Below are 144,179 nucleotides of genomic sequence, written 5' to 3' on the forward strand. Positions count from 1 at the left end.
CAACATTTTCTAACACCTCGTCCAATGCTGCTTCCTTCTGACATTTCATTTCCAATCCTTATCCTTACTTTCTGGTGCAAATATAGATTCTGTATCAGTCGTCTCTCTTTCCAGTCTACTCCTTTCCTCTTCAAAATATCCATCAGCTTGTTCCACTGAACTCTGTCAACAGCCTTTTCTAAATCTATAAAAGCAGCAAAGCTTTCTCTTCCCTATTCCACATATCTTTCCCCTATAGTTCTTAACAGGCCAATAGCATTTCTTGTTCCCTTTCCTCTTCTAAATCCGAACTGCTCCTCTGCAATCCCTCTATCCAGCTTGCCATATAACCTTCTATTCAACACTTTCAGCATGACTTTAGCTGCATGAGAAATTAGACTGATGGTCCAGTGCTTTTCAAATTTTTTAGTGTTTCTATTTTTCTCTATTGGTATCATAATTGTTGCAACGAAGTCGTCAGGCCATTCCTCTTTGTCATATATCTCGTTACAGAGGTAGGCTATTTCTTTTCTTGCCTTGTTTCCCAGACTCTACAACATTTCTGCTGGCAAAACATCAATTCCACATGCTTGCCTAATCTTCATCTCCTTCAGCGCCTTTTCTGCGTCTACTTCCAAGATGGTAAATCCCTTTCCATCTTCCGGTACATATTGCTCCTCTTCAACCTTAATATCGCTTTGCATTTCATCCTCCTTATACACACATTCAATATATTCTTGCCATCTGTTCAAAACCTAATGTGGTTCTTCTGCTAGAGTACCATCCGCTTTTTCTATTTCCATATTCTTCTTCTTTCTTTGACGTTCAAAAACTATCTCACTAGCCAGTCTATACATCATTTCATACTTTCCCCCTCGCTCCATTTTCTCTATTTCGTCGAATTTATATTTCATTCACTTTTTTCTTGCTTCTTCAGTTTCTCTTCTTAATTCATTATTCAGTTTCCTGTACCTCTTTTTGCCTTCTTCAGTTTCTACACTTTTCCACGTTCTCCGCTCTTCCATCTTTTCTTTTTTTCATATAATTACATGAATTGATATTCACCTGTTTTCCGGAAAAATAAATTGTAAATTATTATATTGAATCACAAACTTGCGAAAAGTGTCATACATAGAGCTCAGAAACATTTTTACTTTCGTCTTACAACTGTCCTGGACAGGCGACCCTGATTAAAAAATAAAAATGTGACTCGCTACTTTTGTATAGATAAACTTTGCTTTCATTGTACCGGTGTTCCATTGTAAAATAGGTGTCCGTACTACTTGGAAATTTTAATGTGAGCATTAGGAAATTTTCTTCATTTACCTAACCAATGATTAATGAGAATTGCTCTCATTTGTATGTACCATATTGTTAAGATTATAGAGTGTCTTAATTCCTGTTGGAACCTAAATCTGTTCGTTTAATGTTGTACAAAGTGTACGCTAGCTTGTATAACGTTTCTGTGTTGAATACATAAGTGTGGTAAGGAGTTTGCACATTCCACTGCCGAGTCCCAGACGAAGTACACGCGAACAACAAGCGACAATATTTGACACTCACCAATTGTTTCAAACTGATAGTCATAATGCCACATTCTTCACATGCAGAATGGTCGTTATTCAACTTGTAGAAAAGAAACTGTCGAGACTGCGAAATGATATCCCTTTGCGTCGTGTTTATTACTGGCTTCCAGATTTCCAGTGGCTGAACCATGTCACCACTACTTAGTATTTAACATTCAGCTACACCACTGATACCCTTACTATCGCTAGCATGACCACTAGCTGTTACGTCTTCTAATTGACAGCTAGTTCCACTAATTGAATCAACTGAAAAAGCCTCTGAATCAGAGTAATCTGTCACACTCGATCTATTACTTCCCCTACACTTTTCAAAATAGGTGCCTGTTGTGTCACATTGGTCAATTACAGATTTTTTTCACCTTAAACTGATCAAAAATGAAACCAAAAAAGCAGACAATCGCGCGAAACTATGAGGAAAACAATAACACTTTAATTAGTATCGCAGAGCAGAACAGAAAAATAGGAAAGACGTGTTTCTGTTGTAATCTGTTCAAACGATAAAGCTCACTAACTGTGTAGCCGCTTCCAATAACAACTAAAATATTATTCACTCCTCCTCTTCAACTGAGGGAGAGCAGAATTATCAGATGACAGCTTGTCTGATACAAACAACTTTCAAATGGCATCTTCCGACTCACTGCTGTGTGCCCGCACACATTCAAAGTAACATGCAATACATACCCAGAACTGTTCAGCGCCAACTAACTCACGACAGCACACATTGCAGTATACGACGAGTTTACTCGGGACTGTCTGCAACACACTGACTGGCTCCACACCACTGTCCCTGCTTGCTTTGTGAACGGACATTCGTTGGTCATTATCGTTTCGACAATTCTATTATTTCTATCTGAGAGTGCGGATGATCTCAGTAGTAGCAGTAGCTGGTCGTAAAGGGAAGAGGTGATGTCTTGAATGCAAAGAAAAAAAGTATTTAACACTGTGAATATTAAAAGTGAAATTAATGTTGATAGTAACATGTAGAAATGCGATTAAAAATAATCATATAAATTAAGTACTTAAGGGAGATTTAATGTAATAAATATTCTATGAAGGACGTCGGATTCCATTGGTTCCCGGCCATCCTGATTTAGGTTTTCCGTGGTTTCCCTAAATAGCTCCAGGCAAATGCCGGGATGGTTCCTTTTAAAGGGCACGGCCGACTTCCTTACCCATCCTTCCCTAATCCGATGAGACCAATAACCTCGTTGGTTGGTCTCTTCCTCCAAACAATCCTATCCAATCCATTGGTTCAAGTGCCTAATATTAAAATCGTGCACACATGATGAGAAATACTAATGCACCGCAACTATATTTAATTTAAACTTCCCTAATTTTTCTGGGGATTGCTCCAGAGTGACACTAAGCGCCAGCCTCCACTATCACGCCCAGAATATGGCGCAAAGCTGAGCAGCCGCCGTGTCGTCCTCTGCCACACGGCATCACTTGTGTACTGCGTGGATCAGTGGCGAAGTGTTAGCGTGTGTTACTAGGTTGTAGTTTCGAGCCCAGACACTGCTTGAGCTGTGAATACAAATCATCAGGAATGGCAGCCGAAAACTACCGGTACAAGGAGAAACCCACGTTCTGCCAATGGTTATGTTAAAGATAACAGAAGAACGAACAGAGTTTCGGGGCTACCTCTTGCCCATGGGGTGGGAGACAGCCCATAAAAGACGGGAGAATCTGCAATGATCGGTTGTATGAGGGTGCAAAACACAAAATGCAACTGCTTTAAAGACACACAATACGTTTCCACAGGACGTGTGGTCTGTGACTGAGAATGCACCATGATGATTTCTCAACAGCCAAAATATTCCGGATTAGTACTTCATTGGAAATTCGAGAAGGCGAGTGACTCGGGTGAGGTAACCATGCGAAAAAAATGGAATATCCAACAAAAGGATAGCATTCTACTAGGCGGAGCATGAAATATCAGAAGTTTGAAAGTACTTGGAAATACATAAAACCTGAAAGGGAAATGTAAAGGCTCAATATACATCTATTGGGGGTCAGTGAACTGAAAGGGAAAGAAGATATGGAATTCTGGAAAGATGAATGTAGGATAATATCACAAGCAGCAGAAAATAGTATAACGAGAGTAGAATTCGTTATGAATAGGAAAGTACGGCAGAGACGAGTCTTCGTGAACAAATCAGCGATACTGTTGGTTTCATTTAAATCTGCACCAAACCAACACTAACAACAATAGTTCAGATAAATGTCGAAGTCATAAGCAGAAGATGAAGAGGCAAAGAAAGCATCAGAAGAAAATAAACGTCTAATTCAATGTGTAAAGGGAGATGGTAATTAAAAAATCATGTGCGAATGGAACGAGGTAGTGGGAGAACGAATAGCAAGTAGAGTTACGGGAAAATGAGCGCTTGGTAGTGCGAATCAGAGAGGAAAAAGAGTCAGTGAGTTCTACAATAAATATCAGCTAATAGTGCCAAATACTCAACTCAAAACTCACAAGAGGAAAGGGATACCTGGTAAAAACCTGGAGCAACAGTAAGGATCCAGCTGGATAGTATCACTTTCAGAGATCCCGTATACATGTCCTGGAAAGTAGGGCGTACCCAGGCGCACATATGAATTCAGATCACAATATAGTATTGGTGAAGAGTAGACTAAAGTTCAAAAGACGTATCCGAAAGCATCAACGTGCAAAGAAAGGGGATATCGAAGAACCGGGGAATGACGACATGAGTTTGAGACTATGGTTACTGCGATAAGGAATACCAATGTAGTCAGTCCAGTTGAAGACGAATGAATACATCTAAAAAGTGTTATCGCAGATATTAGACTTACATACATACATAATTAGACGGAAGGTAACTGCTAAGAAACATTGTATAGCAGAAGATAAAGACATACTTTAGTTGATCAACGAAAGAACGAAGTTCAAAACTGTTCCGGTGATTCAGGAATCCAGGGTATAAGTAATTTAGGAATGAAATAAATAGACACTGCAGAGAAGCTATGGCGAAATGGCTGCAGAATAAATATGAAGAATTTGAAAGCTTATGGGCATCGAAAGGACCAATTCGGCATATATAAAAGTCAAAATAGGCTTAAGTAAAATCACAAGCAAGGATGCCAACATTAAGAGTGCAGGAGTAATTACGCTGGTAAACTCAGAGGAGACACCATATAGGTGGGAAGCATACGCTTACATTGGAGGCCTCTGCGAGGGTGAGGATCTATCTGCTGACGTGGTAGAAGAAGGCAGGAAGTCGGTATGGAAGGCAGAAGGAATTAAGTATAACAGTCAGAGTATGACAGAGAATTTGAAGACTTGGCGATCAGTTAAGACTGAGCGTACAGTTAACACGACTTCGGAATTTGTGATATAATGGAAAGTGCCAACACAGCAATTATTCAAGCTGGTGTACCGAATGCAATGGTGTAGAGACATGCAGACAGCCTTTAGAAAAAATATCATTCTCCGAATCTCGAAAATAGCAAAGGCTGATATGAGTGACAACTATTACACGGTCATCTTAACGAATCATTTATCCAATATATACAGAAGAATATACAGAAGAATGGTTAAGGAAACTGCGAATCGATTAGGCAGAGAGGAAGTTGTGACGGAGGGACTTAACTAAAATGAATAAACGTGCATAGTATTTGTCTACCTGGATAAAGCGTTTGACCATGTACAATGGTGTAAAATGCTGTAAATTCGCAGTAAAGTTGGTGTAAGCTGTAGAGAAAGACAATTACAATACGATACGTGTAGAAACTAAGATCGAACAGTGAGAATGGAGGACCAAGAACAAAGTGCTCGGATTAAAAAAGTGTTAGACAGGCACGTGCGTTTTCGCCACTTCTGTTCACTGTGTACACAGAGGAAATAATGATGGAAATAAAAGAAAGTGAGATTAAAATTCAGAATGAAAGGCTATCAATCGTAAGATTCATTGTCGGCTTTGCTGATATTCTGAGTAAGAGTGAAGAGTAATTACTGGAAGTGTTGAATGGAATGAATAGTCGACTGATAACAGAATAGGGGTTGACTGTAAACCGACGAAAGACGAAAATAATTAGATTAATGAGAAACTAGTCGTCCAAATCGGGGACAACGAAGTATTCAAAGTTATGGAAAGCTACTATCTTGAAAGCAAAATAACAGACGAGGATGTAAAAGGCAGAGAAACGCAGGAAACGAGGGACTCTTGTCAGAGAGATGTCTGTTACCATCAAACATCGATCTTAATATGCGGAAGAAATATAGATTAGCATTTGGAGCACCGCCTTTTATGGTAGTGAATCATAGACTGTGGTAAAGCCGGAAGCGAAGAGAATCGAAGACTTTGCTGTATAGTGCTACATAGCGGCGTTGAAAATTACATAAAAACAGACCGGATGATAGTACATGTGTTAAGATATAAGGAAGTAAGTTCCGGGATGCTAAAGAGAACTGAATGTGGTGAAAACGGTAGTGAAAGACAGTATTTGATTATATCCAGCAGGTAATTGAGTACGTAGGATGCAAGTGCTACTTTAAGATGTTGGCAGAAGAGAGAAATTTCTAGCAGGGAAGAGGTCAGAAGACGGCTCTCCCCTTCCTCCCCCCTCCCCCTCAAAAAAAAAAAAAAATGTTGGTGGGTGTGGAGGTAGCACCTCGTTCTCCTGGCCATTGTCGAATTTTGAGAGATTGGAATCGCTGTTTCTAGCATCACAAGGAACAGTGCAACCTATCGCAGTCTTCTTAGCAAATTAAAATCTTGTCAGTGCTAGAAACTGAATCTGCAGAATACTCACACACCCTGACCTCTCAGCTACAGAGCGACAGTAACGACAGCAAAATAGTTTCGTAACGACGACGACGAGTGTGACTGCGGACTGAAATATTGTTAACTCATAGTTGTTGTCTAATGAATAGTGACTTTAACTGCAAGTGCTTTAGGTTATTTACTAAATGTAACCCAGAACATTTTATTACTGATTAAATTGGAATGAAGCGTTAGTAAAAGATAGAAACGGTGGCATACATTGGTAACAGGCACACAGTCATGGCCCTCAACCTTAACTTGTCCTCCTACACTTATTTTCTTCATACTCAACTGAATAATTTACGATCGCCTTTAACTAAATTTGCAACGTGTGAATAAACATTCTAAACATAGTGTACAATACCAAATCTCAGTGCAACTTGTCATTTTTCATATAAACACATCACTGACAGAGGCTAAATAAGCGATCCTAGGATCAACTGAGGACTGAACCCTCAGTCTTGTGATGTTAACCCGTCACATAGCCACTTAGTCGGCCAGTCACACTCAACCTAAATGCTATTACATTTCTTTTCTCAAATACAACACACTCGAAGGCTTTGGAATTTGCACGCTGGGTGTTTGGTTTGCATGTTGCCCAGCTCTGGATGGGATTACGTCAACTGTCCGTCTAGTCAACTTCGTCAGGCACACGGCAGGCTGTTACGAGTCACAGTCCATATATTACTTAGCGGTGCTTGCTGTTTCTGTTTCTGTCCTAAGTTTCTCCTAGTAAACAAATACCGTATAAACAGTTAGAGAGCTGGCTCTGATTTGAAAGACTGTGGCTAAAAGTGTGCATGTACTGCGACCGATTGAATATGAAGAAGATTTATTATATGTAAATGACAGTGGAGATCAAGTCAAGTAGGGCTAAGAGGATTGCAGCTGAAGCCTCATCCATATTTAAAAAAGATGAATTCAGCATTAATATATATAAAAGAAACCTTATTTCACGTTGGATGTGTGCACTATTCCTTTTCAGCGTGGTTAGTAAGATACCGTTTGATGATACTATACAGCAAATTTCAGAAGAAAGAAAGGAAGTAACACAAGCATTAAGACTGCCACCACTCTACGGAAGATAGAGGAAAAGGCCAGTTAAAAATTTTAAGGAGAGAATTTGTTATGCTAGGTGAAGGTTAGATGCCACTTCCGAAGAACTGTTCCACCTATGTCTCATCGTTGTAGCACTTCTCTCTCCTGCATCATGGGACTGGCTTGATGGAATAACTTCAGCCAAGTTTGATTGGATACATAAGAATGCAAGTTATCGGCAGCTGTCAAAATTTGATTGTCTGGTGCCACAACAGCCGTTGCGACAGGGAATAATTGCCCGACGCACTGTTGTCAACTTCACGGAGAAGAATTTGGAAGATGTGGCACTGTCTGTATTGGGTAAAGGACTCGGTTTTGCACATACACCTAGTGCACTACTCCTGATAAATTTTGTGAGTAATGCTGAAAATCCACACGACGCCGTTCTGTGGATGCTGTGAAAGAAACCCTTTGAAATCTCCTCTTCAAAGCAGTAATATAACCTCTGAAGAAAGGGCTGCACTACGAAATTCCCGAAAGGATCTGGAAGTAGTGGTGCTGACGGCTGATAAAAGTAACTCATCTGTTTTGCTATCTCGTAGTTTGTATTTGGAGATGTATGGCCAACTTAGTGACACTGTGTACAGGAAGATTGATCACTACCCTACAGCACGTGTGCAAGGGAGACGTGTACAGTCCTGAATTCTACCTCGTTACCTCCAGAGACCATCAAGTGGTGAAGACCACATGGCAGCATACGACAAAAACTCTATGTTCTTCCTAAGGTGCTCAAAGATGGTCTTTCTTTATGGCCTATAGCGAGTACCACTGACGCCCCCACATATGATTTGGCCAAACATTTTGCTTTCTTGCTTCTTGTTGGCAAATGTCCACATCGCATACGAAAGTCACACGATTTTATTAAGAGACTGCGGGCTCTCCACCTAAGTAGTTCGGCTCTTTTACTGAGTTTTGATGTGGTATCTCTTTTTACAAAAGTAGCTCTTGTTGATTCCTTGGCACTAACTGGTAAATAGTTTCAGGCAGGCATCACTGCTTTGTTTCGAGAGTCTCTTTCCTCAATCTATTTCATGTTCAACCAAGAATATTTTGAACAGAGTGAAGGCGTCGTCATGGGCAGACCCTTGTCTCCCCTAGTGGCTAACTTCTTTATGGAGTATTTTTTGGAAGGAGCACTTGCATCAGCAGTTCTTAAATCAACTGCGTTTTGGTGGTACATGGACGATATTTCAAGATAAGTTAATGCAATCTTTCCATCATCTCAGCTCCATTCATGAGAACATGAGCTTTACTATGAATTAGGAACAGATGGTTGTCTGTCATTCCTGGATGTTACGATTAGGTGGAAGAGTGACGGCTCTCTAGGACATTCTGTTTACCTTGAGCCCACTCGCACTGATTTGTACTTCCACTCCCAAGATGCCATCACCCAACCCAAAAATCCTTGTACTTAGAGCCCATACAATCTCGGATGCAGATAGTATGACCAAAGAGCTTGCACATTTATAGACAGTCCTTAGAAACCATGTTCGCAGTTCGTGGTCTCGTGGTTTTAGCGTTGCTTGCCCTGGTTCACGGGGTTCCCGGTTCGATTCCCGGCAGAGTTGGGAAGTTTTGCTGCCCTGGACTGGGTGTTCGTGCTGTCCTTATAATTTCATCATCATCCATGAATGTGGGGAGATTGGACAGACTAAATATTAGGATTTTGTACGGTCGTTGATAACCGCGCTGTTGAGCGCTCCACAGACCAAACATCATCATTATCGTCATCATCAGAAACCATGGATACTCTACTAGGCAAGTCAACAGGGTGTTCTTAGCTAAAATGGATAAAGAAGAGAATGCTCCAACAAAGTCCCTAGCTTTTCTCCCTTCGTTGGAAATACTTCCTTCAAAGTAGCCAGAATCCTTAGTAACTATCAGATGAAAGTAATTTCCGCCCACTACTTAAGATCTCGAGCCTGCTGGGATCAGTGAAGGATAAATTGTTTTGCGGAATGCTGGACTTTACAAAACACGTTGCCAGTCTGGTATGGCCTCTATAGGAAGAATAAGACGTGCAGTCGAAGAACGCTGCGCTCACCTTTTGCAACCCTGCAAGTCTGCAACTGCGAAACATTGTATCTCCAACGGACTTTAAATGGAGTATGACAAAACATTAATTGTGGTCACAGCAACATCTTTTTAGGCGTCCATTATAAAAGAATCCACTGAAATACGCATCGTGGAAAACATAATGAACCTTCACAGCGGCTACCTGCTGGATAATGCGTTGAATCCCGTCATCGCCGAGATTTACTCCAGACGAAGACGTCACAATACACTCATGACTGCGGTGAGCGGCAACGCTGAAGATAGTTGAACTTCACAGTTCCACCAACGAGGGCGCTGCCACCGGGCGGTGTGGTCCCCATGTGACAGTGACTCTGACGCATGCGTTGCAATACTCTCAGAACGCTATATAGGAGAGAGCGGAGAACAAGTTCATCATCCTCACCTGCCGCATCCACCAACACCTCCACCTGCACCGTCTCCTCCCCCTTACCCAGAGTGGCTTCCGACCCTCCTTCTCTGATGATGACCTTCTCATACATCTCACCCACCTCCTCTCTGACCAACTGAATTCCCGTCGCTCCGCCATCTTCGTCTCCCTCGACCTAGAACGTGCCTACGACCATGTCTGGCATTCCTGTTTCCTATTCAAGTTCCAAACCTTCGCCCTGCCCATTATTTACGTCCGCCTGATCGCCTCCTTGCTCTCTCATCGTCCTTCCTATGTTAACCTCCAAATACAGACTCCTATACCTTCTACCTCTCCGCCAATTTGTCCCAAGGCCCCGTCCTCTCCCCTCTGCTCTACCTCATCTATATGGTAGACATGCTGTCACCCCAACCCCGCATCCACCTCGTCCAATATGCTGATGACACCCTAGCCCCCACCCTCCACCGCTCCCAACGTCTTCACCAATCCCACCTTGACCAGTTCAGCACTAGGTGCAACCAGTGGCTGCTTAAGGTAAATCCTTCCAAAATGCAGGCAATCATCATAGGCAACACCTTCCCTTCCTTCCGTCTCCTGGAATCTTACCTTACCGTATATGGCCACTCCATTGACTTCACCCCCAACCACAAGAACCTTATTGTCACCCTCGACTGTCGCCTTTCCTGGACCCCCCATCTCCTTACAGTCCAAGCCAAGGTAGGTACAAGACTTCACCTCTATAAACTCCTGTCTGGCTGTACAAGAGGTCTGGACACCTCCACCATCGTCCACACTTATAAATCCCTCATCCACCCCATCCTTTCCTATGCCCACTTAACCTGGATTTCTTCCCCTCCCACATGCTACAAGCCCCTGCAAATAGTGGAATGCCATGCACTCTGCCTCACCTATCGCATCTGTCTCCCATCCCTCATGTGGATCCTGTACGACTTGATTCCCTTCCCACTCCTGCTCCTTTTCCTTGAACGGACACAGATCCTTCACACCTCCCACAAACTTGATCCTCCCCACCCACTTGTCTCTCCCATCCTCTCCCACCCCACCCTGCTGCCGCGCCTGTAGCATTGCATCCCACCTGCTCTCCATTTTCACACTCTCCATACTCTTGTCCAAGGTGGCTTCCGCCAACTCCACCTCCCTGCTGATGTCCTAGTTCGTTCCATTTACCCTCCTAGCTGATCTAATCCTCCCCTTCCACGCCCCCTTCTCCCTTTCCTACAGGGCTCCCTCTCTCTCCTTTCTCACCATACTTTCTTCCTCCCCCTCCCTTCTCCCATTTTACCCACTCCTCTTCCCCTTCCCAGGCTACCACACCTAATCCTACACTCTCCCCTCCCCTCTCCCTTCTTTTCTCCCACTGACTTCTTCATCCCCCCCTCCTTCCTCCCCCTGCCTGTACCCTACACCCAGTGACTCGCCATGTGGGTCCAGTGTTTTCTGTGCCAAAGATCGTCACCAGTATTTAGTGCAATGGTGTTTTCTTCGTTTCTGTGCATCAGGGATATCTTTGGTACTCTACTTCGTTCGAGTGTAGAACTGATTACCTTCGTTTGTGTGCACTGAAGCCCTTGTTTATGAACCAAGAGTCTTCCGACGAACGCCTTCATTTTTATTCGTGTGTGTGTCTTCTGTTTTTAACATTCATGTATTTATGTTTCTATGTCTCCGTGTTCGCTATATGTTTCTTCTGTTGGCTGAAGAGTGTCATCTATGCGTCGCTGCCTGCCCACCTTTCTATAAAGGGAAAATACAATAAAGAGAAAAAAAACAAGTTTGTCAGTCTTCCATGGCTCACCTGAAGATGACTTGCAGGTGTCCAGTAGAGACATCGGGGAGTGAAGTTTTCAGCGACTGGTCGCAATCCAGAAATCTCTTCCAAAAACATCAGTACAGGTTCGCATTACGTAGCGAAGAAAGAAATGCGCTTTGAAGAACAGCCGCTCCATACTTCTTATTAATCCTATTGTATACAACGCTCGATAAACAATTATTCCGACGTACTTTTCTTTAATGTTTCGTGGATTGCGGCAGTTAAATGCATCAGTACTAAAATTCTCTTGTATTATACTGCCATACTGTAATATATATTAGCCCCGTTTCGCTTTGTAGTCGCCTCGTCAAGGTTCTGCTCCCTGTGGGGAAGGAGACTTCTTCTCTTATCATGGTAATTGGTGGTTGATGGAGCCGACTATGCTAATCTCAGAGGCAAGTAATTCCCGTGATGATCTATGCTTTCCAAGATTCGTAAGGAAATCTGTAAAAGAGCTCGCAGGAAGCACCGCCCTACAGAAGCTTTACTATCGCAAATAGTGAGAGACCAGTGAAATTGCTTGTATGCGGCAACTGAGTCTGATTGACCGTAAGGCCTGAATGATAAGTAGTTTGTGGTTCAGTTTTGGAGCTCGAGAAATTCAGTAGCTGGTAGTCACCCTTATGAAGTTGACGTGGGAAGTCGTACACCCTCTGGGGCGTAATTTGTTTTTTAACATGGTTATTGAGGAATTGTCAACAGGCGGCAGAAATAATCGTCACAGATTCTTCAAAATATTATTTACAAAAATAAACATCGGTATTGGTCTCCTCTGACGAAAGGTAGTAGAAGATCTACAATTTGAAAGACACTGGCTGTATGCCATAGTTTAGAAAATAAGTTTGTCACATAAATGAAAATATTAAGGCTCGGTCAGACGATCTTCAGCTAAGAGTTTAGGATCTCTCGCCTTCGAGCGGTGTTAAAATCCTACAGACAATTTAAATTCTTCCATCCACGCACGGAGTTGAAGTTCCCTGGAGCAGTTTACAATTAGTGTACTATAAGAATAATAAAGCAAAATTTTAGAAAAGCCACGATCACGAAGACAAGTCAGTCGGCGACGTCGCTGCTGGTCAACAGTGGCGGCGGCGGCTGCGTGGAGTTGGATGTGTGAACTGGAGTCCTGCCGCTGGACGGTCGTGCGCTGGCCTAAATACCGTCACGTGGCATGATTTCTTGAGATTTATAATCTTTCACGTTGATCACGGAAGCAAGTAGGTTCCCACTCCCACGTACTCTGGCAGCGCCGGTAGAGTCACCTACTGGAATATCAGGAAATCTGATTTTTGGCCAGAAGCAGTTGCCTGACATGCGGGAAACTCTCGACGCGGAAGTGCCTGATGTGTTGACGACCATACAGGCTTAATTTCGCGACATGTCACTTACCATTTTGAGTTTCTGGATTCAGTGATCCAGCATAATAAACGAGATTCCGATTCTTGTATCGAAGGGCTACACAGCAATTCTTTCTCCATTGATAGTGGTTTTCGACGTCACAGTGAACTCTCTGACATCAGGAAGTTGGAGTCAGGAAGTGAGCACAACAGGTTGGGGGGTGGGGTGTGTGTGGGAGGTATTGGCCATTTGTAGATGAGTATGAAGCGAAGTTCCATCACCTGGACCTGGGTTGAGGAGATGGCGGTGACTGGAATCATATGGCAGACCGTTAGTATGACATCCCAGAATATAATAATTATTCAAGTGAACACTGACAATGTAGCCAGGGAGCCCCTAGCCCAGACTCGAATATGTGACTCACCAGGAAGGAGGTGGTCAGCAGAAGGAAGTCACCAGCTAGATCACCCCGTGAGCAAAGACGCCAGCTTTTCCGCAAAAGAACTCCAAATTCAGGCGGACACCTTCAGCTACTGGAATCGAAGTTCGCGGAATGTGACTGGCTGCTTCATCTCGTGAGAGATTGGTGTTCGTCTCGAATTCAGCGGCAGATGTAGACAGTTGGATATAGCGTCATGTACACATACGGATAGGATCATGTACAAATAATGTCGGCGAATATCTAGGAACATCTGAGAGGGACAGTCTATTTTAGCGGAATATATATATTTGAGCTGGCTTGTTGGTATGTTTCTGGTGGCAGCACTCCCACCCTGGAACTGATAGTAGGCTGCAGTAGTACCGCACCACTACAGGGTGGCGATGGCGTCAAGTTTCTGCTTTTTTATTAGGTCGGCTCCAGAGCCCTGCAAGAACTGTGAGATTTCTTAACTTTGCCTTTCAGAGGTGCTGTATGGCGTCTACTAGTTGTCAGAGTCCTGAGTGAGTGTTCTTGCACTCTGAATATACTTTCTTGCATAATGGTGTCTGAACTTCTGATTGACCACTGCTTCCTCTTTTGTGTGGCCGTTTTGTTGACGAACGCGCAGGACAATTCATCGCTCCTGCGGAGGCGTGACGCAACAGCAGGTTCCTGTGTACGGGCGTAGAATTCTGCTCGTCTGCTTTCCTACTTTCTTAGTGAGTGATGTGAATTAGTGAGCGGGTAGCCATTATAGCTGTATGTTGTGTTGGATAAAAATGACGTAATTTTCTGGGATAAAGTGGTGTCAATAAACTTGATTTGTTGCCTTGCAGATTTGAAAGTGATGGTTCATCTGCTTTTGCGCATTCCGACTTCGAAGTGGGTCACCGTATTGCTGTTTTGTTGTGTGGAGATCATTGATGGGAGCTGTTAGAAGCCTGTTGAGCTCAGTGTGTGAGGTGTTAGTAGTGAAAACACACGAATTCAGTGGTCGAATCTCGAAATCTTTGTGGAGTAGTTAGACTTCTATAGGGCTTTTAAATATTGACACTGCTGCAGGGTTTTAATTATTGCTGGAGAGGCGTGAGAAATTTAACTCTTTCTCGAGGGCCAAAGAATTGTTTAAAGTGATTTCGTAATGCAGCTGTGCAGACAATTATCTCGATCCTCCAATAAACGTTTCTAATTAAATCCACCTAACAATACGTCATGCAAGTTATTTCGTGCACCGCACATCGCCAATAGTTCATGGATTCAGACCGCGGTCACCAGTGTGACTGTGTGCGACGAGACACGAGCTTCATCTACATGGTTACTGTGCAACTCACACTTAAGTGCCTGGCAGAGGGTCCATCGAAACATTTTCATACTTCTTCTCTACCATTCCACTCTCGAATGGCGCGTGGGAAAAAGGAACACTTAAATCTTTTCGTTGGAGCTCTGATTTCACTTACTTTATTATTATGATCATTTATCCCTACGTAGGTGGGTGTCAATAAAATATTTACGCATTCGGAAGAGAAATTTGGTGATTGAAATTTCGTAAATAGATCTCCCGGCAAAGAAACCCGCCGTTGTATCAGTAATTGCCACCCCAACTCGCGTATCGTATCAGTGACACTCTCACACCCATTGAGCGATGACACTAAACGAGCTATCCTTCTTTGCATTTTTTCGATGTTCTCCGTCAGTCCTACCTGGTAAGGATCCCACACCACAATAGCAATATTACAGCAAAGGACGGACAAGTGTAACGTAGACTGTTTCTTTAGTGGGTTTGTCGCATCTTCTAAGTTTTCTGCCAACAAACCGCAGTCTTTGTTTCGCTTTCCCCACAATATTATCTATGTGGTCTTTCCAATTTAAGTTGCTCGTAATTGTAATTCCCAGGTATCTAGTCGAATTTACAGCCCTTAGATCTTTGCGATTTATCGTATACCCAAAATTTATCGGATGTCTTTTAGTACCCATGTGGATGACCTCGCACTTTTCTTTGTTTACTGCAAAATTCCACTTTTCGCACCACACAGAAATTCTCTCTACATCATTTTGTAATTGGAATTGATGGTCTGATGATTTTACTAGACGGTAAATTACAGCAGCAAACAATCTAAGGGGGTTGCTCAGATTATCACATAGATCATTTATATAAATCAGGAACAGCTGAGGGCCTATGACAGTACCTTGCGGAACGCCAGATATCACTTCTGTTCTACTCGATGATTTACCGTCTATCACTACCAACTGTGACCTTTCTAAGAGGAAAGCCCCGGCCGGAGTGGCCGAGCGGTTCTAGGCGCTCCAGTCTGGAACTGCACGACCGCTACGGTCGCAGGTTCGAATCCTGCCTCGGGCATCGATGTGTGTGATGTTGTTAGGTTATGTTAGGTTTAAGTAGTTCTAAGTTCTTGGCGACTAATGACCTCAGAAGTTAAGTCCTATAGTGCTCAGAGCCATTTTTTTTTCTAGAAATCACGAATTCAGTGACACAATTGAGACCATACTCCATATGCACGCAATTTGATTAAGAGTCGCTTGTGAGGAACGATATCAAAAGCCTTCTGGAAATCTAGGAATATGGAATCAATCTGAGATCCCTTGTCAACAGCATTCATTACTTCACGGGAATAAACAGATAGCTGTGTTGCACAAGAAGAACGATATTTTCTGAATCAGTGTTGGTTATTTTCCTCAAGTACAGTATACGCTCCAAAATCTTACTTCAAGATGAGGTAAGTGATATGGGTCTGTAATTATTTGGGTTACTCCTATTTCCTTTCCTGAATATTGGTGTGACCTGTGCTACTTTCCGGTCTTTAGGAACAGACCTTTCGTCAAGTGAGCGGTTGTATTTGATTGCTAAGAAAGGCGCTATTGCGTTTGCATACTCTGAGAGGAACTTGATTGTTATACCAACTGGACCGGAAGACTTGCCTTTCTTAAGTGATATTTCGCAACACTTAAGATATCTACTTTTATGTAACTCTTGAAAACAGCTGTTCTGGTTTCGAATTCTGGATTATTATCAAGATATTATTCAAGACTTTCCCGTTCGAAAATGTCTGAATGGTACTTCGTGTATGTTCTAGATACCTAGACTCTCGTCATTCTTTGTGCTCTCAGAAGCAAGTGTACGTGTAGATTAAGGACCTAGTGCAGCCACGCCCGTCGTTCTTGGCTGCAGCTGCCGGCAAGTACCGCACAAACGTGACTGTGTGTTATCAGAGCTGTTGCTCTGTAGCGCATGCTACCCGCTACATGCTACCTTGCTGCCAGCCACCGGCCGCTCAATGTCTGCGAGAATCAGCCCGACGTCTGCAATCCGAGTGTTTTACGAAATCAGAGCCCTGCGAGGCGTGCGCCAGAATGCGCCCCACGTCGACGTGCGCGCATCGTCGCTGACTGACGTCTAATTAAGTTTACCGCCGCAGCCGCAAACATTCCCGTCGACTGTGTGCGAGTGTTTGGCAATTCCGCGGTCGTCGCTGAGATTCCAGGCGCAATTCCCACCGCACGGAACGAAGCACAGCCGACTTTCAGCAGTACAAGTGCGACGCTGGAAAGATTCACAATATCAGACAAGGATTAGTTTTAAAATAATGAAATTATTATACTGTTTATCACATTAATTCCATTTAACGTCAGTACATTTTTGCATTCCACGAGATCAGTCTTTAAAATAATGGTGCCCAGACACGCTGCAGAAAACAGATTTTTGTAATGTTCCAGTCCTTCATCTGACGATGAAAAAGTGATTCGACAAGATACTAGGTCAGGGCTGTATGGTGCAGGGTTCATAGCGCTAGTTTTAGCGCTTCTAGATGCTCAGTTATTAGTTTTTCTTTACATGATCATGCAACAAAATGGCTCTGAGCACTATGGGACTTAACACTTGAGGTCATCAGTCGCCTAGAACTTAGAACTAATGAAACCTATCTAACCTAAGGACATCACACACATCCATGCCCGAGGCAGGATTCGAACCTGCGACCGTAGCAGTAGCCCGGTACCAGACTGTAGCGCCTAGAACCGCACGGCCACTCCGGCCGGCAAACATTTTAGTACCAGTCCACAGTAATTGTAAGTCTTTCCTCAAATGCAACAGTAAGAAAATGGTCCATTTAAAAAATATAAAAAACTAGAAACCTTATTCTTATCAGCACTGCAAATTAATAGGATTTTTGTAAGCTTAGGTTCTGTTCGAAAGACCCATTGACCCGACTGCCTTTTCATTTCAGGATAATAACAGTGATTCTAGAATTCATCATCAGTAACGATTTTTTTCCAGAGTTTTTCGCACCAATCAATAGGTAGCGATTTTTGATCGGAAGACAGTTTATGTGGAGTCCTTCGTCAGCAAAGTTTTCTTTCCTCTAGCTATTGGCGTAAAAAGTTTTTGATTCGACTCGTACTATTGCCCAGTGTTGCCAATATATATCCACACGATGTCTGGATCTTCATCGAGCATTAGTCAACAGCAGCTGTATTTTCATCAGTGACAAGAATTCTTGGGCGTCCTTCGCGAAATTCATCAGCAAGAAAAACCACTATCTTTTTGAAGTATCTCTAACAAACAAAAATTGTTACTTTAAGTAGGACGTCTTGGACTAACGTTTTCTAAGCTGGTGTTAATCCTCTTCAGACGTTAGCGACCACTTGAAATCGAAAAAAATCATAGCCCGGAAATGTTATCTAGTCAGATCTTTCTTTCGCTGCACACAAAATCTGCAAACGATGATAACTAACAAATTATCACAGCAAACCGGAAAAACTATACGGTAATCTACTCGGAAAATTCTAGAAAATTGCTTTCAAATATAACGAATTTCGTTTGTTTCTAGAACCATGGCATTCACGAATTTTCAGTTTCTACCTTATACTGAAAACGACGGTGTCGATAAGGACTTGTGTGCTTTGACAATATTCCTTCTTTGAATTTAAAAGTAAAAAGAAAAACTACATTACAGCTGTATGGAAAAAATCATAAGGCCCTCTGTCTTAAAAAGTATCACATTCTTCTTTACATATCTCACATTATTTCGCAGGCAACGTTTTTATAGGATACGCACACGAACAGAAGCATTTCATGACATCTTTATATCAAAATTCTTGACACATAAAAGTACATTTGTCTCTGCGGCAAGCTTATATATTCATTTGCAACGTGTCCATATTGCTCGGATGTAAGCTTGAATCCGTTGTGGCATACGATCGATGAGATCAAGCTAGCCATGGTACATATTCACGCACTCTTCAGCGGCGATCGTGCGTAAGCCATATAGAGTACTTGGTCTTTATCGTTGTCCAAAAACAGCTCGTCTGAATCGATACCACACGGGTTCGATTTGTTTCATGTCTCCGGAACAGACAGACCACTCGATTCTGGTGTAACGCGTTGAGCACTCGAGTTGTCATTCATCAAGATGAAATTATCAACAAAACGTAGACAGCGCAGTCCCATTACTGACTTCAGAATTTTGTTCGTGTAAAGTAGAGCACAGAGACTGGCCTAAACACCCAGGGAGATTTACGTTGATCTCATGTATTGCCATGCCAGACCATCATTCCACCACCACGTTGTTGCACACGTGGGACACACTGCTGGGGGCATTTGATATCCCGGGGTTGTCTCCAAACATGTTGTCTGCCGAGTATTGGGATGCAAACAATTCCGAGTTTCGTCGGTAAACAAAATCAGAGTCCAATCCTGAGGTGTCCATTCTCCATTATTTCGTGCCTATCTGGAACGGAGTCCGTGGCGTTTTGTACGACATGGTGCTCGCTTGGGTCGTCAGGACAGGGGATTCTAAGAAGAATTGCTATTTTTATGTTTTTACACAGATGTATTGTACTTATTATTTACCAATTGGTTCTGGAATTTGTGAAACTGAACGCTCTTCTTCTATGGGGAGAGGCATTTTCTTCATATTTCTATTGTCAACAATACTCGTGCGCTACTAATCACGCGTCGAGTTAATGTGTAGAGGGTCGTTGTTTGGGTTAAGTACGGGGCGGTCTCGCAGAGTCGCATCACGCAGAAATGGTGTAAAAATATGGTGAAGAGAATAATTAATTGTTGAAGGAGCTACGCCGGTTCATAGGGTAAAAGTATGTTTGAGTAATTCGGTTTGTTCCGGGGAAAGGCTGGCGGAAATATTAATCTAAGTTGTGGATAAAACATTCTTGTTAGTAAATTCGTTATCGAAATGTAATGCATTTGAAAAACATACGTAAACACTTCCGTGAGCAGTGATTAATTGTTTAATTAATGTGGAAATGCAATGTGGCAACGATTGCTTCAGCATGAATCTAAAACGAGCTGAGCTGTGAGAAAACAGTGGACAAGTTCAGGCGCTTGGAGGGAGTGTATTACACGCCAAAGGGATAATAAAGAAATGTAATTTAGGCTTGCAGTGTTATTATTTCAAAATGACATTTTTAATTTCATAGTACAGAATCTAACATTTCCAAAGCATAAGAGACACACGTTCGTATTGGGCACATGATCAGGATTATATACTAGCGAAAAGTGTTCTCTACGTGAGATGCCTTGCTCGACCTAGAAAGCCGAAAAAGAAATAAAATAGCAAAAAAGTGCTTCACAAGATGTACATCATGAAATGGTGTAACAGTTTGATGCGATACATGACTTTCTGTAGCCTCTTGGAACACCAAATTCACTTCTGAAGCATTCAGTCCACGTTTCCTTTAACTCATTACTCTTAGATATCGATCGTCCTCTGCACCTGTCGAACGTGAACGATTTGTGCAATGTTAAGTACTCACCATTACTTTTCAATTGGCACCCAATCCATTTCGACGCCACGGCAGTTTGACACCGGCGTGTAGGTCCACCTGTTTCTCCTGTTGAGAAGATTTATGCGTGTATTGTGACGATGCGGAGGCAATCATTGGTCGCGATTGTCCCTCATGGCGTGATGGATGTTCACTCTTCTGTACCAGTATTACAGTACCGGTTACTACTAAATTAGTAGTATTCTGGTTACCTTACTTGGTGTCGGACTGTTTTCAGACTCTGGGAAGATTGCTATTGACAGGAAACAATAGCAGAACAAACACAAACTGAACCAAGCTTCTCGTAGCAATCAAGTGAACTGTGATTACGTAAAAGGAAACGGTTGCCAGCCTAAACAGATAAAGTTACATCCAGTACTAGCACGACTCAGAAAGTCCGACCATGGTAGCTGAGTGGTCAGCGCCACGGAATGTCATATCTAACGTCCCGGGTTCGATTCCCAACTGGATCGGAGATTTTCTCCTCTCAGGGACTGGGTGTTGTGTTGTCATCATCATTTCATCCCCATCGACACGCAAGTCGCCGAAGTGGTGTCAACTCGAAAGACTTGCACCGAGCGAACGGTCTACCCGACGGGATGCCCTACCCACACGGCAATTTCATTTCCATGGCTCAGAAAGGAAGTTATCTATTGGGATTGACTTTACTTGATACTGAACTACCGTTTTGTTGATAAGGTACAAGACAGTAGCACAATTTAGCAAGTAACGTAAAAGTGATTTAAATTGAATTGCACACGAGGAGTGTTAATGCGTTTGGGTAACAGCAGGCTCAGAATATAGCTTACCGTCTGTACATTACAACAGGAAGACAAAGATTATTATAGGTAAATTATTAGGTAATTGTGTAGCCTTCTGACTTGGACAAGAGGTTCTTTTGGCAGTTTAATTATAGCACATTACTACTACCGATATACACTCCTGGAAATTGAAATAAGAACACCGTGAATTCATTGTCCCAGGAAGGGGAAACTTTATTGACACATTCCTGGGGTCAGATACATCACATGATCACACTGACAGAACCACAGGCACATAGACACAGGCAACAGAGCATGCACAATGTCGGCACTAGTACAGTGTATATCCACCTTTCGCAGCAATGTAGGCTGCTATTCTCCCATGGAGACGATCGTAGAGATGCTGGATGTAGTCCTGTGGAACGGCTTGCCATGCCATTTCCACCTGGCGCCTCAGTTGGACCAGCGTTCGTGCTGGACGTGCAGACCGCGTGAGACGACGCTTCATCCAGTCCCAAACATGCTCAGTGGGGGACAGATCCGGAGACCTTGCTGGCCAGGGTAGTTGACTTACACCTTCTAGAGCACGTTGGGTGGCACGGGATACATGCGGACGTGCATTGTCCTGTTGGAAGAGCAAGTTCCCTTGCCGGTCTAGGAATGGTAGAACGATGGGTTCGATGACGGTTTGGATGTACCGTGCACTATTCAGTGTCCCCTCGACGATCACCAGTGGTGTACGGCCAGTGTAGGAGATCGCTCCCCACACCATGATGCCGGGTGTTGGCCCTGTGTGCCTCGGTCGTATGCAGTCCCGATTGTGGCGCACACCTGCACGGCGCGAAACACGCATACGACCATCATTGGCACCAAGGCAGAAGCGACTCTCATCGCTGAAGACGACACGTCTCCATTCGGCCCTCCATTCACGCCTGTCGCGACACCACTGGAGGCGGGCTGCACGATGTTGGGGCGTGAGCGGAAGACGGCCTAACGGTGTGCGGGACCGTAGCCCAGCTTCATGGAGACGGTTGCGAATGGTCCTCGCCGATACCCCAGGAGCAACAGTGTCCCTAATTTGCTGGGAAGTGGCGGTGCGGTCCCCTACGACACTGCGTGGGATCCTACGGTCTTGGCGTGCATCCGTGCATCGCTGCGGTCCGGTCCCAGGTCGACGGGCACGTGCACCTTCCGCCGACCACTGGCGACAACATCGATGTACTGTGGAGACCTCACGCCCCACGTGTTGAGCAATTCGGCGGGACGTCCACCCGGCCTCCCGCATGCCCACTATACGCCCTCGCTCAAAGTCCGTCAACTGCACATACGGTTCACGTCCACGCTGTCGCGGCATGCTACCAGTGTTAAAGACTGCGATGGAGCTCCGTATGCCACGGCAAACTGGCTGACACTGACGGCGGCGGTGCACAAATGCTGCGCAGCTAGCGCCATTCGACGGCCAACATCGCGGTTCCTGGTGTGTCCGCTGTGCCGTGCGTGTGATCATTGCTTGTACAGCCCTCTCGCAGTGTCCGGAGCAAGTATGGTGGGTCTGACACACCGGTGTCAATGTGTTCTTTTTCCATTTCCAGGAGTGTAGATATTAAGTAATACTGTCTTTTGTACTGATTATTATTTGCATCCTTAAGGAACGATTACTACTTTTTATTATTTAGCCCCCCATGTACCATGGACCTTGCCGTTAATGGGGAGACTTGCGTGCCTCAGCGATACAGATAGCCGTACCGTAGGTGCAACCTCAACGGAGGGGTATCTGTTGAGAGGCCAGGCAAACGTGTGGTTCCTGACGAGGTACAGCAGTCTTTTCAGTAGTTATAGGGGGAACAGTCTGGATTATTGACTGACGTGGCCTTGTAACATCAACTAAAACGGCCTTGCTGTGGTGGTACTGTGAACGGTTGAAAGCAAGTGGAAGCTACAGCCGTCATTTTCCCCGAGGAAATGCGGGTCTAATGTATGATTATATGATGATGGCATGCTCTTGGGAAAAATGTTTCGGAGGTAAAATAATCCCCCATTCGGATTTCCGGGCGGGGACTACTGAGGAGGACGTCGTTATCAGGAGAAACGAAACTGGCTTTCTACGGATCGGAGCGTGCAGTGTCAGATCCCTTAATCGGGCAGGTAAGTTAAGAAACTTAAAACAAGAAATGGATAGGTGAAAATTAGATATAGTGGGGTTTAGTGAAAATTCGTGGCAGGAGGAATAAGACATCTGGTCAGGAGAATACAGAGTTATAAATACAGAATCAAATAGGGGTAATCCAGCATTTGGATTAACAATGGGTAAAAAATAGGAAAATGGATAAGCTACTACCAGCAGCATTGTGAACGCATTACTGTAGCCAAGACAGACACACCCACCAGACTAGCACAAATTTATATGTCGACTGGCTCCGCAGATGAGAAGAATATTGAGGAAATCTGTGTTGAGATAAAATAAATTATTCATATAGTTAAGGGAGACAAAAATTTAATGGTCATAGGGGACTGGAATTCGATAGTAGGAAAAGGAAGAGAAGGATTAGTAGTTGGTGAATATGAACTGGGGAAAAAGAATGAAAGAGGAAGCATCCTGGTAGAATTTTCCACAGAGCATAATTTAATTATAGCTAACTTGTGATTTAAGAATGATGAGAGAAGGTCGTATACGTAGAAGAGACGTAGGGACACCGTAAGGTTTCAGATACATTATATAATGGTTAGACACAGATTTAGGAACCAGATTTCACTTTTGTAAGTCATTTTCAGGGGCAGATATGGATTCTGACCATAATTTATTGGTAATGAAATGCAGATTAATATTGAAGAAACTGAAAAAAGGCAGGGATTTAACGAGATGGGACCTGGATAAACTGAAAGAACTAAAGGTTATAGAGGGCTTTACATGGAACATTAGGGAACAGTTGACAAGAACAGTTTAACGGAATACAGCAGAAGAAGAATGGATAGCTTTCAGAGATTGAATTCTGAAGACATCAGAGGATCGAGTTGGTAAAAAGACAAAGGCTAGTAGAAGTTCTTGGATAACACAACTAAACGAAACTAAACTCTTCCCGAACAGGCCATGAAGGCAGGACGGTACCGACCGGCCGCCGTGTCATCCTCATCCCATAGGCGTCAGTGGATGCGGATATGGAATGGCATGTGGACAACACACCGCTCTGTCAGTTTACGAGACCGGTGGCGCTACTTCTCAATCAAGCAGCTCCATAGTTTGCCTCACAAGGGCTGAGTGCACCTCACTTGCCAACAGCGCTCGGCACACCGAATGGTCACCGATCCAAGTGCTAGCCCAGGCCGACAGCGCTTCACTTCGGTGATCTGACGGAAACCGGTGTTATAACTGCGGCAAGGTTGTTGGCTGGGTAACAGAAGATATACTGAATTTCATCGATGAAAGGCAAAAAAAAAAAAAAAAAAAATGCAATAAAAGAAGTGGGAGAAAGGAATACAAATGTCTAAAAACTGGAATTGATGGGAAGTGCACAGTGGCTATGCAGTAATGGCTAGAGGAGAAATGTAAATATGTGGAAGCATATATAACGAGGAGTAAGATAGATACTGCCTACAGGAAAATTAGAGGGACCTTTGGAGAAAAGAGAACCACATGCGCGAATATCAAGAGCTCAGATGGAAAAGCAGTATTAAGCAAAGAAGGGAAAGCAGACAGGAGGAAGGAGCTGGGTTGGGTTGTTTGGGGGAAGAGACCAAACAGCGAGGTCATCGGTCTCATCGGATTAGAGAAGGATGGGGAAGGAAGTCGGCCGTGCCCTTTGAAAGGAACCATCTCGGCATTTGCCTGGAGCGATTTAGGGAAATCACGGAAAACCTAAATCAGGATGGCCGGACACGGGATTGAACCGTCGTCCTCCCGAATGCGAGTCCGGTGGAAGGAGTATATAGAGGGTCTATGCAAGGGAGATGTATTTGAGGCCAATATTATGGAAATGCAGGAGGACGTGGAAGAAGATGAAAAGAGAGATAAGACACTGCGTGAAGAATTTGACAGTGCACTGAAAGACCTAACTCGAAACCAGGCCCCAAGAGTACACAACATTCAAATAGAACTGTTGATAGCCTTGGGAGTGCCAGCCATGAGAGAACTCTTCCATCTGGTGAGCAAGATGGCTCTAAAATGCTGACACGAATCCTTTACAGAAGACTGGAAAAACTGGTAAGCTGACCTCTTGGAAGATCACTTTGGATTCCGTAGAGATGTTGAAAAACGCGAGGCCGTACAGGTGCTACTACTTCTCATACAAGATGTGTTAAGGAAAGGCAAATATACTCTCTTTGATATTCTAAAGGTGTCAGGCGTAAAAGAAAGAGGGAAAGGCTATTTACAATTTGTACAGAAATCAAATGGCAGTTATAAAAGTCGAGGGGCACTAGAGGGAAGCAGTGATTGAGAAGGGAATGAGATGGGGTTATTGAATATCTCCGATGTTATTCAATCTGTATATTGAGCAAGCAGTAAATGAAACAAAAGAAAAATTTGGAGTAGGTAATAACGTCCAGGGAGAATAAATAAAATTTTTGAGGTTTGCCAATGATATTGTAATTCTGTCAGAGACAGCAAAGGATTTGGAAGAGCAGTTGAACGGAATGGACAGTGTCTCGATAGGAGGATATACGATGAGTATCAACAAAAGCAAAACGAAGACAATCGAATGTAGTCGAATTAAATCAGGTGATGCTGAGGGAATTATATTATGAAATGATACACTTAAACTAGTAAATGAGTTTAGCTATTTGGGAAGCAAATTAACGGATGATGGTAGAGGATGTAAAATGTAGACTTTCTATTCCAAGAAAAGCGCTTCTGAAGAAGAGAAATTTGTTAACATCAAGTGTAGATTTAAATGTAACAATGTGCTTCATGAAACAATTTGTGAGGAGTGCAGCCACGTATGGAAGCGAAATATGGACGATAAACGGTTTAGACAAGAAGAGAATAGAAGCTTTAGAAACGTGGTGCTACAGAAGAATGCTGGAGATTAGATGGTCGATCACGCAACTAATGAGGAGGTACTGAACACAACTGGGAAGAAAAGAAATTTGTGGTACAATCTGACTAAAAGAAGGGATCGGTTGGTAGGACACGTTCTGAAGTATCAAGGTATCTAAAAATTAGTACTGGAGGGATGCGTGGGTGGTAGAAATCGTAGAGGGAGACCAAGGGTTGAATACTATAAGCAGATTCAGAGGGATGTAGGTTGCAGTAGGTACTGGGAGATGAAGAATCTTGCACAGGATAGAGTAGCATGGAGGGTTTCAGCAAACCAGTCTTTGGACTGAAAACCACAACAACAGCAATATATTATCTAGCTCAAGTGGAACATGTCGTATCGGGAATAGTCTGAATATTTGTAACCAGTTGCTTATTCTTGTTTGCCGTTATAGTAATATGACATATAAATCTGCCTCAATTAACAGCATGGGAATCCAGAAACTAATGTATCGGTAGACTCAGATCGAAGCTGAATACTTTGGTCGCAACACAATATGTTTGCCGTTATAGTAATATGACATATAAATCTGCCTCAATTAACAGCATGGGAATCCAGAAACTAATGTATCGGTAGACTCAGATCGAAGCTGAATACTTTGGTCGCAACACAATATGGGAGACGGTGTTAGCTACATAGCACATGAAATTGTAATCACTGTTATATCAATAAGAAGGGTCTTTGGACTCAATACTTTAAATCTTCTCTTAGCACTTGTACTTTGACGAAACTTTAACTGTCCATTGATGAAGCCTACGTAGGGTGTTTCAAGACTGATGCCCACTAAATAATTGTGCAACTGCATAAATTTTATTAACTTTTGTTAAGGTAAATGATTGCTTTTCAGTTCAGTAAATTAAGATACTCGGATTCATCCTAGCTCTTGGGATAGAACCCTCTTTAGTCAAATGACTAAGGATAAAATACGGAGGCTCAACACAATGTGTACAGAACACAAACGTATTATTGAATACGAAACCACGTATGTGATCCATGCAGTTATAGAGTACTTATGTGATAATTGCTATGAAGGTAGTGGTAGCGTCGATCTCCTGTGCTACTCAAAAAAGGCGGTAAAAGGATCCCTGGCTCTTCCTGTGTAACAAGCTCTCAACATTCTCTTCTTAGTGTCGGATTTGCATCGTACAGAGATAAACAAAAGATGCGATGAACAAAAAGCCGAATTACTAATCTTGCGTCCGCCCCGGTAGTTGAGTGGTCAGCGCGACAGACTGTCAATCCTCAGGGCCCGGGTTCGATTCCCGGCTGGGTCGGAGATTTTCCCCGCTAAGGGACTAGGTGTTGTCCTAACCACCATCATTTCATCCCCATCGACGCGCAAGTCGCCGAAGTGGCGTCAAATAGAAAGACTTGCACCCGCCGAAAGGTCTACCCGACGGGAGGCCCAACTCACACGAAATTATTGTGCTTATTGCAGTTCCTCTTCCCTCTTTCAATTCACAAGATACCTGATAACCAATGAAAGACTCATGCTACACAGGAGACGTGCATATCTACCTTTCCTATTACCGTCTAGCTAGTTTCGTTGCGACGAACTTCTCTCCCAGTTATTCATGACTACAAACCTACTTTCTCTACGCATAAACCAGCATTACAATTCAAATTTTAACTCTTACATTAATTTACAGCACGTTACTTTTGAAATTACATTCATAGATTAACTAAAATTACACAAATTATCATAAATAACGAATAAAGCACTTACATATATGTTACATCAAAGAGTATGGTTATACAGAATTCACAGTAAGTAACAACAGATAGACAAATTATATAAGGCCATATAGGTAATATCGAGAACAGCGTTACCCCAGATGGCTGTAATGCGTCCCTCCTGGCGCTTTACAACTGAAATACGGTAGTCCATGGGAGTGCGGTGTTCTCTCCATAGGCAGCGCTCATAGGAACTGTGTATGCGTTTACAATCAAAGTCAGGAGTGACCTTTCCATTGGCTCGGGAATAGTCACAGTAGCAACACACCTGCACGTGGTAAAAAAAAAAAAATCAAATTACTCTAAGCACTATTGGACTTCACATCTGAGGTCATCAGTCCCCTAGACTTAGAACTACTTAAACCTAACTAACCTAAAGACATCACACACATTCATGACCGAGGCAGGACTCGAACTTGCGACGGTGGCAGCCGCGTGGTTCCAGACTGAAGCGCCTAGAACCGCTCGGCCACAGCAGCCAGCACACCACGGATCGTGGTGACACAAAATTGTTATTGATGTACGCATTTACTAAGGCGAACGCTGAACATAATTAAAGTTTCGAAAGAGTGCTTAGGGACATGATGGTGGAAACGCCTCATTGCGACACCTCATATACGAGTTACAAGTTTATGCTCCCATCTGAGGGAGAATCATTACAAGCTAAAGAGCTACGGGGGTTGCAAACAGTGCTCAATAATATTACAGAATTTGTGAGACCTAATTTTCTACCGGTGTATAAATGTTTATATAGCTTACAGGAATGCAGACGGTTGACGTCATTGACAACCGCTGACATTTCGACAGAAGTGCACCCCATCATTTTCAAACGTTGTCTTAAAAAGGACAATGAGTTTACCTTTCAGTTATTTGAACATTACAGAACTCGTCTTTTTAAGAGTGACGTTTACATTGTACATCAAAAAGCGAGAGACTCTGATGAATCATGTTTCTGCGGCCTGGTGAATGAAGTTACGAGAGTCTGTGAATTGGCGCGACACACATGGAGCACCACCTGGCTCAGCGCTCATTGTGAGTTATTATTGTGCGACTGTGACTAGACGTGGTGGCTCGCTGTCCCTCGTGGCGCGAGGGCGAGTGACATGGTTGATGGCGATCGATCCGCCCGACACGGGGATTACGCCCCGCGATGCCCTTGGTGCTGTTCAAGAGGAGGAGGTAATGTGAGGGAATCCCTTCTGTCAACAAACACAAACATGAGCCCGTATTATATACGAACACGTCACAGTGACTTATGTTCAGCAGCACACTAGTCTCGTATACAACGTGGAGGTGCCACTGTATACCGAGGATGAAAACCATTTCCGATTAGGTCCGCCACTCAGTAATGCCTTACGACTTTCTTTCAACGATGCTTGACCAATTCCTAACGCCTCCTAGGCAGGCAAACCTTATTTTTATTGCTCGTTCAAAATAATATGTACTACCTTGCAAACACTTGTAAGCAAATACTCGTACTTCGATAAAGTGTCCTCGGAGTCTTCAATCTGAATAAAATGTTCTCGATTTTCAAGCCGCGTCGACTCCAATAAAATTCTCAATTTTTCGATGGGTATGTCCGATGGGTATGTTGCTACTTTGAGCGAAAGGCTGTTTACAATTTGTACAGAAAGCAGATGGCAGTTATAAGAGTCGAGGGACATGAAAGGGAAGCAGTGGTTGGGAAGGGAGTGAGACAGGGTTGTCGCCTATCCCCGATGTTATTCAATCTGTATATTGAGCATGCAATAAAGGAAACAAAAGAAAAGTTCGGAGTAGGTATTAAAATCCATGGAGAAGAAATAAAAACTTTGAGGTTCGCCGATGACATTGTAATTCTGTCAGAGATAGCAAAGGACTTGGAAGAGCAGCTAAATGGAATGGATAGTGTCTTGAAAGGAGGGTATAAGATGAACATCAACAAAAGCAAAACGAGGATAATGGAATGTAGTCGAATTAAGTAGGGTGATGCTGAGGGAATTAGATTTGGAAATGAGACACTTAAAGTAGTAAATGAGTTTTGCTATTTGGGGAGCAAAATAATTAATGATGGCCGAAGTAGAGATGATATAAAATGTAGACAGGCAATGGCAAGGAAGTCGTTTCTAAAGGAAAGAAATTTGTTAACATCGAGTATTGATTTAAGTATGGAAGCGAAACGTGGACGATAAATAGTGTAGACGAGAAGAGAATAGAAGCTTTCGAAATGTGGTGCTGCAGAAGAATGCTGGAGATTAGATGGGTAGATCACATAACTAATGAGGAGGTATTGAATAGAATTGGGAAGAAGAGGAGCTTGTGGCACAACTTGACTAGAAGAAGGGATCGGTTGGTAGGACGTGTTCTGAGGCATGGATAGATCACCAATATAGTACTGGAGGGCAGCGTGGAGGGTAAAAATCGTAGAGGGAGACCAAGAGATGAATACACTAAGCAGATTCAGAAGGATGTAGGCTGCAGTAGATACTGGGAGATGAAGAAGCTTTCACAGGATAGAGTAGTATGGAGAGCTGCATCAAACCAGTCTCAGGACTGAAGACCACAACATGTCCGTCGTCGTTGTCAAGAGAAAAACTACTACGATATATGTTGCGCCCCATAGCTCTTCGTGTGCCCTGTATGTATTGTGTCCCTTGCGAGTGCGGCAACATCTATATAGGTCAGACAATTCGCACAGTTGCAGAGCGTTGTACCGAGCACAAGAGACATATTAAACAAAAGGAGCTTGGTAAGTCGGCCATAGCTGAGCGCTGCCTGGAAAACGGACGCAAAATACAGTTTGAGAACGGGAGGGTCTTGGTTCATGCGTCCACTTACTGGGATTCCGTAATAAAAGAGGTGGCTGATGTTAGAATGAATAGCAACAATTTTAACAGAGACCGGGGCTACACACTGAGTAGGGCTTGGGGGCGAGCTTTGGATGCCGAAAGGAAGCAACGGTGGATGCTTAACGCCTGTGGGGAGGCGGGAGTAGCAGTTTCAATCGTGGCGCCGGCTCCTTACGCCAGCTGACGTCACTCGCTACTTTGAGCTGCACAAGTAACCTTCCACGCACGCGTCATTTCTACCCTCTGCTGCCGGTGACCGTAATCGAGGCTATATCAGAGGAAAACCGTGCCAACTCCGGCAGTCAGTCGTCCTGACGAGATGGCGGAGCCAGCCATCAAAAGCTCGAGAATTTTATTCGAATTGACACGGCTTGAAAACCGAAAAGATTTTATTCTTACTTTGATAATGTCCACCTTCGTATTTTTATTTTCACAGTTACATGATAACTTTTATACTATATTCAATTCTCTTATAGTTTTTAAAGATGATGATGATGGTGTTTTGTTTCGGGGGCGCTCAACTGCACGGAGGCAGTGCCCGTACAAAGTCCCAGTTTTTACACAGTCCAACTTTTGTACACAGTCCAAGGTATCCACAGTCACAAATGATGATGATGATGTAATGATGAAGAAAACACAACCACCCAGTCTCCAGGCGGAGAAAATCCCACAACCGGGCGGGAATCGAACCCAGGACCCCGCGATCCTGAGGTAGCAACGCTACCTAAGAGACCACGAGCTGCAGACAGTTCTTAGAGACATTTCCCCATTGAATAAAACATTACAGCTAGCGGTAATAAAATACTTTTATGACATATACCCGCTACGGTAGCAGTTACGTGGAAACATCTTTGCGATTACTCACAAAAAATGTGTGTGAAATCTTATGGGACAACTGCTAAGGTCATCAGTCCCTAAGCTTACACACTACTTAACCTAAATTACCCTAAGGACAAACACACACACCCATGCCCGAGGGAGGACTCGAATCTCCGCCGGGACCAGCCGAACAGAACACGACTGCAGCGCATAAGACAGCTTGGCTAATCCCGTGGGGCACCATTACTCACTGCAGAACATGGTTGGCGCCAATTATTATCAGTGCTACGTAAGATATTAGTCATAACTTGATTTTACATCCGAATTCCTTGACAGAGTAGTAGTATCAAGTTCTAAGATTTCCTTGAGTGAGGGGTCAACACATTTCCATATTACATAACTCTTTCAGCCAGTAGAAAGCGCTAAGAGAAAAGTATATCTAGAAAAAGATATACAGTGTGAGTCACTAACTATGCCACCAAGAATAACTCCGAAAGTATGATAGGAGCTGAAAAGTTTGTAGGACAAAAGTTGCATGGGACAACCGGGGCCATATTATGACGTTGGTTTTATGATGCTAGGTGGGGTCGCATCAGAGATATGAATGCCAAATTTGTTTTTTTAATTGAGATGCTATAGTTTGGTACTTATTTTCTGATAGCGTCTATCGAGACAAATCCAGTGATGTGTGGCAGTAAGGTCTTTGAAAGTCAACGAAGGTCACAAAGGTGGCATGGACGTCCATTTAAAGAGGTGTTCAGCTGATGGATGTCCATTGGTATCAATGCAGTGCTGCAATCTTCTTATCATAGATCGAGTGGTATTCCTTATCACTTCAGCACTTAAGAAGTACAATCACCTCTCGCACATCTTCAGGTGTAGTTGGAAAATCTTTATAACAATGTGCTTTGTGAATCCCCACAAGAAAAATTCCAGAGGCGTCAAGTCTGGCGAACGACCCGGCCACGAGACATCTCCTCCACCTCCAATCCAAAGATCTGGAAAATGTCTCTGCACCTCATTTCTAGCCATCAGCGAAAAATGTGCCGGACAACCATCTTGTTGATACTACATTCTGTTCATTCTGTTCCTTGTTCCTAAAGGTATTTCTACCAATAAGAGATCTAATGTTTCTTGCAGGAATGTGGTGCACTTCCTATGTACTTCCTATCATTAACATTTCCTTTGATGAAAGTGGAGCCTATAATTCTGTCCTCCAGAATCCCACACCATACATTCACCGACCACGGTTTTTGGTGTTCGACTTGCCGCAGCCAACATGGATTTTCAGTTCCCCGATAATGCATGTTATACAAATTAACATTTCCATAGTTCGTAAATGTAGCCTCGTCAGTAAATAAAATCAAATTAATAAATGAGTCATCCCTCTGAATCTGAAGTTGGGCCCATCGGCAGAATTCAATGCGACGCATACAATACGAACCAGTTACTTCTTGATGGAGACTGATATGGTAAGGATGATATTTATGGCGCTGCAGAACACGAACAACACTACGCCGGCTTATGCCAGACTCCCTTGCGATTTGACGCGAACTAACACAAGGATCTTGAACCACAGTGGCAAGAGCACCTATTTCCGTTTCCTCGTTAGTAACTTTCCGCTGCCGGGTATGTTTCCGATGCGTTAAAGATGCAGCTGTTCTCTATTTATCATATACACATATTTAAATGTACGACGTATAGAATGTGTACGTTGAGGATATCTTTCAGCGTGTAAGTCCTTAGCTCTCACTAAATTTCGGTGGCATTCTTCGTAAATGAGAAGGAATACGTCATTCACATTCACTTGATTTGGCGATACTGGTCTTACCGTTCCAATTAGTGTTGTACTGCGAAACCATCGAATGGCATTTACATGTCAATGGCACGTTAGGTGGATACGCCTTATTCGGCGAATATTTACTATCTGCATAATATACGAAAGAGAATTGTCAGAGCATGTGCTTCAATGAGTGCCGCCGTGATAAACAATACCACTCAATCCATGAAAAGACGATTGCAGCACTGCATTGATACCATTGGTCATCACTTCGAACACCTTCTGTAAATGGACGTTCATGGCATCTTTTTGACCTTCGTTGACCTTCAAAGACCTTACTGTTACAAATCATTGGATTCGTCTCAATGGCCGCTATCAGAAAATAACTACCAAACTATAGCATCTCATTTAAAAAAAATACAAGATTGACCCATATATATCTGAAGCAACCTCACATAGCAACAAAAAACCAACGTCATATTATGTCCCCGTTGTCCCATACAACTTGTGTCCAAGAAACTTTTCAGCTACTATAATACTTTCGGATTTATTCTATGTGGCAATAGTTAGTGACTCATCCTGTATATTGCATCACATATGTGACTAATAGAAATTTTTCTGAGATCCACTGTGTGGTTTTACTACTGACATACACACGGTAGAAACACTAGTACCCTTAAATTTGCAACAAACACAGACTGTATCTCCTTGTTGTTTCGGTGAACCCAAAATTCGTTTAAGGTGGAAATTTTGTACATATTGTTATTATGTTACTGGCTATTATCTGAAATTTTTTCGGTTCCTTTTGTCAAATAATTTGATCACACTACATCACATGAACATTTTCTCGGTGATTACTTCGTTATCACTTTCAAATTGTGGTAATTTATTCTTAGTAATTCGATAAACAAATCTGTGCACTAGTTTCTTGCCGGCCAGTGTGGCAGAGCGGTTCTAGGCGCTTCAGTCTGGAACCGCGCGACCGCTACGGTAGCAGGTTCGAATCCTGCCTCGGGCATGGATGTGTGTGATGTCCTTAGGTTAGTTAGGTTTAAGTAGTTCTAAGTTCTAGGAGACTGATGACCTCAGATGTTAAGTCCCATAGTGCTCAGAGCCATTTGAACCATTTGAACTAGTTTCATATAGCCGGTCTTGGGGCCTCGCGCCTTTTTTTTTTTTTAATTTATGTATATGGTAGCTAGCAGTTTTTATTTCACAAAACTTTCCGAAAAATTTTGTACCATTGGATGTTGTGTTATAGTATGTATAAAGTCTGTAGCAAATTTTACGTTTTAGCTCCAACGCTTTCAGCGGAAAACGTTGCTTATACACTGAAAATGGAAATTGCGGGAATGATTTTATTAGTGTTCATACCAGAAACAATAACTTAATTTTAACCATGACCATAAATTTGTTCGTTTTGGTCTTCATCGGCTCTTTTGTTCTAGCTCAGTCCTTCTGGCATGCCCTTTTCACAATAGCCTTCCCTGACATTTCAGAACAAGCAAAACGCACATCATCAGTCTTCTTCAATACTCGTACGTTTTCAGTGAATCAACTGAATCAAATCCTGTTCTCATAAGAGTCCTGATACTTCCAGTGCTACCATCATTGAACACCAGAAAAGCATCATATCAGAAATTTTTAAAGCAGTAGAGGGGCAAAGTATTGCCTTTGAGCGTCTTTTCTAATTCAGGCTATTGCAGCTTCCGTTCGGGTTTTGTGTTCAACCAAGTGTGAAATCAATTAACAAATCGTAATTAGTCACATCACAAATGGGCTCAGAGCCTATTGTACATTACAAATGTCGTCTCTGAGTCAGGAAATAACAAAATATCGCAAAAAAGGACAGAGTTGTGTAGAAAAGCGGCTGCGGAATTCCATAATCGTTGAAACAAGATGGATTTTACATCATTTGCAAGAAATTTGGGACAATATTTTTAACATGCTACAGAATAATCTGGCAGAAAGAAAAATTGGATCTTCTTTGATCAGTGTTTACATACATACCTCCTGAACGTTTTGCACAAGCTGGATAATACTTATGAGTTCTCAACTATAGGTTCTGAGAAGACACCTAAAATCTTTTGATGATACGCGAAGTATTGTCGACAAATGCAACAAGTTAGAGGTAGCAGAGAGTATTCTATTTTCTTGATGAAATATGTGTGGGAGCCGTGTCTACATTTCGTATGTGATAAAAGTAGCCCGATTTCACAATGTTATAATGCAGAGTCATTTGGCTAGACAGACTACTTCACAAAAAAGGCGAAGCACACAGGAAATATTATCGGATTTCATTGAAATTTCGTACATATACATACAATTATACGTGCATAAAAATTATTTCAGTTCATATTCTCGGTATCTGGTGGAACTCCCACAAGAGTGGGTTAATGTTTTTCGTGTCCTGTGTTGTTCCCAGGGTAGATAGGATATGTATAAGGAGCCTGAACACCGTCGTATGCTCATTGATCCATGTAAAGGACACGCAGATGGCGCGTTTCGTGTTAGACACTGAAATCAACACATGTCAGCGTTTCAAAGACACCACATTTGAGCCGTGTCTACATTTCGTGTCTTGTCGAATCGTGCAATACCCAGATCGGTGGGGCATTCGGATGTTGCTCTCTCAGGATGTTGTACTACATGGGAATGTGAAGACAGGCACACACGTTGTCAAGTTTCTACCATCCCAAGGGAGGGTCACCTTATTGTACACCAAGCACTTCGTACACTTTCGTATGCTTTCCTAGAACAAGTAATGGACTCCCTACAGCATTTTACGTCATCCGGAAACATTGGTCGGAGACTGGCAGTAAGACTAAGAAACTGCCCTGCCATGTGCGCTCTGTCATTAAAACCACAACACACACGGCTGTGTTTGGAATGGTCCCGCGGCCTAGAGGCGTGGACTTCAAGTAACGGCTGGTGGTAATTGAGGGAACCACCGTGATACGTTACATACATCCTCGTCCCCACTTGTTGCCTCTTACTTGACAGTTCCGTGTTTCACTTTCAACAGGACAAAGCTCGTCCACATAAGACACGAGTCTCTATGAACTGTCTGCATCAAGTGATCAACATGATCTCCAGAACTGTTTCCGATAGGAGATCAGCTCGTATGTCAACTCCGCCCTGGTGCCAGTTTCCAGTATATGAAGAACAAGTTACGAAACTTGTGAATCAGCTTCCATCACACGAGATTAGAACGGCTTTTTGATACCCTTCGCCATCAAACCATTGCATACATGCAGGTCAGAGGGGGCCTATGTCGTACCGATAAGTGGGCTCACGCTGCTTTGGCTCGCTTCTGTAATCACTGAAATAACGTCACGTACCTTCTCGACAAGTGAAACTTAATTTCGTTTCCTCATTTACTTATGCGTGCTTTAATTTTTTTTTCTTTTTGTCAGGCACTTTATTTTTGATAAAATCGCGGGACCTAGATGCACCGTGAAGTGTGAATGTGAAAAAATAATGTTTTTACATGAAATGGGTAATGGTTACTGCTCCTCTCACATAGGCAAGTATGTAAATGAAGAAGAAAGGAATATCAAGAGTTAAAAGTCTCGTAGAGGTTGGGGACATTAGTGATTGAGCACGACGTTGATTTCGACAAACTTGTCACGGCTAAACAGGTAATGGCTCTGTATAAGTTTATTAGGCATTTAGTTCACATGGGGCGGTTTAGTGAATGTAAAACTTAAAAGTGAGATTTCAACCTTTTTCCTTCTGAATGCGAGTCACTTCGCTCAGTGATATCTGAAGACTCACACCTGACGCTTCATATGAATTTGACTGCGTCGAAGAAACTGGCATGCTGCATGCTTAAAAAAACCATTTGATAAGGTTAACCCAAATAGCACGGCACTTCCAATCGATTTTTTATCATCTGACCTCGTGTATACAATGAAGAGAACAAAAGATTCGAATATCGAGTATATAAAAGCCAAGCGTTTTCAACAATCACATTTTTATGGCCTCTTTGATTGTGTTTCAGAAAGAGACAATTGAGTTGCTCCCAGTGACACGCACACAGCACGCAACAGAAATTTTGGACAGATTTTTTCGTCATTCCGAGTTTTCTTACTATTAATCGAATCGGGGCAATCTTAGACATTTCGCAACGCTAAGTGAATGCTTTCAAGTTAATGAAAACGATTCCATTCAAAATAGTATAGCTCTGAATGAGACGGAACTTCATCTGTATAAAACAGAGATGTACCAAGAGTCCCATTGGTGGTATGCAAGTGTGAAATCACTGCCAAGAAGGAAAAAATGCCGGCTTTGAGGGCTAGTACTACTATTTTGGCAAGCTTCAAGGCTTTTACCTCTACCAACTAACTGAAAATTGATGGACGTGACATTGGAAAACGTAGTACTGTATTGGTGGAATGACTGGATAGTGAAATTAAGATATGGAAAATATTTAAACGGAAAACGTTCTTTTTTACCGAGAGATTTCATTATACACATGTCAGTTTTGGAGAAGGGGCCGCATGTTTGTCTATTCGCCAAGGAAGACACTGGGTTAAGCTCCAGGCTTCTATTCGTCTCCGTCTAAAGAAAACTAAAGTTATCTGAATTTTCGTCAGAGATATCACGTTTCAGTTACTGAAGTTAATACCACAACCTCAAATAATGTAGTTGGTTAAGAAAGAGTAGAACAGTGATTCGGAAACGACCCTTTTAAGTCTTTTGCCTTCATTAATACAGGTAAAAGATTTCTGTAGTAACAGTAGCGATATCCTTAAGGCCTATGTGGTATATAGCATATCCGTGAAAGCGAAAAGTGCGCTGGAGCTAGACACGACTTGAAATTTTCAGTTCGGAAGCACGCCTCTTTCCTCCTACCAGTGCTTGTAGTTGGCATTTATACATAGCAGGTGTATAAATGTAGTTTTTGTGGATTCACGTCAGCAGAAAGAAAATGATGTGTTGAGATTATTCATTCTTGTGGCCACTACATTCCTGGTTTCCGTAATTCCTTCATTATGAGTGGTTTAGCTACTATTCTTGTGACTACCAACGTTCGCTGATGCAACGACGTAGAAGTTTTCAGTTTGGGCACCCACAGTCAAGTACGAAAAGTAGATTGGTACTGGGGTCAGAAACCACCATCTCCTTCGTCCGTGTGCACAGAAACGAACTCAGTCGTGATGAAAGTAGTCACGTGGTACAGCTGTAAACTAGCTAGGATAAAAGTACGGTCCAGCAGTTCTCCATCTCTTTTCTCGCTGCTAGTTGTTAAAAGCGTTAATGCTACGCTACATGCTACATGAGATAATTTCAGCCACCCCAGCATCTACTAAATTTTTGCGACAAGCTTAATTGTGAACCATCATAACAAAACAGTAATTGCACTGTAATAGTACTAGCTTAGCGCCCGCTCTTTCACACGCCTAGACTGCGTGGCCTGCATACCTTCTTTTTTTCTGTTTCTTCTTTTCTTTAATCGAATTATTCTGTTGTTCATAAATGGCTACACATTCTAAACTTTTCACACTAATTAGCGCCATAGGAGCATGGCCTTCTCCGAATGTACTTCTGTTCAAGAAGTGATTCCTGTATCTAGAGTCCTAGGTTTCTATTAATCATGCCTCTTGCGTTCTTGTGGAGATATTTCCATAGTAACTTTCAACCTATAAGACGCACTTTTTTACGTATGGCAATGAAGTGAAATACCAGTTTTTATAGATGTAGCTTTGAGAATGATTTAGTAGTTATTAGCCGTGCTGCAGCTCGTGTTGGTGCTGTTTGTAGGCTTCCGCCCTCTGTTGCAGGCCAGATGGTATCGTTTGGTTGGCATGGTTGCGGTTGTTTGTCTTCTTCTCACGCTGACTGGCGTCACTCGGTTTCGCAAGCGCTGCCTGTCCGCTAGTGGCAGCAGCGACGGTTATCGATATGAAGTAACTGTTGCCCTATCTTTGGGGCGACGTCGTTGTTTTTCCGGGTCGTGTGCGTGGGCCAGCTCGGTTGCAGACTCAGGAGGAGCCAGGTCCGCGCAGTGCCAGAACAAGCCGGGGCCGCTGGCGGCACGCATGGACTGCCGGATGGAAGGGCTGTGGTCACGAGAGTGCACGACCTCATCGTAAACCACATCCAGCATGCCTTAAGATGAGTGCATATCAATCCAAGTAAAGAAACCTCCGCAGTTTTGCTATCTCGTGTTTCTCCAGTGACTTGGGTTCGTGTGGCTGCTCGTAGTGTCGCCGAGGCGAAGAACAGCGAGTGGAGTGCTTTCTACTCTGGTGGTAGTTGTTCCTTTTTCGTTCTGGGCGCTCTAAACACAGTATTCTGTGTACGTTGTGCAGACCGACGGATCCGCCTTTGGCGTATTGTTGCATCGTTGCATTTGGTTTATCGGATGTCAGGTAGCTTCAGCAAGATTACCATTAGTCATTCGTTAGACAGCCACTAGTCTGAGTTACCATCTTGTGAAGTGAATGCAACTCTTGGCTGCCTATCTCATCGCTCGCGAAAGTGTTTGTTGCCAGACCTTCTCAGAGGTCGAATCCTGGAGCACCGTCTGTGGCCCATTGTGTTACAAAGCTTACCATCATCTTATTTCACTCGTTTGGTGATCAGTTGCTTATTTTTTAATTAATCTTTGCTATTGTATTTGCTGTTTTACAGCAGGTTTCTAATTTTTTTATATTATTGCCGTTCCTGGCGTGTAAGGCCTTCAGGTGTGATTGTGATCATTTGCCTTAAAATTCTAATTTGTTATTTGTATTTTAGCAGTAAGCCTTAAGACCTTATTTACAGCCATTCCTTGCGTCTGATGCTTTCTACTGTGTTTGTGGTGACTTACCTTTAATATTTCAATACCTGTAAGTTGTAAATTGAAACGAGTTCTTAAGAAATTCTTAATTTATTGCCATTCTTGGATTGTACGGCCTTCAGCCGTGATTTTGGTCACTTCCCTTAAAATTCTAATTTGGTATTTTTTATTTAAGCAGTAAGCCTTTAAAATCTTATTTACTGCCCCTTCATCACCCTACCGCGCGGGATTAGCCGTGCAGTCTAGGGCTCTGCAATCCTGGACTGTGCGGCTGGTCCCGGAGGAGGTTCTAGTCCTCCCTCGGGCATAGGTGTGTGTGTTTGTCCTTAGGCTAATTTAGGTTAAGTAGTGTGTAAGCTTAGGGACTGATGACCTTAGCAGTTAAGTCCCATAGGATTTCATACAGATCTGAACATGCATCACCCAGCAACACCATGGAATAAAACAACTGAACCACGTCCTTTGCTAGGGCTTTGATTACCTGTCATCATGTCATGCAATGATGGAAATCCCACCTGAGATACTTCCAACCCCTCCTAAAGTGGTGATCTATCTTCACTCAACCTCCAAAGCATCCTAATCCATACCTATGCCATTCCAAATCTCTTCCCCTTTCCACAAGGATCAGATGCAAAACATAGCCAATCCATCCATCCAGCACTTCCCATTCCAGTCTTGTCACTCGTTTGCCCTACCCCACCTATGAATGCAGCCATGTCATTTACCAGCTCTGCTGCAATCATTGCTTGGGTTTTTACATTGGTGTGATTACCAACCAGGTGTCCACGAGGATGGACAGCCACTGCCAGAATGTAACCAAGACTAAATTAGGTCACCTTGAGGCACAACATGCAGCTGTACATAACACACTTGAGTTCAGTGGTTCTTTCACTACCTGAGCCATTTTGATCCTTTCCTCCACCACCAACTTTTCTGAGCTGCGTAGATGGGAGTTATCCTAACAATACATTCTCAGCTCCCAAAATTATCATGGCAAATTCAACTTAGGTGGTTACATCATTGTTTTTTTATTTGTAACAGGTCTGAATATGGCAATGGCTGAAGCTGTTAATTCTGATTTGTAAAGTATGTGATCCAAATGGTCCTTGAAAAGTAAAGTGAATAATAAATAGTTCTTTATCTGCTTGTGTATTTCTATCAAAGCATACATGATGAACTCAATGTCAAGCAGCCTTTTATCGGTGTGTATACACATACACAAATGCAATTCTTTTGAATAAGCAGTCACTGTTGCGTTGTTCACATGGTGTTTCGAAAGGATGGAGAGAGGAACAGGTAGTGAGGGGATTATGGTTTCCAAGGGACTTTACTCAGTAAATTACTCAAGAGACCTGTTAGTTTCTGGTGCTTTACTATTTATCAAATTTCAGTACCTGTCGGAAAAGTAAGGTAGAAATACTACCTCATGAATTTAAACCTTTCTTAGCTTCTGTTACCAACTTGAAAGCTAATTTCTAGAGTCACTAACCACTTAGGTCCACTATTTGGTTGAGACTATAATGATTTGTTTCATATGGAAAATGATATATGATAACAGTGTTCAGTATTTCAATTTCGTAATTGCGTTCCATTTTATGCAGCTTCTTCATAGTTGAATTGTACAGAATCACAAGCTGCTGAATAGGACAAAGGTTTCACATCTGTATATATATTTTTCATAGCCATACAAGTTTACTCAATTCTTCTTAAGCAATGTTCGTTTGAGATGATTCCAGGTTAACTGCATTGAACCTGCAGTCACCGACATTATGTTCAACCCAGTTTCAATTTACTTGTTTCCTGAGAATTTCAATGAAAACTTTATGTATTATCGATTTATTACAAAAATTCTTAAAGAGCTTTTGCGTAACTTAAAATATGATGTCTCCGATTTTAAAATCTTACCAGCCTTATTATAAGGGTACATAAAAAAAATGAAAGCTGTCAAATTATCTAACCCTAATACTTCCGGCTAGCCCTGAATGGAGATCTATGGAAACTGTTACAGGCAGATTCTTATTAGAACAGGTTATCAAATTACTGTCCAGATGCACATGGGCCCACGAACTGTATCGGTGAACTGCATGTTAGCTCTAATGTTTTGGTTGTCTTTTATAATAAATATTTTACATATAGTTTCTTCTCTCAATTACAACTAGCGCGCGTCGATTGTAACAGACGCTTCTGTAAGCACTGCAGTGCTTAAAGAATGGAACTACTACTCCGTTCTTAGTTATCAATACATGTAGAAGATAATACAAACAAAAGAAGATGAATATCTACACGATATATATCAGTCCACAATTGGCAGATATTTTGATGTCTTCATCTGATTATGATGCATTGCACGAGTCCATGCTACATGACTCATCTCGCACATTACTATTAATATTTCATTAACAGTTCAGCGCTGGACATAAACAGTATGCATATTATAGCGAGCGACTGTTTGAATGTTAACAACGCTGTCTGTACGTAGCAACGGTAAGTGGCACGTATTCAGTAAAACATTATGTCCGGTTTAGTTATTTACGGACACGTATGGCACTGTTGACATACAGTTAGAAAACTTTACTCTGTTCCAATGTGAAATTACACTTTGAAGGGACATTAATTTATGAAGTAATAAATTCTACGTGAATGATGTGTACAAGTGAAGGGCTCTCTTTGCGTGTAGTGACAGGTGACGCATGTTCGTTAAACATTTGCGTCGTTGCATTGTGGCCACATTTGGGTGTTTTGTCGACGAAACATTATTCTTATATGCAGTATGTTTATACACATACAAATATTTATTTAACAGAGCTCACGTTCACTGATGCTGTTTTCTTTCCCTCGTTTATGACAATGTGAGCTACAGTTTTGAATTTTGATTCCGGTAGGCGCAACAGAAAATCCGTTTTGTATTTCTCGCTTCTTTCATAATTCCATTTATAGGTGATTTAAGTTAGCATCGTCATAGAATTGCAGAAGGCAGTAGCTTAAGCCATAACTTTTGTTTGCGTTTTGTGGAGGGAACGGCGATTGATAACTTACTTCGAAGGACACTGCTATATCATTGCCACGCCATGAAAATTAATGTATTAAGATAAGTGAAGAATGGAAGAAGATAGAATAATCTTGATTAGTCAAGATTTATTATTGTTCCTTCGTTCTTCCTAGGTTCTTTTGATACACTTTCTGTGTTCTCTGTTGAGTTCCACTGAGCATTTATTTCCAGTTTCTCGTTTTGTGGAGAAAATGGCGAGTGATAACTTACTTTCAAGGACACTACTATACTATTGTCACGCCGTGACCATTAAGGAATTAAGGTAAGTGAAGAATGGAAGAAGATACAATAATCTTGCGTAGTCAAACAATCTCACTCAGTATAATTTTGTTCTGCCCAGCTGCACGTTGCTGGCTCACGTGTGTGCTCGTCACCACATCGTATGCCAGTCAAGAGAATGTGCGTAAGACATACGGTGACAACATCCCATTCACTAAGATATTTAATTCTGATGAGCAACCAATAACGACTCTAGAAGTCAACTGAATATACTATTGACATACAGGTAACAGGATAAGAGAGCGTTACATGCAGTGCAATCGGCGAGTAGAATTATACGTAGGCTAAGCTTTCTGTAGCAGTCAATATTCTCATAGCTCAAGATCATGTTATGCTTTATACAGCTTAGAGACCACTGCAGCGCCCCGCCGGAGTCAACCACCAACACGTGCAAGGGCACAAAAGTATAAAAATCGTTAAGTGGCAGAAACTTTGCAAAACCGTACGTGAGCAATTTTCTTAGATATTAATAAGCCTGAGGAACTATTTGAACAGCATTTCAACAGCGTTGCGTACTCACTTCACGATACTGGTCAGAAGCCCAACAGAAAAAGTTAGTTTTGGTAAATTACAAGGTTGAGAATTAATGTATGGTCACCCATGCATTGGGGCATTCGTTTAACTCAGAAAAGAGAGCGATCTGTTCATGAAACAGAATCAGGACAGTGTGGTGGTGGAAATATGGTGTAAAGTGCCCTGAAAGTAACTGCCAGTCTATCTCAGTTCGGATGCCTCAAAATAATTCATGAAATACGTGCTTCTTGGTATTCCGCCAATCCAGGGGAAACGATTTGTTCATTAAACATGTCACTGAGGAGGTAACCTTGTAAAAGAGACGCATGCTGGCTTGATGGCGGAGAACATATCACTGTATGAATATCAGCAACAGGGAAACAATTCACAAAAATACGGGCATGCTGGTATTTATTGAGCTCAGAGGAAAGAGATCTATTCATTGAACATGATCGAAAAGAGACAGCTTTGAACTAAGACACACGTGGTGTGGTAGTAGCCGAAAATTACCAGAGGCCGTGTGGTCGATGCTGCAGCAAAGCGACAGAATTGAGAAAAAAGGGTATAAAATAGAGGCTATCATCAAGTTAAGGAAAAAGTTGCGGTCAGCTTTTATGAAAGCGGATTTTTAGGTCACTTTCACAGTAGGCTGTACACTGTTGTTCAGGATAATGAAAGGAGAATACATTAATACATATTTTGACATCTTATCTTCTTTCCTATGTAGTCGTACCATCTCTGTACTTCTTAGATTGAAGCCGATCAACAGAAAGGAAAGTAACATCCAGTGTGCCGCTAGGAAGCGCAATGCGACCTCTAATGCTCTCGTATAGGATAACAACAATACCAGGTGGTTCTCTGACCATGCAGTCGACAACAGAGAAGTATCTTTTTAGGATGATAGTACGAATATGCAGACAGACATCGAAAATACTGCATCTTGCTGTAATTAACAGCAGAAATCACTAAATGACGAAAAGTGCAACACATTCTCTATAAGAAGGAGAAGGAAATCGACAGTCGCCAACTAAGATTAGTAGTGAAATTATTGGGCGAACAATATGAGCATTTATTACTAATAAACGTCATTAACTGGAACAAATAAATTAGTATTGCTGTTGTGGTCATCAGTCAGAAGAATGGTTTGATTCAGCTCTCCATGCCAGTATATCCTGTGCAAGCACCTTCATCATGGCATATCTTATGCAAACTATATGCTTTTGAACATGGTTACTGCATCTAGTCCTGGTCTCGCGCTACTATTTTTACCCCCCCTCCCCGTCCACCACATTCCCTCCAATTATCAAACTGGCCTCAGGATTTGACGTATGAAGGATCAGTTCTTTTAGTCAGGTTGTGCCATAAATTTGAGTTTCTTCGAACTCGATTAAGTATGTCCTCATTTCTTATTCGATCTATCCACATAAACTTCAACATTCATCTATTGCACCACATTCTTCTGTTCACTTCTCGTCTGAACTGCTTATTGTCAACGTTTCACTTCCATATAAGACTGTATACCGTTTGGTTTTATATGTTCACTCATTCCTCTTTTTCAGAAATTATTTTCTTGCTATTGCTACTCTGTACTTTTGTTCCCTCTTTGTACTTCGGCCAACATCACTTATTTTGCTGCAAAAATAGCAAAATTCATCTACTATTTTTCATGTCTCCTTTTCCAATTTAATTCCCTCATCATCACCTGCTTTAATTCGACTACATTCCGTTAACCTTACTTCACTTTTGCTGCTCATCTTACTATCTCTCTGTTCTAGACCCTATCTATTCTTTTCAAGTGCTCGCTCAAATCATTTCCCATCTCTGATAGAATTAAAACGTAATTTCCTCACAGAGCTGCAGAAGAAAATCGCGAAGAGGCAGACAGAAAATAATTTCTGCAGAGCGCTTACTCGCAGAAATTAGAGATCCCGTTCGAGCCTCGGTATGCCACAACAGTTTTAGCAGTCTCTTCACTTATCAAACTGATGAGGCCTTAACGGCTGTCGGAATTGGCGTATCAACGATCAGTTCTTTTAGTCAGGTTGTACCATAAATTTAATTTCCCTGGCTGTGTCTTGTGCGGACGATACACCACCTGTGATATAGGCTACCTTGCACACCAGGCATACTGTGTGGGAACAAAATCAAAATGGTTCAAATGGCTCTGAGCACTATGGGACTTAACTTATGAGGTCATCAGTCCCCTAGAACTTAAAACTACTTATACCTAACTAACCTAAGGGCATCACACACATCCATGCCCGAGGCAGGATTCGAACCTGCGACCGTAGCGGTCGCGCGGTTCCAGACTGTTGCGCGTAGAACCGCTCGGCCACTCTGGCCGGCAACAAAATCAGCATGTTCGATCAGGGGACTGGCCACCCTCTGTGATAAAGCAATATAGTGATGTTTAACAACGACAGAATTTGAAAGGTCTCTGACGAGAAAATCACGAACAAATAGACAGAAAGAGCGAAAGCAAGGAAAAGAGTGCTCAGTGGGGCTGAGTACATTATGGGGGACACTCAATCAATTCTCAGTACTACCGGAGATACTTTTCTTTCTGGGAGGACTGGAATTGTGAGCACTCGGCCTCGCGATGCCAATTGATGAGTTACATTACCAAGCAGCGGCAGCATAAGGTCTTTGTCGGTCCATTATGGCCTGGGGGGGTGGGGGGGGGGACGTCGGCTGGTACGTATTCCTTGATTAAAAAACAGCCGTATGTTTTTGTTTATTTTATTTTATAGCTCAAAAGCTACCAGTTTCGGCAACTTGATATTGCCATCTTCAGGCAGCCTGACAGGCTCACTCAGTGTCACCCGTTCACAGGAATCTGATGCATAACGATCGAATTTACTATTCCAGTTTTATGGCACTATTCGATAAGATTGTTAATACAATAATAGCGTATGGGGCCTGAAGGTGGCAATATCGAGTTGCCGAAACTGGTAGTATTTGAGACATAAAATAATATAAACCAAAACATACGGCTGTTGGTAAGGTTTTTTGAGTAAAAAAATACGGCCGAGAGGGGTGTGCTGTCCCACGCTCCTCGACACCACAGTTCGTTGACGTCATTGGCTGAGGATGGAACGGCGCCTGGTCGGGAGTGATTGGCCGGCGTCTGGGCAGAACGGGGCGCTTTCCTTTCTCTCCTGAACTTCCACTCCATTTCCCAGTTTCTACTTGGTTTCCTTCATAGTATGCTGAATGTGCTGACTGAATAACACTGAGGATAGACTACAAACCCGCTCAACTACGGCTTACCTTTCTTGTCCTTCGACTAATGCAACTGCATTTTGGTTTCAGTGTAAGTTGTTAACCTTTCGCTCAATGTATTTTATCCCTACTACCTTCAATATTTCAAAGAATGACTCCTCTCTACACTATCATAATTTTTCTCAAAATCTACCAGTCTCCTTGCATAAGTCATAGTGTCAGTGTTGCCTCAAGTGCTCTTATGATTTTCCGGAACCTAAACTGATTTTCACCGAGGCCGGCTTCTACCGGCTTTCCATTTGTCTGTAAACACTAGTGTAAATATTTGGCAGACAATACGTATTAAGTCGACCCACCTGGATAGCCGAAAACGGTAGTGGGTTCTTGTGGAACACAGGGAGGTGAGTCACCACCGGAACAAATCCACCTAGCGTCTTAGATGCCTTTCGCGTATACAGAAGACATTGGCAGACTTGAAAGTGAGTCCTGCATTACACGCAAACAGGCGGGGTACAAAGATTCGGCCGGCCGGTGTGGCCGTGCGGTTAAAGGCGCTTCAGTCTGGAACCGCGTGACCGCTGCGGTCGCGGGTTCGAATCCTGCCTCGGGCATGAATGTGTGTGATATCCTTAGGTTAGTTAGGTTTAATTAGTTCTAAGTTCTAGGCGACTGATGACCTCAGAAGTTAAGTCGCATAGTGCTCAGAGCCATTTGAACCATTTTTTGAACAAAAATTCGTTCCCGGGAGAGTGGGGGCGTAGAGAAGGGCATCTGGCCACAGCAATGAGTATATACGAGTAAAAACATTCGTTGAAAGCGTAGAACAAGATCACTCGTAAATCTGTAGTAAGATGTTTAATCCGTATGAGTGAAGTAGTAATATTACATTACAACTTTGGTGGCAAAGACATCGTTGGAGATCTTAGTAATGTGAAAGTTATTTCATTGTGCCTGTTGTTTTAATTTCACTTGTCGTTACCTATACGTTACTCTCTCAATGATCAGAAAAATGGCTATAACAGACGGAGTTAGAGTATTCATTGCAAACAAAAAGCAAGACGTATACATCAGTACACGAATGATTCATCTACATCCTACACAGATGTAAGGAGGTCGTTCATAGCACATTAAAGTTGTTGAGAGTATATAATTGCGTCGGTGAGTGATTTCATTATCTACTGTTTGCCCATTCCTCATGCTCCAGCTTAAGTTTACCTTCACAGATACTAAGGTATTTTGAAAATATGGTCTATATTAGCCCTGGAATCTGTTACATATTTAAAGTAGTATGTATGTGTGTGTCTGGAATCTCCTCTCAAACCCCTTGATAGATTTCAACGAAATTTTCCGCAGAAACAGCAAGCATCAAGCATATCAGCCCAGTGGGTTAGTAATCTCCCATTTTCCATAGGAGAAGAGATGCTGGTAAAAACGTGTTTATCCGTCCCTGTTTTTGTAAACCCTGGCCGCCAGTTTTGTAAAGGCCTCGTCGCTAATTCTGTGGAGGTCAAGTTGCTACAGATGTCACGGTAGGCCGATCCTGTGACATCGTGAAATGGCTTCTGATGCAGTTGACCCTGCTGCTATTACACGTCTATGCCCCAGAGTCAGGTAACAAGATAGGAGAGCGAGGATTCTACAACATTCTAACAAATCAGAAACAAGTCCACAGACATTAGTTAAAAAGGTTTACTTAGCTTTGTAATTTATTGAATAACGAAGTCTGCAACACTGATTGAAACATATCAAAAAAATTGCACTCCATGGCTAGTGCAAATAATCGTAGGTATACTTCACAGTACACGGCAAAAGCAATTTACAACAACTGTCTGTTTACTTCTCCAAGAGTTCACCAAACGACGTTCCCTGTCTAAGTCAATCATGGATGACGATCTACAACCAAGTGGTCGAGAGCTGCTCTTCTGTCTTCTCAGTCGGCTTCTGTCCATTGTCGTCTGGTTATTCGCGGATTGAACTCGTCCGGCAATTGGCCGAGGCGAAGTCGATATCTTCATCCTCAGGGCCGCTCATGGCGCTGGTGGAACTCGCACAAGTGGCGAGCCCCTATGGCACTGGTATCTTTGCGCCTGTGGTGCTTCTATCCTGTGTCTTTTTTTGACGAGACAGCACTTGTCATGTAGCTTTCCCCGCACACCAGACATTTTGTGTAGGAACAACATCAGCCAGCCAAATTAACCTGCTTTGCATGGCAGCCTGCATGTCAGTGCCAAGAAATAGTTTTCCGAGATCCAACATGTAGGCTGTCCTAGATGACAGGTGTGTTATAGGAGTTGTATCATTCTGATCTATTGAAGTCTATTGAAAGGCTTACAGGTGCCGATGAGCATGACTGAGGACAGGTTGTCATGGAGAGAGGAAGGGGTGAACGGAGATAGAGGTGGGAGGATATAGACAGAGAGAGGGGAGGAGGAGGAGACATTATGAGCTGATGAAAAGTGTAGTGGAGTAGTGAGTAGGTGGAAAAGAAAGAGGGGATGAGGAGATGGAAAGAGGGAGGGCGAGGAGCATATGGTCAGAGGAAGGAAGGAGGAATACGTAGTCAGAGAGAGTTTGTGGAGGAAATGGACAAAGTGAGAGGGAGTAGGAGGTAAAGAGACAGAGAGAGTTGGAAATAGGATATAGAAGTGGGAGGATGAGGTGGGAAGACAGACAGAGGGAGGCAGAGGTACACACAAAGGAAGTGCAGGAGGTGTGCTCAATATATGTGTAAAACACATACATGAATGATGCCTCAGGGAAAAGTCTAGTACTACAATAATACGTAATTATTAATAATTCTTTTATGTCACACTGAAATGAAGTGTACACATATAATTTGTTACCACAAATTCCGCTGAATCTATGACATGTCATGCAAGTTATGTGATGGATCCTTTTAGAGTAGGAATGAAGAACTGCCGTCTAGTACGCCTCATGAAACTGTATGAACGTTGAAACGTGTCGCAATTATTCTACACCGTTAGGCGAGACAGAGACGTCCCACGTGGCTTCCCCGTTATTTCCGGAGGAGGGTGACGATGACTGAGAGCCCATAAGTCAGCAGAGGAACTCTGCCCTGACCTACACACGTTGCCGGCCGTTCGACGCAGCAGCAGCAACAAGGGCGGCCCACACAGTGGCCACATACAGTTAAATGCCTGCAATTACTGCAGCAGCCGCGGCTCGCAATAAATTGCATGCCGGCTGGGGCTTATTTGTCGCTGTGCTGAAACAGCGCAGAAGGGCTACTCGTGAACCAATGTAATATAGCCAACCGAACCAAACGATCGTGTGTAATTTGAGGCCGGTGAAGCAAAATTCGTATGAAATTCTTTTATTATATGATATAGCGGATGGCATTAAAGTGTAATTTAAACAAATAAAGTAAAAAAAAATGTACGTATAGCCCAGTCATTCGGCAAATTGCCTCCGTATACGATAATTAGATGATTAGAGTGTATAACTAATGAAGATGTACGCATGGAATTGGAGAGAAAATAAATTTATGGTCCAACTTTTCTACAAACATGGTTCGGTTGATAGAAAACATCAAACAACAGTCAGTTTGGTAAAGCAGGGAAGTGTCTGCGTGTTCCGAGAGAGGGGGGAAGGTAAAATGATATAGGGACATCACGGCCTTCTTAGAGTAAGCAGTTCAAATCGACGTTGTTTGCAGTAGTCAAGGAGAGAGCTTCATTAAGTCCGACTTTGGAATGAAGTGACTAGTTATCTGCATGTTTCGTGGGTCAATTTCGATCTCACGATAAGATGTGAAACGAAGAAACTTTATACTACCACACCTTTTCTCTGCGGTAAATAAGGCAATATGCAGACTATTTACATGACATCTTTAGTGCATTTTTTTCGTTTTGCTAGGTGTGTTACGGCTATACAAGTCGTTCAAAAAACCAGCCACACCATTCCGCCAAATTTGTGTAACCTAGTGTCCCACTCGTAAGAGACTCTGGGAAAAGTATTATAAACATATTAATGAAACACAACACGCAACCAAATTTGTACATGCTGTAGCTGTATGGCTGAGTAATGAGAGTACATTACAAGACGTGCTCGAAGATACCTTCATCCATCTGTGTACACAGTTCTACATGGCGTTGCGTGTTCCTGAATGTTGCTGCCACAGTATTATGCGTGACTGCCTGGGACAACCGTTTCAAAACCAAAACATACAATCTGCCCGGTTATTAATGCACGTGTTTATGTAGAATAATAGTAGTAATAAACATGCATAGATGGTTATTCCATAAAGGAAAAAACAATTGTATGTGTTGAAAAAGGCTTTATGGCTAAAGACGTGTTTCGCGCGTTTGGCGCATCTGCAGATTACCTGCAAATAATAACAGAAAAGTCTCTGCTACACGAAAATACGCTAACCTAAATGGCTCTGAGCACTATGCGACTTAACTTCTGTGGTCATCAGTCACCTAGAACTTAGAACTAATTAAACCTAACTAACTTAATGACATCACACACATCCACGCCCGAGGCAGGATTCGAACCTGCGACCGTAGCGGTCGCTCGGCTCCAGACTGTAGCGCCTAGAACCGCACGGCCACTCTGGCCGGCATACGCTAACCTATCTGGCACCGACAGGCACTGAGATTAAGCTAATGGTAAGATATAAAAAATTATTGTGCTTGACGTAAAACAGACGCTAATCGTGAGATATAAAAAATTATTGTGCTTGACGTAAAACAGACATAGTCTAATAATGAGAAGCCTCAATAACATAATGTTAAAGAGAACTTTCAATTTTCAAATCTGAACCAGAAGATCGGCATGGAATGGGAAGATGCGTAAAGTTATATTGAAAAACACTAAGAACTTTGTTGACTTTGGAGTCAATACAAAATGCCTGTGGGCTAGAGTAAACGGAAGTAAACACTCACAAAGCTGAATTGCAAAGTGGTGCAGAGGTAGGAAGGCGAGCACAAACATGTAACGTCATGTGAACAGGCAGTGCAGTGAATCCACGTAAACACTGGAGTGAGTGGACAGCTAATTAAACTAGGAAGGACTAGCAGCGTGTAACAAAGCGCCTACACGTGGCGCTGTGAGCAGAGAAGTCCGTAGACATAGGAATAGAAGAGGAACCGGTTAAAATAAATGCAAATAAAAAATCGTAAAGAAAACAAAGTTTGAATTTTACATAGCCAGAGGTAATGATAGAGGTTGTACTATATAGAAAAGTGGGGTACACCAGTATGCAACAAAAATATTATAAAGTAAGCAAAATTAAATGCTGCGAGATTGGAGGTAACGGAAGCGTAAGAAAAACATTCAATAAGAGTGCAAAGGTTTTAGAGCCTCTGCATTAGCTTAATGTCGGTGATTGTCGGTGCCAGTTAGTTTCACGTATAATCGTGTAACAAACTCTTTTGTTACTGTTCGTAGATAATTTGAAGAGGCAGTAACCGCTCTAAAAGTGTCATCAGCAATAAAGCCGGATGCAACAGGGACTGTTTTTTTTTTCCTTTTGGAATAATTTATGACTGTTGTTGCGTCAGGATGAAGTAGCAAATGACGTACACAGAGGTGAAGTCGATGTTCTTCTGAACTAGCTCCATCTAGCTTTACAAGTGTATAAGTTGTCTCCTTCACGTTGTCATAAATTTATCCAAACATAAACCGTTGCATTCAAATTTATGAATAGGTTATAATTAGATGACAATCCACTGGTGGAAATTTAACCTAGACATAGTAGTTTTAACCCGAACTAGCTTAACTTGTGTCTAAGTGAAAGAGACATACAGAATGGAACTGTAGCTATACAAAACTTTTTTAAAGTACAAGTAAGATAAAGGATCTACATATGTACGGTCCTGGACTTTTACAAAAGTTAGCTGATCTAGTGGATATCGACAGTCTAAAACCGGAAAAACCGCTTCACTTAAAATAGGAAGGAAACCCAAATAATTCATTTGTGAAAATCGAAGCAAGATAGATCCAGATACAGAACGTGGTTGAAGAGGCGGGAAAACAAAACAGAGAAGGGAACCGGATAGTAGTTTAAAGAGGAAAGGCTCATCAAGCAAAGTAAACTTCCGTGGGAGGTCATAGTCCAACGACCGTTGACCCCACCAACAGAATGTCCGAGAGATCGTCTCGCACAGCAGCAGAATTATACAAAAATTACCATCAATCATTGCCAAAAAACTATGATCAAGAACATATCTTCAGATTGTACAACGTAAAAACGGTTAGAACAAACAGGGAATTCATGAAAAACCTGATCTTGCTCGATAACAACTCCTTGCAGTAAAAGAAATATGTCAATACCACAAATAACAGTATTTCCTGTAGTATAGCAAGAGAAGGCACTGAGTCTGAGCTAAAGGTCACGCAAAGACTTGTTAACCCTTTGTTTCCTGACGTAAGAAAAAATTTACTTTTTAACTTTTGCTTTGCTGAATTTATGCTATTGTGCCCTCAAATGACGGTAGGATTCTTTGTAAAATTTTATTTTATTTTTCACAATTTTTTTTTTCCTCCTGGTACTCAGAAGTACCGTCAGACTCCATGGACAGAACCACAACATGCGCAGAAAAATGCTCCAATTTTTATAAATTGTACTTTATTCCACATAAATATTAAATATTTTTACATTAGAATATTAATTAACAGAAATATGATATTTCTGAATTTTTTTTTTAATTTCGCATAAATTTATTCTAGAACAACTTCACAATACATAGTAACTTAGCTATACATTTTTTACAGTATATACATATCACATATTTAGTGATACCTCGTGAAATTGTAGGAAACTTCTTTTTCTCGTTGCAGCACAATACATGTACTACATTGGGAATGTGGTCTCGACTGAATTTTATTTTTCGCACACATTTCGCATCGTCCTCTTTTACAACTGAACAATACAAAATGGTTTCCTCGGTTGCCAAGATGTACATCCTTCGGAACAGAAAAGTTATCCTTCCTTATCTTTGGGAGAGTTATTTCATCTTTACCAGAGTTTCTCTTTTTGAGATTTGGCACTTGCTGTTCATTCATTAGCCCTAGTGCCACAGCACGCCTGAATTCCAGCAGTGGCAGTGCCCCATGTAGATCACTGAAAATGACGTAAGCATTGACAAAAGCAATTTCTATTGCTCCCCAGAAGAGACGGTGCCAACATTTCTTTGATCGATTGCCAAGACCATAAGTTGAACGTAATCTGTCTGCATGAACTACAACACCCATGTTTTTATTGTAATCACATACAATAACTTGATATGGTATAGTCATACTAGTTCCATCTTTCTGTTTTCTTGTCACTACTCTCTGTTCAGTGCCATGAAAGTTTGACGCAAAATACACTACTTTATTTTCCTTCCATTGAAATACTGTTAGGTCTAAAGATGAATCTCTGTGATTTGATTTACACATTTTTCTTTAGGTAAATTCCCCGGCAAACCTTCCCTGTTTGTTCTAATTGTTCCACAGGCAAATGTATTTACGGATTTCTGTGTGAGAAAAAGTGGACAGTACAACTAGTGAGAGGTAACGCGTTGCTGCTACAATAAAGTGTTCGCACAACCTGACGGTACTAATAAGTCCGCCTTATATCTTCCACTTTATCTCATTCACTTGTGACGTAATGCTTCAAACTATTATAAAACAACAAAGAAGGTAAGTACTTACAATGGAAAACTCAGCGGAAGTTTCAATAAATTCCCCCAAATTCAGGCAATACCATGGAAACAAGCACATACAATCTTCTGTTTTCACAGCAGCGCGCGAAAAACAATTTCAAGCTCTGACTGCCAGAGAGATCTATGTATTGCACAATAACCACTATGAAACAGTAGAGCAGAGTTACTGTTACGTACCGACAGGCTCTCAGATCACGAAACTGCACCACGAGAAAATAATGAGAATCAAAACTTACTGGTACTTTTAAGTACCGTCAGGCAACAAAGGGTTAAAATATAATTGTACTTGCTGTAAGATTGGTGTAAGCCCTCTTCGCTCTAAATAATCCCAGACGTTGGGTACGGGATTAAGGTCGGTTGATTTAGTGAACTAGTCTATGTGTGGTGCGGTGCCTGAGGGTTTGTCAAACTAGAAACGCATGCGTAGAGTCCTGTGTACACGGCCGCTTTCATAATGTAAAATGGGAGTGTCCACATCTTATTCATCGTGAAGATGCATAAGAAAGAGCAACAGTTACCGAGAATGTTAAATAAACATCCGGGTTAACGTTCGTGGTAATCTGTACAAACAGGTCCATGCCGTGGTACGAAACCCACTCCAAAAAAATCAAGCAACCAACTGTGGCGTAACTACAGCCTCCCTGCATTCACTGACAGAAGCAATTTCTGGTGACTTGGATACCGAATGACACTGAGAAAGCATGCCATTCGTGTCTGGTTGCTGTCTATAAGAATTTTATTACGACTGTTTTTCTTATGCCGTCTTCATAGCCGCAAGTTGTACATTATCCGTTGTAAACACTCTGCACAGTCCGCATTGACACACGAAAAAATCTAACAATTTCATTCACGATGTGGACAATGGCACGTTCCAACACGATAGCTTTGGTACTACCATTCTGTCATGTCACCACGTTGATTCCATACAGCTGAGTGAACCACACGTTCCATTTAATCGCCATGACTTACGCGACCTCCTGCTACGGCACTCAAAGGCTAGTAGTGTTCTCTTTTAACAGGCGACCAATATTTCGCCAGTTCAGCATACATATATTAACACAACTGTATAATTGGTATGCAGGTTACAGTCGACACCCCAATTTTTGAATTGCCTACCCACGGCTTTCGTTTATTGGTGTGTTGGAATAATGAACCAGTCTTCGGTAAATATTAGTCCCACGCACCGCAGTGTAGGAAGGCATGCTGAAAAGTAATGCCTCCCAATTCAGCTCCTAAAGTTTATTAAATGAAACAAACGTTATTACTATGCTACATATTTATTCTTCCTGTTACATATTTGTTTCTCAACATAGCCACCGTAGCGATGAACATACTTCTGTTAACGAGAGGCCAGTTTGTTAATAACGTCACTGTAGAATGTTTGACTTCGTTGTTGCAGCCACGGCCTTACCTCTGCTTGCACTGCTTCATCACCATAAAAATGACGACTCTGAAGATTTTCTCTAAGTTTTGGAAGCAGATGAAAATCGGATGGGGCCAAGATTGGACTGTATGAAGGATGGTCAGTCTTGTTTAAAAACCTTAACAGTTTTCACATAAAAAATTCGGAGGCATTAAGTTTCAGCACGCGCTCGTATATGTAATCAATATTGTTAATGATAAACACTTTTAATTTAGCAGCGGCACCAGCTAAATGAGGGGATCCAAGTCGATGCGCTATTTTAATATGTTCCCCTATAAATGGCGTTCAGTCCGGTACACAACTTTGATTTGACAGTGCTCTGCTGTTTGCAACAGATGCTGAGCTATTGATCTGTACCAGAAGCCGAGTAGGAGCTTCCTGGAATGCTACCTTTCAGGCTCTGAGAGGTATTTGCACGCGCAGTAGTATGCTGTCGACTGCGGGAAGCCTTTGACAGCTGCGTGAAACGCGCCGACTGCGACGCTTGTGAACTTTGTCAGGTGGTGGCTTGTCCGGCGGGAAGCCCCACCTGTTTATAGCATAGTGACTGAACTCGGCGGTGGCTGAGCTGCTATTGGCTGCCAGCGCTGTTGTGCTGGCTTACTACTGCACGGCGATGACGACGAAGTTCGGAGAGCACTGCGATAGCTTCACATCAGGCGCCTCTTGTGTAAATCCGGCGCGTCACTGGATGCTGCGAGGGTGAACATTTGCCGTCCGCTGGCCCGCTGTACGTTAGAAGCGTTCACATTCATATTACTGCAATATCCCGTCTATATTTTCTTTGATACTCTTAATATTTCAGTACTCAGTTAACGGCTGTGTCTCAAACACGCCTAATTACTTTCTCATAGTTCTTTTTTTGTGATTGTTTCTCAGTCTTTGTATTACGCTTGCAAATTATGCGTAAATGTGTTTTCTCCTTTGTTGCTTAAATGTCTTACTGTAGTCGAAATCGAAAGCTCCAGATTTACTGAAGAATTTGACTTGAAGTAATTAAGGAAGTTATTTCTAAATTAGGTCTTGGTAATTAATTAAGTTATTTGTAAATTTGGTCTGTTGCATTAATCCACAGTAAGAACAGTGTTGACAGTTGCAAGGTGGTTGCAATGAAACTTTCACTACTTGGGAGGGTCCCCATAAGAAACGAGTGATCGTAAGACAATGAAATATTGTGGAACATTTGTAAGAACGTGCGGAGGAGAAATAAGGTGTAAATGATTGAAATAAACACACTTCAATTTCCTGATGGGTGGATAACATTTGTTAACGGCTTACCACGTTTACGCTCCTACTTAATGGTTCAAATGGCTCTGAGCACTATGGAACTTAACTTCTGAGGTCATCCGTCCCCTAGAACTTAGAACTACTTAAACCTAACTAACATAAGGACAACACACACATCCATGCCCAAGGCAGGATTCGAACTTGCGACCGTAGCGGTCGCGCGTCCACGACAGCCTGGAACCGCACCAGGGATTTCTCTACTGCTGTCCGAAATGTCTCTGGTGGGAAGCGGCTCCCTCCCTCGCTACGCTCATCTTCAGACTCCAACGTGTGTCAGTGTCCCATTGATCAAGCCTGTCCTTCAGGCAACGCTACAGCCAGAAATTACATGGCTTCAAATCCGGTGATCTTGGTCGTCATGTAGTTTGAAACTTGTTACAGAGTAACTTCATTAGCAATGTAACGTGGAGCTCCATCGTGCATCAAAACAGTTGATTCGAAAGCACTTCTCTCTCGTTGGCGAAGCAGGTCACAGTGCCTTTCACGCTGCATGTCGCAGCTCCTTGGGAGTCCACGCTCCCCCCTTCGTCACTGTACCAGCACATGCGCCTAAGAGCAGGTCATGACAGTAATCTAGCAGCACACAGTCTAAACAACATTTCTATGAAGTCGGATGCTTGTACGGTAAATGATTTTCCGTCTACACTGGCTGAAGTAGTTTGCACTCAGAAGGAATGTAAAGTTTAACGTTAAATTTCAGTGGCTGGTATGTGTGACACATACAGACTCTAAGTGATTGTAGAGTATTATGGAAACACTGCAACAGAGATATAAAGACTTTTAAACCCAGTGGGGCAAACAGCTGTGGCTAGTGTTAAAAATTATGATAATGTTTATTACTTACTTATTTCTGACATAAAATAATGTCGATTAGCTCAAGTACGTTCGAAATGTGCGAAAGGAAAACTGTATCGTAGTGACGGCATGGCGGTGGTACACATGAACAGAGGAGTAGAGCACCGTCATAAGTCTGCACACTGACTCCAAAGCGACTGTGGATGGGAAGAGTGCGGCGAGGTACACCATTAAACCGTAACTGCATAACAACCTTGACTGTAGTAATCGTGTGGGATGTGCAGTGGACCTATGTACATTAACGCTGCAGAACTTCTGGAGCGTTGAGTAGACGAGGTCACTGAAATGCTTAACGTAATGAATGGGGAAACTGAAACATTAGAGGCATCCAGTTTTACCAGCTTATTTGTTGTGATGTAGATAACGCTATCAACAACAGAGTCCTTAGGAACTTTTAAGTGCCAGAAATTTGTCCACGGTAATATGGGATGTAATATGGCAACCTGCGGGGAAAGGCGATCATCCATACATACTAACTGAGAAAATAAACTTGCACTAAATTCTATCTGAAACATCGCGAAATACCAAAGCTTGAACCGGGAATAGGTTATCTTCCAGAAGAAAGAAAATCAAGAATCAGCAGGTGACAGAAAGCATATTGTGTGCTGAGACGAAGAACATATTCTGATACTACAGTCCCTTACGTAGATGCCAGACCTTTCACCGACCCTCCCAAGGAAATTACATCATCTCTGACAAATATGCTCGATGGAAGTAGAAACAGTTTCTTACGCAAATACAGTTAACGTAGTATAGTTAGACAAACACCCGCTGGCATTAGGGACTTGTTTATTCTGTGTAAGAAATATTAGTAAATAATAATAGTGATGTTGTCGCTGTTTTTTGGTAATATTTACTGACAAAATGCTACCTAACTCTAGGTTGCGTACTTACGGCTATCCTGTGTGGCCGTCTTTTAGTAGGACTTAAAAGGAGTGAGAGATTATTAATCGATCACCGATGCGTCGGTTCTCGATTGTGTTCAGGTGACGTTCGGATTAACTACGCGAAGCGGTTTTCTTAATTGATCTTTTGACCCCGATTGCCTTCAAGCAATCAGAAACTTCGATGAAAATACCTAAGAGACCTATTTGAATATAAAAATGGAAATGAAAGCAAATTAGTGGAATTTTGTAAGAAAAAGATTAACAGATCGGAAGTTGTACACATTAGTGGTCTCCCAAATACAATCTAGACACCGCGATAAAGAGCAAACCTGTAACAAAGCTCATATACAATTTGAACATCATTTTTGGTTAGTGAAAGAAAAGAATAAGAAGAAAATTACTACACTGTAAAATGTTAATATATTTTGAACAAACTGGCTTTAAACTTCTAGACATTGACAAATACACAATAAATACATGACTTACATCTGATATTTCTTTTGTACATGGCGCAGTCCAATAATCGCTGCTTTGTCAGTCCGTTCCTTCTTAAAATTAATTGTCTTTGTGTGTGCGTAAGTACATTATATCCTCTCCCGAGTTACCGAAGCGTCTGTTCGTCGTTTCACATAGTTTTTACAGAAAATAAAAATACAACTAATAGCACTGTTATTTAGTACGTCTTAAAATGTCGGCGACCAAAATTACAAGGTCTCTAGAATATTTCTTAACAAATGATACATTGTTCTTTCTTCTGTTTCCCAGCTTCTTGCCATCAAGCGCTGCGGCAATGATTTTAAATATCTGCGCCAAGCGGGTCATAGTGTTTATTTAAAGTACTTAAACGCTGGACGCGCGTCTTGGTATAGGCCTACATTATAAAAATATTTCGTCACTTTACTCTCGCGCTGTGATGCTAAGCATCTTTACGAACTACAGCTTGTTGGCTGTCCTTTTTTTATGACAAATATCTCATATGAAAAGTATCTGAAATTCAATAATATTAATACCCTGACATAGCATTTTTAAGGTCCCCACTATAATTTCTGTATGAGATTTAGTTAATCTTTACCTCCCGCTCTATAAAAAGTCTATGTATTACCAAAAGCATGTACCCACAAATTGTTATCCAACTTAAACGCGTATGACAATTTTTGACTAAACAGAATCTAGCTTTGAATTGAATTATAACTGGTCTGAATACAAATTATCTTTATATTGACTGCGTAGCTCACGTAAAACAATTATCTGGCCCTAATCAAAATTTACATTCACCTCGTGGCTTGACAACATTGTTGCAGGTTTCTCGAAAGCACAACAGCAAACAGCGTGCGGACAGTGGCTAAGGTAGTTCTATATTTTGTAACTAAAATTTCCAAACAGTTTTCAAACTGTTGCATATCATAGAGTCAATGTGGTAGTGCGTGATGATAAACCTGCTTTATACAGTGGAACGGAGGGAGTAACTATTCCTATGAAATTATTTTCCAAGACAGCGATTTCAGAATGAAGTATGTATTCAAAAAGACAGAGTAAAATTCCGCATGATCTTCACACATAGCACTGGTCTGAACAATACTATGCTTCACATGATGAACAATGATTTGGACACGTTACAAAGTTAACAGAGAATTTCTACAAAAATTATACAGTTTGATTAGTTGATATCTTAATGTATGACTCAAGGAAGTGACGTGCTCTCCCTCTCTAGTCTGAGCAAGTTAACTGGCTGACAATAATTATTCTAACAAAGTAGCTGTGCAGTGCTGCAATCTTATCTCAGACTTCTTATCTTCAAAAGTAATAACATTATTCAAAATTTATATTCTTTTCGCCTCCAAATATATTCATTATGTTCATCCCTGCTGTCCTTTACAATAATTCTTTCTTTATTTAACAGACACAATTACAAGTTTACACAGCACTACTGAACACGTCCATCACTTACCATAGTTCAACTAAGAAGGTATAAGACTGTGCAAAGACAAAGACTGTGCCACAACAAAACCAAAGATTGTTTTACAGTAATGTAACTTTCTCTCTCTCTCTCGATTGTCCACATCGATGGCTTACAAAAATCCAAATGACATGCCCACCTTTCATCTTCTCTGAGTGGAACTTTGTGTGAAATTAATTTCAGATATGAATGAGACAAGGATAAAATTCTAAACATTACGGATAGGAACATACAGAACATGTCACAAATACAAAGAGAAAAATATCTTCATCAGACTATGAGTTGAAGAACTAAACTAGAAATTATTTACAAAATTCTGGAACACGTAAATGAACTGATTAATAGTATTCACCACAGCTAGGTAATTATGTTTCATGGTGTCTATGATAACGTTCTGAACAGGGCTATTTTGAAAGTTTATATGTCACAGTTTGTATTGCAGTAAGTAGTATTGATGATCTACACTCTCTTTTTTGCACACATGAAGTAGGTTAGAGTGTCTTTATTACGAAGTTCCTACATTTCTGAAGTACAGGATGAAAGTAAGTAGAAGATTGTCCTTGTCACAAAAGACCAAACTTTCACTAGCTTTTTGAAATTATGTCACTGTTGTGGGAAGTTATGTGGTAGCAGACTCAGTGAGACTAACCACAGGAAGCAGACTCAGTGAGACTAAGCACAGTTCTCAACTGAAAATCCCCCCCACACACAAACAGTAAAAAATATAGTACTGTCTTTCTGAAGCAAACTGTAGATCCTCTGATCACTCCAAAGCCTTCTTATGGTATTGAACAGTTCCTTATGAAAGTCATCAGCAGCTTGATCGTTGAACTATGCCAACATTTGGCAGGGAATATTTCAACAGATAATGAAGTACACATATTTCTTCTGCCTTGGCAAGTCCAAATCACTTGTACTGAATGGTCAGTCAGTTACAATTTGTTACATTTACAAAATACAATTACCTATATTCAGACAGGAGTGATAAGACTTTAAGTAGTTGTACACATGGAATGCATACGTAATTTAATGGTAACAGCAGATTTCCAAGTCTATAAAAAAGGTAAGAAAAGAAAATGCTCTCATCGTCTTACAACAATGAATTACAGAAACATCAGGCAAGCAAATCATGTGAAACAGTGTACTGTTATAAGCATGATACAAAACAAATATTACATGTGTACACAATGACTTACAGAAAATTTTAAATCTAGTCAGATAAATATGTTTGTGTGGACATCAGTGAAATACACAAAGGTATAGAGACTAAGGTTGAAAAAGGCATATAAGGATAGCAATCACACACAATAATTAAACAAATGGGGATAGTGGTTACACACACAGGTAAGGAGAACACAAAAACTATCTTACGAAAAATATGAATTAAGGCCTAACCAAGATTCACACCAAAGAATACTTTATGCAATCACTCAAACATCTGTCTATTAATACCCCAATATGGTTAGTAATTGGTTTGCTGCCTAGTTATATTTCATTCCTTAGTTTGTTCACCTCTTATTCTATTTACCTATAATTTCATCAAACATCCAATGAACACCAGTGTTTATTTTATCTCATTCTTATAAGTTCATATTATTTCGCTCAATAGCCCTTAAATTCTCACATTTGTCCTTCCTAACCATATCTTATCTTAAATTCATTTTAATAAACTTTTTTTGCTAATGTAGATGTTGTACAACTTTCTTTCTTACTTTTTTTCTCTTTTCTTCCTCTTTCCACATCTTTCATGATTTCTTACACATCCTTCATGAATTATGAGGGCTCACTGCAGTACTACACCTAACATAATCATTGTACTAATAGCGCTGAACTCTGTAGTAACAATTTATACAGAGAATATGCATCATAAAGAAACTCATTAAATAACATAAGTGTGAAGGCAAATACCCGTGCAAATTCCTTAAAGCAATGCATGATATTATGTTGTATCGTATGTAGGTAAATGAAGACAGTTAGTCTGCAATGTCACACATGTTGGTAGGAGAATGTACAATTCATCAACGCTGGTAACAGACATTTAAATGAACATTTTCCACAGAAATGGCCTGGTTTTTGTGCTACACATCTGTGGCCACCCAGATCGCCCAATTTAACATCAATGGGTTTTTCAATATGGGGATGGATGAAAGGCATCGTTTATGGGGACATTATGAATGAAATAGTGGAAAATAAGAACAACCCTGTGAAACTGGAACGAGCAACAAAAGCTGTTCATACATGTGCAGCTAACTGCATTGAACTCAGTGGAGACATTTTTGAACATTTACTGCACATGTATTGTGAAATTGTATGTACACTGTACAACTTCCTTAACATTGAGCTTTGTTTTGCTATGTGCTATCATCTGACACATTCATACAGTGTAAACTTAACGTTATTACCACAATTTTCCCAAAATTAAATTCTTTACAACTTCTGTTAAAAACTTTGTGCAGTTGTCTGAAATTTAAAAAACAAATTGGGCCAAGTAGTTAATAATTTAAAAATTTTACGAAATTACACCTTTGCTTCTCTGGATGTTCTGGAAAACTACTGCAGATACACATCTGGGACATGTTTTATTAGATTCACCATACCATAACACCAACATAAATAATAAATGGAAATTGTGCTTTACTTTAACGTTGTACAGTTTTGCAATGGCTTCGTATTAGCAAAGTTGCTAAATTTCAGGCAAAATCTCTTATTATCCGTAACTCTGTAACTAAACATTTACGGACCTATGTTTATATGAATTTCTGTCTTTAGTTTTACTTGTAGAATAACGTTTTAAAATAATTGCCTATCTTCGTGAATCACCCTGTATTGTCTACCCATGTCATCTTTGTGTCCAAAATTTCCCAAACACCTGGGCTGATGGACAATATAGCTTTGACATTGTAAAGTTTATCTGTTAGACAAAGAAAAGGCGGATTAGTTCTACAAAATTCACAAGAAGTTAAATATTGTGTGCACGTAGCCACATATAATTCAGAAAAAACGTCATTTATCCATATAAACAAGGTAATAGATACTACCGCAAAGACAAATCACAAAAAGTTCAGTGTGGTACCATATGCTGAAAGAGTGTGCCACAGGAAGATTGAGTAATTTGCAGCAGATAATCATAAACTCCACATCGAAGAAATAACTGTGTTGTTTCACAAGATGTTACCTTCATTCACTACTGCTGTCTAACAACATCTTTTGAAAAACTTACCTTTTACGCTTCTAAACACGAAATGTATCTACATTGCATAAAATTGACTATAACACGAAACAAGGCCCTTATGCCCTAACCATTACTCACTTAGCCTTTTTTCTACATTAATCACCATAATTATTGTCTCATTTTATTACAGTATAGATCATAAATCTTATATTTATCATCTCATGTACACAAGCAACATAAATCGCATTATCCTATTTCAACATCAATCACATTAATCTCAATATACACTTGAAATAACAATTTCCTGTGCTGGTATCGACCAATTATTTCCACGTAGACAACACCTCATAGATATAATTGTAAATGTTTCAGGCCAGTACACACAACTTCACTACCTCACAATAGATCCTGAAAAACTTCTTATCAAATTACCTATTATTCTTCTTTCCACAGAACACAATTACAGTCCTAACAGACTATTTGCTTCTCATCAGAAGTAGTAGAAAATGCTTTCTGTCTCGGCATTATCATCACTGTGTATAGCCTAAAATATTTCACAAGTGAAAACTATACTGGCATCGTGTCATTTGAATCTCTATCTACACTGGTTGACAGACTTGCCAGTTTCACTGTGAGGGCATGAACTTTTTCTTTAATTATGCTTAACTGTTCATTTTGTTCTTCAGCATTTATCGTAAGAGCTTTCAGTTGTTCGCTGAATTCTTTCACTGTTGTGTTAAGCTGTTCGTTCAGTTCTTTTATCTGTGTAATTATAGCACTCGTTACTACAGTGTTGGTTTCAGCTAACAATACGTCCTTGTCATTACGCTGATTCGTTTTCATGTTTTTCAAGCTCATATAATCTAGTTGCAAGACTGATAATTATTAGTTGAAGGTCATTTTTACTTTCTTCCCTAATCTCAATTGATAAATTTTATGTTTGAAATTTCATTTCTTCCTTTGATTTTCTATTCTCGCCCTGTGATTTGACGATTTTCTAACTCATTTCATCTTGTATTTCTTTAAGCATCTGACGAATTGATTGTCGAAAATTTGTCGGATTTGCGCTGTGTGGTTCTGTATTATTGTTCATTGCAGGTGATGTGTGTTGCGTTCATTCAAAAGACACTAACACAAAACCGGATTCTGATGTGTCTCTTACCAGTTACTGTCAAGTTTCGTACGTCTGTGCGACTTTAGTAAGCTTTCGCTAGACTGTGGCGATTTATCAACGACCGACTCAACTTCAGAATTGCCGTGTTCATTATCAATTGTTTATTTTGTTTCATTATTGTTCCCTAAATAGGATAATAAACATGGATACACGCTGTCTCCCGCATGTTCATGTAAGCAATTGGTAGTTGCTAATTGCTCAATGTGGCTTATCTCATATTGTACCGAAACGTTATTTGCTAACACCCTCTGTTGTCTTGTGCTAGCACAGATTTTGATGTTGTTTCCTGTTGTGCGAAACATGATGAAACAGTGTTCCTTGGTAAAAAAAATTTCATACAATGACCAAGCAAAAACAAAAACCTTAGTATTGTGCACGCAAATATTCGACAATGAATGAAATCGACACAGACCTTCTAATTTCATGCCAACAGTTTATGTAATAAAATAATCGATCATCGTCATACGACACAAGAAATTTTACAAATTGAACACAAACTGTTAAATGAATTCCCTGAAGAAGCACTGCAACATTAGTAAAATGTGCGCAGCGGAATTTCTTGCTTTCGAGAAATCCAACATTATCTGACTGCGTGTTACCAAAGGAACCAACGAACTATCCTGGCAGAAAAGTTCGACATATGTAAGCTCCCCACTATATGTACACTCCTGGAAATGGAAAAAAGAACACATTGACACCGGTGTGTCAGACCCACCATACTTGCTCCGGACACTGCGAGAGGGCTGTACAAGCAATGATCACACGCACGGCACAGCGCACACACCAAGAACCGCGGTGTTGGCCGTCGAATGGCGCTAGCTGCGCAGCATTTGTGCACCGCCGCCGTCAGTGTCAGCCAGTTTGCCGTGGCATACGGAGCTCCATCGCAGTCTTTAACACTGGTAGCATGCCGCGACAGCGTGGACGTGAACCGTATGTGCAGTTGACGGACTTTGAGCGAGGGCGTATAGTGGGCATGCGGGAGGCCGGGTGGACGTACCGCCGAATTGCTCAACACGTGGGGCGTGAGGTCTCCACAGTACATCGATGTTGTCGCCAGTGGTCGGCGGAAGGTGCACGTGCCCGTCGACCTGGGACCGGACCGCAGCGACGCACGGATGCACGCCAAGACCGTAGGATCCTACGCAGTGCCGTAGGGGACCGCACCGCCACTTCCCAGCAAATTTGGGACACTGTTGCTCCTGGGGTATCGGCGAGGACCATTCGCAACCGTCTCCATGAAGCTAGGCTACGGTCCCGCACACCGTTAGGCCGTCTTCCGCTCACGCCCCAACATCGTGCAGCCCGCCTCCAGTGGTGTCGCGACAGGCGTGAATGGAGGGACGAATGGAGACGTGTCGTCTTCAGCGATGAGAGTCGCTTCTGCCTTGGTGCCAATGATGGTCGTATGCGTGTTTGGCGCCGTGCAGGTGAGCGCCACAATCGGGACTGCATACGACCGAGGCACACAGGGCCAACACCCGGCATCATGGTGTGGGGAGCGATCTCCTACACTGGCCGTACACCACTGGTGATCGTCGAGGGGACACTGAATAGTGCACGGTACATCCAAACCGTCATCGAACCCATCGTTCTACCATTCCTAGACCGGCAAGGGAACTTGCTGTTCCAACAGGACAATGCACGTCCGCATGTATCCCGTGCCACCCAACGTGCTCTAGAAGGTGTAAGTCAACTACCCTGGCCAGCAAGATCTCCGGATCTGTCCCCCATTGAGCATGTTTGGGACTGGATGAAGCGTCGTCTCACGCGGTCTGCACGTCCAGCACGAACGCTGGTCCAACTGAGGCGCCAGGTGGAAATGGCATGGCAAGCCGTTCCACAGGACTACATCCAGCATCTCTACGATCGTCTCCATGGGAGAATAGCAGCCTGCATTGCTGCGAAAGGTGGATATACACTGTACTAGTGCCGACATTGTGCATGCTCTGTTGCCTGTGTCTATGTGCCTGTGGTTCTGTCAGTGTGATCATGTGATGTATCTGACCCCAGGAATGTGTCAATAAAGTTTCCCCTTCCTGGGACAATGAATTCACGGTGTTCTTATTTCAATTTCCAGGAGTGTATATGTAAGAAATTTAGCCCAACTTCACACCCCACTCCACAAAAAGTCTACGTATTACCAAAACCATGTACACGCATACTATTATCCACCTAAAATCTCCTATGCTAAGCTTTGACTAAACCGAACCTTGAATTGAGCTGTAACTGGTCTGAATACAACTTGTCTTCATAGTAACTACGCAACTGAAATAAAACTGTTATCTGGCCCTTATAAAAATTTCCACCTACCTCATGTCTTGACAACATTGCTGCAGGTTTCTCGAAAGCACAACAGCAGACAGCATGCAGGCAGCGGGTAACTTAGATTTTTCTTTTTAAATAAAATTTGCCAACAATATTAAAACTGTTGGATGCCATATGGCGGAATATGGTAATGCATACTGATAAACTGAGTAACTATTCCTGTGAAATGATATTCCAAAACAACGAGTTTAGAATGAAGCATATTCGAAAAGGCAGAGCAAAGCTTCGTGTGACCTTTACACATAACATTGGTCTGAACGGTACTATGCTTAACAAAGTGAACAATGATTTGAAAAGTTTGCAGTGTTAACAGAGAATTTCTATAAAAAACAAACAGCTCAATCAGTTGATTTCTTAATGCTTGACTCAGGGAAGTGGGGTTATCTTTCTCTCAGCTCTGAGCAAGTTCATAGTAAGTCTAACAAAGTAGCTGTGCAGTGTTTGACGACTGCGTTTCTACCCTGTCACTAAGTATCGACAAAGTACCAGAAAAGTACCGTGTTAACCAATGCAGTCAAAATCAAGTAGTATCTAAATAGACGTTTCTCCAAATTTTACTTCCCAACACAATATCTGACCGTGCGTTTATCCCAATTTAGTATAGAATAACCATATTAAATAAGATTTAAGGACATTGACAAAAAGAAATTGCTTCTAACATCAATAAACTGAAGAATACCAAAGTTAGGTGATGAACCCACAATTTTACACGATTCTCATTCAAAGTAATCACAACGCCTGTGGTTTGACAGCTAGCCACCTTTGAATTACCCACTATAGAATGTTAGCACCAATAGCAAGCGAGCTTCACTGTCATTGGGCGACGTTTAAGAAATTAATGGCGGGCGCCGTTGTCCAAGTAGCAAAGCATTACAATACTTCTGGTAAATGCTACGGCACACGAATTTAGACACATACCCTCCAATAGTTATAAGAAATACACATGCAGCGGCAGCGGATTTAAAATGTAAAAAAAAATGGAAATAATTAAAAGGGAAATGGCTATTGCTAATGAAAGTCAACAATGTCTACACAGAACACACCACTTCGTGGAGAACACTTTTATTCTAAAGAAGACAAATGTTATTTCAATGTTAGCCAAAAGGAAAAGAAATTACAAATTAAAATTGTTTGCAATAATTTTGAGTCTTTGAGAGCGCTGCTTTTAAATCTTATCTTGTGTGTTGTGACGATGGTCGCGATTTGGACGGCAGCTGGCTGGTCCTGGTGAAACGCTGAGATCTGCTCAGATGGTCGTGTGTTTGCAGCTGATGGTTTTTTCCTCGTAATCGGGCGGGCGGTGGTATTCATTAAGCTGCAAATCTGATTACAGTGGCGTTTTACAGGCCACAGGCCGGTCGATGTATTGTTGTTACAGATGTCCGTATGTGCACAATTTTAATGTTTCTCGCTCACACAATTGAAGTTTACTTATGCCACACACAGTTTATAAAACTTGCCAACCGCGAATTCTGTAGAAAGTCAATTAGTATTATGAGTGCCGCGATCGCGAAAAAGCGTCCTGGGCGGGAATCCACTCACACACAATGGACAGTGCGCGTAAGTTCATAACGACTGTTACTGATTATAGGCGTCCGGTAGTTCATCGAAACACGAATAAATACGTAAGTTCACAGTACTTGAGTGTACGAAAACACAGTCAAAATACTTGCGCAGTTCAATTCATACACACAGAGCTACAATACCGACCATTCTCGGTTGCATTGTCATAGTTACTTCGTCTCACGGCACAGTCTCAGTATTTACTTCGCCGAGTTTCTACACTCACTATTGTCATATCACGTCCTGGTATAAAACAGTAATTAGAAACGTACATCGCTTGCCACTAAACTCAATCTTCACGACCTCGTAAAAGTCACGACTCCCACAGTAAAACATGTGTCCGCCTCTCTAGCTACCCAACAACACACCCCCGCTTTGTTGGATCGACTATCGATATTGCTCTCTCTCAATAATCTCGCCCACAGTTTATACAACATCAAAGTAAATTACATATATCTTTACACAGCTATTTTCTACCAAACTTATTACAGTAAACGATAAACAAAACAAAAAAAGGTAAAGCTTTCCACAATCAATAAACTGTAAACATATTTATCTACTTAAAAAAAGAAATATTTTCCAGTTACATATTACATCTAGAAAACAACTTTTATCTCTATATTACAGGACAAACGAAAAAATGCACTACAACATCAAAGGTATATGAACAGACGGAAAAAAAGAAAAAAACGCTATATATATATATATATATATATATATATATATATATATATATATATATATATATATGTCTTCACAAGTGCTGTAGGTTTACGTCAAACTTCTTATCTTGAAAAATAGTAATATTATTCAAAATTCATATTTTTCTGCCTTCAAATATGTACATCATATTCATCCTTGCTGTCTTACAATAAATCTCTCTTCACCTAACACATACAATTGCAAGTCAACACAGAACTACTGAATACGACCTTCACCTACCTCACTTCAACTAAGAGAGTATCAGACTGCGCAGAGGCAAAGACAGTCACACAACTAGGCCAAACATCGTTTAACAGTAATACAACTTGCTCTCTCTCTCTGGCTTGCACGGTGGCAACTTACAAACATTATCACTTTAAAAATTCAAGCAGATCTATCATATGAATTTGTGTAAGAGGAGGAAGGTAACCAACCATAGAAAGCAGTTCTTTAGTTTACATAAGCACCGTTGAAAGACAGGGAGAAGAAGAAGAAGCAGAGAGAGAGAAGTGTCTAATTACAAGCAAAGTGAACAGGCCGTACGTAAGACATTACTGCGTCAGGAGATGAAGTTTCAAATTGAGGTCTGTTAAAGGAACCCTCAAACGTTTCATGTCTCTCCATTGTGATCTAGATTCTCCAACTTGTAGAAGCGATAAAACCTCTCTGATACGTGGTTTCTATTCTTCAACGGGACTGGAGTATATCCTCAAGAGATGCAGATAAATTGAAACTCTTAAAAGTGCGATTACAGGAGACCTCTTTTGGAGTAATTTATATATCCATGCTCTGGTGTTACAATAGTTGGTATAAGTGGGAACGTATAAAGACAGTCCTCACTGTTGTGTATAACCCGTAGTACACCAGCCCTATCCCTCTCACAACAGCTGCTCATGTGAATGGATCAAATGTACAGATTCCATGATGTTACATTGTGTAGCTTAATTTGGTACCCAACAATGAACGCTGTAGGAAGTTCGGAATTGACAACCAGTTCACAGAACTAAACTCAGGGTTCAGAAACATTTGCACCTATTGCTTGACGTTGTTTATGCTTGGCGTGAAAAAGAATTTCACTAGCAACTTGTCACGTATTTATTGATTAATCCTCCTCCGCACTGTCCAGTACTGTGTTGTTCCAACAATAAGAACACATTAAAACTGTGTGCCGGATCGAGACGCGAACTCGGGACCTTTGGCTTTCGACGGCAAGTGCTCTATCAACTGAGCTACCCAAGCACGACTCACGACCCGCCCTCACAGCTTCAATTCCGCCAGTACCTCGTCTCCTACCTTCCAAACTTCACAGAAGCTCTCCTGCGAACCTTGCAGAACTAGCACTTCTGGAAGAAAGGATATTGCGCAGACATGGCTTTGCCACAGCCTGTGGGATATTTCCAGAATAAAATTTTCACTCCGCAGCGGAGTGTTCTCTGATATGAAACTTCCTGTCAGATTAAAACTGTGCGCCGGACCGAGACTCGAACTCGGGTCTTGGCCTTTCGCGGGCAAGTGCTCTACCATCTAATCTGCCAGGTAGTTTCATAACAGCACACACTCCGCTGTAGACTGAAAATTTCATTCTGGAAACATCCCCCGCGCTATGGCAAAGCCATGTCTCTGCAATATCCTTTCTTCCAGGCTAGTTCTGCAACGTTGGCAGGAGAGCTTCTGTGAAGTCTGTAAGGTAGGAGACGGGGTACTGGGAGAATTGAAGCTGTGAGGACGGGTCGTGAGTCGTGCTTGGGTAGCTCAGTTGGCAGAGCACTTTATCGTGAAAGGCGAAGGTCCCGAGTTCGAGTCTCGGGGCAGCACACAGTTTTAGTCTGCCAGGAAGTTTCATAACAGCGCACACTCCACTGCACAGTGAAAATTTCATTCTTGATGAAAAACACACTTTGTAGAATATCTTGACTTCCACAAACCAGTTACCGTACTCGTGCGTTCCTATTTAGGGGGCTAAATGCCCTTCACTCAGGATAGCGCCTGCTTCGGAACTGTAGCCTGTATGAAATTATATGATTCTGTCTATACATCAAATAGCAGTGCCAGACAACGTCATTGAGGCAGACGCGGTAGCTGTTTTCCAGGAGATATGACCGGTTTATAAAAGTGAGCATCACACGCATAACTCTTTCCAAACATCTTACCACGTGAAATACCTTTGGCCAAACCTTTTAATTGAGGATCTCCTACCTCTGTGTAATTTTGAATCTGTAGCAACGAGATGCATTTATAAACATCCATAAATGGAAGCTAGCTGTTCCGGTGATTAATCTTTACGGTAAAGTGTCGAATGTACCTCAAATAATTGTGCTTGAACACACTGTTTGGAACATATGTGCCATTTTTCCATCATCACCAGGAACAATCGTAACAGAACACAATACAGGATGCTGCAATACTAATACTGGGATTTATAACTCTCTCGTGAATGTTAAAATGAGGGTTTAGTTACGTGTGCATTAAATTGTAAAGGTGTGTGTGATATTCTTTGGTTCTGTGCAGTTCATAATCAACAATGTAATTGTTTTCACCTATTCGTAATTAAGCACAAGTGATCGAAATGAATGTAATTGATTTGAATACTATGCCCAATAGTTTCCATTTTTACGTACACCAGTGTGCAAACCTTAAGAAGGAAAGTATCTTTCGCGTGATATATCACAGTCAAGTAACATAGCTCGCTGGAACTTGGACCAGACGTAGAAAGGACAATTACAGTATTGTACAGAAAGAAACTGAAAGAAGACACATTGAGACGAAGGAGGATGAGAATGTTGTGCAGTATATTTGTCCATCTAGTGCATCCAACATGCTCCCGATGGGATTGTAGCCGGGGAAACGAGCAGGCCAGTCCATTCACAGAATATCCTCCCTTTCTGAGAGCCCCTCCCCCACCCCTCCCCATCATGTGCAGTTCGATGCGGTCGCGCAGCGTCATGAAGTCGGGGTCGAATGCATGAAAAGACTCACATGGAGAAAAAGTACAGTGTCCCAATAACGTTGTCCGGTGAATGTACCGAGTGCAAAAATTTGGAGGTCAGTACGCCCATTAAACACTGTGCCTTCCCGCATCATAACCCTTGAGCCACCAAAATGATCATATTCGACAATGTTGCTGGATGCATTGCGTGCTCCGACCTCTCGCCTTATGATGGTACGCCCGGAATTACACTCAAACTGAATCTGGTCTCAACTTAGAAGAGCACGCGACGCACTCCTGTCCGTATGCTCTTGCCAGCATCGCAAACAGTGCCGCCAATGTACAGGTGTCATCGGAACGCAGCTTTTCGGTCGTCGGGCAACGAAACAGTAGGCATGCAGTCGCCGTGTCATTGTGGGGCGTGAGATTGAATGCCTTGCTTTTGTGTTAAATGCGGTTTGCAATTGCACCCGCTGTATAAGGTGGGTCCACAAGACAGCAGTCCTCTGTTGCTGTAATTGACCGTTGCCGACCGGCTCCTCTCCATCGGGCAGCACTATCTGTGGTTCGGAATGCCCCTAATGCATATGAAACAAAGCAATGAGAAACACCAAACTCCCACGATACACACGAAGAGCTTCGTCCTTCTTCCAGGCCGGCCGAAGTGGCCAAGCGGCTCTAGGCGCTTCAGTTTGGAACCGCGCGACCGCTACGGTCGCAGGTTCGAGTCCTGCCTCGGGCATGGATGTGTGTGATTTCCTTAGGTTAGTTAGGTTTAAGTAGTTCTAAGTTCTAGGGGACTGATGACCTCTGATGTTAAGTCCCATAGTGCTCAGAGCCATTGGAACCATTTCCTTCTTCCAGTTTCTCGATGATTCTTGCCCGTGCGAAGTCATCCAGACGTGTTATAATGAAGAACACCACCACAGAGCACCATAACTGCTTGTTGACTGACACGTACTGTCTTTGCCCATTCCTTCGGATGATTCATCTTGCAATATCATCCTTATTTGGAGCAACGTCACACCGACCGCAACTATTTTTTCTGTGTAGTGTCCCACTATCTGCACACTTCTGGAAGACTGAGAACACGCCCCTGCACTTTCATTAATTTGCACAGAGTAGTTAATATGTTACGTTACTTTATCTAACTCGTCCTAAACTTTTGCAGACCAATGTAGGTAATATCTAGTACGTGGCTACCGGTAGTGTGTATAAGCTACTAAAGACCACTCCAAATTTTGGAACTGGTAAGCGACATACATTGCGTAGAGGTTCGTCTTTGGACAAAGACATTACACGTGGCATTTTTCTTTCTGTTTTCCCAAATTTCCCATTTTGTTGTTCCTGTAAGTCTGCAATTATTTTCACAAGCCATATACGTTAAAATTACACAAGAGATAGAGTGTAACTTTCTACTGAAAATTGGTGATACACGCATGATTCCCACGTCGGTGAGAGGCGACAACACTCAAACTCTCGACATTTTACGGTCTGTGGTCACAACCCACGTCAATCTGCGTAATGACACAAACTGGAAAACAACATAAAGATGACATGGGCATCTTGGTGACCAAAATATGAGACCGGAAATAAATGCACGAATAATTGTGTATTTTTCTGCTCTGTACTGAGTTTATGATGAACATTGGGCCTCGTCGGCCGCAGTGGTCGTGTGGTTCTAGGGGCTACAGTCTGAAGTGAGCGACCGCTACGGTAGCCGGTTCGAATCCTGCCTCGGGCATGGATGTGTGTGATGTCCTTAGGTTAGTTAGGTTTAATTAGTTCTAAGTTCTAGGCGACTGATGATCTCAGATGTTAAGTCGCATAGTGCTCAGAGCCATTTGAACCATTTGAACATTGGGCCTCGCCAAGATAACATCCACGGTGGAGTCCGCACGGAGTCTCCATTGCCCGAATTTAGTAAACACAAGACATCTGAGTCCTTATACCCCACGTCTTTATTTCCGTATCAGTCAAATTATGGTCATGTGCTTAACTGTGGGGTATGGTTATTCGACAATCGATGGTGGTAACATATCAGTTATGTACATGACCGGGACTTGATCTGTACCCAAAACACGTAGTCATTTCCTTTTAATATTCCTGTATTCCGGCCCGTGTTCTCTTGAGGGAGCCTGTAACTCCCAGAGGTCACATATCCCCATGTGGCTAATAGATATTGGTGTCTTGAGAAAAATGAAACACCTCCGGCAAGTAACAGGAAAACTGTCGTACTGTAGTTTGATGCCGGGTAATCAAGAACTAGGCCCGCAGCTTAAAACTGTGGATCGGTCACGGACCCGTGTGGCACGTCTGCGGTTTACAGGCTGGTGTACTATAAAGCAGCCACTAAAATTTCGAAATCGCAGAAGTCTTTCTCTTGAAACACCGTGCTTCTGTGTTCATTACCTTACCAACAGTAAATTCATCTTTTACTTTCGGATAGAGGTATTAGCCCACTATCCAGAGGACAGGATTTTATAATTCACTACATAAAGCACGTCGTTCACCTCACGGGCGAAGTCCGATACGTGCGGTTTCCTCTTGCGCACTAGCGAAAGAAGGCAGCAGAGCGCTGGCAGCGGTACTTCGAAGCCGCCTCCAATGAAAAGTTCCCACTTTCAACAAGAAAGCAGTTAGCTCTTGTCGATGGTTATCATGCCGGTCATCGATGAAGATCTAGAAACAATAGAGAAGATGAAACTGAGGAAGGTGATTGCACCAGATGATCTACCGCCAGAACTGTAGAGATCAACTCACTGCGAGGCAGCTGAATGGTTGACAGGAGTCCTTTACAAGAATACTGAAGAAAAAAAAAAAAAACAAAACATACCAGCCGAGTGGAAACCGAGCATTACAATCCCGCTCTGCAAACAGAAGGGGAATTTAGCTGAACGTTACAACTACATACTTGTACGCCTCCCATCACATATTATGAAGATATTAGAGCACGTCATAGACAGTCAAATAGAAGAGGATGTCAGTATTACACTCAGTCAGTATTAGTTTAGGAGAGGCTATGGGACCACCTATGCCATCCATGCAGCCATGTGAGAAGTCCAAGCATTTTCACTTTCGTTGACTTGGAAAAGACTTTGGGCTGAGTACATTGGGATCCCATATGGCTTGTCTTCCGAGAGCATGAAGTACCTAAAGTACAAATTCAGTGGGTCCACCTGATCTACCATAATCCTCAAAGTCGAGTACTTGTTGCAGCTGGGGTATTAAAAAAATCTGTTCTCTTTCTGTGGGTGTCCATCAGAGCTCTGCTCTTCCTCCCCTTCTGTTCATCGTAATAATGAAGAGAGCAAGCAACTGTCATCACAAATTAACACCTAGGACAATTCTGTATGCTGATGATGATCTAATAGCTATTGGTGGCTAGGAAGACCTTCAATGACAAGGCATGGGAGAACCACTTTGAACAATACTCCGGTCTACTCAACAAAACTAAAATTGAATATCTTTCAACAGATCCAAATAATTTTTCTGCAGCTTACTATTTTCCCTAATCTGGCTGCTCTCTTAGCTAGAGTATTAGCTAGGTCTTAGTTCCATACCCCTGTATAACCTTTAATTTGTCTGAAACCTACCTGCCAGTTGTGATGCTTCAGTCTTCTGATATAAGATTGTATTTCTTCAAACAAAGAATTCTTGTTTTTCGGATTTGGTAACGAATGAAAAGCTATCCTACTGTCGGTGTAGATTATTGCATCTCTCTCAATATTCGTTAGATTATTCAGTAACTTAAGCACACTTAGAATGTTAAATTGTCCTGCTTGGTTATTTTAGATTTGTTATCCATTTCTTGTTGTAAATGATGAGTAAGCGCGTTGTTTATTAATACTGTTATTTCACAGTAATGTTATTTCACAGTGATTTACTTTCGTCCGTGTATACTTCAATACAACTGCTCCGATTTTCTTTCTGTCCGTTTTCCTTGAAGTGTCTGCTGGGTTCAGCTTGCTTCTATACCACAGGGAGAGATCAATAGGCTTTCTAGCGTCTTTAGATTTGACTGTGTTATAACTTTTTGCTATTTTGGCTAGTGGATCGTAGGAAAATACGTTTTTGAGTTCCCCCCTTTTAATTCGCTAATACTAGTTTTTTCTTATCGCACTTATAGATATTTTGCTGTAACTTACTGTTTTTCCTAATCTGGCTGCTCTCTTAGCTAGATTATCAGCTAGGTCTCTGTCCCATACCCCTGTACGACCTTTAATCCATCTGAAACCTACCTGCAAGTTGTGATATTTCAATCTTCTGAGTTAGGATTATATTTCGTCAAACAAGGAATTATGATATTACGGATTTCATAACGAATGGGAAGTTGCACTGCTGTCGGAGTGGATTATTGCAACTCTGTCAATATTCGTTAGATTAGTCAGTGAGTAAAGCACATTTAGAGCAGTGAATTGTTCTGCTTGGTTATTTGAGCATTTGTTATCCATTTTGAGCTGTAACTGATAAGTAAGCATCTTGTTGGTTGATAATGTTATTTCATAAACTATTCCGTCGTCTGATTTGCTTCCATCCGTATATACTTCAACAGAACTATACCTATATCCTGTCTCTCAGTTTTTCTTGAAATGTTTGCTGCGTGTAGCTAGGTTCTGTACCCTAGGGAGAATCTATAGTCTTTCTGGCGTCTTTAGATTTGACTATGTCATAACACTTGGCTATTTCTCGTATCTTAATAGTTATGGGTATGAGGCTTGCTGAAACACTTAGTGCTTCATTGAACGACGTCCTGTAAACTTTCAATATCGTTAAACGAATTAGTCATTGCGCTCTGTTGATTTTAATTCGATTTCATTCTTGCTCTATTGCTTCTATCCATACCAGTGAGGTATACGATAATACAGGTAATATTGCTCCCTTATAAACAATTAGTACTCTAGCTGATCCTGAGAGACCGTTAATTAAAACCGTAAACCCGTCTGCAGTGTGTTGAGTATGTTCACTGATTGTAAACTTAATATCGATTATGACTCATAGATACGTATTTTAGATGCCCTGTTGAGGTGCTTTGTTCTTAAGGTAAATGCTAATTTTTGATGTCTGACAACGCCTTTTCTTGTGATGAGCATAGCTTTTGATTTCTATTCATTGAACTGGAGTTTGTTGTTGTCAACCCAAGTGGAGATTTGTAGCATATCTGTGTTGCAAATGTTTTTCCTTTAGTCCTTTAAACAGTAGAATCACATCATCTGAAAAAATCAGATATCAGAGAGTTCCTTGAGTAAGTAAGGCAATCTAAGTAATTGCTTAAATCACGGGTATATACCCTATGCATGGTAGTAGCGTGCCAAGCTGTATACTTTCACAGGACATTCACATTAACCCAATCTCATTAAAATATTAGCCCACCAAGCTGCATCGAAGGCTCCTTGTACATAAAGAGTCGCCATCATTACACAGATTTCGGCTGTGACACTGCTATCGACAAATATTTTAACTGCCGTTAACGAATCAGTTGTGCCAATTTGTGGAGTAAATCCTCAATAAACTTTGTGTAGAAGATAATTATGTGGAGTAGATGAAGGGGATCATCTGATGTATAAAAAGATTTAGCACGATATTCGCTTATGTGTATAAACGATTTACCGTCGGAAACTGGTGATTTCTATCCTACGTTCGTCCGCATGTTTAACAATCGGTATTATTTCAGCTCTCTTCCACAGTTTCGGGAAGTATCCGGTTTGAAGTCAACGAATGTAAATTGTAGAAATAAGTGGAAGTAACGTATTAATATTCTAAACAGAATTATCCCATGGACGCTTTCTCTCCAGCCATCTTCCTGAGATCCATATATTCTAGTAAGTTAAGAATTTCGTGTTCCGTGAAACATTTATCGTCTTTTGCAGTAGGCACTAACATTTTGCGGTAGTTACTATCTTTGTTTTCCTTATCTACTGGTATGAGGTAGTAAATCACATAGTTCAGTGTATCCTTTAAATGTAATGTCAGCTTACCGTCTTGTTTTTGTAGAGTTGTCATGAGGGATGTCTTCCTTACTTTACATGATGCTAAATGATAGACAGCATTACATAAATTGTTTCTATACGGGAAAGTGCAAAAATACTTCAATGATTGTAGTGTTTCTTAAGGAACAATCTCCGTATATTATTTATTTTCCGTAAGATACACTCATCAAGATTGAGTTCTTAAAGTCTCGTGGCGGTTTGATACAGTCGCCTTTCAGCATTACCTTTATGCCTATGGATTGTTAATTGGCCTGTCATCCATGGGACTGGAGGTCTTTAAGGCTCATTTCCTAATAGTTCTTTTGCTATCATGGCAGTCTTGCATGCTGCATCTGTAACAGTTTCGTTGGCTTCACGAATCTTCTATGTCCGTTTATTTTCCTATCAACCTACTCAATTCTGTATCCATACTTTTGAAAGTCATTGTGGCAGTTGGATTTGGATTTTTCTGCTCCAATTCTTGTTTACTTTACTCCTCAAAATCATTTAATATTTTATAATTCACTATGTAAATAATATGCTTAAATCACTAACAGTGTGTTGTAGTGGTGCATTTCCAATCAATAAATGATAATTATGTTATCCGACAAATTCATTCGTGGCAGCATTTCCAGTTAGTCATGATCGTACGAGCAATTCGCTAACTGGAGTTACATATATATCACTTTTCCCAATACTACTATCGAATGAGGTAATGTCATTCTGTTAGTTAATGATAAGAAGATTATTAGCAGTGAAACATGCTTCCCTGTCTTTCCCCTTATCATTAGTAGTTATATTGTGAGACTTTGTCGATCAAGCGTTACTGTCTAAGAAAATTAGCACTTCAATTCCACTCTTAAAACTTAAAAAAGCTTGTCTGGTTTATCAGAATCAGTATTTATATCTCATTTTATGTCCATGTACATGCTGGCCGCATGAAATTTTCAGATGAGACCCTGGGCCGCCGTCCTTAGTCTGAAGGTTGCAGCAGCATTATGGCATCTATTAATTTTCTAGTAGCGGTGACTGCTGCTTTGTGCCTCCTATTTCCTGCAATAAATACTTACGGCTTCTTTACCGTTCGAAATGCATTATTGTTTAAACAGTTGCGTTGTTGAAAAGATATGACATCTGCGTTGTATGACAAATTGGATGAAATTGTTTGTACCCATGTGAGAGTGTGCGGATTTACTTGCACTAACTGGTCATACAATTATGTTTTCGCCAGGGTCATCTAGACACTCATCTTCATATTCTATGATCACAATTCTTTATTTATTTAGTGTGTGGAATGTCCAAGCTACAAATATGATCTACTAATCTCCCTGTCGTCGCTAGAAAATCTGGATGGTCGCCAGGGAAAGCTCTCAGAGGACATTGTGGAATATATGGCGAAGAATGTGCTTTCCAGCACCATAGCCACAACTTGGTGAAGTTATTTTCTTCCACTTGTACATAGAGTCGGCACACGTTGCCACATCTTGCTTGGCCATTCAAAGCCAGCTGACTTCGTCCGCATGCATGGCATCTTAAGCTGTCCCGTCGTAGCATTAATCTGCAACGTGTGTCTCCAATGGTCATCAGAATTAAAGCCATTTCCAACTAGCATTATTGCGGTTTCCAAGGCTGGTTGAAGAGAGCGAAGCATATTTTTGCTGATGATTGAAATGATTGCGTGAACAGGGAAGAAAGAATTTTTTTGTAATTTAACATACTCACGTACATGTGCGCAATGTACGTAATGTATCACTTTGTCTAGATAATGTTGAACCCATTTGCATAGGAAACAATTGATAAACTATTAGAGCATGTACACACTATTGAAAACTTCAGACGTGTTACATTTGTCCTTTTGAATGAAAACAGCTAGATACTGAATTTAAATTTGACATGTTTCCTTTAATAGCATTACACGTTTTCAGTAGTGCACAACAGTATTTTTATTAGTAATTTTATTATTATAGTTTATTATTATTTTGGCTCAGCAAGGCTGGCACGGAAGCTGTTGCACACACATCAGTTACGAGATATAGAATTGACACATCAGTGTGCTTTACTTATCATTAACATTTGTAAGAAACTAATACAATAAATACCTCATAATAACTGTATACATCTAAATAAAATAAACGAACTATAGAAATAAAATAATTACGTAAATAGTGTTGTAGACACCTGAGTATTCTTTTATTAATTTATTTTGTGGATTTGAAAGACTAGAGAGTTCAGTTGGTCAGATGTAACTTGTTACCACAACAGAGTCTCATCAAAGTTAAACTAGAGATGTCGATAGGAATAATGATGATGAGGTCCTATACTCCTTGACAGAGGGTACGGAATGATGCGGCAAGGTCCTAGCGGAGGTGGTTTGCCATTGCCTTCCTCCGACCATGGAGATGAATGATGATGATGATGAGGACGACACAACACCCAGTCATCTCGAGGCAGGGGAAAATCCTTGACTCCGCCGGGAATCGAACCCAGGACCCTGTGCTCGGGAGGCGAGAACTATACTGGGAGACCACGAGCTGCGGACCGATAGAAATGGTTTATACATAATAGTAGTAATAGTAATAATATGGAAAATAATTAGAGTGATAAACTTACTTTTCATCAGTACAAGTTCATTTAACAATGTGAATACTATGTTTTTAATACAGTGTGAAATGGTTGTAGTAATATATGTATACAAAAACATGATAGCAATATCGTAAGATTCGTCTCTGGAGAGGAGTAGAAAATAATAGGATAAATTTGGCAGAATGTACAATACAGAAAAAGGCAATGGAAGAATACGTAAAAGAGGTAGGACTGAGGGAAGCACTGAGAGTGTGTTACAAAGATGAAGTTGCATCAGGGCTCAGTTTGGGAATCACCTTAATAAATGTCAGCTTTCATACTTCAAATGATCTTGGAGCAGGCAGTTAGATTATAACACGTATTTACCAGCTGGCAAAGGATTTGACCGTGGGGAACTGCAATAAGAGCATTGTCCCATATTGACTTCTACCTGTAGATTTGCCATTGCAACACATCTAAATTTATGAGGATAAATGTTTCAAGCGAATAAATTAAATGTAACCAGTTATGAAAGACGAGTAAAGTTGGAACTAGATGAAACCAGTCACACTGTCTGCTATAAAACGAACGTTTTACTAGGAACTGTTCGTCTTGAATATTAGTTCACTGCTATTTTTGGCATTGAACTGCCTCCCGTCGCTGTTACCAGTTCCATTGAAAAAGATCAGTTTAGTGGATTGGTCGTTTAATTTACTGCAGATGTGTTTTCTGTTCCATCAGAAGGCGAAAACGGCTCCTGCGCCGCCTCACAGGAAACAACATTCCGATGTGACTTGCCATGTGGAAGAAGGTAATGAAGTTTTGTCTGGCAGAAACAGGTCGTACTTTCACGGTGACCACCAAGAATGTATAACACCTGCTAAGGTCACAAACTTACTGCATGTTTAATATCGGTCCCTGTACACGGCATTTTGCGCGGTGCGGAAGAACCCATATCTCGTACTCCCTGCGAGTGAGTAGACCGCTTTTGATAAAGACTGTCACATACAGTGGTAAGGATACTTTCAATATACAAGAATCTGTCGAATACCAGTACGCCACAGATAACACATCCTTGACAATGTTCCAATGTAGTTTTCTTGTTGTCACAATTGTTTTAAAGATAGATTTACTATATTTTGGTTCAAAAAAATCGTTTTTTTTAATTGCATTTTTGGATCCATAAAAGTGTTTAGAATCCACCCCTGGAACGGTTTTTCCGAATACGGAACGAAAATGTTTGTTATTCGTGGTTGAACAAAAAATGCACCTGCCTGAAATCGGCTTTTTTCACGCACAAGTTTTTTTTCTTTTGGAGGACGAGTTATTGTACCGGTGCTTGCGAGGAAACACACAAAATTCAAATGAAAGTTTGAACGCGTGTTTTTGGAAGTTAGCCACCAAGCATTTCCATTCTGGAGCCAAGACTGTGGAGATTGCGACTTCCTGTCAGTGAGCAGCTTCAAAGTAGGCAATTCAGCAGTTCTGAAGACCATGACAGCGATGGACGTCACCTGGGACTCTATTTGACGCAGTTCACCAAGCATTCGGACGACCACGGTATTCAAACGGCAGAAAACCGCTTGTCACCGGTCGTGCGAGCGGTTCTAGAGCATCGCTGGATGGCCCAGATCGAGCAGAACGCCCTCTATGAGGAAGAGGAAGCACTAGTTTATGGACCCGGAATAGCATATTGAATGTAAGCTGCATAATATTGCATTTATATGTAGTCAAAACTTCAAACGCGTTTTTCTCGATATCGCGCGGTATGGTAACTCTAAATCTACTGAACCCATTGGCATGATTCTTTGTTTTCGACGAAGCTAACTAAACTGTCTAGGTGTTGTACCACTTTTATTCCGATCGATCAACTATAAATATTTTTACTTGACAGACGAAGTCGAAAAATCGGTGAAAAACACCCTATTTTCTTCAAATGGCCGCCATTTCGTTTTCTATGGTCCAAATAACTTAAACGAGGTACAACTCCTAAAGAATCTTATCTACTTCGCTAACGTCGACTCAATTTTGATTTCAGACGAGCCGGCTGACCTAACATACCGCTCATGGAGGTCTACTCGAAATTTTGTTTCGTTCCGACGTCACTTTCGCCTTTGCTCTTCGACATTTCCGGTCCAAAAAATTCCAGTTCGTAGAGGAAATATCAATAAACATTTTGACCAAATTTGTTATTGATATCTATAACACATCCCGAGAAAAACATTCTCAAAGAAAATGCTTTTTTCCGGCCAAAAATAGTAAACCTCCCCTTGAAACGTCCCCTTAGAAAAATTATAAATGACTGTGCTTAAACTGACACACAATAATCTTAGCCCAACGCAATCTGACTTTCAAAAATCCCTACAAAAGAATGGCCCTGACTAACAATAACTTATTCCTTTCATGAATCACTTACCTCGCAAAAATCTTCGTTACTCAAACTACTGCAATACAGCGGGCGCCAATACTGCCAGCTGAATAAAAGATTCTAACTATTGAGGGCATTAACTACTGATAGGCATAGTTAGCAAATGAAAGATTTGATAGAGAACAAACAATGTATTTACCTTAATAGTGTTCAAAAGTCATTATATATATATATATATATATATATATATATATATATATATATATATATATATATATATATATATCAGTTCATGATATCCAGTATTACAAATTTACTCTCTCTGATGGACACACGTCCAGATCATCCGCTCTCAAAATTCCGCCATCTCTCTCCCAACATCCACCACAGCTGGCGGCTCACCTCCAACTGTGCAACGCTACGCGCTGTTAACAGCCAACTGCCCAACGCTACAACAGCGAATATTCCAACAATGCCAACCAGCCACAGACTGCACACAGCACAGTCAGTGATTTTCATACAGAGCGCTACATGGCGTTACCAATATAAAAACCTAAACAGCTTACTTACACCCTTAATAGAATAATACTATATTTTCTGTATTCCCGAGTATTTAGTGTCATTTTGTTTGTACTTCACATGTCCCTATCTAGATGACTGGTCAACATGAAGTGATTGCCATGCGAAGAACCCGTGTTTTTCCTTGGTTTGAAGGGCTTGAGCAGGATGCACTCAGACTCGCGATAATAACTGAGGAGCTACTTGAATAGGAAATAGCTGCTCGACGGTGTAGAAATTCGGCAAAACGGCTGTGAGAGCGGTGTGCTGAACACATAGCACCTCTATACCGCTTCCGCATGACGGCGCATAACAGGGGATGACGCGGCGGCAGGTACACTTCCCTTAGGCGTTCACGGCATGACCGAGTAGCGCGTTTTTTTTTTCTTTTTTTCATCTGGGATTTCCGCTCTCCAACCTGTTTATTAGATGCAGACGTGTCCTCAAGTCGACAGAAGTTAATAATTACTGATCAAACATGCGATTTTTGGTCATAAAACCCTATTTTACAACTGTTATGTAGATGTCACGAAATACGGCTTAGGGGTTACAAGTGAGTTTCTCGACCGGATTCTAACTTGGCACAAACTGCAGCGACAAACTCTCTAACCCCAGCAGCCTTGCACTTGAAATTGGGCATCTGGGAGCAATAATGTTAACCTGTTCCTCCCCCTTCCAGGGCTGGATTTAACTTCGTCCGCCGGGCCACAGGGAAGCGGAGGCGGCTGGCAGGTGTTTCCCCAGGCTCCACACCGGACCGCACTGTTTGGCCAGCGATACCTGTAGCTCTCCACCACGCGACCTGCTCCGTCCGTTTCAAAAAGGAAGATATTTATCTCGTCAAGCAATAAAGAGGCAAAAGTTAAGGGCAAGTATGTTATACCAATTACGTAATCACCACACATCAGATCATAATATTCATCCTCAAGAATCGAAAACCAGCACCAAGTAATTTCGTAATACCGAATTCAGTTTTCCGAAACTGTTTCACCGCGGAAGATCGTCATGTGGTCCTTTTCAGTCACAATACTAACATCGAAATAGCAGATACTGAGATAACAGAAAAGCAGCTACAATCGCTTCGTGGAAAGGCATCAGGACTAGATGAGATACCTCTAAAATTCCACAAAGACTTTTGCGAAACAATTTGCACCCCTTCTAGTAGCAATTAGTTATAGATTGCTGGAGCAACAAAGTGTACGTAGCAACTGGACAAAAGCGCAGGTCCTTCTGGTTTTCAAGAATGGTCATGAGACAGATGCACTTAATTATACACCTATATTGTTGACGTTAATCTTTTGTAGATTTGTGGAACATGTTTTATGCTTAAGAATTAGGAGAACGAATATCTCCTCTATAAAATGCAACATGGTTTCCGCAAACAGAGATCTAGCGAGACAGCTCGCTTTGTTCCTCCAGGCGATACATAGCGCTGTAGACAATAACCTCGGGTTTATACCGTGTTCTTTGACTCCAGGAAGAAATTCGACACCATCCCGCACTGCCATTTCTGAAAAAATACGAGCTTAGTGAGTATCGGACCAGATTTATGAACGGATTCAAGACTTCCTTGCAGACAGAAGTCAACACGTCGCTCTTAGAGGTGTAAAATGGACAGATGTAAGAGTAATTACTGTGGTACTCCAAGGAAGTGTGATAAGACCGTTACTGTAGATAATGTGTATAAATGATATAACAGAGACCGTTGGAAAATCTTTAAGACTGTTCGCAGGTGAAGCAGTTGTCTATAGGAAGTAGCAACGCCAGAAGACAATATTGATTTGCAGATTGATGTGCAAAGGTTTGATGAATGGTGCAGGCTGTGGCAGTTGAACGTAAATAACTGTAATATATTACGCATACATAGGAAATGGGATCCATTACCGTTCAACAACAATACTGAGGAGAAACTGCTGGGAACGGTGTCTACCGTAAAATACCTAGCAGTATACCAGATAGGAAGAATCTTAAGGAAATAGTATTCATACACGAAGGAAGTAGCTTACAAGTCTCGTTTTCGGCAGATTCCTGAACTGTCCATCAATCCGGGATGCTTACTTCGTAGAACTCACAGAAGAGGTAGAGAACATCACCCGAAGAGCCCCGCGATTTCGTCACGGGATGGAGAAGTCAGCTCAGGAACGTTACACCGATGCTCAACAAACTCCAGTGGTAGATGTTAGAAGAGAGGCTTTGTGCATCAAGGAGAAATTTACTGTTGAAATTTCGAGAAAGCACTTTTCGGGAAGTATCGGACAACATGTTACTTCAACCCACACACATCTCGCGAAACGACCACGACGAGAGAATTCGAGAACTTAGAGCTAATACAGAGGCTTACCAACAATCGTTCTCCCCTCGCCTCATTCTTCAGTGGAACAGTGATGTGTGGATCAGTTAGTCGTACTAGAAGCACCTTCCACCACGGCTTGCCGTGTGTGATGTAGATGCGGACTTTCATTGGCAGTCAAAGAAGAGGTAACTATGCTACCAAGAATCAAGTGAAAAACTTGAGACAGAAAAAATAGAAGACGAAAAAATTTTAGACGGGGCAGAATCTTTGAAGAAGAATGACAGAAAATGGGATAGTTATTTCAATGCGAACTCGTCCATTCTTGATGTAAACAGTTTTGCGAAAATACGACGCTCTAAATGAGGATGGCCTATTTTGAATTTAAACTCGTTCCTTCCAAAAGAGCGTGTTACTCACTACCCTCTACTCCATCTTTCTGGGCTCGTCCAACTACTTTATACATATCTAAATCTAAGTTAGACTTTCCCTGAACATGGGTCTTTCGTTTCCACTGAAATTGCTACACAAGCAGTTTGATAGAGGATAGCCAAAAAAGAGAAAATAAGCATCTAGCCATAACCAAGCGGCGAGTGTTCGACAGTTACTCAAAATTTGTGTCAAAGAAAGGATCGAACCTCCCGTAAATGCTTTTAATTGCGCAGTCTGTCATAGAAACCAACATATACCCTCCTCGTGAGAATTTGTCGCCTGCTTAACTCCACCAGTACGGTACTTTATAAGTGATTTGTTGTGTAAAAAATTTCTTTCCGATCTTCATCATTAGTCTGGCATTGCTTATCGAATGCAACCGTTTATGCACTCGCCCCCAGGGGCTCGGAATTCAGGTGCCGGGTACGGGCTTGGCGATCCCGGGGTTCCTGAGCTGGGGACTGCTAAGCGCCACAAGTCCCCATCCACCATAAGCTCTGGGCATACTTCAGCGACCACCGTACGGCGCGGCGGTGGAACGTTGTGTGTCTCAGGGAATGGGGTTCATGGCTTGACCGCCCGGATCACGAGGATGGAATAAACCTCTATAAACAACCCCTCAATTTCAAGGTGTGCTGCGCGCTGCTGAGTTGCATGGCTGTTGAGGTGGAACAGTTGTTAGCGGGCAACCTCTGGGCAATCTGCCGCACCTCAGTTGTATAGGGATTACCTAGGCACGCGGGGCTCTGTCTAACTCGACTTCTAGTTCCCTAGCTGCTCGTGGGACCGAGATGCATCCTTCGAAATGCTCTTTTCTTCCTTCCAGCGGAAAGGATGGGCCGCTGGAAGGTTCTAACACCCAGTCTCTTATGACGGCTCGTGCAGTCAGTCCGACTGACTCCGGCACTTCTTTGACAAGTCCAGTCTTTGGTAACAAAATTCATTCTGTTAATCAAGAGTGTTTCTCATTGTGAAACGGAAGCGTTGATGTCCAACATATCATGAAGAGGGTTGAAGGCAATATTGTCAAATTCGCCTCCTTTATTCTGACCTTCAGTAGCACGAAACTTCCTGAACATGTTAAAGCTGGCTTCCTTCCCCTTAGTGTGAGGTCTTATTTCCCGACCCCAATGCGCTGTTTTAAATGCCAGCGGTTTGGGCATACCACCTTAGAGCGTAAAGGCGAAGCGACTTAGGGCAACTGTGTGGTAAGGCTGCTCATAAAGGAGTTAGTTCTCGTCCCCAGCCAACTGTATCAATTGCTCTGGAAAGCCACCCTGTATGGAGTACGGACTGCCGAATATTTTTAGAGGAACGCGAAGTCCAGGAAATAAAAACACCCAAGCTTATCCCCTATGGTGAGGCCAAAAAGATCTACAAGTTGATGCAACCTCCCAAATTTGCTATACCTTTTGCATCCATGGTTCAGAAGCCTACTTCAAAAGCCGATGCCTCTATGCAGACATAGGTGGTGAGTGTTGGCACTAAAACCTGCAGATGTCAGTGCACTTCCAACGCAGCCAGTGTTTCAGAGCCTGTAGCCCCTACTCGAACGGCAGACAAAGGTACAGTGGCGAACTTCTGCCAGCCCCTGGCGCCTCCAACAGCTGAGGCTGTTCTAAAGCCCAGTACGGCCATTACCACTCCCACGTCGGCTCCCCCAAAGCCCACCAAACCGCAGAAAGCTCCTATACAGCAGCAACAGCGGGTAAAATCACGTGGTAAACCGTCTGACCACGCAGATGTCGTTTTACATGAGGTTTCATCTGACTCTTCCCCAGAGCTGATGAAGTACGACATATGTGTGCGGAAATCATCTCGCCTCACGACTGCCCCTCCACCTGCTGCAGTCTCCCCACCCCGTCGGAGAGACAGGCTCTGAGCACTATGCGACTTAACTTCTGAGGTCATCAGTCGCCTAGAACTTAGAACTAATTAAACCTAACCAACCTAAGGACATCACACACATCCATGCCCGAGGCAGGATTCGAACCTGCGACCGTAGCGGTCACGCGGTTCCAGACTGAAGCGCCTTTAACCGCACGGCCACACCGGCCGGCCGGAGAGACAGGATGAAGGTGCTACTCACGTCATAGATGGCTCCCATACTTCAGTGGAACTTTCAGGGTTTCAGAACACATGTGGAGGAACTTTTTCTACTCCCTCAGGGTAAACCTCTGTGTCTGTGTCTCCAGGAGACTTATTTCCATCCATCTTACTCCCTTGAGCTACGAGGCTATACATTTCACAAAAAGGACGACCTGCGTGGAGAGAGAGCTAGAGGAGGCGTAGGTATTTTCGTCAGGACGGACTACCACTCCTCGCCTCGCCGTCGCTGTGTCCGTACACGCGCGCCATTCAGTGACTGTGTGTTCTCTTTACTTTCCCCCACATGATGCACTTGATGAAGCGGCCCTCAGCGACTTTCTTACACAACTCCCCCAGCCGTTTATTATTTGTGGTGATTTTAATGCCCACAATGTACTTTGGGGCTCTGCAATTATCTGTCCCAGGGGTAGAGCAATTGAGAGGCTTCTCCTTTCATCCTGTGCCTACTTGCTCAATGCAGTACAGAGCACTCACTTCTGCACAACGACTGGGTCGTTCTCTGCCACTGATCTCTCGCTTTGCTCTCCAGCTCTTGCCGCCAGTGCTCAATGGGAAGTGGTCGCTGACTCGCACAGCAGTGATCACTTCCCAATCTGGATTCACCTGCCAGATGGCGTGGGCCTCGAAAGGAGACCACCACGATGGGTGCTCAATGGGGCCGACTGGACTCTTTATAGCCAGTTGGCCCAGGTCGAACACTGTGCGAATGTTGAGGCGTGGGCGGATCACATTACCAAAACGGTCCACCAAGCCGCTGCAGTATCCATTCCACAGTCCACAGGCCACCGGAAGAGACAACCTGTCCCTTGGTGGAGTGCCGAGTGCCGCTCTGCAATCAGAACCAGGCGTGCGGCTCTGCGTAGGTTCCGGATTCAGCCAACTGCTGAGAATCTTGCAGCCTTTCGGGTGCGAGGGTATGATGTCCCCGCATTATTCGGGAGAGCAAGAAGAGGTCGTGGCAATAGTTCCTGAACACCATTAATCGTTCCACTACAAATTCCATTGTGTGGGAGACCATCAGGAGAATTTCTGGGAGAAGTGGGAGGTGCCCCATGGCTTCTGTAATGAATAACTGCACTCTCCATACGGATCCGCGAGACACTGCCCAGACTATGGCAGAGTATTTTGCCATGGCTACTGCAACAACCAGTCAGGATCCGGGTTTCCAGCGCCATAGAGCGGTTGCTGAGAGATATTACGGACACACAACACCGTGATACCAATACGACATTAATTTATTTCTCTCCAAGGAACGTACATCATGGAATATGAAACATGAATTCAAGGATAATCAATATTTCCAGAGTGTCTATAATTACAAAATCAACCTGCAACACCATCCCCACCCTGGTCAACTTCTAGAGGAATGACCAGTTGAACGGGTCGTGAGGTTATGGATCCTTCTGAAGTTCGTAAGGTTACGGTTCATATTTTCCCATCTCTTCCTTCATGAAGATCTTCTATCCGCGCCTTCCTCCACATGTGTCGTGGACGAACATCCTCTTGTAGAAGAATGACATTACCCAGCTGCAGTCTTCATGAACCTGGCCTTGGTTGATGAGTTTCATGGAAGTTTTTGAGCAGGATCAGATATTCTTTCTTCCACCTGTTCCAGAAGTGTTCTACCATCTTCTGCAGTCGTTGAAATTCCTTGGACAATCCTTTCTAACTGGTGATTCTGGACCAGTAGGTAGTGTTGTGAGTCGATCACCTACAAGGAAACGTGCGGGCGTCAGTGGCTCAGATTCCTCTCCCCCTTGCGTAATTGGTCTAGAGTCTAGTGCTGCTTCTATGCTGACCTGGATTGTGTTGAGACCTTCTTCGTCCAACTGTGACTGTCCTAAAACCTTTCTCAGGCAGCGTTTGACAGATCCCACCACCCGTTCCCAGAATCCTCCCCACCAAGGCGCGTGTGGAGCGATGAATTTCCAAGTGATGGCTTGCTGGGCGAGGTACTTGTGCGTCTTGCTTGCCATGAGAGTCTGCCAGAGCTCCTTCAGCTCTAAGTGCGTGGCATGGAAGGTAGTAGCATTATCAGTGTAAATTGTGCTGGGCACCCCTCGTCTTCCGACAAACCTTCGTAGGGCTTGATGATACCTGTCAGTTGACATATCTGAGCATAGTTCCAGGTGTATGGCTCGTGTTGTTGCGCATGTGAATAGAGCAATATACGCTTTCTTCGTAATATGTCCTTGTCTGACATATAATGGACCAGCAAAGTCAATACCTGTTACTGTAAATGGTTTCAGTGGTGAGACTCGTTCAGCTGGTAATGGAGCGCCAGTTTGTTGAACAACGTGAGCTTCCACCATCTTACAAGGTAGGCAATGGTGTAGAACATGTTAAATTGCCTGTCGAGCTCTAAGGATCCAGAATTGTGTTCTCAGTTCAGATAGCACTATGTTTGCTCCAAGGTGATGCAAACTAATGTGAGGCTGCTGGATCAGTAAACGTGTGAAATGATGATGTCCTTCAAGAAGAATCGGGTGGCGTTGATTTCTGAGTAATTCTGCAAACTGCAGCCGTCCACCGAGACGATTAAGACCATTATCCAAGAATGGGTTGTAGCGAGCTATCAGAGAATTACGTGGAAGAGGCATGTTGTATAGGGCATGCAGCTCTAGCACAAAATGTTGCTGTTGAACAACTTGAATCCAGTATGTGCGTGCTTCGCCCAAATCTGATGCTGTTAGTTCTCCAGATGTTCTGTTTTCTTTCAATAAGTGCCGTTTAAAGCGAAGTACCCATCCTGTAACTCTTAACAGCTTGAAGTAGCTCTTGTACCGTGTAGCTGTTAAAATGGCAATCGTTGTTTGTACCATGAAGACATGGTCTGTTAATTTCTTCTTTTCTGGCAAGGAGTGGTCTTCCGTCTGTAAAATTCGAGGCCACTGTGTTCTGTTCTTTATTAACCAAGCACGTCCATGGAACCATACAGAAGCATGGTGAAGTTTATCTGCTGTGGTACCTCTGGTGGTTAGATCAGCTGGATTTTCGTCACCAGGGCAGTGCCTCCACTGGGACGGATTCGTTAGTCGTTGTATTCCCGTAACACGGTTTGACACAAAGGTTTTCCATCGATGAAGGTCAAGTTGTACCCATCCTAAGGCTACAGTTGAGTCAGTCCACAATGTGGCACGACTTGTTTTATAGCTCGTGGCCTTACAGAAATAATGAAGTAGTTTTGATCAAAGAAGTCTCGCTAGAAGTTCCATCCGTGGAAGAGTTATTTTTTGATTGGAGCTAGTCGGTTTTTACTGCAAACTAAATGGACTGATATCATATTTGTTGTGGTGCACCGCACATAAAGGACTGCTCCGTAGGCCTTTCCTGATGCGTCGCAAAATACATGGATTTCTGGCTCAGTGTTTTCAGATACACCAACCCATCGGGCCATTTTTATGTGTGAACATGATGGCAATGTTGATACCCACATTCGCCAGCGTTTGCTAAGATCAAGGGGTAAAAGCTCATTCCATTCAATTCCTCTTGACCAAATTTTTTGAAAAATTATTTTTGCAGTGAGGAACACGGGCGACAAAAAACCCAGTGGGTCATAGAATCTATCAGTGTTTCGTAGTACTTCCCGCTTAGTGGCAGGACGATTTATAACATTGTCGGTAACACTGTTGTGAACAACACTGAGCGTATCAGTCTGTGTGTTCCAGTGGACTCCCAGTACCTCCGTATCTGTAGTGTTTATGACACCTTCTGATCGCCATATTCCAATCAGTTGGCTTGAATTTGTGGCCCACTTTAGCATTGGTAGACTGACTTGTCCCATGAGTGATGCAAGCTCATAATATAAGTTAATTACGGCACTGTCATCTTTAGCACCTGCTACAAAATCATCCATGCACATATTATCTTCAACAAGTAAAGCAGCTTGCGGAAAATTCGTTTTGTGCATTACAGCAAGTTCTTTCAGCGTGGCTGCAAGAAGAAACGAACTGCAGGTAAGTCCGAAAGGTAGCCGGGTGAAGCGGTATGTAATCCTTTCGTCAGTTGTGATATAGTTTCCTTGTTGATCTACGATTACTTTGTACCAAAGAAACCTCGTGAGATCTCTGTCTTCCCTGTGAAGAACTAACTGTAGAAATGCTTGTTTGACATCGGCAATTAAGGCTACTTGATGTATACGATATCTCAGTAATATTGAAAGAGTGTCAGGAAGTAAATTAGGACCTATTTCTAAAGAGTCATTCAATGAAGGTGCATTCTGGTCGTGCGACGAACCATCAAATACAATCCTCAATTTGATGACACCTAACTTTTCCTTCTTTACTGCATGATGTGGCGGATAAAATGTGTCACGCAATTTCTGTCCAGAAGGGGTGACTTCCACATGTTTCTCCTTGATGCGTTCTATAATTTGCGCCTCGTAAATTTGTTTCAGTTTCTTGTCCTTCGTAAATTTTTTCTCCAGTGAAGCAAATATCTTCTCTGCTTGCTGAAGATTATTGGATAACATAACGTTGGGTTTTCTGGGGGAACGACACCACTTTTCTTTTGTCTTCGATGTAGTAGGATTTTGAGAAATCTTGCAATAACGCCAATTCCTTCTGATTCAGAGTTGTTGTTTCATCTTCTGTGATTCCCATTGTTTCTAAATTCCAGAAACGTCGTAAAATATCGTCTGTTGTTGTCGCTGTCTCTAAACTGATGTTGTTTGCCGTCACAAGGTTAGCCGTAGTGCTTGATTCGCTTCCACTAAGAATCCAACCCAGAATGGAATGTACTAGAACAACTGATGACGTTAGTCGAATCGGAGGGGAATCTTTAACGATATTCCAATAGTTATCTGCTCCGATAAGAATCTCGATGGGAAGATCTTCAGTACCATCCCTTAGGTCCGCAAACTGAAGTCCCCGTGTGCGTACAAGTTTTCTTAAATCGGAAGGCAAAGTTGGGTGCGCGGAAAATGAGTATGTGCTTTCAAACGCAGTCATAGACGTCTTGGAATTAGTCCATGTACCCTGTAGTGTGAATTCTACGACTCTACGATGCGTTGAAGTTGCGGATGGCATTTCAAAGGCAGATAGATCACGATGTTCTATAGTTCTTAAACCTAGCTCATGAATCAGGAACTTGGAAATGAAGCTTGACTGACTACCGCTATCCACAACGCAGCGAGTAAGTTTGCTTAATCCTGCGGGTCCACTGAGCCAAACTCGAGCTGTCTGAAGATAAGTAAAACCTGCTGAACTTACGCCGATTCTCCCTACAGATGTAGAGCTAATTTGCTGAGAAGATGAAGAAGAGGCAGCAATGTCAGTACAGATAGCTTTGTGATGACTTCTCTTGCACTTAGAACACGAGACCTTGCCCTTCTTACTGCAGTTTCTAGCGTTATGACCTCGGTTTAGACATATAAAACAGCGATTATCATGTTTAGTTTATCGATACGTTGTTGGCTGTCAGTTAGTATGTTGCATTCTTGGGTCCAATGAGAGCGAGCTTCGCAAAATACGCAGTATGGTTGTACCGGTACTTCTCGTTTAGGCTTACGCGGATTTTTCGCTTGCTTTGAATTTATGTGAAGCGCTACTGCAGTAGGCGTGAAGCTAGGAGATGACTGATATTCTGTACGAATCTTTTGTGCAGTGAGAGCACCACGAACTTTTTCTTCGAAAACGTTAAGTAGTTTCAGTACATCTCCTTCCGCTACTTGGGTTCTTCTAGCGTGAATGACCCATTTCTGGCACATTTCAGCGGGAAATGCACGCAGAATTTTCGGAGTGAGAATTTTACCGTTTGCCACGACGTCTTCTCCTAAGGCACGCAGTGCTTGAATGCGACGGTTACATTCCAGGAATGTACTGTTCAGCGTTTCAGGTGTCGCTGACTGTACAGGCTTTAGCGCATCCAGATAATCGAGGTGCGCCTGTATAATGCGATTGCTATCTACGTATCTATTCAATAAAATTTTCTTTGTTTCTTCATACGTGTTAGCCGTTATAGTTATTCCATCTACTAGCAACTTCGGTTCACCTAGCAGATACCCTCGTAGGAAAACATGTTTGTTTACTGTAGAAAGGGATGGGTCTTTATCAATGGTCGATTCAAGAAGCGGGACCACATTTAGACCTCTCCACAAAATGACTCAAGCTTAATTGCTGGTAGCTTGACAGAGTGGTATACAGTTGGTTGTGTGAGCACTGGTGGTGACGTGATATTCATCTGCGACGTTGTGGCTGAAAGCTTGTAATCAATTGCTTTCGTAGCCTTCTGTATAGCGCGTTTGACTTTGTCTATATATTCCTCACAGCTCAGCACGTCTGCATTGTATTCATCGTCAGAGAGAAAATTATGAATAGCGTCATGTAATGAAACGAGCTTCTCTAGAGTTTCTTGAAGACGTTCCCTGTAATGTTCAAAATCATCAAACGGGCTTTCTGTGGTAAGAGCATCAACAGCCGCACAAAACCGCGTAGCATTAGTCCTCTCCCTATTTCGCTTTCTTCTGAAGTTTGCTAACCGTATCTCCGATTCGTGCTGCATTATGTCTTACTGAAGACGGCTGTTATAAGATTGTTTACGAGTGCGCTTGTGAATAGCTTAAACGTTTAACAAGCAGCGTATGCGCAAACGTAAGTGAACGAAAACCTTTTAAGAAAATTAGGTACTCTGAGTGCAAGTTTCAGGCTTGCAATACAAAGCCGCAAAAATTGTTTTGAAGCAACTAGTTCATGCGATCATATTATATTGTAATGGACTTAGCTTGTGGTGCGGTCCGACGTCGTCTCTTGTTTCCTACAGCGTGAAGTAAGCCGTTAATTGTTGAAATCACGCAGGAAATCGCAATTTCTTCCTGGGTTTCCGCACCAAAATATTACGGACACACAACACCGTGATTCCAGTGCAACATTAATTTGTTTCTCTCCAAGGAACGTACATCATGGAATATAAAACATTAATTCAAGGATAATCAATATTTCCAGAGTGTCCATAATTACAAATATCAACCCGCAACAAGAGGACTTCCAGTCCACCTCTATTGAAGTTTACAACTGCCCATTTTCTATGTGGGAGCTGGATTCTGCATTGTCTGCAGTTCGTGACACATCCCCCAGTGACGACAGGATCCATTACAGTATGCTACGGCACCTCACAAGGCGAAACAAGGAAATCCTCCTCGTACTTTTTAATGCCATTTGGGTGTCAGGACACTTTGCTGACTCGTGGCGTGAGGTAATTTTAATTCCTTTTTTAAAACCTGGGAAAGTCCGCACGAGCCCGAGTAGCTACCGTAATGTTGCCCTCACAGGTTGCTTGGGAAAGACCTTGGAGCGGATGGTCAACCGCCGCCTTGTCCGAATGTTAGAATACCGGCAACTACTTAGTCGCTTTCAGTGTGGGTTCAGGAGGTTTCGTTCCACCTTAGATAACCTTGCCCCCCTGGAGGCGGCTATACAACAAGCTTTCCTATGCCGTCATTACCTTCTAGATGTATTTTGTGACATCGACAAGGCCTACGATACCACTTGGAGGTGTCTCATCCTGGAGCAGCTTCACGAATGGGGTTTTCGTGGTTGTCTTCCTCTTTTTATTCTGTCTTTCCTCTCGCCACGATATTTTAGATACCAAACTGGTGACGTCCTGTCTGACCGCTTTGAGCAGGAGAACGGTGTCCCTCAGGGTAGCGTTTCAAGTGTGACTGTCTTTGCCATAGCTATTAATAACATTACCTTTATAGTGAAAAGTCCTGTCCAGTGTTCCTTGTTTGTGGATGATTTCTCTTTGTTTTGCTCTTCCTCAAGCCTTGCAACGACAACGCGTCAGCTGCAACTTACTCTTAGACGTTTGGAGGACTGGACGCAGACGAGTGGGTTTAAGTTTTCCACCGAGAAGTCAGTATGTGTTCTTTTTCACCTTTCCCGTTCGATTTTAACCTTTCCTGAGTTGAGGATGAGGGACACTGTCCGTAGTTTTGATGACAGGGTGAGATTTCTGGGGTTCATTTTTGACTCGAAGCTTACGTGGTTACCTCATCTTAAAGACCTGAAACGATGGTCACTTAAGGCTTTAAGTATTTTAAATTGTCTTAGCCACAGTACATGGGGAGCCGACAGGACTTGCCTGCTTCAGTTTTACAGGGAGTTTGTGCGATCTCGGCTCGATTATGTGTGCACTGTGTATGGGTCTGCGAGGCCTCCTTACTTAAAGATGTTGGACGTTGTGCACCATGAAGGGCTTCGGTTGGCCACTGGGGCATTCAGAACTAGCCCCATAGCAAGCCTCTGTTCAGGGGCTGGTGAGCCGCCAATTCATATGCGCCAGGCGTATAAAACTTTGTCCACACCATATACATCTGGATACTATACCGTTGCTCAGCTTCCTCTGGCACGCCTACTTCATAACCGGCAACGAGCGACGTGGCCCTATGGGAATCGCGCACAGGATTGCCTGTCTGCGATGGATATGGCTGGTCTTCATGTTTTCCGTCGCGGTTGGAGCAGATTTCCCCCTTGGCTCCTCCGGAGACCCAGACTTATTTTATATTTGACTAATTTTAAGAAAGATAGTACACCAGATTTTACATTCCAATCTCAGTTTTTTAACATTTTAGATGTGCATCACGGTTTTACCGTCGTTTACACTGATGGCTCCAAACAAGAGAATTTCCTAGGCTGTTCTGTAGTGTTCCCTGATCATGTTACGCGGATTCGCCTCCCTGTTGAATATACAGTTTTCGCAGCGGAGCTCCATGCGATCCTTAAGGCACTGGAGCAGATGAATCGTGTTCGAGGCAAATGATTTCTCCTCTGCTCCAATTCTCTTAGTGCCTTACAATCATTGCAGAATCTGTACCCAACTGAGTCTCGGTCCAGCTGATATATGACCAACTGTACTTTCTACAACGGCCGGGTATTGAGGTGTCCTTCTGCTGGGAGCCTCGTCATGTAGGAAAATGGGGCAATGAACAGGCCGATCGGGCTGCCAAGGAGGCCTGCAGAGAGCAGGGTGTGGTCCAGTCTCCTATTCACTTGCAGTCTGTCATTTCTGCACTCCACAAGAAGTGCATGGAGTCGTGGGAGGAAGAATGGTTTGGGGTGACGGCCAATAAACTGCGGTTGGTGAAGTCAACAACTCGGTAATGGCGTTCCTCCTGCCGGTTGCTCAGGCGGGAGGAAGTGACCCTCACGCGTCTTCGGATTGGGCACTGTCCTCTCACACAAAGCTTTCTATTACGGCGGGAGGATCCCCCGTTTTGTGATGCTTGTGGTGTGTACATCTCTGTCCGCCACATTTTAACAGACTGCATTTTATACCGTGATGCAAGGGCAGAACCATAAGTTGATGGGGATCTGCCCTGTGTTTTAGCTTATAATGAGACGTGTGTGTCTAGGGTTTTAAAGTTTTATGATGTGTCTGGAGTCTGGCCTATACTTTTAGGCTGGAGGTTTTAATGTATTGCAAAGTGGCTTGCTCCTCCCTTTTTTCCTTGCGGTCAGCCGGCCACTTCCATCTGCTATTTTGTTTTAGCTCCCTCTACCACTTTCTTCTTGTGTTGTCCATGTTTCACTGCTGACGGCATGCTTCGTCTCACGTTTCTGTGTGGGTAGACACATATTTTTCCAAGCTTGTTACCTGTGTTTTACGTTCTGTTTTATCTTACTGTTCTGAGTCTTTTCTTGACATCCGTCTCAATCAGTTACTGCGCGGGCGCTGAAGACCTTGCCGTCGTGCGCCCATACAGCCCTCTCCATCCATCCATCCGTTTATGCACTCATCTTTCTCTCACTCTCTCTCTCTCTCTCTCTCTCTCTCTCTCTCTCTGTGTGTGTGTGTGTGTGTGTGTGTGTGTGTGTGTGTGTTTGTGTGTGTCTACGTATATTTGTGTGGTGCGGGGAGGGCGGTGATGGCGTGGGAACGTTTTAACTGATGGACAAGTGAATCGTTGTGTTTCAGTTCGGTTGTAGCAGGTAAGCAAACATACGTATGTATGTGAACACGTCGCGCAAGTGTACGTGAACCTCTAAGTATTTTAATTTCCTCTTTTCAATACTTTTAATTTCAATTTAAAATCATCTTGATCAGCTGTGTTCTGATTTACAATGGTCTGATGACCATTATGTTTTGAAAGGAATTAGCAAAGACAGCAATATAAATGCGGTGCATGTTATCGTCGAATCGAATAGCGCCGGCTGCTCGTTCCGCGCACGCACACTTTTATCTGTTCCTGGGTCAGTTCGTATATGCCTTTCCTTTCATATTCAAAGAATTGACCCGATATTTGAAACACAATATAAGCCTTAGATTTATATGCATTAGGAATTACGGAAGATATTGATAGGGATGTGTTAGGTCAATTAAGTGGCACAACTGAAGTTCGGTGTAAACAGACACAAGGTGGCGTGCGAAGATTAGCCGTGAAACACAGCAGCGGTCATATAGAAGGGCAGACGTATTAAGAGCGTACAGATAATTGATTACAATGTTCCGTGCCAAGGAACTGATTGTGTCACAGGACCGTGATGTGATTCAGGACAGAAAGAAAGTCAGCGTCGGTCTTCATGTCATCTGGCTTCTTTATTGCAGATTTAGATTTCAGCTGACGGTGTAGCCATCACGTATTCATATCAGCTATCAGTGACTGTCAGCTGAAATGTAAATCTGCAGTAAAGGAACCAGATGCCATGAAGGCCGGTGATGAATTCTTTCTGGCATGGACTCACTCATTTCCACTAGAGTATTAAGACTCCTCGCTGTTGTATGAAAGAGTGCACAGGTTTCAAACGTCGGAAGAGGTAATGCCGCAATTGGTGTACAAAACGACAGCTTTCATGCACCGCCCAGCGAAGGAAGCTAACAGCTTAACAGTACCTCAACGCGGCTCGTATGACCAATGTTCGCAAATTCCGATACACTTCAGTTTCGACTACTAACGAAGTTTGGACGACCACCAAGAAACAAGAGGCAGAGTATTGGTCAAAAGAAATTTATCTTGTACAAGATCGAGAGGACGTTCTCACCTTCTCAAGCTCACTCACTCTATGAAGGAGACATACATTTAGCCAGTAGTAGTCGATAATAAAGTATGTGGTTGGATCAAGAACATTGTACAATATATCTATGTGCGATCTAAATGCCTAAAGCCATGGGTGCAATAGTTTTTATATAAATTATTTGTATATTTAGGTTAATTAAGCTTGCTTTATAGCCAGTGTGATGTATGCGTGAATAATGCAAGTCGACTCATGAGGAACGAGGATAAACGGACCCTCTAGTTCTTTGATCAACCATAACACCTAGCTGATGGAAGTTAACATTCTTTCTAGACGAAGTATGGTGGCGTTCCTTTGGAGCTCTCATGTCTTATTGTGTTTGGTATTTCAGAAACTGCCTTCTGGCTCATTCCGCTGCGTTACATAAGTCAAAACAGATGACCCAACTCCAACGTAGTCAGTAGGGCCGGGTGCATGAGACGCAGCCAACAACCTATGTCAAAAATTCATAACCATATACTATTCAGAATGATACTTTCACTCTGCAGCGAAGTGCGCGCTGATACGAAACTTCCTGGCAGATTAAAATTGTGTGTCTGACTGAGACGCGATTTTTTTTTGGTCATCAGTCTACTGACTAGTTTGATGCGGCCCGCCACGAATTCCTTTCCTGTGCTAACCTCTTCATCTCAGAGTAGCACTTGCAACCTACGTCTTCAATTATTTGCTTGACGTATTCCAATCTCTGTCTTCCTCTACAGTTTTTGCCCTCTACAGCTCCCTCTAGTACCGTGGAAGTCATTCCCTCATGTCTTAGCAGATGTCCTATCATCCTGTCCCTACTCCTTATCAGTGTTTTCCACATATTCCTTTCCTCTCCGATTCTGCGTAGAACCTCCTCATTCCTTACCTTTATCAGTCCACCTAATTTGCAACATTCGTCTATAGCACCACATCTCAAATGCTTCCATTCTCTTCTGTTCCGGTTTTCCCACAGTCCATGTTTCACTACCATACATGCTGTACTCCAGACGTACATCCTCAGAAATTTCTTCCTCAAATTAAGACCGGTATTTGATATTAGTAGACTTCTCTTGGCCAGAAATGCCTTTTTTGGCATAGCGAGTCTGCTTTTCATGTCCTCCTTGCTCCGTCCGTCATTGGTTATTTTACTGCCTAGGTAGCAGAATTCCTTAACTTCATTGACTTCGTGACCATCAATCCTGATGTTACGTTTCTCACTTTCTCATTTCTACTACTTCTCATTACCTTCGTATTTCTCCGATTTACTCTCAAACCATACTGTGTACTCATTAGACTGTTCATTCCGTTCAGCAGATCATTTAATTCTTCTTCACTTTCACTCAGGATAGCAATGTCATCAGCGAATCGTATCATTGATATCCTTTCACACTGTATTTTAATTCCACTCCTGAACCTTTCTTTTATTTCCATCATTGCTTCCTCGATGTACAGATTGAAGAGTAGGGGCTAAAGGCTACAGCCTTGTCTTACACCCTTCTTAATACGAGCACTTCGTTCTTGATCGTCCACTCTTATTATTCCCTCTTAGTTGTTGTACATATTGTATATGACCCGTCTCTCCCTATAACTTACCCCTACTTTTTTCAGAATCTCGAACGGCTTGTACCATTTTATATTGTCGAACGCTTTTTCCAGGTCGACAAATCCTATGAAAGTGTCTTGATTTTTCTTTAGCCTTGCTTCCATTATTAGCCGTAACGTCAGAATTGCCTCTATCGTCCCTTTACTTTTCCTAAAGCTAAACTGATCGTCACCTAGCGCATTATCAATTTTCTTTTCCATTCTTCTGTATATTATTCTTGAAAGCAGCTTCGATGCATGAGCTGTTAAGCTGATTGTGCGATAATTCTCGCACTTGTCAGCTCTTGCCGTCTTCGGAATTGTGTGGATGATGCTTTTCCGAAAGTCAGATGGTATGTCGCCAGACTCATATATTCTACACACCAACGTGAATAGTCGTTTTGTTGCCACTCCCCCCAATGATTTTAGAAATTCTGATGGAATGTTATCTATCCCTTCTGCCTTATTTGACTGTAAGTCCTCCAAAGCTCTTTTAAATTCCGATTCTAATACTGGATCCCCTATCTCTTCTAAATTGACTCCTGTTTCTTCTTCTATCACATCAGACAAATCTTCACCCTCATAGAGGCTTTCAATGTATTCATTCCACCTATCTGCTCTCTCCTCTGCATTTAACAGTGGAATTCCCGCTGCACTCTTAATATTACCACCGTTGCTTTTAATGTCACCAAAGGTCGTTTTGACTTTCCTGTATGCTGAGTCTGTCCTTCCGACAATCATATCTTTTTCGATGTCTTCACATTTATCCTGCAGCCATTTCGTCTTAGCTTCCCTGCACTTCCTATTTATTTCATTCCTCAGCGACTTGTATTTCAGTATTCCTGATTTTCCCGGAACATGCTTTTACTTCCTCCTTTCATCAATCAACTGAAATATTTCTTCTGTCACCCATGGTTTCTTCGCAACTACCTTCTTTGTACCTATGTTTTCCTTCCCAACTATGTGATGGCCCTGTTTAGAGATGTCCATTCCTCTTCAACTGTACTACCTACCGCGCTATTCTTTATTGCTGTATCTACAGCGTTAGAGAACTTCAAACGTATCTCGTCATTCCTTAGTACTTCCGTATCCCACTTCTTTGCGTATTGATTCTTCCTGACTAATGTCTTGAACTTTAGCCTACTCTCCATCACTACTATATTGTGATCTGAGTCTATATCTGGTCCTGGGTACGCCTTACAATCCAGTATCTGATTTCGGAATCTCTGTGTGACCAAGATGTAATCTAATTGAAATCTTCCCGTATCTCCCGGCCTTTTCCAAGTATACCTCCTCCTCTTGTGATTCTTGAACAGGGTACTCGCTATTACTAGCTGAAACTTGTTACAGAACTCAATTAGTCGTTCTCCTCTTTCATTCGTTGTCCAAGCCCATAATCTCCTGTAACCTTTTCTTCTACTCCTTCCCCTACAACTGCATTCCAGTCGCCCATGACTATTAGATTTTCGTCCCCCTTCACATACTGCATTACCCTTTCAATATCCTCATACACTTTCTGTATATGTTCATCTTCAGCTTGCGCCGTCGGCATGTATACCTGAACTATCGTTGTTGGTGTTGGTCTGCTGTCGATTCTGATTAGAACAACCCGGTCACTCAACTGTTCACAGCAACACACCCTCTGCCCTACCTTCCTATTCATAACGAATCCTACACCTGTTATACCATTTTCTGCTGCTGTTGATATTGCCCGATACTCATCTGACCAGAAATCCTTGTCTTCCTTCCACTTCACTTCACTGACCCCTACTATATCTAGATTGAGCCTTTGCATTTCCCTTTTCATATTTTCAAGTTTCCCTACCACGTTCAAGCTTCTGACATTCCACGCCCCGACTCGTAGAACGTTATCCTTTTGTTGATTATTCAATCTTTTTCTCATGGTAGCCTCCCCCTTGGCAGTCCCCTTCCGGAGATCCGAATGGGGGACTATTCCGGAATCTTTTGCCAATGGAGAGATCATCATGACACTTCTTCAATTACAGGCCACATGTCCTGTGGATACACGTTACGTGTCTTTAAAGCAGTGGTTTCCATTGCCTTCTGCATCCTCATGTCGTTGATCATTGCTGATTCTTCCGCCTTTAGGGGCAATTTCCCACCCATAGGGCAAGAAAGTGCCCTGAACCTCTATCCGCTCCTCCGCCCTCTTTGACAAGGCCGTTGGCAGAATGAGGCTGACTTCTTATGCCGGAAGTCTTCGGCCGCCAATGCTGATTATTTATAAAAATTTAGGCGGTGGCGGGGGTCGAACCCGGGGCCGAAGAAGTTTTGATTATAAATCAAAGACCCTACCCCTTTTTTTTGCAAAAACAAAAAAATAAAAAATTATTGTAAAACAAATCACAAATGTAAAGGAACAGGGATACAGGGATGTTATTTTTATGTATTTATTTATGTATTTTTCATAAAGATCACTGTGTTAAAAGGAACATGTAGATCATTTCATGGCATAGTTTGTGCATTAAATATGAAGCGGTGAGAGAAACGTGAGGTTCATTATCAGCTGTCAAATGTGCACACCGACTGCACCCGGCACCTCCCAACTGCGTGGGGGTTCGAGGAAGACTGCCTGAAGATAATTGGCAAAGGTTTTCCGATAGTGAGACCATCTATGAACCTCATTGTGGGATTTCTGCAAGAAATACCAAAAGTCGAGTCGCGACTTGGCAGCATCCCCATAGAGGTACGCGATCGTCCAACCTTTGACCCAGATGATCGACTGTGATTTAGTAGCCGGAAAGTAGTCACTCTCCGGATGTAAGAAGGAAGCAGGTGTAATATGTTGCGGGGTCACACGGAGGTAGCAAGCCACTATCTGTTTTCCTAGGAGCCATACCTCCTCCACCGCGATACAAGTTAAGCGGTCATGGTCGTCATCCACTTGGCGACATTTCGGGCATAGTGGAGTGTCCACTAGTCCAATTGCATGGAGTCGTTGGTTGGTGTTGAACTTGCCACAGGTGACAGAGAACCACAGTGCCCGAACGAAGGTAGGACGGAATTTTTGGTGCACATGTCTCCAAATCTTCGGCCAATGCAACTTGGGGTGTTTGAGTTCAATGACATTACGACTTATCCGTCGTAGCAGCCAAACATAAAAATCCTTCGCGCATGGTGGTCTCGTGCGCGGAAGCTCGTCTCTGATATAACTAAGTTCCACGATAAATGTTGATACATGCGCAAAATGTGACGTAATGTTGCCCACCGCCACCGGAGGTGTGAGGGACGCTGGAACTAGGAGATCCAGTAGGCGGGATGTAAGGGAATCACGCCCGCTACGCCATTGCTTGTACATCGTGGCTAGAAGGAGCGCCGTCGCTCGGCAGTGAACATTCGTAAGTCCGAGCCCCCCTTTTCCGTAGGGAGCGTGAGCGTTGCGTATCGCACCTTGAGGGGCGCCCCAATCATCACAAAATAGCCTAGTGCTGATTTATGTCGACGTCCGAGCGTGAGACAGACATCGCAGCGCTGTATTTTGCCTGTTTACAAACCTCTGTAATTGAATACGCATGCGTGTACCAATTTCTTTGGCGCTTCAGTGTATAACAAAACGGTACGATGGGTTCCTACGCACCACCACCTTCCTATTGGGTGCCTATTTTATTGGTGAGTGTATGAGTGTGGTAAACATCTTGGTGTGTAAGACAACATTCTGCAACTACACTCAGCAACTACTCTCCCACGTACCTTATGCCACCTATTTTTACTAGAAACTCCTGCGGCTGTTAGCTTCTATGTTTTGCTGCAGCTGCAATACTTAGCTCTAACTTACTGGATAGAAAATGGCGGACAGTTACAAACTATAAACGTAGATCACACTTCTTACACAGTTTGTTTGCAAGTCAATCACGCCCAAAAAAATTCCAGTCATCCAGGCTCATGAAATTTGGAATCACATCTCTATAAGTAAAACTGGCAACTTAAATGGCAGTGGTTGTAGAGAATCTCAGGCTGCAACGGGAAAATACTCATACTGAGCTATATATCATTCGGTCACAGAAGTTTGTAGATTGACACATTGCGCCAGAGGAAATGCTGCACCATATATTTAGCCAGCGGAGTGCTAATCAGTTATGTGTGTTTTATTAAATTTCCGTTAGTATTTGTTTGTAGTAATGTTTCTGGGCGAATCCCACCATAAATAAAATTAAATACATTTAGGAAATCACAGAGTCCACAGAAAACTTAAATCTGGCCTGGAACCAAGAAGAAGTCGATAGTATACTTCCCAGCGCACAGTAAGCTCTTCATTCTCCATACTTACGTATTACACCGCCTTAACCCGATTGGCGACCATTCAGAGGAGAAGTGCATGTTTTAGCACTACTGGGCAGTGGTGTCACTGCTGGATACAGTTGCAGACTTTGCTGAATCGGTCTGATGCACAAGGTGATCACCAGCGGGGAGCATCAGCGCACTGTTCGCACCACATGTGGTCTACCCCAAAGTTTTCTGTGTCTCTTCAGCAAATGGCGCCCCGTAATTACAATTCGCCTTTTGTCTTGTACCACACGACTTTATGTTAAACGTGTCATCAGTTAAAGCACCAAAGACTCAACACCTTGTGTCTGAGCGAATCACATACTCATGTATTACTAAATAAATCCGAGATCACTTGCATTTACAATTTAGGGTAACGCTACGCCAATGCTTTACTCAGAGACAATATTCTATACCGTAAGATATACTTGACACTGTGAGGAATAGTTACATTTGAAAAACATATGGATGTTCTACAGTATTTAACTCTCTCAAAACCAACACATTTTCCATAAAGTGCATTACCATGGGTTGGGCTGGGGATTAATTATGCCCACCCTAAAAAATTTTAAAAGAAACAAAATTCATTAACTTTTAAAGACATACTGATGTGTAAGTAAGGTCCATACCTGAAAATATTTTTTAGCACACTCTTAGCGATACTAAATCACTTTCAAACAAGTGTACTGACAATACGTGGAGGATGACGGAGGGAGGTACTTGATGTCCACCAAAAGAAGTTTAAAAAATGCAAATTTCGTAAACTGTTGTTGACTCTTACCCAAAACATACTTTTTAAATGGTTACTGATATATAAGGAAAACCCTGAATCCGCAAATTTTCGTATGGCATCTATTGTGAAAAGCCACATCTACTACTAAGACATAAATTTTTGCGTTAAATTTAACCGATTAATTTAGGAGATTTATGGACTATAGTAGAAGACTTCGTTAAAAACAGTGTCATAAACTTTTTTTTAAGATTTAAAAAATAATTTAACTGACTCGATTATAGTATTTTCAAAACGTGGTCATAAAAGACCCCCTACCCCCAGTTAATTTCTATAGTTAAATGGTTTCTGGCTTACAAGGTCATCATCAGCTACAACTGACTACTGTCATCGAAGAGCACAGAGCATTACTGAACAACTATGAAAATAATATTGCGTATTTATAGGGAGGTACAGAAACAGATTTAATGGCACTTTCAAAGTACAGTTGCAACATACTTGAAAATATTTAAAGTGAACAGTAAATGAAAGTACGGAGAACATACCACAGATTTTCGAAATATCGAAAAAACAGTGTGCGAGTGCTAGGTCGAAGACAAAATGAGCAAAGGAATAAAATGAACACAACAGATATGTATGTGATAAAACAACAAAATGGTCTGGAAACCATTTAAGTCGCTCTTTACCAGCTGAAGTCTTCAAATTTTCTATATTTGGTTTTTTCCCCTGGTGTTAATCTACGGAATTTCCCCTTTACAGTGATACATAACACGTATATACATACATATATTATTGCCTTATTTCTGGTTTAATCAATCATTTAAACAAAACACTGTGTGCATACGACCGTTTTCCGAGAATCTGAAGAGTTGAAGTGGCCTAAGTTTCGTCAATTATTTAGGAGATGGGAATTCAGAAGCAGCTGAGAATGAGAATCCATATGAAGAAAATGTAACCATCTCTGAACTGGAGTTCATAGGTCATGTACTAAACGTTTGGATACGAGGCTATGACGACTGCAAACTACGTAGAAGTAAAAGAAATTTCGAGATGGCAGAATCTATGACAGATAAAATCCAAAATTATTATGACATGTCCATCATGAAAAATGTTAGTAGCGTAGAAGATACGAGAAAATCTGTATCTTCAGTTTTGTTTCACCTCACTTCAAGAGACGATAAAACTCTTGCGTGGGTATGCCCTTCAGGAAATGATTCTTCGTGCAAATACAATTGAGCACAGCAAAATGGTGAGAAATTTATTCAGAAACCAGCTATACCTTGTGCCGCAGTGGATGTCTTCAAAGAATCTTCCCGAGATTTGCCAGACGTACCACCATTGATGAAATGTATTTATGGCCATATCTCGAATCCTAACGAGTCTATCAACAGCGTAATTTGAGCCAGAATTCCTAGTACAGTGTTAGTGTCCATTTTTATGTCCTTGATGCAGTGACAACGTTCAATGAAGGAAATGTTGCAAGGTGTGAAGTCCTGAGAAGATTGCAACAAACAGTTTCACAGTGAAAAAAAATGTTATAGTTAGATAAAGTAGCAGTTAGGAAATTAATGAGAGAACTATTAGAGACACCGTAAAGAGGGCGAGACAATGCAGACAAGCAGGAGGAAGGACATTGAAACATGAGAGGGAAGAGAATGCAGACAACACGTCGTATGGAGCTGGGATGCATTGAAATGTTTAATGGCTGTTTCTGTATGAGATGTACTTTTTAAGAATAAAGTGTACTATTATTCAGTTCCCACTTTCCAGACTTGGTTCAAAATTACAGGATACAGATCTCTGCGTATCATGCATATTTTAACCTAAATGTTTTCCTGTTTTGTGAATCTCAAAGAAGGTACAGTCTTACGTATGTAGAAAAATGTAGACATTTTTTTACTTTGATGCCCGATTTCTACAAAAATAATTACCACCGTAAACCTAATAAATATTCTTAGAAAGCATTGCGTTAATGTGGTTAGAAATGTGTAACCTGCAAGCTATATTTGTTGCAAATTTTTGTTTCCCACGGTTTCTGGTGAAAGGTATCTTTCATATGAATATATTTTATATTATTTTTAGATAGGAATTAACTATCTTCCCTGACGTCCTTAAATTTCTTTGACTGTGTCAATAAAATACATTAAAGAGAGGATTATACTCGTGTCTGACAATCTAAGTAATATAAAATCCTAAATAGAAGATACACTAATGTACCTCTCTTCTATTGAGTGCAATTGTCCTCGCGCTAACACACTGTTTTTTGGATGTTTACCTTAATGTCTTGCGGTACGCCCTGTATACGTTTGTTTACTGTTTACATTAAATACTTTCAACTGCGTCACAATTGCACTGCTGAAGAGGTCATATACTCTGTTTTTGCTCCTCATTTTCATGTGTAATATCTTCTCCGAAGTTTTTCACCTTTACTGCGTCCCATTTGATGACAGTAGTTAGTTATAGTCTTATGATAACCTTGTAAGATGAAAACCAGTTCACTAAATAAATTAATATTGTAATGATCTACAACTTTGTGCCTTTCGCTAAGTAATATGTTGTTCTAACAACAGTCAAGGAAGTACAAATAAAAATATCAAGGAATAGTTTTTGTAGCCTGGTTTATTGCGTCCTCGTAAGACTGGGTCTACACCAAGATCGTCCCCGGAGATTCGACAACACACTATATTCCTCCTTCAGATACATTTTCAGTAACTACTATACGATCACATTAGCTCTTTATTGAAGAGGCATTCAGACTACGTAAAATGTGAAGGACCATTAATCACACGCCTTGTCTGTTCTGCTGTCTCTGTTTTAACTATTCTGGACATGCGGCTTCAGATACGGCGTTCACATGATAATTTCACCCGCGAGACACAAGATATACTATAAATTTGATTTTATCCATGATGAATCCTCTTGAACAGAACTGCCGTCAATCTTCAACATCAGTGAATTTTATTTATGCTCCGTACAGTACGGTAAGTCTTTATTCATGTCCCGTGTTCCAAACACTGAACTATGAAGTTGCAAATTCCACATAGTTTGAAATTATTATCGAATTAATGATATCCCTTTCCCTACAGCTCTGTTTGCCTATACACGATAAACTATAAGTTCAGTAACGATGCTCAAAGTTTTAGACATGCTTTCAAACCCAGCATCCTAGCACTTTAGATATGGCTGCCTCCTTGCTTTCTTTTTTGTTTTTTGTACACTTCCATACTTTCTCTCAATGAAAATTTTATCATATTATCGTTCTTATATTGTTAGTACTATTATCATTTATTATTATTATTATTACTATAGGGTAAATAAGGCAGTGTAGTATAAACCGATGATGTATCTAACGTCTTTAATTGCCACTTCATAGTATCTACAGTGTGAACTGTAAGGTATCTGGGTGTGATACAAGAGGGGACATAAAGCACCTAATCAGGAAAGCGTAAACAAAGAAATAAATGAGATAAATATTTCAACGTAGACGTAGAACTAGAAGTTTAATATTGAACAAGTGCTTTTGACGTTCTTTCGTACATAATGTGCGATTACATTTACTCAGATCGCACGCAAAAATATATTCTCCTATGAGAGACAACGTTTTTGGAGGTGTAGGAAATCTTTTGATGCATGACTGTGCTTTGGTGGAATCAGCCTTCAAACTTTTTCATTGTTACTGTCTGCGCCATCTTCACATAGTATGTTACTACTCTATTTTCACAAGTAGGCTCACGTCACCTTAATTCCTGTATCTTGGCACAATTTTCATCTCAGCCATTAGTGCATTCAAATGAAGCCCAGGTGAGAACTACGCGTAGCATAGTGAACACATTGTTCAACCCAAGACATCCACAACGTCAGTACCTGCCACAGTGTAAAGTTTATGTGACTACAAGTGCCGTAGATATGGAAGACATTGAAAGAATATTTTTGATGAGATTAATGAATGCATTCAGATCGTCAAGTGAGGCACGGGGAAACTAATAAAAGAGAAAGTCACCGCATAGAATTTTCTACACACCACAATTAAATCATTGCTAACACCTATTTTAAGAATCAGGCAACGTGAACCCTGACCATAATTTATTGGTTATGAACTGCATATTAAAATTAAAGAAATTGCAATGAAATATGAATTCAGACCATAATTTATGGGTTGTAAACTGCAGATTAAAATTAAAGAAATTGTAAAAAGACGTATAAAATGAAATAATTACCGGTTATTCAACAGTAGCACCATCCAACGATTTGCTGAACCTGTGGGAAGAAACGTAACACAAGATAAAGGGATAGTTGCGAGACACGAAAATAGTGAAGGCACTAGAGAAACAAAAAGACAAAAATATGATGCCTGCAAGATACCAGTAGATAAAAGATTAAACTGAATTGGCCAAAGGCCAAAGGAGAGAACATGAAATTGCAGCAAATGAAGCTGGAAAAAGGGAATAGAAATATTATAAAAACGAAAATAATAGATGGCGCACAATGGCAAAAGAGGAATGGCTACGGGAGAAATGCAAAACTGATGAAGCATCCGTGACTACGTATAAAATTGATTCCTGAAGGAATATTAAAGAGACTTTGGAGAAAAGGGAAGCAGTTGTGTGAATATAAAGAACTCATGCAGCAGGTCATTAGTGAGCAAGGAGAACGACAGCAGGAAGTTGGCAGAAGTGTATAAAAGGACTACGCGAAGGAAACGAACCTTAATACAACTCCATACAAAGGGAAGAATAATTAGATTCAAATGAGCTGACAGATATGGAACTACGAGGTGAATTAGAAAGACCTAAGTCGAGAAAAGGCACCTGCAGTCGACAACATTTTCTCAGAATTACTTAGATCGTTGGAAAGTTGACAGGAATGCACGCTTAGAAATTCTGAAGGTAAGAAGGACAAAATATTGGGAGTCTAATGTTACCAACAACTTAAATAGAAACCGACTGCAGTTTTATGAGTCGAATGAGATGGTAAGCAAGCAGTACACGAGGAATGAGTGAGTTAGATTTCTAATTCATCCTCGACGTTATTTGATCTATATGTTCAATAAGTGTTAATGGAAACTAAGGAGACATTTTGAAAAGGTAGTTAAGTTCAGGGTGAAAAAAACAAAAATCTTGACTTTGCCGACGAACGTGTAAACACGTCAAATACTGCGGAGGTTTTGAAAGATCACTTGAAAGAAATTGATAGTGTCTCGAGAAATGACTATAAAATGAACATCGGTAATGGTCAATAGATAAGGGAAAATAACCAATTTAAATCTGGGAATGCTGAAGGAATTACATTAGGAACTGCAGAACTAAAAATAGTATATCTGTTTTCCTACTTGGGCGCATTTCAAGTTAATTAGTATGGCAGGATTGGCTGAGAGTCCATCAAGGGTGATGTTCAGCAGACAGATCTTTCAGCTGGACGCTCCTTTGGCGATTCGCATGCACATGACCTACCACAGTAATCCTACAGGGGAAAGGAGAGCTTCAGTGTAAGATGGACTCCACAACACGAGTTGTCCTGGCGTAACTTGACATCATTGGGAGGTGAAGTCTAGGGTAGAGTGAAAAATTTCCGTGGTTGGAACGATATTTGATCCACTGACGTCTGAGTTTCCCATCACCTGCATTATCACTATGCCACCAGGTCTAACAATTTGACAGCAAAACAGCTTAAATAGAGAGGATGCAAAATGCGGTCTGGTAATATAAAAAATTAAAAACAGTGATAGATACATATTATTAAAAGGATGTAGGTGTATATGTATGTATGTTCCACACAGTCTCCTAAATCACTGAAAGAATTTCTGTGGGGTTAGGAATGTTAGGAATTACTTACCTATCAAAGGGATTTTGGTGGCGTGAAAGACCAATGAAGAACACAATGCGCGAATACCCATACTTTGAGATCCAGTATTTGATAATGATAGCTCATAGAGATTAGCAACAAATTTTACACAAAATTTAAAATTTTTAGAAACTTTTTCTCTCAGAGTACACCACAAAATGTAAAATAAGAAAAGTTTATCTTTTACTAGATTTTCAGTGTTCATGCAGTGCAACTGCCGCATCGTGCACGACATTTTTAGTTTGAAAGCGGGCGTCTTATAGGCAAGACAGGATGTGATGTATCCATCCGGAAAGGTGCTGCTCGTGTGGGACGAAGTGTTACGGCAGAACAACAGGTGTACGCGGAATGGTTTGCTGAAGGCCGTAGAACACGACTAGATGGGTCCGGTCGCAGCACTCAGACCATCCCCCAAAAAGATCGACACCTCATTCGAATGGCACTGCAGGACAGATCTGCGTCCACCTCGGCTCTAGAGCAACAGAGCAACAGTGTAATACATCGAATAATATCAGGGAGAACACCCCGTCGCCATTTATTATGGCATGGGTTGCGCGCAAGTCGTTCACTACTCTGCCTCTCTGTTATGTATGTACAGAAACTTGCTGGACGGCAATGGTGTCTGGAACGATGTCACTGAGGACAGGAATGGGATCAGCAAGTGTTTTCGGGTGAATCCAGGTCCTGTTTGTTTGGAACTGATGGCCGCAATTTGCTTCGCCGCAGACAGGGAGAGTCTTATCATAGTGACTGCATTCACACAAGATGTAAGGCGCCAACTCAAAACCATATGGTGTGGGGTGCTACTGGGTACAGCCACAAATCACAGTTGGTGCGTGTCCAGAGCACTGCGCCCAGTGTGACCTAAGTGACTGACATCCTGCGATCCGTAGCCATACACTTTCTGCAGATCACCCCAGATGGCACTTTTCAGCAAGACAATACACTACCACATATTGCTGCACGAACATGTGCTTTCTTGGTGTCAGGGTGTCAGCCGCTTGCCATGGCGCGCCAGATCACCAGACTTGACGGCAATCGAAAATGTGTGGGATGTGGTGGAACGACGGGTGCATTGCTGTGACCCAATGCCAACCACCATAAATGAACTTTGGAACCAGGTGAAAGCAGCATGGGTGGTTATAGCACAGTGCGCCATTCGTGCCTTATAAGCATCGATACCATCACACATGAAACAAGCCACCAGGGCTCATGGTGGACCCTGTGCCTGGAAGGCAACAGGACACATTCTAAACCGTGGTGGCTGAAACGCTAATCATAACTACAGAACATGCTAATGTACATGTCCTTTGAATATGAACGTCCTATCTCTAGTCCTTAAGTTTCTTCTGAACATGAGTGTATTAAATCCTTACAATAAGTTCTACTCCCAGCATATAACGCAGACATTATCCACGTATGTAGCTCAATATACCTGCAAAAATATGTCATTGTACGACCCATAATTAAGCAGATACATCGTCAAGTGCTAGGACGCGTGGAAAACTGCGGCGTCAGTATGACATTTTAATTTATCACTTCTTTACTATAAACTCTATTCGTAACATATATCTCGAACAGTATCTATATATGCCTCTGAATGTACCTAGAAAAATATATGATTGTACGGCATATAGTTCAGGAGATATGACGTCATAAACACCGAAATGCGTGAAAAATTGTTGCATCGTACGTGATGTTTTAATTTATTTGTTGTTTACTACAAACTCTATTTACAACACATTTCACAGACAGTAATCAGTTATGCCACTGGATGTACCTGCCAAATTATGTCAGTGTACAGCATATAATTCAGGAGACACGAGGTCATAAACATTGAACTGCGTGAAAATGAAACTCTAGGACGAAATTCGTTAGAAATACAGGTGAAATATGTGTACAAATACGTCTGAAATTTGTTAAATACATGGGAAATATATCTGATATGTAACGGGAAAATGGGAGTAGAGGAGATAGACAGGAAAAGGAAAGAGATGGAAATGAATAAGGAGAGGTAGGAGGAGGATATGGACAGTGAGAGAAGTGGGAGGACATAGAGAGAGGAGGATAGGGAAGGCAGAGTAGGGAAATATAGAAGGAAATAGAGAGGTGAGGAGGAGGTGGACTTTTAGAGACTGAAATAAATATATGTGAGATTTATTTGACGTGCACATAGAGGAGGACGTCAACAGGGAATGGGGAGAGGAGGAGATAGAAACAAAAGAGGTCGAGATGAACAGCGAGAAGGGTAGGAAGAGATGGATAGTGACAGGGGGAGGATGGGATAGGCAGAGGGAAGAGGGGTATCTGATATGTAAGTAGACGACGAGATCGACAGGATGAGGAGGAGATGGACAGAAAAAGGAAAGAGGTAGAGATCAATTGGAAGAGGGAGTGGAGGAGATGGTGAGTGAGAACGGGAGGAGGAGATAGACAGAGAGATGGAGGAGGAGGAGATGATAATATAGGAGTGAGGTGGAGATGGACTAATAGAAGACTGGAATAAATACATACCTAGGCATCTCTGGAACTTCAGCTAGTTTGTTAATATATCTATAAATTTAAGCACTAGGAACTCCTTTGTGAAGGTGTCTGTCTAGAGTGCAGCCTTGAGCGGAAGTGAAATGTGGACAATATAGCATTCAGCCAAGAATAAAACAAAAGTTCTTAAATGTGTCGATACCAAGGAAGTCCGAAGGTTAGGGCTCTGAGCACTATGGGACTTAACATCTGAGGTCATCAGTCGCGTACAACTTAGAACTACTTAAACCTAACTAACACATCCATGCCCGAGGCAGGATTCGAACCTGCGACCGTAGCGGTCACGTGGTTCCAGACTGAAGCGCCTAGAACCGCACGGCCACACCGGCCGGCTCCGAAGGCTTATGAAGGGGTAATGAATGTAAATGGGGACAAAGAAATTTATGGTACAACTTAACAGAAAGAAAGGAAAGATCAAAAGAACACGTCCTGTCGCGTCGATATTGTTTTTATAGCTGAAAATATTGTAGTGAGTGAGCAAGGTTTCGCAGTGGAAAGCAAGTGAAAGTGGATATAGGTTACAATAAATGATTATTAATAATGTCAATACGTCAGGCTACCCCCCTTTTATTTCGAACTAAGAAACCCAGACATCCTCATTTTGTGTAGTGGATTGCTTATGATATACTAAGAAATTTCTGCGATACATGGAAACTCGGTGAAGCTGCAGACGTTTTTAAACAGTTTTGTAGCAGATGACAATTCGACCTAGACTGCGAAGACTGAACACTAGTTATTGTTAATGACTACAATGAAAAAGTAAGTCGGTTACAAATATTTTTAAATGAAAGAGATATTTAGCGGATTGCCTGATAGATAAATATTCCAGTAAAGTGAGGAAACTCAATGCGTTGAACAGGTCATCGTAATTTTCATTCCCCGTAGTGGAAGGCAAAGTGAAAAATAGTATCGAATGTCTGACAAAATAAATTCAGTAAAATAAAAGCAATTCAGCAATACTCAGTGCATCAGAAAGCACTGAAGCGCTGCTAAAGCTAGTCAATTTCAATTCTGCATATAAAGTACTTCATTGTGAATTCGAGAGCAGTGGTCTGCGCAAGGTAACGGCACTGGGAGGGACGCCAGTTGGCTGTACGTTAGCTGGCACGGAAGATGTCAGGGGCGTTGTCCTAAGATGAACTGCGAGCAAGACAGCGAGCATGCCTGGCGTGACGTACGGTGAGGTTAATCGCGGGGGTGGCCATTCATCCCCACGACTGCTGCCGCGGGGAGCGCCATCAAGTAGACAAACGAGGCCACGGCTCCATCGTAAACATGAAGACGTTCAGTGAATAGCGCACAGTACACGAGACTCCAATAGAAATGCGCAGGCGAATTCTTAACCCGATACGTGTGTGTAAAAATCGTAACTAATATTGGTACTAGAGGGTTAGTTAATGTAGTTACTCATCGTGATAACGGAGAATTTTTAGCTTATAAAGTAATCATTATCTATTGTGAAGCCTTCATACAACTTTCTCATGAATTGCTACAGAGAAAGTTACGCAGCGAGTTGTAAATTGGGCGACATTTTTAGCACAACATGTTTCTCAATATTACACGTACTGACAACCATACAGACTTGTACAGTACAGCGTCGTATAGTATAACAAACCTTAAGGCTTCTTTGTCGTTAGCGAACAGCAAATATTCGTTATTAAACGTAAAACTCTTCTTATCATATCTCATGTCCGCGTGCTATACTCCAAAGGCACAGTTTTAAACTAAAGGCAGCAGCTTTCACATACCAAAGATACACTCCTGGAAATGGAAAAAAGAACACATTGACACCAATGTGTCAGACCCACCATACTTGCTCCGGACACTGCGAGAGGGCTGTACAAGCAATGATCACACGCACGGCACAGCGGACACACCAGGAACCGCGGTGTTGGCCGTCGAATGGCGCTAGCTGCGCAGCATTTGTGCACAGCCGCCGTCAGTGTCAGCCAGTTTGCCATGGCATACGGAGCTCCATCGCAGTCTTTAACACTGGTAGCATGCCGCGACAGCGTGGACGTGAACCGTATGTGCAGTTGACGGACTTTGAGCGAGAGCGTATAGTGGGCATGCGGGAGGCCGGGTGGACGTACCGCCGAATTGCTCAACACGTGGGGCGTGAGGTCTCCACAGTACATCGATGTTGTCGCCAGTGGTCGGCGGAAGGTGCACGTGCCCGTCGACCTGGGACCGGACCGCAGCGACGCACGGATGCACGCCAAGACCGTAGGATCCTACGCAGTGCCGTAGGGGACCGCACCGCCACTTCCCAGCAAATTAGGGACACTGTTGCTCCTGGGGTATCGGCGAGGACCATTCGCAACCGTCTCCATGAAGCTGGGCTACGGTCCCGCACACCGTTAGGTCGTCTTCCGCTCACGCACCAGCATCGTGCAGCCCGCCTCCAGTGGTGTCGCGACGGGCGTGAATGGAGGCACGAATGGAGACGTGTCGTCTTCAGCGATGAGAGTCGCTTCTGCCTTGGTGCCAATGATGGTCGTATGCGTGTTTGGCACCGTGCAGGTGAGCGCCACAATCAGGACTGCTTACGACCGAGACACACAGGGCCAACACCCGGCATCATGGTGTGGGGAGCGATCTCCTACACTGGCCGTACACCACTGGTGATCGTCGAGGGGACACTGAATAGTGCACGGTACATCCAAACCGTCATCGAACCCATCGTTCTACCATTCCTAGACCGGCAAGGGAACTTGCTGTTCCAACAGGACAATGCACGTCTGCATGTATCCCGTGCCACCCAACGTGCTCTAGAAGGTGTAAGTCAACTACCCTGGCCAGCAAGATCTCCGGATCTGTCCCCCACTGAGCATGTTTGGGACTGGATGAAGCATCGTCTCACGCGGTCTGCACGTCCAGCACGAACGCTGGTCCGACTGAGGCGCCAGGTGGAAATGGCATGGCAAGCCGTTCCACAGGACTACATCCAGCATCTCTACGATCGTCTCCATGGGAGAATAGCAGCCTGCATTGCTGTGAAAGGTGGATATACACTGTACTAGTGCCGACATTGTGCATGCTCTGTTGCCTGTGTCTATGTGCCTGTGGTTCTGTCAGTGTGATCATGTGATGTATCTGACCCCAGAAATGTGTCAATAAAGTTTCCCCTTCCTGGGACAATGAATTCACGGTGTTCTTATTTCAATTTCCAGGAGTGTAGTACTTTTCTGCAACGCATACCTCACAGCTCCCAACAACGCTCCTGTTTATCATGAAATCTATGAACGTTGTAGGTCAAATCCAATAAATTACAAACCATTACTTAGATTGTAATAGCCCGAAGACTTGGCACGAGCATTTCGGAAGCTGCACGACTTGTCGAGTGCGCGAGGAATGCTGTCGTGAGTGTCTTCAACATGTGGCGAAACCAAGTCCTAATCACGTCCACATGTCGCAGAGTTGGACGGCCACCACTCATTACTGATGTCGGACGTCGTAGGCTGGGCAGACTCGTGAAACAGGATGTAACAACGACACTGTACTATTGTGCATATAAGTAATTCTTTTCATCTGATTTACGATAAATTTGTGTAATTGATGTTCTCATATTATTTCTTTTTGTTTCATGCCATTACGTTAAGAAAACAGTAAATAAGTTTCAATGTGAATATTAATGTTTATGTCAAATGTCAGTAATATTGTAATAGAACTGAAATGTAACAAATGTGAAACTGTTGTAAGATGTTTAAAATTGTAACAGTGCGTCTGGTTCATACGTAGGCAATGTGTTAGGATATGTAGAATGCAAAACCTCTGATGAATACACGGTCTGTCAGGGAGCGGTAAAAGGTGGATGGCAGGCGATCGCGGTAAAATGCACGCGGGCACTGCACGGCACAACGGGCGCAGTAGTAGTTGGAGTTTGCCACTGGTTAAAGCAAGACATAGCTTCACTGAGCCTCGGGTATGCCGTTCCAACGCTCACACAGCATGGCAAAATTCCATAGGCACTAAATGGAAAAGTATTGTGACGCTAAGAAGAATTAAAGTGCTGATACGTCAAGAGACATAGCTGTGGTTGTATGTGTGCTCTGTGCCTCACCATCTTGCCGCCCGCCAACTGCCGTATCGATACTAGCAGGTTGAAACTTTTTGTACAGTATTCGTATGGATTAGAGAGTGAATTGTGTTTCTTTGGTGCAATAATAGCCCAAATTTTACAAGAACTTTTCCACGATTTAATTATCCTCACAACTAATCTAGACAGGGTCCTTTCCAAACGTTGTGCAATCCGAGTGTCCCGAAATGAGAATTAAAAATTGTGTTAATAATTATTATTTGCAGAACTAGCTATATTAGAATGGTGTTTAAAGAAATGTTTTATTAATGAACCAGTAAATGAATAACGAAGGTCTAACGAAGTCGAAAGATAATTTTAGTATTGATATAGTAATGAAGTTTATTATTTCGAGACAGATTTAAAGGCAATTAAATGAGCAGTAAATAAGATGAAAAGAGTGGTAACTTATATACTGGAAATCTTGAATGAATAATAAGTTCGGTAATAATTTTTTTTAAATACGTCGTTCCTAACAGTTTGAGGGTCCCCCCTTCATTCACTTGAATTCTGAAGTGTTCTAAATTGGTTTGACCAGCAAAAGTTAAAGCCAGTATAAAGGTCAAAATTTATCAGTATTTTATCTTTATCAAAATTTAGATCTTGTTTGCTACATGAAAATACAATTTCTATGGTAACCTATGCCCGATTTTAATCAGCGTAATAGACAGTATAAAGTTTTGTAGTAAACATTATAGTGTAGTGTTATGTATTCATGATTTTTCCATATCATTACAGAACGTGAAACTGTCAGTTCAATAGATTTTCTGGTTCTAAAATTCTACTATATTATGCAGTGTTAGAAATTGTTATTTTGCATGAATAAATACCAACTTGTACAGGGAAGAAACTCAGTTAATGCCTAATTAGGCTGGCTACCGTACTATTGTCACGTTGGTAGCATCTTCTGGTTTGCTTTTGATCCATCCTGACGCGTGATTGCATTTCGAACTTACTTGACGGATCATTGTTATTACTAAGTGGATGTAAGTCTGATTTGCCACCATTCAGATACACACGGTCGATATCTACCCGAAAATCCTTTCTCATAAGGTGAATCCCGCTCACTTACCATAGCACAGGCCTTAACGAGTACTGAGTCAGGGATTTACAAGGACATGCGACGAACTTTGGCGGAACTAACATCAGACTTCAATGCTGGGCAGAGTACAAATTGTGTCTGAACACACAGTGGACAGATAACTCCTAGCAATGGGCCTACGCAGCCGACGACCCTTGCATGTGCTAATGTTAACACCAAGGCATCAGCAACTACGACCGAAATCGGCATACGACCATTCGCACTGGGCTTTGGTGCATTGGCAGAGTGTTGCGTGGTCTAATGGATCCCGATGTTTTCTTAATCATGCCGATGGGAGGGCGCGAATGCGTCGTCTTCCAGGGGAACAGCTCCTTGACACCTGTCTTGTGGGACGGAGACAAGAGAGCGGCGGTTCCATTGTGCTATGGGAAACATTAATAGGCATCCATGGGTGCAGTGGAGCTCGTGCAAGGCACCATGACGGCCAAGGAGCATCATACACTGGTTGCAAACCAAGTACACCCCATTCATGACGATCATGTTTCCTGACAATAGTGATATTTTTCAACAAGATAATGCGCCATGTCATAAGGCGAGGAGTGTGTGGAGCGCTCCGAGGAACACTCTGGCGAGATCCAGTTGATGTGCTGGCCCCACAACTCACCAGATCTGGGATGTGATTAAACGTGGTGTCAGAGCTCATCCCCCCCCTCCCCCCCCCCCCCGACCCCACGTAATTTACGGAAACAATGTGACGTATGTGCAGATGGGGTGCCAGCTCTCTCAAGCGACCTACCAAAGATGTGAAATTACAAAACGTTTTATTGCGTCTACAGCGTTGTTTCGTGTTAGCCGATTCTTCAAGTTAAGCATTTTAGTGTTAACCACTTTTCACGCTAATTAACGGTACATTCACATTTACGCACAACATGTGGTTCACTTTTGTTATTTCCGTACATTGTTTCACTCGTGTCTGTCATTATAGGTGATTCTTTTCGGTTGATTGATACAGTGATGTTTTACTCCAGATTTAAGATACATGTCACTGAAACTGGTTTCTCACTAACAAGACAAGGAAAAGAGCAATAAAATGAAAGAAATAAAATATTGTCAGTACAAGAAACATAGCAGAAAAATTCTCGAAAAACCTGTTCGCCACGTGAGAAAAATTAAGAAACCTTGCATGTGAAGGATGGTAGAGTCAAACCATCGTTTTTTGTCTTAAAATACGCTTTATTTATATAGGACTGAAAATGGGATAGAGCATCATAGTGTGCATTTGAAACATCTCCACTTACGCAGTGTGAAAAACCATCATTCTCTTGAGCGTAAATATCAGTGAGAATAGGCTTATACTTTGATACAACACTGGTGGCGAATTCTGTTAATCCTATGGGAAGAGTTTTAGCTCCGAAAATACTTTGTCATATACATACTTGACGATTGAGTTGAAATACTAAGAACTATTGTCTGTGTATGTAAGAGGAGAACTCCGACCACGATTTATCCCTGTTTAGTGGTTTCTCACTTTAGCATTCAGTGCCAACGTGTGGCGAAAGTATTACACGTATCCAAAGACATAAAAATGAATATAACAATTTTTAAGACATTCGTATGTGAACCTTAACCTCTTCTGAACTAGAGCCATCGACTGTCTTTTGTTGACCGATACATCGCGTAGTTAAGTGTCTACTTAAAAGCTTACGATGATCATTGCTTTCAAAACCATAGTAAAAAGTGACATATTTTAAATACTACTGTGCTGCTAAATTAATAGCTTTCCCTCAAATTATATGTGACATTAATGATTCTTCCGACGATGTTCTTCCACTTTTTTACCAGCCAAATTTTTAGAGGTACGTAAACCTGAGCCCGGTTAAAGATATTTGTAGGATCCAGCTGTCTAATTCGCTGCATCAGTCGGGAGAGGTAATAAAAATATGGCTGTTTGGTTATCTACTGCCATTTAATTGTCTCGAGTTTGAATACAATGCTTTTATGATAACAATCTCGGAAAAGGCCGATGTTATTATTATTATTATTGTTATTTTTGTTGTTACTGTTATTTTCTTCCTAAATTTTACGTCGCTAAACCTACCACACTAAAGGCAGCTCTTAAGAATTAACTTGAGTTACGTACTTGTTTTGGAACAACAAGCTGAAAATAGCACTTGAAGTTGGCTGAAAATGTGTTTTAACCTACAATTAGTATGCATCTAAAATATTCCAAATATACGTGCTGTTGTACTTTTTATTGCTCAAATTCCTGTCCAAATATCTTGATAGTAAGAATTTCTCTGTTCACGTTCATTGCATTGTTTTTGTAATAAAATATCCTTTTTGTACACAAGGCTATAGCATTAGAACATAACTGTACACTGCGGAGTCTCATTCGTAAATTCGCGGCATTTAGCAAAAGTGCTACCATTCATCAGTGATCTGGTGTTATTTTCTGCAGGAAATGACTAATACAGATGCTGACGTTAAAGTAATTTATTCACCTACCCATTTTAGTCCAGGACCATGTTCAAGGTAATAAAATATGCAATTATAAAACCAACACTACATGTCATACATTTCTCGAAGTCAGACATACACAATCTACGTGAAGTAGAACGAACAATCCTGAACGCAATAACTATGTGAAATACAGGAGCTATGCACTAAAAATGAAGACATTAACAGGCACAAAGATACATCTGGTTGTCGGCTATCGTGAGCCTCCTTATAATCTTCATTATTAGTGATCGCGGCGTGTATTTCATACAGTTATTGTGTTCAAAATTGTTTTGTTTGACTTAGATTATGTACTTAGGATTTCGAAAAAGTATGGTACATAAGGTTGGTTAGATAACTGCATATTTGCGTACCGTGATGATGGTCCTCGATTGAAACCGCTGGGTAAATAAATTGTACATATTAAAGTCGGTATATGTGTTATTCATTTCCTATAGCATATGTTCGCTGATATCTGCCTAGGCAAGATGTATACTATGTGATCAAAAGTATCCGGACACTTGGCTGAAAATGATTTACAAGTTCGTGGCGCCCTCCATCGGTAATGCCGGAATTCAGTATGGTTTCGCCTAACCATTAGCCTTGATGACAGTTCCACTTTCGCACGCATGTATTTAGTCAGGTGCTGGTAGGTTTCTCGGGGGATGACAGCCAATTCCTCACGGAGTGCTGCACTGAGGAGAGGCATCAATTTAGGTCGGTGAGGCCTGACACGAACTCGGCGTTTCAAAACATCCCAATGGCGTTCTATAGGATTCAGGTCAGGACTCTGTGCAGGGCAGTCCATCACAGGGATGCTATTGTCTTGTAACCATTCCGTCACATGCCATGCATTATGAATTATGAACAGGCGTTCGATCGTGTTGAAAGATGCAATCGCAATCCCCGAATTACTCTTCAACAGTGGGAAGCAAGAAGGTGCTTAAAACATCAATGTAGACCTGTGCTGTGATAGTGCCACGCGAAACAACAAGGGGTGCAAGCCTCCTCCATGAAAACCACGACCACACCATAACACCACCGCCTCCGAATTTTACTGTTGGCACTACACACGCTGGCAGATGACGCTCACACGGCATTCGCCATACCCACACCATGACATCGGGGTGCCATATTGTGTACCGTGATGCGTCACACCACACAACGTTTTTCCACTGTTCAATCGTCCAATGTTTACCCTCCTTACACCAAGCGAGGCGTCGTTTGGCATTTGCCAGCGTGATGTGTGGCTTAAGAGCAGCCACTCGACCATGAAATTCAAGTTTTTTGTCCTCCCGCCAAACTATCATAGTTCTTGCAATGGATCCTGATGCAGTTTGGAATTCCTGTGTGATGGTCTGGATAAATGTCTGCCTATTACACATTACGACGCTCTTCAGCCGTCGGCGGTCTCTGACAGTTCACGCACGAGGTCGCCTTTACGCTTTTTGTGCTGTACGTGTCTCTCCACGTTTCCACTTCACTATGACATCGGAAACAGCGGACCTAGCGATGTTTCGGAGTGTGGAAATCTCGCGTACAGACATATGACACAAGGGACACCCATTCACCTGAACATGTTCGAAGTCCGTGAGTTTCGCGGAGAGCCCCATTCTGCTCTCTCACGATGCCTAATGACTACTGAGGTCGCTGTTATGGAGTGCCTGGCAGTAGGTGGCAGCACTATGCACCTAATACGAATAACGTATGTTTTTGGGGGTGTCCGGATACTTTTGGTCGCATAGTGTAGGTGTTGCTCAGGTTTGGAGCACCGAAGACTCGGTGCGATCTCAACCTAAGAAAATTATTTCCGTTTATGAAAAATAATATGTGGTACTGTTGCTGGAAGATCGAGTAAACTCCATGCCCTCAACCGTGTTCAATCCTATCTACCACTTAGTGAGAATTTAGTTACCAATGAAAACAGTTTGAATGAGAAGAGAGTTCTGCTGCACTATTAGTAAAAGTACTAAATTAGATTATGCAATTAACTCAAAACCAAGAATTTTTGATTAATCCATAACTATATTCACATGTAGAAATACACTGTTGAGCCAAAACCTTATGACTGAGTGCCACTTGATGTTGACACTGCCAGGTGACTTGTGTTGGCACAGACAATTGACATTGGAAGGAAAGCACCAAAGTGTAGAGGAGATGAGTGAGTAATCATTATCGCCGGAGACTTCAACGTGAGGTATGCAGAGTAGATCGCTTGGGTCACCAACACCAGTGACTGACAAGCACTGCGTGCCGCTCAAAGGCTTGATGCGACCTTCCTGGCACCTAGTGCAGTAAGACCACATTATTTATTTTCAACCAGGATAGCCATCTACCAGAGCGGCGGCGAGTTCATTCGTGCATGGGTGTGTTGTGACTTTTTGTTCCACCACTTGGTTGGCGTTTGACACTGATGTCGAAAGCGAGCGCCGCCCAGCAGACGTTGGCACTTCCATGGTGTTCGTTATATTTCCATTGACTATTTTGCTCGATAGACAGTAATGATGTGGAACGAGTCATTTTACATTAACATCACAAATTAATATCTACATACGGTCACATTCTGAACATCTGTAAGGCTTTTTTTTTTCTTTTCACGGTAATAGAAATTCGTCCACTTAGTAGCAGGACATCTCAAGGAGAAACTTTCTCAATTTGTTATCAAATTTTACTTTGTTGTCTGTAAGACATTACATATCATGGATAAGTGTCACTTTTGTTGCAGCATAGTGCACCCCATTGTGCTAAAGACAACCATAATGTGTGCCAAAATTGTATCATTTTACCTTCTGGTATTGTAATTATGTACCTCATTCTTAGTTTTGAAATGTAGTGGATTGTTTACAAGAAATTTCATGAAGGAATAAATATACTGCGAAGCAGTTGTCAGAATGCCCAACTCCTTAAACAGATACCTATAAAATGATCATGGGTGAGCATCATATGTTATTCTTACAGCAAGTTTTGGCACAATGAAGACTTTCTTTCTTAAACATGAGTTGCCCCAGAACATTATCCATATGACATTATTGAATGAACATATGCAAAATATGTCATCTTACAGAATTGTCTCTCCCCAAGACTGGCAATAATTCTAAGCGCAAATGTGGCTGGAGTAAGTTGTTTTAGTATTTCTAAAATGTGTTTTCTCCAATTTAAATTCTCAAATAAATGGACCCATAAGCATTTTTTAGTGTCCACCATATTTATTTATTCCTCACTTTTTGTTACACTTATCATTGGTACTGTTCCTCTAGATGTTCAGAACAGTGTATGCTGTGTCTTTTTAAAATTGAGGGTGAGACCATTCGCAGAATTATACTTTTAAGAACTTTGTGTACTATTTCTTCTGGTTCTGTACATATGCTTGGACTGATTACAGAACTAGTGTCGTCTGCAAAAAGAACTAATTCTGTTTGTTGTGTACTAAACGGAAGATCATTTACGTATATGAGGAACAGTAGTGGACCTAAGATGAAACCTTGGGGAACCCCATGGTAAATAGGACCTAGACTATATTTCTTGAATTACCAAATACAATTTTCTGCGTTATTTTGGCTCTTATGGAATCATCCTAGTTTACTGTACGATCAATCTCATAAAAGGTCATTTTATCTAGGAGAATACTGTGATTCACACAGTCACATGCCTTAGAGAGACAGCAGAAAATACCAGCTGGCTTTATTTTATAATTTAATGCTTGTAAAATCTGATGAGTTGAACGTGTAAATCGCATTCTCAGTAGAGCAACCCTTCTTAAACCTAAAGTGTGATTTGCTAATAACACTTTTGCTGCTAAGGTGAGATACCTTCTCAAAAACTTTTGGAAAATTATGTCAGCAGTGAATCAGGTCGCTAGTTATTGACATCTCTATAATAACCTTTCTTAAAGAGGGGTTTAAGAATGACATATTTCAGTCTCCCTGGAAAAATGCCATGAATTAGATATTTAAGATAAGACTGGGCTTATTACATGGGAACTGACGTTTAGTACTCTATCGGCAACACCATCGAAACCAGATGAGCTTTTGTTTTTGAGAGAATATATAAAAATTAATTTCAGAACGAGAAGCTGGTGATACGTTCATATGATTGAATTGTGTGACTGTTACATTATCAACATACCTGTGTGATTTTTTCTCTTGAAGTGTTTGTCCCTATGCCTTCTGCTACATTTAAGAAATGATTATTAAATGCATTTGCTGCCTGTTACTCATTATTTATAGCCTTTCCATTCAGTTCAATAGTGATGTTGTCTTATTCTATGGCTGGTTGTTCTGTCTCTCGTTTTACTACACTCCATATACCCTTAAGTCTGTTGTTGGAAGTATTGATTTCTGACATTGTGTGCATATTTCTAGATTTTTTTGATACTCTTTCTTAGTAATTTTGGGTGGTTTTTGTAGTGTGGAACTACTGTAGGATCCCTACTTTTCTTTTCAAAAGATACATTTCACTTTTACTTTCACATGATACTCTAAACCTCCGGCGATCCACGGTTTTTTACGTGGCTGTTCAGTGTCCCCTCTGATTAGCTTATGTGAGAGATTACGAGCCCTATTTTCTGACACTCTCGACAACGTTCTGGACCCATCCATCATGGTAGCAGACGAGGTGTTGGTTCATCTCACACTTCAGATGCTGCGAATGGCAGGAGCAGACGCAGCCACGCCCATGAGACCGCAGGAGCTGCAAGACTTCACGTGACTGTCCCCATCCTACGCCTTGGAAGTCATCACACGAAGAACCAACTCTCTCACCAATGGCAGCTCACCATCCAACCAGCAACGAAGGCGATTCTGAAACGGCTACGTCACCATATTAAAACAGTCACACACGAAAATCGCTAGTCTGAGAGCTGGTCTGGCAGCGATGAGCAGTTCAGACGATGGCAGTACCTGATGAATGGTCAAACGGTTCCTGGGTGGTAAAAAACTCATCCCGTCGTTGTAAACTGGGCAAAATATCGGCTGAGAGGCAGATGCCAAGGCTAGTGACTTGGCTGAAGTGTGTGCAAGAGATCGAGGTAAGAAATTAGGAGTCGCAATGCAGAGGTGTATTTTCAAACAAGTACAGAAGGATTTGCTAAATTGGCAACACGTAACTGATGACATGGAGTACATAGGACGCGCCTAGGTAAAGTGTCAGGCTGCCGGTGGATTAAAGGAGCCACTACAGGTTAAGACGCGGTGGAGAAAGAATGCATGTTGACGGAACTGGAGCTGTAGGCACTCAGACATCTGATTCTGCAATCAATACTCTGCCCGCAATCTCAGTGGTGTCACGTGACATCCTTCCCATGCTTGTTATTAGTAACTTGCTGCAGGCGACGCTCGCTAGCTTCTATCGTTAGCTGTATCCAACTGTGATTACTACTCTTTGCCAGCAAAATAGCCTGTTTCTGGAGCCCAGTCCTGGGACACAGTTTCACGAACAGACACAACTTCCAACATGAGAGAATGAAAAGAAAACTTTACAGTTCTATGTCACTAATAAATCGGTCCCGAATTCTTCTAAATGTGTTGCCCTTGTACACGTCTGTGGCCTACCCAGTTGATCACGAGCACATCCACCTGCTGTAGGACCGGCTATCCTCGCTCGTGATGGGTAGGGCTGAAGATAATGTGTTCGAACCAGTCACGGAGGACGCGTTGGAACAACGGCTTCAGCCCCTCATCCCCATCCTCATCCTGACACAACTACCACCTAAGTCTACCAGACACAAGCATACATCTTCAATGTCGTTTTACAGTCTCGCAATTACACATCCATGTGGAACCATGCACAACATTTAGACATCCTGAGAATCCGCGACTGACGCCGAATTAGCGACTCATCAGAGTGCTTCCGTCTCTTTCGAAAGTGCTAAAGAGATTGTATGCCAAGCGCCTCCTCCAATACGTTGCTGCAGAGGACCTCATATTGGACGATCAATTTGGCTTCCATGTGCTGTCAGCTGTTGCTGTTGGTAGAGCAGGTGCTGCAAACCAACCCTAGAGAATCGCAAGTATCTTGCACCTCTGTTCTTGGATGTCTTCAAGGTGCCATTGCGGTCTGGGGTACAAAGTTGTTCTGCATAGGGTGTCAACATCTCAACGCTTCAGTCCTGCCTCTCCATAAGAACATTCCACGTCCTTGCAGACGACTGGCGTTCGACAAAGCGACCTGCAAGTGGAGGGGTACGTCAACATGAGGTGACATGCTTAGTGACATTGAACTGTAAAGTTTGCTTTTCCTTCTCTCATGTTGGGAGTTGTGTCTGTTCATGAAATTGTGTCCCAGGATTGGACTCCAAAAACAAGCTATTTTGCTGTCAAAGAGTAGTAATCACAGTTGGATACAGCTGACGATAGAAGCTAGCGAGCGTCGCCTGCAGCAAGTTACCAATAACAAGCATGGGAAGGATGTCACGTGGCGCCTCTGAGATTGCGAGCAGAGCATCGATAGCAGAATCAGATGTCTGAGTGCCTACAGCCTCAGTTCCGTCGACATGCATCCTTTCCTCGCCGCGCCTTAACGTGTAGTGGCTCCTTTAATCCACCGGCAGCCTGACACTTTTCCTTGGGCGCGTCCTATGTACTCCACGTCATCAGTTAAGTGTTGCCGATTTAGAAAATCCTTCCATACTTGTTTGAAAATACGCCTTTGCATGGAAACTCCTAATTTCTTACCTCGATCTCTTGCACACACTTCAGCTAAGACACTGGCCTTGGCATCTGCCTCTCAGCCGGTATTTTGCCCAGTTTACAACGACGGGATGAGTTTCTTGCCGCGCAGGAACCGTTTGCCTGCCTATTCACCAGGTACTGCCATCATCTGAACTACTCATCGTTGCCAGACCAGCCCTCAGAGTTGCGATTTTCATGTGTGACTATTTTAATATGGTGACGTAGCCGTTTCAGAATCGCCTTCGTTGCTGGTTGGATGGTGAGCTGCCATTGGTGAGAGAGTTGGTTCTTCGTGTGATGACTTCCAGGACGTCGGATGTGGACAGTCACGAGAAGTCTTGCAGCTCCTGCGGTCTCATGGACGTGGCTGCGTCTGCTCCTGCCACTCGCAGCATCTGAAGTGTGAGATGAACCAACACCTCGTCTGCTACTATGATGGATGGGTCCAGAACGCTGTCTCGTGTGTCGGAAAACAAGGCTCGTAATGCTGCACAACATGTACTTGCAAAGCGATGCAAGTACAGTTGACCCAGTACGCCAACGGCATGCTGATTTTCGCCTTCAGCATGAACGATGAGATGTAGTGCAGCCACTTCAGCTTGACTGAGACGCTGTCGGACTGTTGTACACGAAATGGTGACTGAAATTTAACACCGTTAATAGTAAGACTCACATGTTGATGAGGATTAAGCCTCATCCTGACTTGCCACCTATAAGGATCGTGGGGGGCCACAAACAATCTCTCAGAATGTGAAATACCTTGAGATGACCCTCATAGGCATCCCACCTTTTTCCCGCGTATCCGGGACGTGAAAAGTTTCGAGCTGCGGCGCCTGTCCATTCTCTGTGGCCCTCAAAAACAAAGAGCTGAGGTCACTTCCAAACTACTGCATTGCGCTCTACCTGGCGTTGGTCAGGCCAGTGCTGGAGTACGTAATGAAATGATCGTATGGGGGAGTTCAGCCGCCGTATTGCAAGTCCTCTTTAGTTGACGCCACTTTGGGGACTTGCAAGTCAATGATGATGAAATGATGGTGAAGGACACACAATACCCAGTCATCTCGAGGCAGAGAAAATCCCTGACCCCGTCGGGAAACTAACCCGGGAACCCGCGAATACGCGCGCGGGAAGCTTGAACGTTACCGCAAGACCACGAGCTGCGGACCTGTAGTACGTGTCCATGGCGCACAGCTCCACAGAGTCCTAAGCCCTGAAGCTCACCTAGCACCATGCCCATGGCTACGCAACCGCCCCACTACGTCAGGACACCGGCGTCCCATTACTGCGGATCTGCTTGTGTCTACTTTATCGCCTTCTCTATGACAAGGCACAACAGTCGGCAGATATGCTCGTCCGGTACCTGAGACATCAGATGGGATTCCTGCCGTCCTAATGACAGCCGGACTCGCTGCTATCGTGAATAAGTCCCACAATGAAATGAGGCACTCAGTCCAGAGGACAAAGCACCAAACCGTGAACAAACTCTCATCACATCAAAATTAGGAATGCAGGAATAACATTTGCTTGGTCTGCGAGATGTGAAAGTGCGAATGAGGCCCCCCATGCTAACGATGACAAGGGGTGCAAAAGGACAAATCCACTGTCATAATCAACTTTGACAAAGGGCATACTGTTATGCACAGCGCCTGCGAAAGGAAATGTTGGAAACGACAAATTTGGTCGACTGTGATGGAAGACCGTGAAACCACGAGTAGATGACAGGGCGTTGGAGGTGCGCACATTATCACAGGACGTGGTAGTCGGAGGCTTTCGACTTTGTTCAAATGGTTCAAATGGGTCTAAGCACTATGGAACTTAACATCTGAGGTCATCAGTCCCCTAGAACTTAGAACTACTTAAACCTAACTAACCTAAGGACGTCGCACACATCCATGCCTGAGGAAGGATTCGAACTTGCGACCGTAGCGGTCGCACGGTTCCAGACTGAAGCGCCTAGAACCGCTCAGCCGTTGCCGACTTTGTAAAGTAGGGTAAGCGGCGATTTTAGGCAGCACTCATATCATCAGCGGTACATTACAGTGTAACGTTTCGTTCGTGAGACGTAACGAACTTACAATAACTAGAAGCGATGTAACAAGCTTCTTGTTTTATTTACTGTGAATATTTTAGTCTAAATTCTGAAACTTATTGCGTGTTCGTGTATGTAGTACCCACAGTTCGGCGTTTTAATAACTGCGTTCGTGTGTATTTTACTCTGTACACTACTGTTTAGTTTCGTATTCTAATGTTCTTTTTGCAGAAATTTTGGTGCATATCTCCGTGCTCGTGGTCGTGCGGTAGCGTTCTCGCTTCCCGCGCCCGGGTTCCCGGGTTCGATTCCCGGCGGGGTCAGGGATTTTCTCAGCCTCGTGATGACTGGGTGTTGTGTGATATCCTTAGGTTAGTTAGGTTTAAGTAGTTCTAAGTTCTAGTGGTCTGATGACCATAGATGTTAAGTCCCATAGTGCTCAGAGCCATTTGAACCATTTATCTCCGTGTGGGGCAACATTCTCGGGTAGCTTCCAAACGTCAGTTGCGTAACGTCGCATGATACTGTTTAAATCTTAAATTAGTACACAGGACTCAATTTAGATCACTGCCTTATAGTTTTCGTACTTGTTTTCTGCAATAGCTTTTGTGTACGCACAGTTTCTGGTAAACGTTAATTGTTGAAACGTCCATATTCAATAGAGGAATTTATTTCTGTTTTTAGAACTTGCTGATCTTGAATCCTTAAGCTATAGTGATAATTCTGCTGAATATACACTCCTGGAAATGGAAAACAGAACACATTGACACCGGTGTGTCAGACCCACCATACTTGCTCCGGACACTGCGAGAGGGCTGTACAAGCAATGATCACACGCACGGCACAGCGGACACACCAGGAACCGCGGTGTTGGCCGTCGAATGGCGCTAGCTGCGCAGCATTTGTGCACCGCCGCCGTCAGTGTCAGCCAGTTTGCCGTGGCATACGGAGCTCCATCGCAGTCTTTAACACTGGTAGCATACCGCGACAGCGTGGACGTGAACCGTATGTGCAGTTGACGGGCTTTGAGCGAGGGCGTATAGTGGGCATGCGGGAGGCCGGGTGGACGTACCGCCGAATTGCTCAACACGTGGGGCGTGAGGTCTCCACAGTACATCGATGTTGTCGCCAGTGGTCGGCGGAAGGTGCACGTGCCCGTCGACCTGGGACCGGACCGCAGCGACGCACGGATGCACGCCAAGACCGTAGGATCCTACGCAGTGCCGTAGGGGACCGCACCGCCACTTCCCAGCAAATTAGGGACAATGTTGCTCCTGGGGTATCGGCGAGGACCATTCGCAACCGTCTCCATGAAGCTGGGCTACGGTCCCGCACACCGTTAGGTCGTCTTCCGCTCACGCCCCAACATCGTGCAGCCCGCCTCCAGTGGTGTCGCTACAGGCGTGAATGGAGGGACGAATGGAGACGTGTCGTCTTCAGCGATGAGAGTCGCTTCTGCCTTGGTGCCAATGATGGTCGTATGCGTGTTTGGCGTCGTGCAGGTGAGCGCCACAATCAGGACTGTATACGACCGAGGCACACAGGGCCAACACCCGGCATCATGGTGTGGGGAGCGATCTCCTACACTGGCCGTACACCACTGGTGATCGTCGAGGGGACACTGAATAGTGCACGGTACATCCAAACCGTCATCGAACCCATCGTTCTACCATTCCTAGACCGGCAAGGGAACTTGCTGTTCCAACAGGACAATGCACGTCCGCATGTATCCCGTGCCACCCAACGTGCTGTAGAAGGTGTAAGTCAACTACCCTGGCCAGCAAGATCTCCGGATCTGTTCCCCATTGAACATGTTTGGGACTGGATGAAGCGTCGTCTCACGCGGTCTGCACGTCCAGCACGAACGCTGGTCCAACTGAGGCGCCAGGTGGAAATGGCATGGCAAGCCGTTCCACAGGACTACATCCAGCATCTCTACGATCGTCTCCATGGGAGAATAGCAGCCTGCATTGCTGCGAAAGGTGGATATACACTGTACTAGTGCCGACATTGTGCATGCTCTGTTGCCTGTGTCTATGTGCCTGTGGTTCAGTCAGTGTGATCATGTGATGTATCTGACCCCAGGAATGTGTCAATAAAGTTTCCCCTTCCTGGGACAATGAATTCACGGTGTTCTTATTTCAATTTCCAGGAATGTATATCAGTGTTTGTTTATTCTCCTTGCTTAATTTTGTGCTTACTCCAAAGTCAATATCACCACAGTCGGTTATTTTCCCTTTTGTGTCGGTCTATTGATATTTTATCAATTATTCCTGACTGCTTTGTTTGTACGTTTTGAGATCGTACTCAGTTTTTTACACGTTACGGTATGAATAGGAATTATACTTATTGTGAGCGGACACAAGGTGAATCCTCTACTGCCAGTAAATGCTGGAAACTACATCAGCCTCAGTCAACAGCCTCCTGGCTACTACTAAAAGCTGCATCGACATTGAGGCGCTAGTGACGAAACCTGCTATACATTTGGTGCCTTTGGAATCTCCTGGTAACCTGTTTGCCGTAGCGTCTTCTGATGCGCAACATCTGAATCGTTCGTATTCACTAAAATGTGAGTGTCTGGCTCCTAACACCTTAGTAAAAGGTATCAGATGTTGATAATTCTTCTGAGTTAGCAGAGTATGCCTCTTGTCTTGGACCAGCGCTCGATTACCCTGCACAATCCAGAAGAGCGTAGAAGGTTAGTATGTTAGCCATTGCGAGCACCAACGTCAGGCAGATAATGAAGCCTCTCTAGAAAATAGCAGATATGGCGGGAAAGAATACCAGGGTGCACACGGTATTTTGGCCGGAAGGTCTCGTCCGAGATATCGAGGAGGAGCTGCCAGCGGCTACCGAGCGCACTGGATGTAAACAGTAGTGGTACCACTACCACATCGACAAGAACTACGCCTTTTGCTTGGTTTCTGAGGCCCAACCTGGGTTTCTTTTAGCGAATGGCTGATTTGGTGAAGGCAAATACGCTCGCGGGGTGCAGTAAAAGCTCAATATTTGTGGCACTGTAGCAGGGTCGAATGTGTTCTCCGGCTTGGAACAAACTGGAGGGTCTAAGCCAGAGGCTCAGACCATTCTGCGAAGGAAACCCCTTGCGATTAGAGACAAATTTCCTGCCAAAATCGAAGACACATCACCCACAATGTTCTCAGACAATGCTAGTCCGGCAGATCAGACATAGAAAATGTTAGTACGATATTGTTAACTGCAGCAACATCCCAGGAAATGGCTCAGAATTAGTATTGCTTATTGAAGCCTATAACTCCAGGACAGCATTAGCTTCAGAAAATTGGTTCAAACCGGACGTGAACAGTAACGAAATACTAAGTTTAGCTTGGAATACTTTGCCTAAGGATAGGTTAGTCGACAATGGTGGTGGCATATTTAGTACAGGAAATAATTCAATAATATATCGGTAGGTTACCAAGGGTTCAGAAGGAGACATCATGTGAATGAATTAAACATCAAATGTCGGTCAAAAATGTTAATCGGATGCTTTTATAAGCATCCTCGGTCACGAGCTGTAGCGGTAGAGCGCTTCAGACAAAACTTCTAGAATATCGTTAGTAAATTTCTTCATTATGCCACTGTAATAGTACGTGACTTCAACTTGGCAGGTATAGATTGTGAGAGTCGTGCGATCAAAGCTGGTGCCAGAGACTGGGATTTGTGTGGCTTTATTCTGAATATCTGGTCCGAAAATTACTTCGAGCAGTAATTACAGAACCTAATCGCGAAGGTAACATATTAGGCCTCCTAGCAACAAAGAGAAGTGACTTAGCGAATTGGTTAACGGAGAGAATGGTAACAGTGATCGTAAGTCTGTGAGAGCGGCTGTGATTACTGGTGAGAAATATTGAGAAACGTCGGAAAATATTGTCACTTAGCGAGAGTGGCGGGATACAAGTTGCAGACTATCTGTATAGTTGACGTAAAATATGCAGTGCCGAGAACGAAGATATGGAGCACCAACACAAAAATTTCAAAATTGTCATTCAAGACGTCTTAGACAAGTATGTTCCGAGCAAGATCTCGAAGGATGGGAAAGATCCACCGTGGTTTAATAGCTATGTTCGAAAACTGCCACGTTAACAAAGAGAGAGTCATCGCAGATTCAGGAGAAGTCAAATTCTATATAACAAAGAAAAGACGTTAAATCACTTTGCAACTAAAATATTGTCAAAGACTAAAAACCCTAACATATTTTGGTCTCGAGTACTGGCCTGTTATTAAATAGGCCATTTATCACATGATGTTTTGATATAGGGTGCCATGATGTCAAGAAACTTTTATTTAAAGTAGGGAAAAGACAGCCAACAACTAATGTAAATAGCAACAAATATAATCCTAATGCTGGCAGAAGGCTAGACATGAGACAGTAGGTTCTAAACCCGTAATGCATCATTTATGTAAATAAGCGGCATTATTTGCGAGATCAACCTGCACAACATCATTTATGAGTGCAGTGGAACGAGATCATAGACAGTGAACCGTGGATCAATGGAAACGTATTGTCTGGTCCTATGAGCTACGTTACACCACGTCCATAAAAGTGGGCAGATATGTGGTCATTTAAGCGAATGGCTTCTCGACGCAATCATCGCGCCATGTATGCAGGCAAGGGGGGACACTGTTATGCTATTTTCTGATCATTTATTTATTTTTAAATCTGTTAGGCGGTGGCTACGCGCATTTACGTTTCCAGTTCATCTGGATAAATAAAGTGTGAACGAGACAGTTTTGTTGACGGTGCGTATGGACACTGAAGATACAAAATTCACAATAATATGACAAATTCATGTAGAATAGAACTATGTGGGTACAAAAAATTGGTACAAGTATAATGCCAAATCTTTTGATTCGTATCTGTATGTGTGCACTTATAGATTAGGTGCAATATCATGAACGCAGATCTAGCCCTGGAATACGATCCGATTCAACGTTGTATTTTGTTAGAGGTTGGCATTTAGTTGGAAACAAATAATGCCAAGTTCATATCACATTAAACTCGTATGGTTGCAGGGAACTGATAGTTGGTTTTGAGCCACTAATCGATAACATGACTGTACTTGAAATACGGAGAATTATGCACTCAAGACATTAAAGGGATCTGATGATCACGATAGTAAAACTGCTCTATTTCTAGCACTGAAGCAAGTGCTGTTTCCGGTCTATTAAACACCACTTTCAAGGATGAAGATACTAGCCATGAATAAACGAAGTGATGAAGTGGTAAATAACAACAATATACTCCGGTATAAAGATGCCTACTGCAAAGGCAACCAGTCCTCAGAGAACAAAACCAATGGTCCAAACGCCGAATATACGTCGTTCTTTTACTTGGTGCCGCAGAAAAGGTTAAACCAAAGGTTAATGTAAGCTACATATCATTCCCGCAGAACATTTTATATTACTTTGTACAATTTCCGGTAAGGATCTGTCTACCACGAACAGTTGATGTACCCACAGTACATCAGTTTCCTTGATTTAAGGAAGATAACCTACTTCGTAGTTCAACGAGAATTAACAGGAGTGGTTGGCACGGGGGGGGGGGGGGGGGCGAAGACATAAATACTGCAAGAGATGTACAGCCTTTATTTAGATAAGAGTTTAATGAAAATGCAATGTGAAACACCGCCACCAAGGTTACACTTTGTGGAAAGTGGATGTAGACTTAAATTCTTTCATATGAAATAATTGTGGAAGGATTATGAAAAAATTATAGACACCGACTGATCACTATAACAGCGAGGATGAAGGTGCAACTGAACATAGGGACTAACCTTAACCACGAGCCACAAAGACTTGGTGGAATGTGACCACATAGCAAAAAAATTCTTACTTGCATGGCGAACAATAGGTGACGCGAAATTTTTATTGTGAATTGTCTGAAAAGTTGAAGTAAAATTAAAAAACACGTTTGTCATTTCCATTTACGAGAAGAAATATTATTACGTAAAACTCCTCCGTAATGTTCCCATGGTATCGACTTTAATCAAGCAGCCCTGTAATTTTATTTTGAGCTCAGTGAACTCGTTAAAATGAAATCAGTTTATAGAATATCGGAAACACATCTGCACCAGTCGGGCACGGAACATAAAAGAGTCAATAGCAGGGTAATTTATACAATATTCGTTTTTAGATTCAGTTTTTTACCAGAGCACTGCTCTTGTCATGATATTGAAAGCTATTTTTCCCTTTGTGTTACGAATAGGGGGTTGTTTCCGTTTTACGATGAAGCAATAAACAGCATATTTCTCGGCAGAGATACGTGGAAAGATATGAGTATGCACTCAGCAACTTCCTATCATCCGAACACATCAACTAGTCGTAATGGAAGTCGCAGTTTCGTGTGCTGGTATGTCTTCAACAATATCTGGAACCATGTGTCTGCAGTACTTAACGACACATATTGACGACTGGAGGAGTAATATTCAAAGAACTTGATAATCTATATGGTTCCACAGAAGTTTAGTTACACACTTCAGTGTAGACAAGCAAAAACTAAACGAAACGAAAAATAGGTAAGGAGAGTCATGTGTCAAACGTACAACGTATTCGAAGGTAGAATTCTTTATACAGACTTTACAGTAAATCCTGTAAAGTTTTTTTATTGTATTAAATTCAGTTTCCTACTTACAAGAGGTGCCCTAGTTAGGCCAGAAACTCAGCCTAAGGTTGCGTAACCAACCACAGCGAGAAACTGTGTAGGTGAGCAGAAAGGTTTTGGAGATAAGTGGAAGGTAAAACGTAACCAGTTCCAGAAGCCCAGCTCCAACGTCAAATCTGACGTTACTTCTCATACCAGCTCCATTTACCAAATCTAACGTATCAATTCCATCAATTCAGGTTTAACATAGTACAGCTGATCGTACCATTTTTTACATTTATGGGGGTGATAAATTCTCAGCAGAAAGTCTTGGGTCACCACCAGATGTACACCAATTAATCTGCTGACAACACTTGTTTATCTGTCACCACTTTACAAGCACCAGAACACACCAGCTAGTCCTCCAACCGCACTCCAGCCTCCTCCAAGGGTTTGGACAATGTGTATTTATACATATTTTGACAATAACGTTCGTTGACATTAGTATGTAGTTTCATGTTTGATGTTGTAACTGCAATAAATTAACCCATCGAAAACTGACAGCACAGAGTTTTAGTAGTATTTAAAACTAGTACAATAATAATGCATATTTACGAAATTAAGGATCTTTCACAAGTGCAATTTTGAAACATACATACAATTAACAATTAAGTTCTTATTATTCATTCCAGAACATTCTAAAATATCTTTACGTTGTTTAATTAATTATGCAATTTTATGAAACAATATCGAGAATATTGAGTTGGTAATATTTCTGCAACATCAAAATTACAAACAAAACATTGAAAATAACTTTTTACAACATTTGAAGGCTAAAATTCGGAATAATTATGTACACACGAAATCTTTAAATCGTGTTACAAGATTAATGAATCGTTCTTCTAACATTATTTATGATACAGATTGTCTTTCTGAATAGGGTTATGTCTCCAGTTTAAATGAATCTTCTCTAGTTTTCACTGAATTTCTCTATATTCCAGAATGTTCCAGAAACATTAATTACGAGTTTAATTAGAGATTGTTAGTTAGTGATTTCCGTAAGAATACTCTGTACTCACTTGAAAAGATACATAAAGCTTAGGCTTTTCCAAAACTAAAGGTTTACAAAGTTAACTTGCATTATGGTAAACAATGAATTTTACTAATTGAATTATACTTACAAAACTGAATGAAAACGGTTACCGTGACTTAGAAAGTGGGGATGAAGGGAACACTTAGCATGAAACGTCAAGGCCTCTATAGTGTCACTCCTTAAACACAACAACTAGCATCTCAAGAAATAAATTAACAGTTTATTTTAGACCACATTAACCAAATAGCAAACATACAACCAATATGTGGCGATCATTAAGATAATATCGAAAAATGACAGCTTCCTTCTCAAGGAAGCAGCGAATTGCAGTTACTTAACGAACAGTAAATTACATCAGAAGTAATTTAAAGAAATGTGAAATGTGGCACCAATAACACAAGTAAGATGTTACATCTAATATAATTCATTGGCAAGCAAATTTAATTTTTTTTTTTTACATTATACATGCGAGTTTTTCAAATGGGCAAAAGGTGACTTAACTTAAAATGCCGGAAGCAGCAGATCAGTCGTACAAAACAACACCTAAACGCCGGGGCCCAACCGGGAGTCACTTCCTCTGATCAGGTTGAGACTTGTAACTTTTAATTTTGACGTAAGTTTGCAGATTCAGAACAAATTTTAGCTTTGTAGATTTATTATTTAGCGCCACTTATTTTCTTCTTAAGATAGTAGTATCCTTCTTTTTTTTGCCTAAGCTGACTGTGGAAGTGATCACAATCTGTTATTGCGGATTAAGCTCAAAAACTCACAAACAAAGGATGTCGGGAATTTGCTGAGTTTGTAAGACTGTAACTCCACAACTGCTCCAACTGCCGAGATATTGCTCTTATATCCCGCACAAGAAAAAATTGCTCTAGATCTTGAACGACATATCCACAAAATAAGCAGATTTTGTTGAAGGAAAAGGAACTCAAGGGCAGATACTCAACATAAGACAAATAATCGAGAAATCGCAGGAGCTCTGTGTTTCGGTCTTCATGTGCTTCCTTGATCATAGGAAAACATTTGACTATGTTGTCTGGGTAAAGTTGTGACTGGTGCTTGCCGAGTTCGGTGTCCCAAAACATTTGTCAGCACTGATCAGAAGTCTATATTCACCGCCAAGGAGCTGTGTAGACTAGTGCTGGCAAGTCTGATCTCTTCAGTGTATAAAAAGGTGTCAGACAGGATTGAGTTCTGGCCACCCAACCGTAGAATATCAGTTCAGAACACGTCATTAGGACTGCTCTTCGTGGCTGAACTGAATGTATCCCACTTGGTAGTAGAGTTACTAACAACCTCCGATTTGCTGATGACACCGTGCTTTCAGCCAGCAGCGAAGATGAACTAGCTTTGCTGCTAACAAAAGCAAAGTACACTTGTTTAATGTATAGACTGGACCTCAATCTTAACAAGTCAAAATTAATGATAACTGATTCAAGGGCACCGGCTGAACTAAAAGGTCGATAGCAGCGCGGAGTGGCCGTGCGGTTATAGGCGTCATGTCACGACTCGCAAGGATCCTCCCACCGGAGGTTCGAGTCATCCCTCGGGCATGAGTGTGTGTGTTGTCCATAGCGTAAGTTAGTTTAAAATTATGTAGTATGTAAGTTTAGTGACCGATGACCTCAGCAGCTTGGTACAATAGGAATTCACACACATTTGAACATTTTCAAAGGCCGATTAAGAAAACTGGAAGTCGTGCATTCTTTCATCTATCATGTGCCATCTGTGACGGGGAACCTGTGAGTACGAGATATTAAGGATCAAGCTAGGGCGAGTAGCTGTGAAGAATTTCATCCTGATCTGGCAGAACAGTGAAGTAGGAACGCCACAAAGGACCAGCTTCTTGAAAGACTCGTGTTTGTCGTCTTCTTTTTTGCTTACGAAACATAAATCCTTAAGGACAGAGACAAGCATCTGAGCAGCCACAGGATGCTACGCAGGAAATGGGCTGAAAGGAGAACAGATGTGTCAACTAATGAGCAAACTCATTTGACCACATTGTGAGAAGAGATGGAGAGAATCCAGAGAAAATAATCATGGGAGAGAAGATCGAGGTCAAGAGGGAGAGGCGAAGAGCAACGGGCAGTTGGATGGATCAAATCAAGAAAATCTCTGGTCTGCCTCTTCAGCAGGCACTAAGAGCGCTGGTAGCCGTCCAGGATGGAGATGCTTAGTTCGACTTGTGATAATGACTAAAGAATCAGTAAACAAGTCGAGGCCATCTGTCCAAACACTCTGTGAAGATAAAGACATGGAAACATAGGATGACACAAGAAAGGCCGAAACACTGAACACAATTTTTTACAACAGTCTTCTTAATGGAGTTCCTCCGTTATACCGTCCCACGCACCTCAAGAGGACAAATATCGATATTAGTGATACTTAGACAGGAAAGCAACTGTATTAGGAAAGGGCACTGGACCTGACGAGATACCATTGCGATTGTGCACAGAATTTGTAAAAAAATTTTTGGAACCTTCTAGCAACAGTGTACTGTAGGTCGACAGTGGAGCTACGCGCTCTTAATGACTGGAAGAAAACGAAGGTCATTTTGATTTCAACAAAGGTCGTCGAACAGACCCACCAAACTATAGGTCTATAACCCTCACGCCGGACTTGTCAGATTTTTGGAAGATGTTTCATGCTCACGTATTGTCACATTTCTGGAGGCAGAAAATCTCTTCTGCAGGGATCAATATGGGTTACCAAAATAACGATTGTGTGCTCACTTTTTTCGTTCACGAGACCCAAAAAACAATAGATTCCGGCTCCCAGGTTGATGTCATTTTGCCTGACTCTGTAATGGCGACCTGTACAGTAAAGAACTGTCACCTAATGAAGTAAATACGAGTGACGCAATCAGCTGTTTGAATGGATGAAGAGTGTATAGGGAAGATAACTAAGGATTTCATTCTCAGCGGAGAGAAATTTTCAGACGTAAAAGTAACCTGGGCGTAACGCAGTGGAGTGTTATTCGACCTTTACTTTTCATAGTATAGAGTGACGTATAAAACGGACGGACCAAAGTAACTGGCAAGTAACATAACTCTATGGAGCTGGGACCACACAAACAAGAACTGCTACAGTGTAGTATAGTATAGTATAGATTGTAACGGAGTGGCCGGCCGTAGTGGCCGTGCGGTTCTAGGCGCTGCAGTCTGGAACCGCGAGACCGCTACGGTCGCAGGTTCGAATCCTGCCTCGGGCATGAATGTGTGTGATGTCCTTAGGTTAGTTAGGTTTAACTAGTTCTAAGTTCTAGGGGACTAATTACCTCAGAAGTTGAGTCCCATAGTGCTCAGAGCCATTTGAACCATTTTGTAACGGAGTGGAAGCAGAGCTCGCTATTTGCTGCATTGTTCCCAGAGTCGATTGGGGTCTCTGGATTTGGAGCCGAGTTGAGAGTCATGACCAAAGGTGACGTCGACTCTATGATGGCCTTGGCTGCAGATTTCTGGACTTGCGCAAACCGGTGTGAAATTTTATAAGACCCTGTGATAGGTCAGAGGTGCACAACACAGTGGAAGCAGCTAATCGGGTATGAGATTATTTGTGAAGGACACATGGGGATTTCCTAGGCTAGGCAAGTATTTAAGGAACTCTGATGAGCATTGACGAGACGTCATGCAGATACTGAAACCTGACCACGTTTAGAGGAATGTCACTTAGACTGTCAAAATTTTATCAGTACATTATCGAAATATTCGTAACAAAGGTCCTGAATTTACTGCTCTCCAGCGTATTTCTCACATTCAGATTATTTTCGGGATCGAGAACTTGGTGGATCCCAAAGTAGAAAACACTACGGTATTTAGACAGTCATGGAAAGTAAATACACTCCTGGAAATTGAAATAAGAACACCGTGAATTCATTGTCCCAGGCAGGGGAAACTTTATTGACACATTCCTGGGGTCAGATACATCACATGATCACACTGACAGAACCACAGGCACATAGACACAGGCAACAGAGCATGCACAATGTCGGCACTAGTACAGTGTATATCCAGCTTTCGCAGCAATGCAGGCTGCTATTCTCCCATGGAGACGATCGTAGAGATGCTGGATGTAGTCCTGTGGAACGGCTTCCCATGCCATTTCCACCTGGCGCCTCAGTTGGACCAGCGTTCGTGCTGGACGTGCAGACCGCGTGAGACGACGCTTCATCCAGTCCCAAACATGCTCAATGGGGGACAGATCCGGAGATCTTGCTGGCCAGGGTAGTTGACTTACACCTTCTAGAGCACGTTGGGTGGCACGGGATACATGCGGACGTGCATTGTCCTGTTTGAACAGCAAGTTCCCTTGCCGGTCTAGGAATGGTAGAACGATGGGTTCGATGACGGTTTGGATGTACCGTGCACTATTCAGTGTCCCCTCGACGATCACCAGTGGTGTACGGCCAATGTAGGAGATCGCTCCCCACACCATGATGCCGGGTGTTGGCCCTGTGTGCCTCGGTCGTATGCAGTCCTGATTGTGGCGCTCACCTGCACGGCGCCAAACACGCATACGACCATCATTGGCACCAAGGCAGAAGCGACTCTCATCGCTGAAGACGACACGTCTCCATTCGTCCCTCCATTCACGCCTGTCGCGACACCACTGGAGGCGGGCTGCACGATGTTGGGGCGTGAGCGGAAGACGACCTAACGGTGTGCGGGACCATTGCCCAGCTTCATGGAGACGGTTGCGAATGGTCCTCGCCGATACCCCAGGAGCAACAGTGTCCCAAATTTGCTGGGAAGTGGCGGTGCGGTCCCCTACGGCACTGCGTAGGATCCTACGGTCTTGGCGTGCATCCGTGCGTTGCTGCGGTCCGGTCCCAGGTCGACGGGCACGTGCACCTTCCGCCGACCACTGGTGACAACATCGATGTACTGTGGAGACCTCCCGCCCCACGT

The sequence above is a fragment of the Schistocerca piceifrons genome, chromosome 2 (genome assembly GCF_021461385.2).
Source record: "Schistocerca piceifrons isolate TAMUIC-IGC-003096 chromosome 2, iqSchPice1.1, whole genome shotgun sequence".
NCBI classification, from domain to species: domain Eukaryota; kingdom Metazoa; phylum Arthropoda; class Insecta; order Orthoptera; family Acrididae; genus Schistocerca; species Schistocerca piceifrons.